Source organism: Pangasianodon hypophthalmus, chromosome 7, assembly GCF_027358585.1.
Source record: "Pangasianodon hypophthalmus isolate fPanHyp1 chromosome 7, fPanHyp1.pri, whole genome shotgun sequence".
Lineage (NCBI taxonomy): Eukaryota > Metazoa > Chordata > Actinopteri > Siluriformes > Pangasiidae > Pangasianodon > Pangasianodon hypophthalmus.
This window is the reverse complement of record NC_069716.1, coordinates 16,348,267-16,492,445: the sequence shown is the minus strand read 5'-3', so window position 1 is coordinate 16,492,445 and position 144,179 is coordinate 16,348,267. Positions and strand designations below refer to the sequence as shown.

At 38.6% G+C, this 144,179-nt stretch overlaps 1 protein-coding gene across 7 annotated transcripts; it reads right to left on the bottom strand.

Annotated features, from left to right (window-relative positions):
- Positions 1-38,600: 38,600 nt before the first annotated feature.
- fgf13a (fibroblast growth factor 13a) lies at positions 38,601-142,425 on the bottom strand. Of its 7 annotated transcripts, none has more exons than XM_034306180.2 (7): positions 142,233-142,425; positions 140,831-141,008; positions 93,435-93,602; positions 62,872-62,982; positions 50,852-50,955; positions 42,143-42,341; positions 38,601-40,398 (listed from the first exon to the last, which is right to left on the bottom strand). In XM_034306180.2, exons 2-7 carry the CDS (start codon positions 140,877-140,879, stop codon positions 40,262-40,264), a joined length of 768 nt encoding a protein of 255 aa, XP_034162071.1. In that variant the 5' UTR covers positions 140,880-141,008; positions 142,233-142,425; the 3' UTR covers positions 38,601-40,261. The 7 variants fall into 7 exon arrangements, with proteins under 7 accessions (XP_034162071.1, XP_053091401.1, XP_026774246.1 ...); XM_053235426.1 differs by lacking the exon at positions 142,233-142,425 and adding an exon at positions 141,264-141,450 and having other exon boundaries at positions 93,435-93,597; XM_026918445.3 differs by lacking the exon at positions 142,233-142,425 and adding an exon at positions 141,264-141,449.
- Between the last annotated feature and the right edge of the window lie 1,754 nt (positions 142,426-144,179).

Here is a 144,179-nt window from a genome sequence, read left to right as displayed (position 1 = left end):
CTACAGGGGCTTAGGATGGCATCATATTTTTAAGAAGACAGCAACTCAAGGGATTGTCATTAAAAAAGATATAAAACATGGTGGGAGGTTTTGAATTATTGTTGAAAAATAAACAATTGTTGTCTATGATGACAACAGTGAAAACCTTCGGCATGTGTAATTATTCAGATAATGTATCTGATGCAGCTGTTGGATTTGCATATTTTTTTTAACAGTGTCTGGAGCTACAGGTTTAATCGCCTTGGTATAATTTTGGATTCAATTTCACTATCAACTGGAATATCACTGCTCATTAACAAAGGACAAAAGGACAAATTATTTAAAAATATTTAATAATTTTTATTTAATATAAAATATTTTTTTCCCTCTAAACTGAATGCATAGCTACATTTCACCAGACAGTTTATTTAAATGTGCCAAATAAAATACCAACCTAAAAAGTCTATTAAATTTTTATATTGTTATATTTATATTTTTATAATGTTTGTTCACTATGTATTACCTCTCACTCAGAAAGAAAATCTTCTATCTTCTATTATCACTCAACTATTGTTATCATGAAACAATTTTTTAAGTTTTATTGAAAAAAAAATCTGGAATTATATTCACACATAAATTATATTCCTACTTTAATAATCTATGTGTACCATGGATTGTAAGAGCTATTGCAGAGACTGAAGGATGAACTGCAGTCTGAGCTAACATTATTGTATATGAATAAAGGAGCAGAAATTGATGCCATTTGGCATGCTGTGCTCGGCTTACTAATAGCCTAATTACTAATACTAAATCTAAATATACACAAATATGGCTATTCATACACACAAGCAATGATTATAACCGATTATAAAATCATATTAAAATCCTGGATGAAAGAAAGTGTTTTATTGTGTCTTTGGCAGACTTAAATTGACGGCTGTTGCTGTTTATCATTTAACAGTTTGAGAGCCACTAAATGTCCCAAAAGGCACTTAGTGTAACATTCCCATAAGACTGCCACAGGCGCAGTAGTCATTGCTACATCCATCCACGCTTGCTGACCTTTGAACTGCTGTCCTATTGTGATGGTGCTCAAGGGACGACAGCAGTCTTCACTTACTGTGCTGACTAGAGAAACGAGTTTAGAGATATACTACACAGCACATCCTCTCACAGTGGCAGGCTGTGGGTACCTCCTTAACCCCCCTCTAAGCCCCTCTTCCCCCTTGTATGCTGATAGGCACTTGCCTTGTGGCCTAAAGGGAGTAGGGCCAGGAGCCTAATGAACTGTAGCGTCATGCACAGAGAGGAGGCCTGCTGCATAAGGGGAAATAGCAGGAAGCAGAGATGCGTGGCTGGAGCTCCTGCAGTCAGGACTACTGGGGGCTTCTCCTCAGGGGTCAATGTGTAGGAGGCTCAGTCAGCAAAGGTTCTCAGAGACAGGTGGCCTTTGTCCGAGATACCCACATGTAGACTTTACCCAACAAGCTTTCATTTCCTCAGAAAGGCTGCTATCAGAGGAAGGTGATGCTGCATCAGCAGACCAAAATGTCAATCGCAGTTTTTCTCACAATCACAGGCAGAAAGTGTTAGGACACATCCAACAATTGGCAAGGGTATCTGAAGGGTGCTGATTTTTTATTTTTTTTTACTCTTTATTAATTTGAACAAGTTTGAAACTATTGCTTATCATTATGCATGCCCATTCACTATACCTAAAATTTTGCCGTAGCAGTGACTTGTTACTTAGCAGTTGCTTAATAGTGATACTCACTGTAATTGACATAGACAGATACAGAGCTTTTGAAATTTTTAAGCTAGTATATTATAACTTTTCCTCTATAACTCCAGGCTACAAAGTAACACAAGGTGTTACGTGTACATGAACACATGAACGGTCACATAGCTATTTTTTTTCTTACCTAGTGTCTGTTAGTGACTCATGCTACCATGCATAGTGTAGATCTTTGATTACTGTGCAATGACTTCTCATAAAAATTACCTACTCTGGATGACAGAATAAGAAGTCATTATTTTCTTACAATGAAAAGTCATCATTTTCTTACAGTGAAATATTTTGGTTATTAATCATGCCAGTGTAAAATCAAAAACATCCTGCATCTGTGTTATTTTGAATTTTTGCTTGGAATTTTACAGTCTGACTAGGTAAGATGCTTCATATTAAATGGGCTTTTAGTCCATTGTCTATGTAGAACTACATTTTCAGATCCATATTTAAGCTTCACACATTATAAACGTTTAGTCAGGGTAATCTACCTCGCATTGTTGTAATAGAGCAGAGCCAAAACCTCCTACCTAATGAAGTTGTGCTTTCACTGCTAGCAGACAATCAAAAAACAAGAGCACAAAAGCCAGAGGGTGTGTGAGAGGGAGTTGTGGGCAGATGGGTCACATGCTGTCTTTTGAGAGCACAGCCTATCAACCCCATTCACAGAGCACTATAAAACCGACAGCCTGCTTAAATACCTGACATAAGAAAAGAGGCAAAAACAAAGAGGAAAAGAGGAGGGAACAACAGTTAAAATAAATAAGACGGCCCTCTGTGACTGATGTGTATAGATAGTGTCTGATGTCTTAGTGACCATTAATAAATGTGGCTGCATCCACAAAGGAGCCAGGCAAGAAAAAGAAAAAAGAAAAACAGTGAATGTTGCCTCCAGCCCTGAATTCCACTGCTTATTCTTCGTAGTGCAGGGAGCTCACTGGGCACTTTTTTTTTCTTGGCCACTCTTTCTTGTACTCTCTTTGGAGCCTTTGTTTGCCTTTTGAATCCATGAGTAAAGTCAATTATGGATCAACAACCATACTCAGTTAACATACCATACAAATATTTAAAAAGATGCCATTACTCTTCATCACACAGAGATAGTGGCAGAGATGAGCTCTGCTTTAAATGATTTTGAGAGGCAATGTAATGCAGTTCTCTTTTTCTTTCCTTCAGATGAAGAGAGTAAGATGTTAGACACATCTGGGCCAGTGCACAAGGCAATATCAAACAGGGCGAGGCACAGAAAGCTAAATACTGGCCAGCGATTAAAATCCATATTTATGCAGCCCCAATTTGCTGTGCAAGATAAAAAAATCAGCACATTGGTTCACTGGCTGTATTTAATCCTAGCAGAGGGGAGAGTTAAAAACATGCTTAAACCTCTGGGCCTGTGCACTAGACTAATGCACTGGCAAAAACAGTCAATTATATTGTAAATTGCAGAGAGAGGAGTATCAAAATGTTTGAACAGTACAATAACTCTGCAAATTAGCTAGGGCGGTCAGACGCATAAAATCTGAAAATAAAAAGGCCGGGCGGCAGTGAGGAGGCTTGTCTTTTGGACACAGCAACCCAGTATGAAAGTGCTAATACTACTAGCTCTTCTGTCGAGCAGAGAGTCCAGGAAAATAGAACAATCAGTGTTCAGTAACATGGAACTAAAATCTTGCTTTCAAATGCCATACACTACTAAACACGTACTGTATGTATACCATTATTAAAATGTTTTCTGCAAAGAAAACCTACATATTAAAATAATGCACATTCAATATAGTGAAAAATTACATACGTAATATACAAATTATATGACTATATATAAGTCGTAATTTCCCATCTTGCTCTGGAGGATTTGTATATCACAGCACACCACTGTTTTATGACCAACAGGCAAAATAAAGTTCAAGGGTTAAAAACAAGAAGAATGAAGATTTTCCTTGTGTGCCATCCCTTTGAGAGCGTGCTATAAATCAGAGTGAAGCTTCCATACGGCCCTGCAGAGAGCCTCACGCTCAGGCGTCACAGTAAACCTTTGCAGAATCCATCTGTGTAATCTCATCTTCATTATACCCCTGCTGCTAAGGGCACCATAAATCATCCAAACAAACTTTAATGTCTGAATTTGTCGTAGAATCCAATCTGCTCATAGGAGCACATGCTCAGTGTTGCTTAAGATTTCTACGAGTTTCTCAGTGATTCTGGTTTCTAAGGATGTTAGCCACTGAAACTCTGTCTCGTGGTCTTTTGGAGAGTTTCATATTGGTTCCAGTTCTGACACTGTTGTTTTTGAATAAATACAGCCACCCTCACATGCAGAGCTCAGTCATTATACTGAACAAGCTCAGAACTATATATATAAAGAAAATACATTGTCTTGGGCTTTCAGATTATATTATATGTAACTTTAGGAAATTAATAGTATTTCTCCTTTATGCTTAGTGTGCATTATTTCTACTGAAAAGCAATTTAGTTTCTGTGAAATGGAAATTTGCTATTGGATTTCAGTGGATGCTGCAGCTTGCATAATGAGTGCCAAAAGCTAAATAAAGCTAATGACCTGCTAAATGAAAACAACCTAATGACTCACTTGTTTATTTTTGTCATTGGTGACATCCTGTAGTATTCTTTTACCACTGGTGTTTTTTTTTTAAATTAAAATTTTTTTTTTCCAGTATATTGATGAGAACCTTCTCATATTATGTATTTAATACTTTTTAAAATGAATCTCTGCATTTACATCTTTTTCATGGTTTTTTTTCTGCATTTACATCTTTTTCATGTTTGTGATTGTGATTGTGGGCTGAGATGGCACACTCTCTCTTTAATCTGATGCTGTCACTGGGGAAAACTAGATCGGAGGGTTCGCAATATTGAAACGGTCTGTATCTCAAAGTGTGCTTAGTGGAAGATGGAGCTAAAAATGAACCTTTTGCAGTGGGACCTCGAAAATTCACATAAGTAACTTCATCACTGGGGGAATCTGTCTAAGATTAACCTAAAAAAATCTCCATCATAGCAAAGCTCTGCATTCAGTTAATGAATAATATTGTGTGCTTATATAATCCTAATGCTTAAAATATGTTTTAAAGCAGCAGTTAATCTGCCTCAACCCACAAACTGATCATTGTTTTAAAGTGCAGTAAATGAACTAGACATTAGTGACAGATATGCTCTTGAGATTGTCAGGATGTCTACATATCATAAAGTTTCATGTAAAATAAAAAAAACTTTTTATTCAACAATATTTTGTAACATTGAGACCTACTGCAATTTAATATTCTGTAGTCTTTGAATATGGATTCTGATAGTTTTATGAAATTACATTTTGATTAAAGAGATATTGAATAAAATCAGTCTGAGATTGTGCACTGTGAACGTCCTGTATGTAGCTGTATTTATAGTATGGAGCTGTATTTATTGGACAGAGTCAGAATTTGTTACATTTATATTTAAATTTACAGCATTTGACAGAATCTCTTATCTAGAGGAACTCAAAGAAGTGCTTTATAGTTTTCGGTGGAAAAATAAGCTCATGCTATTATACTTAGGTCAAGGTCTAAGAATATTATACAAGCATTTTATAAAACCCTGTTAAAGCTTGTTAAATTTGTTTAAATTTGTTAAGTTAAAATAACTGTCTGCAAAAGCTATTTTTGTCATGCTATGGTTTTTTTCAAATGTGTAAACCCTAAAACCTCCGTCTCTGAATTTATGCTGAATTCCGAGGACTCACTGTCTGTTATCCCGAGAGTAATTGTGACTCACGCGCAGTTGAGTCATGTTGAGCGTACTGATAGTCTCTGTGCATGAAAATGCTGCACAGGTGTTGAGAATGCTCCAGACAGATTTCACAGGTCAAAATACCATAATAACACAGAGAACCCAGTAGGGGACAAACATGCGTTATTGTGCCCTAATCCATAGGCTCATCAGTGTGAGGATTGTGCGGCCTTACTGTCTGTTCACAGTGCACATGGTGTGTGTAGAGTAGTACTGAGAACCGTGTGTCAAACTCAGGCTTACTCTGCTGCCCCTCGCTGGCCAACTGCGCTCTCTTCTGCCAGACAGGAGGAAGGGCATGACACTCTCATCATAGATTTCCATTCAACAGGCACAATTAGATTAAGGACAGATTACGTGATGGAAGATAAGGTAAACCATCATGTTTTTATTGACTTATAAGTCCATTAAACCCCGGTGAGAATGGGAGTTAATTTATCATTAGTGACAAAGTAAACCAATTAAATTTTTTTTATGTCTTTTTATATCCATTAATCAAGTTTGTATGAGGTTCCCTGGTGGACTAGTGGCCAGTGCACTCTCAGTGCCGGTCCCAAGCCCAGAATATGCGAACGGGTAATCAGCTGTGGCGACCCTGAACATGAGCAGCCGAAGAAAAAATTGAGGAAAAAATCGAGCATTTATGAAACATGGCTATTTAAGGCATGTATTTCTAATGCTTTTCTTTTTCAAGGCAACTGTTGATCTCACATGTTAGACACTGGGGCATGTGCTAAATACATCTATGTTCATATAAACACATCTTCTGACTTTTGAGTAAGAAAATAACACTTGCAATTGTTATGAGAAGTGTGCGTTGGCTGGGTATGTGTCATGTGTAACTTCCAAGTATGCACATCTTTCACAGTTGTTAAAAGGAAAGTTTAATGCAGAGACAAAGATATTATTCCAATGCCCTGGCCTTCTCAGGTAGTGATAAGAGCCTGGGTTTACACTTGACAGGTTAGAAAGAAAGTAGAGGTTGTGCTTTGTTCCCTGTTTCCACATTGTATGCAGTGCTTTTGGATCTTAGTCTGTTTGAACATGCAACATTTTAAAGCTGTGAACAGCATGGGGCCCCAAAGTGTGCAAGATGAGTGAGCAAGAGGAAGAGGGAGGGAGTGTGTGTGAGAGAGATTGAGAGAGAGAGAAAAAGAGAGAGAGAGAGAGAGGAAAGAAGGGTGGGAGGGAGAGAGGATGATAGAGTCACAGCACTGTTTATTCAAAGATGACTTGACATAAACTGGCTCCCTTGTTCCTTGCCTGTTAATGCATGACAGCAGTGTTATGAGAAGCAGGGGAAGACGTGGGAGGAGGTTAAAAAAAAAACTAGAACAGGAGTCCCTTGACTTTGACACTCAAGGAGAAACTAGAGCCTTCCGTCAAACTGCTGTCTCTCCCTGTCTCATCAGGAGTGCAGCTGAATGACATGACACACTTTTCCTAAGCTCACTTCAGGTTAAAGGCACAGTGAGCCATTGTAACATCCACCACCTGGTCACGTTAATTAAATTGATTTATTCAATTAATTGTAATGAATTGTAATTAATTTGGGAGTGTTGTCATCTTCATTATCAGAGATACATTAATGATTCATATTCAGGTTGACAGCTTGATTACACAGATCTTTATTTAACAAAATTTAAGAAACACACACACACACACATATATACAAGTACCACAGTTAGACACAAATTTGGTTTTGGGCATTTCATGAAAGTAAGAGATACACTAGTGATTCATACAGTACTGTGCAAAGATCTTAGGCACATGCAAAGAAATGTTGTACAGCAAAGATGCCTTAATAAATAATGAAATTAAATGTTTTTACATTAAAAAAATACTATAAATAGCAGTAAACAGTAATAAATGAAACAAAGTCAATATTTGGTGTGATGACCCTTTGCTTTAAAAGCAAAGAAATGAGCAATCTCAGGTACAATTAGAGCAGTTTTATAAGGAAATGAGCTGTAGGTGTTACTGAGCATCTTGCAGAAGCAGCCACAGTTCTTCTGGAGACTTTGACTGTCGCACTTGCTTCTTATTTTCGCAGCGAAACCCAGCAGCTTTCATTATGTTTTTTGTCTGAAAAGTGGTCCCTAATGTAATATGCTGCTTTCTTTACTGACGTACAAACATTTTTCTGTAACATTTAATTTTTGTGCTGGAAAACTATTGTTTGGAAATCTAAAATGTTTTTGTACTGACTCAATAATGTAGAAGCCATAAAATAAAAATCTATAACAAAGTTTGTACTAAAAAGAAATAGGATGCCTAAGACTTTTGCACAGTACTGTTCTAGTGATTCACATTCATTCATTCACATTCAAATGATCATCACATTCATTCACAAAGGCATTCACTTATCAAGCCTTACACATGGTGACATTTCATGTAAGAAACATTATTTTACTTTGTGGATATTTATATTTGTATGCTTTTGTAAAACCAGTGTAATAGATGCCTACCACCTCCCCTCAGTCCCACACCCCCCCATCCAAACCTCTCTCCAAAGACTTGCTACGCAGTGTGATAGTAACCCAGAAATATCCAGTATTAGTGCAAGACATTATTCAACAAAAGCAGTTATACACCTATTCCAGATCAAACCTCGCCTACAATTACGGAATTTTGAGAATTATCTTGGTGCGTAAATGCAGACAATACATCTGCACCCGAGCTGACAATGTTGGAAGTAATGGTGCATTTAAATAGCACTTTGATCATCATAAGACACCTCACTGTTCAAGTGGTATAAGTCATGAGAATATTGCGGCTAGGCAACTAGTAAATAGAAAGACTAGATTTAGCTAGCCAACATGTAACTGTTACATGTTTTATACAAACAAAGTGAAGAATGACAGTGGAAACTGTCAGGAATATCAGCATTTTCTGAAATGCCACAAATCATGAGTCTAAATCTGTCAGACAATTTTGACTTCTGAACTGGTGAATAGCACAAGACTAGGCTGTTCACCTTCATAATATGATGAATACAACCCCATTTGAATGCATCACTAATCACCCTTACAGTTAAACACTGGCACTGGATAGCAGATTTTTTGTGGGGGATTTTTGAATATAACAAATTTCATCAGCATCCACTAAATAAAATATTTTCATCTGATTGCTTCCATAAGATACAGTATACAAATAAAGCTGTAATCCTGAAAGTACCTCTTACTCCATCAAGCCAGGCCATTTCTTTTCCTTTTTAGCATGTATAACTTGTATTGACTTGTATAATTGTCAGGCAGGGAGGACTGGATTCTTGCAATGATGTTTTCAGGTTAATAACAGCAAACTGTTTTGAAATTTTTAGTTGGTTTTTACAGACTTTAGGACAATCACAGAGACATGTAGTGATGCAGATCAGGATATAAGGACAAAATATTTTCTTTAAATCTATTACAGCACCTTTATGTTCATAAAAGCTATTCTCTATTGTTTTCCCAAATGTTTAACAGATAAATTGAAAATAGGGAGTGTTACCTTTTACTTACCTATTCAATATTACAAAACACTGGAGGCTACTTTACATATTCAAGCGATTGATTTGATTATTGATTATTTATTAGTATAATATAGACTTTTTCAAGGTGCTGAATATTAATAGCTGTTTTTTTAAATAAAATATTTATTGGAAGCATTAATTACGCAGACTACATTTCAGTATGTCATTTAAGGTAAAGAAATGATTTGAAAGCACATATGGTGACTCAGCACTAGAGGGTGCTGAGTTAACACTGCAAAGGACATGGTGGTTTAAGTGTTTCTGATATTATACCTTTATGTGATTAAATTGCAGAATATTTGTGACAAGCTTTTTGTAGGTCATGATGTATAGCTGTGCTTGTAGGGTCATGGTTTGGTGTAATCTCGTAATCTGATATTACACTGGGTAGAAGTAATTTTTTTTAGGTTCATAAATGGCTAAATTCAGATGCTTCTTTTTTACTTTGTACTCAAGGCACATCCTCAAACATGTGTGTTATTCAGACATGGATATGTTTCAGGGAAATATTTGCAGCATTTTAAAATTTTCCACAGATAAACATGACTTTTGTTTGGATATGTGGGGATACTGTATGTTTATTTAGAAATGAATACTCCGCTCTTGTCTTTTTTGTAAACATGCCCTATTGAGGGTTACTGTAATGGAGAAGTAGAGAATATACATAGATTGATTGTAATGTAGAGGGTGTGACCACACAGCTGAATGCAGATTCATGTAATGGGATCAGATTGATGACAGGTGAAATTGATCAGAGTCATAGGGATGACTAATCCTGTCTGAGACAAGTATAGTCTTGGTATATTAGAGATTTTTTTTTTTTATCTTTCTCCTTTGTGTTTACTGGATCAAAACAGACACAGTGTTCCTGTGTTTAATTACCATTTAGAGCTTAATGCAAATTGGCAATCGACCACACTTTAATAGTGGACATAGCTCATTTGGCTTCGTAAAGTAGATAAGCCTTTCAATCTTCTGTTTGCTGAAATTTTGTCACAGTAAATAATAAGACACAAATATATATTTTTTCACTTTAACATTTAAATGGCTTTTATTATTTACCTTACTTTGTCCTTTGTACACACTACATTTATGTTAATTTTATATTATTTCAAAATATTGTACTTTTATTCTATTTCACACAATTTTATTATATACAGTATATTAATATATTTATATTTTATATTATTTGCCTCGATCCATCACCATAATTATTATCCTATTATTTGTTGAATTTTTACTGCTTGCCTACTTTTTGACTACCTTTTGTTTCTTTCTTCCTATTTTTTTTCTTCAGGCTGTAAAGTACTTTGAGCTGCAATTTAAATGAAAGGTGCTCTGTAAATAAAGTTGTTCTTCATAATAATAATAATAATAATAATAATAATAATAATAATAATAATAATTCTGCAAAGATATTCACACAAATTCTTGACACATTGCCAAAATTTGGTACAATGAAACCATGTATGAAAGTGCATTCAAGAACTATAACACTAACACCGATGAGCTAAGCAGAAGAGAAATTGTATTATGCAGCACTGTATTGAGACTTTAAAATCAGATAGACATTTGACATACGCCCCTAAAACATGCAGGATTTCCTACAGGCCAGGCTCTTAAAAGGGCTTTTTGTGGAGGCAGACGGTAACTCAGCTGCTGCGTGATGCCAGTAAACATCTCTAAAAGCCTTTGAGAATCTCTCCACTCTCATGCTAGCCAAAGCAACTGGGGCAGTTTATTACTGTATGTACATGTAAAGTGTATATACATGAAATTGTTCAAGCACAAAAGAAAGAAAAGCTTTCAGTTTTATTAGCAGGTATATATGAGTAAAATGACCCATTGCATCCTTTTATCTCAACTCTCATTCAAAAAAAAAAAAAGAAAAAGAAAACTGCTTATTGTAATGAGATAATTGCCATAAGGTGTCAATTTACAAAAAATCTTCCAGAGAGTATGTAACACTTACATTTAACAAAAGGTGGCAGTATTGATCACAGTATCCTCTCCAACCCAAACAGAATCTTGCCTCCTGTTAGGAGATCCAAAATCTATAACATGTTAGATTATCCATGATTGCATCCATCTAGCAGCCTATATTTATACTTTCAGCACCATCAGGGCAGATTGACATCTCAGGACTAAAGTAGTTTCGATTTTTTTTTGTTTGTCCTATTGACATCTTTTCAGTGTTATACCGCCATATAATTGTCAATGTCAAACATATTTAAGGGAGGAAAAGAAGACTGTGAAGTGTCCTATTACAACAGCCACAATTATTTTTCAGTTGGCTGAGAAACATACATACATATATATATATATATATATAAAACATTATACATTATTATACACAATATTGTGTAGGTCCCCCTTGGGCCGCCAAAACAGCGCTGACCCGTTGTCGAGGCATGGACTCCACAAGACCTCTGAAGGTGTGCTGTGGTATCTATCAACGAGATGTTAGCAGCAGATCCTTTAAGTCCTGTAAGTTGCGAGGTGTGGCCTCCTTGGATCAGATTTGTTTGTCCAGCACATCCCACAGATGCTTGATTGGATTGAGATCGAAAACATCAACTTTGAGAACTGACTGTTCACTTGCTGCCTAATATATCCCACCCCTTGACAGGTGCCACTGTAATGAGATAATCAATGTTATTCACTTCACCCATCAGTGGTTTTAATGTTATGGCTGATTGGTGTGTGTGTTTGTGTGTGTGTATGTGTGTACATATGGTCATGGGAAAAAGATCTCTTAAGGTCTTGCCACAGCATTTCGATGGGGTTGAGGTCCAGACTTTGACTTGGCCATTCCAACAACTTGATTTTTTTTTTCTTCTTTAGCCATTCAGATGTCAATTTTCTGTTGTGCTTGGGATCATTGTCCTGTTGAATTACCCAAGTTCAGCCCAGCTTAAACTGCTGGACAGATGGTCTCACATTTGTCTCAAGAAATTTCTCATATAAAGTGGAGTTCATCGTTGCCTCGTTGCCTCAATGACTGCAATTTTCCTAGGTCCCGTGACTGCAAAACAAGCCCAAATCATCACCACCCCACCACCTTGGAGAGAAGGGGCTTTTTCCTTCTCAAGCCATTCTTACCCGAAAGGCCACAGTTGTTCAGTCTTTTTCTGAATGTGCTGTCATGAACATAAACATTTAATGTGCTTACAGAGGCCTGTAGGTCACATGATGTACCTCATGGGTTTTTCTAAATCTCTGAGCATTAAACCATTACCTTGGGCTGATTTTGCTGGGGCACCCATTTGTAAACAATCCACCTCACTGTAGCACTGTGAATTTTAAATTGTTTGGAGATGGCCTTATAACCGTCCCGGATGGATGAGCAACATCAATTGCTTCTCTGAGGTCATGGCTGATGTCCTTTCTTCTTGATATGATGTAGACACACACCTGAGTGCTCCAGAACACCAAACTGCCAAAAGTTATGCTTTTATAAAGGTAGTCACACTTGATGTTATTTGATGAGTAACTAATCTTGTACATTTCATTAGTCATATCTGGCTGCTAATTTATCTCTTAATGATTGTGGAAGAAGGAAGGGTACTTATTTTTCTCACCTAGTTTCTAAATGTTGGTTTGCTTTTTGGGGAAAAATGACTACATATTGAAAGCTGAGGTTACTTCTTTGTTTATAGAAGTTGGTGGGGGCTACACAATTATTATTTAGGCCCTGATAAATAAAAACATGGAATTGAAGGAGGCTGTACTTTCTTTTCCCATTAAGTGAATTGTCCAAGTATGGTGACCCATACTCGGAATTTGTGCTCAGCATTTAACCCATCCAAGTGCACACACACCTGGAGCAGTGGGCAGCCTTTTTTGCTGCGGCACCCGGGGAGCAGTTGGGGGTTCAGTGCCTTGTTCAAGGGTCTCACCTCAGTTGTGGTATTGAGGGTGGAAAAGAGTGCTGGTCATTCACTCCCCCCACCTACAATCCCTGCCAGACCTGAGACTTGAACCCATAATCTTCAGGTTCACCTTCGTATCACAAGGCCGAGTCTCTAACCATTAGGCCACGACTGCCCCCAACTATATAGACTGTGTATATACAGGTGTTTTTTTTATTATATACAACAAATGAATGGGTAGATTGAAAACAGAATTAAGAGTGTGTGCATTTTATTTTGCACAGAGACACACAAACGAGTAATAACTAAAAGAATGAAACTAGGAAATGCACTTGTAAAATGCATTCAGCACACATACAGTATATTAATAATAACTATTTTGTTTACCATCACTCCATTCAATGCAGTATATCAAAAAAAAAACTTTGGTCCTTTAAAGTAATTGTTTTTCCATTGGTAGATAATGTTAACATCAATTCAGCACTTACTGTAGTGATATGGGGCCTGCTTTAAGCTCCTATTCCAGCAAGCCAGTGTGCACCCACAGGAACCACCAGTTATCATGTGGCAGCTTAGATAACGCAGCTTGTATTGCAACTTACGGTATCTATTAGATATTTTAGCAGAAGGAACATAAGCATTTTTAAAGCTGCTTCAGCTCTTCATCTTATCTCTTGTGCACAGTGTTGACCCTACGTATGTAATGGATCTGCCTGTCAGGCGTGACTCCACTGGGAATGTTCCAAGTGATAGCCTGTGGTGGAGTGTAAACGTCTCTTTTTCCCTTCTCTCTCAAGAAGTAGCCTGACTCAGGATGTGGTTTTAATGTCCCCAGTGGAGCCAGAAAAGGAAGTGTGTGTGGGGGTGTGTTTTTATATCTTGGTGGGGAACAAATGTACCCATTAGCATAGAAATATCTGACAGTTTTACCCTTGTGGGTACATTTGGCTTGTCCCCACAAGGAAGACAGACGGCTTGCTTGCTTATTTATTTATTTATTTATTTATTTATGATTAAGGTTAGAGTTAGATTTAGGTGTAGCTGCATTAATAATTCTCACTCTTTGTGTGTGTGTGTGTGTGTGTACTTTCTCATATTAGTGGGCTGTATGGGGAAAAATTTAGATCATGGATAACTTTAAATTCTCACAATATATACTATAATATAATCTGGTTTATAATGTGGTGTTCCTTCAGCTTCATAAGGACCTTGTATTTGGAAAATACTGGCACCATAATGTTTCCAAACCTGTACCACTTTTTTCGCTGTCTCATTGGCATCCTAGGGGATTATGTATAATATGTTGTTTTCTCATGTAAAAGTTTTCTATAGTGGTGTAACAGTATGCGCAAAGACCTTAAGATGAAAGATCACTTGTCATACTGACCATTTCTACTTTATCAATACATGGATTTAATGGCTACTGTAAATTGGGCTGTATATCAGTACATTAACATTTGTAAACTTTGTTGATCTTAATCTCTTTACCAGAAGACATTCTTAGTTCTTAGATGAAAACATCTAATGTCATACCGTTGACCTTACGAAAAACTCAGAAAGTGAAATGGTCACCTTCATCCTTCACCTCCAGTCCCCTCTCTTCCTCCACCTTTCCACAGAGGAAAATAAAACAGTCAACCTGACACATCTGCTTATTTTTTTGGCAAACCACTGAAAATGACACATGCATTCTGAATCCTCTTTCCTATCCCTGGAGACACATTTTCCAGAGGCTTGAGCAGCAGCAAAAAGCCAGCCCACATATTTGCATAAATCCATCAGCACTGCCCTCCACCAATGTCTCTTGGGCTGTTGTCATATTCAGCAAAGCTTCTTGCTTGAAAATAATGACTTTTTATTGTGTTTAGCCAGATGTCCTTGTTCTAATACTACTACTAATTTTTATTACTTGTATCTATTCAAAGAAGTTCACATTCAAATATTTGAGATCATGTTCATGTAATGATATAATGATATTTTACTTACGTAGTTAAAAATTACCAATAGGCCTAAAATGGAGCCATTTTTCTGCCCGTGTATGTGGCTGCATCTCAAATGTCATTCTATTCAGAATAGAGTGCACAGCCTCAATGACATTTGAATGCAATTTTAAAGGAATTTTACAGCCCTAGTTTGTACACATGATCAAGATGTATCATAGAATAGTGTATTTCTGTGTAAGAGGAACCCACATTGGCAATAACGTCTTGTTACTCCAGTCTGTGAGTCAGTGCCCAAGAAATGGCCTTTGGGCATATTTGGCAGAGGATTATTTTGATTTTACCAGTGTCACTTTGAATTTTATCAACAGCACTTTAAATATTGACCTTACAAACCAGTTTTAAACCTAAATGCCAGCGTTATCTTTTCACTGCTATTAGAATACAAGCAGGCACACATTTAAATTCCTGTACCACCCTCATTTTTTTAATTTAAGGCAAACCAAGTTAATTAACATTGGTAAAGAGATTTCCTGTTAGCTAACTTCTTGTTAGTTTTCCTCAGTTTCTACTGCAGCTCTATCTTGACCAGGTTTGAACCTGAATCTAATTTGTCCCCAGTAGTCAGTAAATACACTCACTTTATCATATAGCAGACAACAGCAAAAGAACACACTTTTGGGTTCCACTCCTGTCAGCCAGGAAAAGGAATCTGAAGCTACAGTGGGCAAAGGCTCACTGAAACCGGACAGTTAAAGATCAGAAAAACATCGCCTGGCCTTTTTCCAGTGTTCAGCTGTCTAGTTTTAATGAGCCAGTGCCCACTGTTGCCTCAGATTCCTGTTCCTGGTTGACAGGAGTGGAACCTGATGTGGTCTTCTGCTGCTGTTTCCTCAAGATTCGATGTGTTGTGTGTTCTGAGATGCTTTTCTGCTCACCACAGCTGTGAAGAGTGGTTATTTTTTGTGCTACCATAGCCTTCAAACCAATCTGTCCTTTTTCCTCTGACCTATCAACAAGATGTTTCCACCTGCAGAACTGACACTCAGTGAATGTTTTTGTTTCTGCATCATTCTGTGTAAACTCTAGAGACTGTTGTGCATGAATATCCCAGGAGACTTTTCCCAGCAGTTTCTGAAACACTCAAACCAGCCTGCCTGGCACCAACAACCATGCTACAATCAAAGTCACTGAGATCACATTTTTTTCCCCATTCTGATATTTGATGTGAACATTAACTGAAGCTCTTGACCTGCACAGTATATTCATGATTTTATGCATTGCACTGCTGCTGCATGATTGGCTGTTCGTATAATTTGCAAGTGTCCAGGTGTTCCTAATAAAGTGGTCATGAGTATAGTTAGCGTGTACCCAGTTGTTGTTGTTTTCCTGTGTTCCTTGGTTTGCTAGTGTTTTTTAAATACAGATTTCACACTGAAGATAAATGTGGAGTAAATAACAGTAACATAAAGACCATGGACTCTTTAGTGATACATTAGAAGCATACAGATTAATTGCACTAAAACAATGAGCATCTGGCAGTGAGCTAGATCACCCACTTGTGTTCTCTCTTCTAAAGCTTATCAATATTAACAGCCTGCAATATCAAGGCTCTGCCAGGCCAGGCACACTGCAGTTACATAACTTCACTTTCCATCTTAAGACAAGGTGAAGACAGAAAGAGCAGAGGTACAGGAGTGCAGGAGTGCAGAACAACACTCATTCCTTGTTGTCTATATAAATATATAAAGTTGACTGCATTTCACTTTTACTGCATTTTAGATTTTTATGTAAAGCTTATGTAAGCTCCATTAGTAACAGCTTCACTATTTAACAAACTCAGGAGGAGTAACAATATTTTTAAATTCCAGTAGAGAGATATTTTTATTAATTTGATATTTTCTAAGGCATATATGGCATATGTGGCATATTTCACAAAAATGCTAACACAGTGATGTTTAAGCGGGCAATTTGAAAAGCTGATATAGGTATCCATATTTCCAGATACAGCACTCTTAGAAAATTTAGAACACTTAAGGGTTCTTTGGTTGTTCATCTGATAAATGGGTCTGTTATAGAACCCTACAGCAGAGTGTACCCTTAATTATACAGTGAACCCTTAAAGAACCATCAAACTATTTTTGAAAGTAGAGGTTATGTAACTAATTACATGATGTTATTTACTGATATTATTGCTGGTATTACTTGAAAATTAAAAATATATATATAGAATCTGTGAATTTTACACAATAGTTTTAACAATACTATGGTGGTACAATCAGCATGTTGATTCCAGACTGGATGTCTGTTTTTGACCTGGAAAGAGTGCACGAAAATGTGTTTCATTGATTTTCTGAGGTTCTTTACCAGGCAATGGTCCATTTTTTTTGTTCACAATCTATTGATTAATTGCAATAACCTCCTTATGCAGCTGAACCAGCTGTCAGCTTATTGCACAAAATATGAACTTCTGAAAACAAGCTCTGGATTTACTACGCACTGTGAATACATATTTATTCATGCATATATTGTGTGAATGTATTTATTGTATGTTCTGTGGCTAAGCTACTTCAAAGTACACCTTTACATTTTAGCATCTCTATTCCTCTTTCATGAAGTGTATTAAATTAGAATGGCTTATGGCTGTGTGTTACATTACCTCTGTTCACAGCTCTAATTATAATTATAAGAAAATATCTCTGTCCTGTGGACTTCAGGTGAGAGCAGTTTAGTCCTTTCTTATCTGTCTTGTGGCTGATTAGAAAAAATTGCTCCTGAACCTTAAAAAAAAAAAAAAAAAAAAAAAAAAAAAAAAAAAAAAAAAAAAAAATATATATATATATATATATATATATATATATATATATATTTTTTTTTTAATAGTTTCAAAGCAGCTTCCTATGCACAATAACGTAAGATGCAGTCAGATTTTAAGCACAGTCACATCCTGCCACTGTTCTCAGTTTGGACAGAGACAGACACTTGGTGCTTATAAAGCTTAATCATCAAATTACCAACAACAGATCCATATAGTCAAATAAAAGCTCCTTTATACAAACATAAAGCCCATCATAAAAAATGGAACACAAGCCACACGGCAGTGGTAAATCTCAATCTAAACCTCACCTGTTAATCTCCACTACCCGAACTCAGCATGCAGATCCATTCTGAAACTAGTGACTCACCTCTGAGTCACACATTTCTTCTGCTTAGCAATTAGTGATGCCACCTCAAAAGGTCAGCTAGGCCCATTCATCCAAGAAGTCTCAGACTTCATGACTGTTGTGTGCGAATTTGAAGATAGCAGCAGGTCAGATTGATTACAAATGAGGGACACGGTGTTCTCTTTCCATGCTGTTTCACAATGACTGCCTTTCTGATGTTCAGTGTTTTGACCTAAACTTATCAAGACAGATGGAAACAGCCCTCATTAGTTCTCATTAAGTGAAATTCTAAGAAATAATTGTGAGATGCTTTTTTCTTGTTATTTATTTCAGTCTGATATGCCAAGGTGCTGGGGCAGTGCCCATGCCACATCAGGAATGCCACAGGCAATTGTAGTCTGGATGTGTTGCAGTGCAGGCTTAAGACCACTACTGAGTTCTTGGAACTTTGCTATTATCTGACAGGGCATCAAGCTAGTAGAGAACATTAGTGAAATTTTATTCTTTCATGTTAACAATTCAGTGAGTCAAGGAACACAATGTAATAAAAAAGATGCTGTAACCAGGGACAAAAGCTTTTGTATAAATTGTACTGAGATGTCAGTCATACTTCCTCATACAGTACAAGACAAAAGAAAAAAATATGAGGGCTGAAGGAACATGAGGTTTAGGGTTGACACATCAATTGCATGCTCTGAGTTGATTAGTTTCTGGATGATTTGTGGCATGTGGCTGCACTCTCAGTTCACTGGTACTGTTCGAATTTATGACAATCTTTTGTTGATTTTGAATAAAACCGACTGAAGATAATAGCGTTTTTACAGTTATGCTAAAAACTTAGGAACACTGCAAGAAGTAATTGCTACGCTTCCAGACCCCAGTGACCTGACCTCATTGGTTTTATAGAAATAAAGATGAACTAAAATAGTAATAAAATATCTATACATATATGCTTATTCTATATACACTAACTGGCCAATTTAATAAGAACACGTGTCCACTTGGTCATTCGTGCAATTATCCAATCAGCCAATCATGACGCAGAATCATCAGAATGGGGAAAAATGGATCCTCCTGATGGCAGATGGTATTTATGATGGTATGGTTTGCACAGGTAAAAGTGCAAATAGAAGACAGATTGAATGCAGAGGTGTAAAGTGTATGTACTTTGAATTTTAATTTCAGCTAATACTTTTAACTTTCACATTTCATTCTCACTACATTTTACATTTTATGCACTACATTTTCAAACACTACATCACTAACAAATGAAAGCTTGTTAGTGTGATAGCGATACCCATCACTGTAATCTCCTATGACATACACGTTTCTATTATCATGGCAGTTTATTGCTTAGCATTAGTTTGTTTCATTAAGATTATTATTAACTTAGCTAAGTTTTAGAGATTAGTAACAAATCTGATGAAAGTTAGCCTTAGCTGATGTTTTCCCATGTTTCTTGGTTCCTTGGCAAAATAGGTGCTGATTTACCATCAGTGACAAAAATCAGTGTGCGGGTTTTGGCAGATGTCTTTTGCATTTTGTGAACCTTTTTTCAACTTTTACTTTCACACTTTTAGTAAGTTTAGGAATTTATACTTTCCTACTTTAATTTTAGTGAGAAAAAAATGGAAATCACGTCTAATCACACAGCATGTTGCTAAATTGGTTTTCTGTGTTTGTGACCCCTTCTAGGACTTATACTATTGTCTCTAGTTGGAGCAGGAAGAAATCTGGTATGCAGTCACTCATTTCTCTCCTCTTCTCTGTCTCATTTGAGAGGGAGGGTTGTGTAAATGAAGTGATTAGGCAAATCATAATCAATTAAGTGGATGCCCCTACCTCTGAATGTTCTCATTAGTGAGAAGCAGAAGGCAGCTGTGAGGGCTTGTACAGTGTCTGCCCAGGCACACTCCTGGGATCAGCCGTCTGTTCGTCTGGCAAAGGAGAAGCAAAGAGATGTCACTGATGTCATAACCCACCCTGAACAGAATACCACAACAGCCTGATTTGAAGTACTCATCATACCTTTGAGGAAAATCACTGATGTTTTCATGCCTTATTCTTCCCTGCTTATGACAATGAACAGACTTTTCATGGTAATTGATACCGGAAACAAACTGCGTGTTGTGTATTTAAGTTCTCAAGAGTTGCTCGAGTAGATTTGAATTTGGATCATGATGTAATATGTAATGCTCAGGGAATCTCAGAGTTAACACTATTTGTTTTGAAAAGGTCATCTCTTTGGTCAAAGAAGAATTCTTGGCTTGGTACTCTGCCCTCTTGTGGTAATGTGTTATAGAGTTATAGCTGATTGTCATCTATTAAACATGAAACTGTCTTTTGTTATACTTTTGTTTCTCTTTAAATTTATTCATAGTTGCCTGATTTTCCATACTTAGCAGAACACTTTCCCTAAACAACAGATTTCTCAGTTACAAGCATACCAACAAACACCAACTTGTTAAATGTTAAGAATCTGCACTCAAGTCAATATTGTCTCTCTCCCCTCTCACCCAGCTCACCCACTTTTTCAACCAGGGGTAAGATACCAGACCATGAAACCAAAAGTTTCCCGTCATAGAGACAGTATCTTAACCTGAGCTGTAGCCCTGCTCAATAATGGACAAAACCCATTAACACAAACCAGTGCACTGCTGAAATACTGCGCTGTAATCTCACAGCTAGTGCAGATTCTCTTAGATTGTATGATATTTTCTTAATCACTCTTCTTTGTATAGGCTACTTATCTTCCTGCAAGATGTGTGGATTTGTTTATAGCTCTAAAGTATAATTGTAATTGTCTATCATTGTAATCAACACACATTATCTGCTAAAATTTGGCAGTCATTTGAGTGTGACACCATAATGCATGCCACATGTATGTTATTTAAAATTCCAGCACCACCAATGTCAAAAACCTTCCTGCATGCCTGTTTAAAAGTGAAATCTTACTTGGCCTGTATTATATTTGCCATATTACTATATTAAACAAATTTTTACTAAGTAATTGTATATCGGTCCCTACCAGGTTGTATTCCTGCCTTGCACCCAGTGTTCCTGGGATAGGCTCCAGATCCTCTGTATCACTCTGTAAGCAGATACTTAAGATGAATAAATGAATTTTGGAGTGAAAAGAATGAATAGAAAGGCTCTGAAATGGGCTACAGAACCTCTGTCATGACTAAGTGCCTCAGAAGCATGTTGTATAAAGTTGATAGTGTGAGGCTTTGACTGATTTTTACTGCATTTGGCTTTAATTCTTCCATTTGTCATGTTGTATAACAGATCCCTGACCCACAATCATTCAGTGGGTTGACTTGCTGGGGATTTAGGTCACTTTAATTCTACTTGAAAGAGAATTAGAAAATAGAGGTGTAAGACATCCCATCTCTCAGAATATCGATGGAAAACATTTGGAAATGTATCAGTGTTTAGTATAGGCAACATGTGGGTTGAATTTTCTGTGACATTTCATGCATTGCTGGAGTGGTTTTATGTGCATAATGGTCTTTGGTGCAGCTTCACACTTTGCACTTTTTAAAAAAACATTTTCTGCATTATTCTAAAGATTCTTCCATCATCTACGGTAGTAGTCTTTATTAGTGTACTCTCCAACTTGCCACTGCTGAGCTCTGCAACGGATTCTGTTTATTTTCCCATCCTTGGTAATGAGAGTAAGTTTTGTGTTCTTTATGGGGTGTCACATCAAAACAATAATATATCAAACCAAATGGCATAAAAATGCCAAACACAATAATAATATTGTAATTCCAATAAACACATTTGTGATTTAAATGGCAATAAGATATAGTGGCACTGGTTTGTATCTGTATGAATACAGTAAGAATGCAGTGACTCATTCTCTTATTCTCTCTGAAAAACACACACACACACACACACACACACACACACAAACACATTTTCAATATCTCTGAGGCTGGGTTGAAAAAATGTTCTTTGGCTCAGAAATATGGTATTATATGATGAAAGGTGTCTCAAAATAAGAGGCACTGGCAAAGGCTTACTTTTTTCATTAAGAGCCATGTTACTTGGGTTTAATGAACTGCACTCGCTAGTTTTCGATATTTGTGTTCAACTCATAAATCAGCAACTCATTTAAACTGCCTATTTCTCTCTTTCTCACACAAACAGCCCAATACAAAAATGCACTAATGCACACTCTCTCACACATCCTTTCGTCAACTGCATTCCCTAGTGTGATCATTAAAGTGATGACTGACAGACCATGGTTTGGACCCTATTCATACAGCAGGTATTAAGAAGACCTTGCAGTCAGCTTCCTGGTTTAATTTGATACTAATAATATGGACCAGGCCTTGCTCTGTATTTCTCTTCACTACAAGAGAATGGGACTGAGTGTAAATGACAATACTATGCTGGAGATTATACTGCATGGTAGGGGTTTTAGGGTCGTTGTTAATTATTCTCAAATTATGAGTCTCAATCAGTTGAAATATGCAAATAACCTGAATGTTTTGTTGTGTGCTCTGTGGATGCTGACTAATCATACACACTCCAGTTAAATGTTTCCGTGGATCATTTTGGTGAATCACAACTATAATGTCTTCCAACAAATGTAAATAATTTTAGTCCCAGATGGGTTTTAATATCTTGCAATGCATATAGCAATATACTTTTTACAGCAAAAGCAGATCATAGTGTAGTTCATTTGCATTAGATGCAAGTTAACATACATTTTTTTTTTATAAAAGCCAGTTTTTTTTATTTAACACTGTTTTCTGACACATTCTTGACAAGGCGAAGACCTATGCTCTGAGTAATCATCAGGCAAAGCTTTGGCATCAGCCTCGATTGAAAAGCTCTGTTTCATGAAAACGATGCTAGAATAAAACTCTACTGTCAAAATGTCCATGGCTGATTAACACATATTATATTACAGAACTCTCTTCTTGCAGATGGATCTTGACAGTCTCTGTTCTCCAAAATCAAGACCCTTCATCCTTTTCCTGTGACAGGGTAAGGAAAGGATGGGGCTTGTAATAAACTTATTCCCATTAAAAGAGCTCATTTACACGGGAAGGAGCATCAGTCATTAGATCGTGGAATTAAAAAGGGTTCGGCTAGGCTAAAAACAGCAGCATGGAGACAGAGATGGAGGAGCAGGCACAGATTCCATAACATCTTTTAGAAATACATGTACCATGATACACTTACCGACCCAAACCTATAAATTTAGCTATATACAGTTACACTCTCAGATTCAGTTACTCAGGATTGACCTGGCCATCCATCACTGCTGATTCACACCAACAAGTATGTTAGAAGAACTGCACGAAATTGTGTACCTTCTCATTAAATGGTATTTGTAAGCTTGTAGGAATGTGTTGGAACTGAGAAATCTCTCAGTTTCTTATATCTCTTTAATTCCTGGACTAGTCCAGAAATAGCTTTGTGTTTGGAACACAAGAAATGAAACGATACTGCATTTTGCTATTTTCTAGATGTAATGATACAGGGAGAGTGAGTGGTATGTTGATCTTACGGAGTGTGTAAGTGTGTGTGCAGGGCTTGGTGCTGATTTGTGCTTGTGTTTGACTCAAGACATCAGGGCCCCCTTCGTGTCTGATAGTGTGGCGTCAGTAGTGAGCTGGACTACTGTCTGATCCCAACACTGTCATTTGTGTTGTCTTGATTATATTGTATTCTAACAAATCTCATGAAAGTTAGCCTTAGCTGATTATATTGTATACACAGCATTGTATTCAAAATTTAGATCAGTCTTTGAAATACTTAAACACTCTACCTAATGTATAATATTTCCCTCTACAATATCAGGCTTATGTGTTTGTTTGGGGCTCTTTCAGCCTGAGAGAGAGACAGAGTGGCAGAGAGACAGAGCTAATGTGTTTGTAACCTTGGGCTGTCAGACTGAGTTTTATTTCCCTCGTTCACTCAGCTAGCGCTTACATCACTGATGTAGTCTTTTGCTGGAGTAGAGCCACAATGATTTCCTCTACTCCAGCTGTTTATTCCTGCATGTCTCCTTCATGCTACTACAGAACTCAACCAGTTCTCTTTGGTTACCTCCCCTTAAAGACAGATTCCTATATGTTGGTGTTGTAATTTGTAATGTTATGTAATATAATTAAATTTTGTATATATATATATATATATATGTATATATATATATATGTACACACACATACACACACAGAGTGCGGTCCAAAAGTCTGAGACCACGAATGAAAATCATTTTGTTTGGCTTTTTTTTTTTTTTTTTTAATGAAACCAGAAATAAATTTTTAATGAAAACAGAGGTTTTCATTACAAATTATATTATCAACATCAATGTGAGTGAAAAGTAGAATATTTGAAATATTTACATGAATTTCAGAGTTTCTTAGTATTTGGTATGTTCTCTTTTTGCTTGTAGTCGAGTGTGCAGTTGAGCTGGCATGGACTCCTCAAGTTTGTGTAGAACCTGATGATCCATGTTAGATAATCAGAGTGTCGTCTAAACACATGCTCCAGTGGAAGGGAGAAGAGAGAGAGATTTCTTGTATATGCATTATGAAGCATTCATATGGTTCATAGTTATTAGTAGTGAGCATATACAAATTTACATTTTTGGATATAATTTATTTAAAGTTATAGCACTAACATCTTGGTTAATATTTGCTCAGAATTTAATGTGACTGAGGATACAGAGGGGTGTGGAATAACATAATTTCTTAAGTATGTTTATGATGTAAATTATTTTTAGTCTATAATGTTCCCAAACAAGCCATCAAAAGTCAGAAAGTAATAGAAATCCAATTAAGCACATCTAAAAACCAGTACCCCTATAATTTGGGGTCATATTCAGACTTGGAGACAGTGCAAAAGTTACATTAATATAAGTTAATACATGCAGAAAATTTACTCTTATTCAGAGATGGGATATTGATATCAATATGGTTCATGCCTCTGAGGTTTCCACGTTTCTTGAGTAGAAGCATCCAAAACAGTGTTTTTAGAGTCTTGACCACCACCATTGCACAAAAGCACTTGCCTTTTAAGCCTTAAAAAATTAGGGATAGAAAATGCAGACTGAAAAAGGAAATAGTGTTTTAGGGTTCTTTGCTGTCAAATGTAAGACAACGTAACATAAAGCAAGAGATAAAAATAAAAATATGGACAAAAATCCTTTATGATTTGCATTTTATTTTTTATATCATGCCCCAACAGTTAGTTGTGCACACAAATTAATTAATAAATAAAGCCACAAGATACTAAATCATGGTCATGAAGTCACAATGTGTGAATAGGATGTAGGTGATTTTATCACATATTTAATTCACTATTTTGAGTCAAATGAATGAGTCAAATTAATGAAATAATGCCTTTTTTTTTAATTCAAAACATCCTCTGATGTTGTCCATGTGAAAAAAAGAAATCCACAATGGGCACAACCTAAATTTCAGACACTGTCAGACACTGGCCCTGGACACTGCTTCTCGCATGAAAAGATATCACATAAGAAATTGGGGCAACGTTAGAATTGTGCTGAGACAAGAACATTCCATTCCAGGGCATTCCACTTCATCCCAAAGGTGTTCAGTGGGGTTGAGGTGTTCAGTGGGGTTGAGGTCAGGCCACACGAGTTCTTCCACACCAAAATTGGCAAACCATGTATTCATGGACCTCGCTTTGTGCACAGGACCACTGATATGCTGGAACAGATTTCGACCCCTTAGTTCCAGTGAAGGGAAATTTTAATGCTACAGCATGCAAACATGTCCTATACAATCATATGCTTCCAACTTTGTGGCACGGGTGTGATAGTCAGGTGTCCACAAACTTTTAGCCGTATAGTGTATAATACAACTATTAGTCAGTACCATAGCATTGGATCATGAAAGAAATAAGGTTTAATCAGGACAAAACTAAGAAAATATGCAAGCAGAGGGGGCTAGGGCTCTCAGAATGAATGAGTGCTTATTAAAAATGCAGTAGGGAGCCTGTGAATGTTAAAACATTAATTAAAGACTTTTTTCCCCTTTTTCCCCACCATGCTGGTTTTGTCTTTGTTTTGCCTGCTGTGCTAGACTACTACATTCTTTCAGAGCATTTGCATGTTTATTTTGCAGACTAACAGCCTGTAATTTATAGTTATTACAACCTGATCTTTTTTAGGGGTTGGGCTTACCCAGGACAGTTTCTATTATTCTATTTCATTTGCGTCTCTGTCGTTAAAGCAAACTGCTTGTACTTGAAATGTGTGCAATTACTCCTCACACTTAGTTTAGTATGTTATATATTAATTTTAGCCCTGTCTTCCTGGCTGTGTACATCATGCACCCATTTATGTGACTTTATGGGCCAGAACTGTACATGTTGTCCTTGTAATAGTTGTTTATTTTTCCCTGAATGCATTAAAACCTTGCATACGCTTCTCTCCTTTTTTATTCATCAGTCATTGACATGACATAGTATCTCAGGGGAAAGGCATGGAACTGTGAGCAGGGAGCTGGAGGCGCTGTGGCTGTGGCTGTGGCAGGAATGGAGGACTGTGATAGGTGAGTGTTCTGTGCCTTTACCTGTCAGTTCTGTATCCACCTCCTACACCCAGATATATGTTGTGGCATGCTCAGACAAAAACTCACAGTTTAGAAGCAGTCTTATCCCCAGTGCTCCCTCAGTCGTCAGTCGTGAGAGATGGTCCTCCACTGTAGTGTCAGGGGACCTCTTTAAGCATCCTCTGCTTAATGCCTTAATCAGCCCCCTGCTGAGGCTCTCAGGACCCCTGGAGAGGGCTGAGAGTGTGCCGCACAACACAAAGGAGGCCATGTGTGTGTGTGTGTGTGTGTGTGTGTGTATGTGTGTTTGAGGGCTTTGTGGCACTCTGGAATGCTGTTGGGCTCATGGTGATTACCCTGACCAGGGGTTCAGTATTGTAGCACTGCACCCAAGCGCCTCACCTTTACAAGGCCCCCCTGCTGAGAGCCAGCAGGATCCCAATGCAGCCCCGCCAATCATGGGCACTTAGAGTGGGCACAAACATTTATCTCAGCCACTTAAACAGTGATATGTACACTGAACACACACACAGCCACACAAAACACAACATCGCTATTCACTGGTCTTTGAGCACACAAAGACATTTATCACAGCCACTTAGCCAGTGAACACACCCTAAACACACACGCGTGCGTGCACACACACACACACACACCATAAAAATGATAACTAAAACATGTAATATATAACTATTTCAGTTATCAAAATGCTACTCAATATCCTGGGAACAAGATAAATAGATAGATAAATAAATAAATAAATAAATAAATGTAAGAGAAAACAAAAAAAAAAAATAGATAAGCAATCTAGTCAGAGAGTGTAGTTTATCTATTCAGTTCAGCTATTCCTCTTCCATTTTGTTTTAATGCTGCTTTTATTTCTGTTTTAATTCTTTCTGGACATATCCAGTGGCCTAGGACTGAAAAAATCTAGGGTGAGATTACAATATTGCAATATTATATGTGCTTAAAGTGTCATCGTTAGCTTTTTTGTTTTATGACAGCCCTATTGTAATGATATTTGACACAAGAACCAGAGATCTGACATTAAAGACTTGGCTTTTTTGTTTTTTATTTTAAGGAAAACAATATCATCAACTACTGCACACCCTTTCATCAGACATCTCCTAGACTGGCTCAAAGGTCAGGCTATTTTTTCTGGGCCTGAAATTTTTACAAATCTATTTCCTTGCTAAAATAGCAGAATACAATTTGGTATAGATTTATATAGAATATTATTTCCATTTTTTGTAAACCTTTTTAATGGATGAAAATCTTTGTACCTCAGGTTGGGTGTGGAAATGTGCTCCAGGCCTATAAAACCCTGAAAGTGCCTCTTTTTATGGATAACTTGGTATCTTCATCTGAATCAGTTAAAGGTAACCTGTTCTGTCTCTCTACTGATGCAACTGCAATGCAAAATGACTGATGCTCCACAGCACCTTGGCAGTGGACAACTACGTGCCTCCCCCATTGACGCCCACGTCCTCTAGACTGCCCGCTGGCATTGCTCAGCCGCTTTCCCTCAGTGGTCTGTTCTGGTCCAGAGATTATTCATACAGGTAGCACTAATGAGAAGAACTGGTCCTCACCCATACAGTTCTGATGTCAATATGTACTGCACTGATGTGTGAAGAACTTGTATACTTGATGTGTGTAGAACTTGTACAATTGGCCTTTTTGGTCTTTTTTTTTTTTTTTTTTTTGTGTGTGTGTGTGTGTGTGTGTGTGTGTGTGTGTGTGCGTGCAGTGAATTTAAAGTCAGAACACGGTAAGATTGGCAGATGTTCTCACATTCTGGCAGCTGGGAGGAAAACTGGTCTTTATGGCTACTCCACATTGGAAAAAAATTGCATATAGAATTTACCCCCCAAAAAATTGAGGTAGCAATTTGCAGGCACTTTTTTGGGGTAAATTTTACCCCATGTTTTATTGAGTAAAGTTTAACCTATTTTTGTAAGTAATATCCACAATGCGCATGTGGTAAAGCCTACCTAATATTTTTTAGTTCAACAATTCATATCAAACATATTCTGTCAGTTTTTTTGCATAAGCATGTATTTACATGCTGCCTTATCACTAATATTCCCAGTTACATAAGTAGGTTAAGGATCAGTAGCTTGCTAGCTAGACAAGGTTAAGTTAGCTACACAAAGTAAAGTTAAGCCACTATTTTACAATGGCTCGTAAGCTACTTGTTTAGTATGTGTACAACTGTGCTTGACTCTTAATTTTAGCATAAATCTGAGGAGTAATGTGCCAGGAGAGGTTGCTATATTAATTTCTCTAAGATAGCTGCTAAGCAAACTCACTAAAGGATGGCAATTAGCATTAACCAGCACGTTTGTGTTAGCTTAGCCACAATTGAGCTAGCATTAATTGGCATTCGCAAATGAATTGATACCATATTCTTTATCACAGAGGCAAAATATTTCTTACTTTAAATATCACACTTTTGAATGTCACGTCCTGTGAATGTCCAGCAGGCCAAAAAGTCCAACTGAAAAACTGAACCAGACAGAACCAGTGTCCACCAGCATGGGCTGTGATTAATGCATGTCTGCGTGATCATGGGTACATTTTATGAGGCTTTTGCCTGTTGTAGATTTTACTTGAAATTTTGTACTACATAATATGCATAATATTAAGTAAAATTGAACTACTTTTCTCAAGTGTGTTTTTTTACTGTACAAAATTAGGTATATGGTGTGGATTTTACCCAAAATCACAGACTGCAGTTGATAATTATTTTAAGTAAACATTATGTAATCCATGAGGATTCTCTATTTCAACCCCAGAAATATATATATATATATATATATATATATATATATATATATATTTTTTTTTTTTTTTTTTTTTTTTTTCACAGTGCAGGCTCTGAAAAAAGAAGAAATGTAAAATGATATGAACATCCAACCCAGCAGGATCAGATGACATCTTTACTTCCCTGTCAATCATATTCAAATCCATTATGCCCAGAACATTCTCTCTCTGCAAATTCCCACCCACTAGCCAGCTCTCCCCTATCACAGAAACTGGGTGGGTGAGGGTGAACATGTGCTTCCTTCTAGACACATGAAGCCAGCCACCACATCTTTTCAAACAGCTGCCCATGCTGTGTCACAGGGCAGTGTAACACACTTGGAGGAAAACGCTATCTGCCCTTGTCTGCATGCATGATTGTTTAGTGTAACACTGATTGACCAGGGAGAGAGATTAATGCCATCCCTCCTACCCAGAGAGCACAGCCAATTTTATTCTTCAGGATACCCCTGGCCAAGAATGCCTTTGGCAATGTAGGAATTCGAACTCACAATCGACAGGCTCAACATACTTCTTCCAAAATTGGGAATTACAGCTTTAAAATATTTACATTGTTCTGTGCTAAGTGTAAAATACTGCAAATATTGATAACAGAAGTGTCATTTATTATTATATATATATTTTTTACATCATTCTCTGAAATGCTATGACTGAATAATAGCATTTTGTTTTTACATTGTTATTATCACTGCAGGGAGGTACTTGACCCATTGTGAAGAATAAAACAAGTGGGGTAATATTCATCTCAGCAGAAGTGCAACTTGCCAAATATACCTAAGCTTAAACCCCTACAGTAAGGTACCGCTCAAGTGTCTCCTCTCTAAACTTACTTATTATCAGTGTGTTAGATGACAAACCCTGATGTCGATTAGTAGGTGCTACAGGAACACTTACCCATACTCACAATGCTACACTGTGCTGTCTCTCAAAAATACTAAGCTTATTTTAGCACGCTAAAAATAAATCTGACATGTGAGACTGGTCTGAATTTTCCACAACATTTTACTAGCATTTTTAATTAAAATGTCACAAAACTCATCAAAACAACACAACTAAGAGATTTCAACAGTTTTCAAACACAACCTCCAGGGCAGACAAAGTGAGAGGGAATAGAAAAGTTTGCCTAAAATAAATAATTTCACTCTCCATGAAGAAGATGAACATAATGCATCCTTGCTCAAAAAAAACCAAACATGGTTATCTTCAGTGCGAATACATGCTTAGTGCACTTAACTCAAGTGTTCTGGGAGAAACATGGCTGTATTTGGCAGGGCGCTGGGGAAATTTTGGCAGGCAAAACACACTTCAGGAGCCTAACTGGCAGGATCTAAACAGAGATTGTTATTATGCTAATGCCAAATAAAGTCCAGTCCCCCACACTGCTTCTGTAGCAACTCTGTCTACTGCCTCAGCGCCATAATGGAGGTCATCCTTCAGTACAGCCCACTCGAGCCGCTGCCGAGCCATCTATGCACAAGCCAATTCTCAGCTCCTAACCCCTGCTGGATGCCAAATGGCTTTAAGTATCTAGTACATTTAGTTAACTTTGCAAAACTTCATTAAGTGGAAGTGTGTTATTCCAATGGCCCGATTTGCTTTGCTCTATGCTCATGTTTTTATAGCGGTTAGTGGCAGGAGTGGAAGAAGCACTGAGAAAGTATACTAATGTGAAAGTGTAGATATTGTTTCAAAATCTTACTCAATTTAAAGTGGAAGAATACAGCCAAAATGTACTCAAATTAAAGTAAAAACGTTGCTACTCAAGTATTAAAAAGAAAAAAGTAAATATGATGAAATTAAATAATTAACTTTGAAAACATCAGCCAACCTCTGTAAGTTTGCTGGCCATATGCATGACTAATTATATATACAGTTTGAAAATGAAATAACTATGAAGTAATCAGACCTAAAATATCATGTAAACAACCATTATTTAACATTAGCTAAACTGACTTGCTGCCTAGCTAATCTATATTAGTTGCTTGAATTGATGCTAGTCTAACCTGGCATTGGCAAAGAAAACAGGTTAACTATATCTTTTATTTATATAAATATAACCAATTAGTATAAGCAAATTAGTTAATCCCTCTGCAGCATGCTTTTTCAAATTAGATGGAGCTCTAGGGAGGCAAAGCAGAGCTGATTTTATACAAGTATTTGGTTACTCCAGCATATTGAAATATTTTATGGAGGTAGGGCCAAAGGCAGTGGGAAGTCGAAGCTCGGAATTATTTCATTGCCTCCATGTTTGTCATTTGACCTCAAATGCAGTCAAGTGCAGCATTAGCACCAGTGGCACAAATATATAGACTCTAAATAATAGAATTATCCTACTCTAAGACCCAGTTGCAACCAGGTTTTAACTTACTGGTCAATATCTTGAGGTGTTGCTTTAGATAATCCACCTTCCTCATTATGCTATCTATTTTCTGAAGTGCACCAGTCCATTTTCCAGCAAAACCTCCACACGACATGATGCTGCCACCCCCATTCTTCACAGTTGGGCTGATGTTCTTTTAATTAAAAACCTCACCCTTTTTCTTCCATACTTGGCAATGATCATTATGGCCAAATAGTTCTATCTGACAGAGAGAACACTCCTACAAAATGCAAGGTCTTCTTCCATGATTAGATCATCGAAGGTACTTGGCTGAGTACTTTGGATTTTCCATGGTATCACAGGCAAAAAGGAATTGGTCCTTAAATATAGCAACAGGTGCACTCCCAATAAACTCTTAGTTATCACAATTGGCCAATCAGAAGCTTCTAAAAGTCATTATCAGAATCTTCTATCCTGTTTAAAGAGACAGTCAACTTGATGTATGTAAACTTTTGTCCCACAGAAGTTCTGATATAGTGAATTAAAGCTGAAATAAATCTGTGTGTAATTGATTGTTTTAAAATAGCTTTTGATGTGGACAAAGTAGATGCACTAATTGACAAAAAAGTTTCGCTGTCACTCATGCATTCCAGTGAGTAACATATGTGACTAAAACACAAAGAAAAAAATTCATTGCACTGAATTACCGGTCTAATGGGAAGGGTGAGCATAAATTTCATCACACAACTTTCCAAAAGGTTAGGAGGTGTGTTGGAAAGGGTCTCTTGTCTGCTGTCACATTCAGCTTCAAACGATACATAAGGGGAAAAAAATCCAACAGGGCGTGTTGTTATAGGAAAATATTCCATTCAGGGATAGTGTGATATGGCCTGATGTGAAGTGAAGTTACTGTTACCACCCCAAAGTGGATTAATTTCGAATAACAGCATGACTGATAGGAGCTTGCAAATGGGTCCAGCATTTTCAGTGCATACAAAGAATTATCTCTGTACTCTGATTTTACAGTGAACCAAATCTCTGCCACACATGAGGCATTTTGGCTTCTCCTAATTATTTACCATCCCAGTTCTAAATCTATATTAGAGTGATATTCGTAATATTAATTTGTAAAGTAAATCAAAACAACAAATGATGCAAGTGTGTTTCTCTCATGACCCCATTTGTAAATGGGTGACCCCATGTGGGGTGGCAGCCTGTAGTTACCTTGCTTCTGGTAAATATCCTCCTGCTTTAAGCTGGACAAGCTGGATTTTTCAACAAGCATAAATATGCAAAGTTGATCAGCTGATCAGTGAGAGGCGAGGCAAGGTCAGACAATAGCTGTTCTAATGAGAGTTGCTCCTTGGATCTGAGCAGGACAAGTGATCCCAAAGCATTTGCACTGCACCAACCTTCATGAATGCTGCATTAGCTGCTAGGAGCTGGCAGCATGCTGGGAGCATGGGGGATGGCTACCCGGCTCTCTTACATAATGAGAGCTCTAGGGTTAGAGTTAGAGTTAACACAGTGCTCTCTCACATTCTGGAAAAACGGATGCGCAGACTGGGATTCCCTCTTGCACAAAGTGAAAGAGAGATAGTGAGAGAAAGATGTTGATTAAATTGGGCAATGGAGTAAGTGAGACTGGAGTAAGTGGGAACAGTTGGAAGCAGAGGACGGAGAAGCAGTACTATAAGGGACTACTGTTGTATTCTGCTATAATGTGCATTGTGGTAAATCACTGAGTTCCTCATCTGATATTGTGTGTGTGTGTGTGTGTGTGTGTTGGAGGATGATTCATCAGTGAAGATGATGGAACAGATTGTTTGTGAATGGAGCAGGAAGGAAACAGAGCCACGCAATGTTATTACTATGCTTTCAGTGTCATGATTACCTGATTAAAAGGTTAGTAGTAATAAAGCAAGGATCAGGTCATTCCAATATTGAATTTGATATAGTACCATGCATTTAAAATTCAAGCTGAATATAAAAGCAGTATTGTGTAACTGCAAAGAAATGTCTAGCATTACACACATTTTGTTCCTAATTTTTCCCTCAAGTATTTTTCTAATTTTTTTTCTAAAATTCCATCCATAAATACACACTTACATCATTGCTGTAAGTGAGAGGTTACTGCATTAATTCTACTTATTATTATTTTGAAAAGACCAAAGAATCTGGGACTTAAATCATGGATAGGTAAGAGAAGTTGAAGGTCCTGTGTTGACAGCCACACCCTATTACTAAGCCTATTACTGAGAGTGTCTCCACTGGTGATCTGCCTGTGACTTGTGATGTTGTGAGATCCAGTGCTGGTAGGTGTGTGCTCTCTCCCACACATCTTCTGCCTTGTGGAACCACTTGTCTACCACTTGCAGGTGCCATAGTGTGTATCAGAACACAGGTGGCTGGTACCCTAGAACACACTGGAAAGGGGTAAGACAGAGTGAACAGACTTGTGTTCATACTCTGCCATGATCATCAGAGAGTGGGAAATCTCCCCAGATTTTGGTTAGTTATGTAAACTTGGTAGTCGGTATAGAGATGATACCCTCCTCTGCGTTTTTCCCATGAAGCCATGCCATAATCTGGATGTGAATTGACCTCCGTTTGTGTCTATATACTATGGAATGGCATAGTGACTAAACACTTGCTCAAACAACCCTTTGGCATCCTGGAAAGCCGTAGATAGAGATTTGACAGGCACTAGTCTTCAGGTTTTCAAAAAACAATCTACCATTACCATGATGATGGTGAATCCATTAGAGGGTTCCATTATAACCTATTAGAAGATCCATTATAAAATCAATGGCTTAGTGTGACAAGGGTCATTGAAGAATGGGCAATGGCATAATCTTGCCTACTGAAAGGGTGCAAGGAGACTTGGTCATGGAAGAAGTAATATAATGGGTGATGTCTTGAGTGAGAGTGGGTTAACGGTATTGTTGCTCTAGTAGTTGTATAGTGCATAAAATAACTCGTAGCAACCACTTTGTGTGCCCATACCAGTAGTTAGTCCTGTAATTGCTGTGGGACATATGTCTTTCCCTCATGTGTCCTTGTATATGTGTCAGATCTGCCTCTAATGCCTGACATATCTCCTCATCAAAATTGCACATGATGGTAACCAATATGAGTGATTCTGAGACAAAGAAGCCAGTCTTGTGTTTGGAACAAGCTCTCATGTAGATGCATGACTCATCAGCCTTTTCTCTTTTTAATTTTAATTTAAAAAAATAAAGAGAAAAGAACAATTTCCAACTGCGTTGCAGCAGGTAAAGCACCTTACCTGCACAAATGTACTCAAGATTAAGGTGATACATTGGAACTACAAACTGGTGTAGGGTTCCCTCCAGCCAATATCTCCAAAATTAATAACACAAATTTTATAGCTAGAAGTTCCTGGTTCCCCATGTTATAATTTCACAGAAGACAACTTGTGTGAATAAAGGGCAGAGGGTTAACGTTTTTGGAGAATTACCTTGGGCTAAATGGCCATATCTCCCACCTGCAATGTGTCAACCTCTACTATGAACAGTATTGAAGGGTACACATCCTTTAATGTAAGGGCTGTGGTTAATCTCTTCTTAAGGGTCTAGAAGGCCTGAGAAACTGTGGGGTTCAATCTTAGTTTGGTTTTACCTTTAACAGAGAGAACCAAGGAGCTGAGATGATACTGAAGTTTCTCATGAAGTGAGGATAGAAGTTTGCAAAATGTAGAAACCTTTCAAGCTTCTTTAAGGTTTGCGGTTAAGGCCATTCAGTTACTGCTGATACCTTCTGCTAATCCATTTGTACCATTATTCATTGATCAGATAGCCAAAGAAGGAGATCAAGTTTTGATGGAATGGGCCTTTTTTTTGCTTTAACAAACAACTGGTTATCAAATAAACAGAATCAGAATCTTATGAACTGCTGGTTATGTTCAGACAGGGTAACAGATTGAAATAAGATGTAATCAATATAAACTGTTACCCATTTGTCCAAGATGTTGTGAAGAACATCATAAACAGATGTCGTTTGAAGACTGCCAGTGAATCATCTGTTCGGACTTCCCCTAGATGTCCCAACAGCTGAGTCACTGGCAGTCTTCAAACGACGTCTAAAGACCTACCTCTTCTCAAAATGCTTAAATTAGCACTTTGTGTTGTCTGTGTGCTTTTTACTGTATTACCTCCCCAACAGAGGTTTTAGACTGTTGGTATTCTTAGTCTGAGACCTAACGAACCAATATCGGAATGTATTTACTGATAAACTCTTCAAAGCACTTCTGTAAGTCGCTCTGGATAAGGGCGTCTGCCAAATACCATAAATGTAAATGTAAACAAATGGCTGAAAAAAGGATGGTGCATTGACCAGTCTTTGTGGCATTATTAGGTATTTATAGTGGCCTCCTTCTGGCAGAAAAGATTGTCTTCCACTCATCCCACTTTCTAATGTGAATGATATTATACACAATTCTGAGATCTAGTTTGGCAAAGAAACATGACGTATTCAAATGCTATATGGAAGAAGGTCCAAAGGAAGAGGCTGTTATTATTTGAGTGTGATTTTTTTTTTCAGGTCTCCATAGTCGATACATAAAAACAGGCATCATTTTTCTTAAGGAAAAAGAGACTAGCTGAGGCTGGGGATGTCAACTCGATAGCACATTCACATAATGTGGTGGAAGTTTGGTGGCTCTAATTTTACTAGAGGTCAGACTTGAGGTCAGTTTTTACTCAGATTTACTTCAGATTTTACTTGAGGTCAGAACAACATGAGGGAATAGGAAACTCTGGAAGAGATTTTGGGTTTCCATGGAGGTCGAGGAACAGGGAAAGTTCAGAAGTAAGTGTAGACATTTCATTTTACAAGAGGACGGCCATGCCATTATCTTCTATAGTCTATAGTTGAACTGTAGAGGTGTAACCCGGGCAGGCCAAGGCCTGCCTCATAAGAGGCTGATTGTATGAAAAAGAATGGAGTCCATTCTCCATTTGTATTGTGTTACACCTACTGTCAGATACAGTAAACTAAATATTTTTGGCTTTGAGCAGCAGTTTGTAGTTTCTTTTCTAAAAACCTGTACCAGCACAACATCTAGTTTCATCATTTCCAAACCTTCACCAGTTTCCTGGCCTGCATGTAATGATCAAAAACAATTGTCTTAAATTTCATGGGAATGGAGAAAAGGATTGAACTCTAATTCTAGCCCTATCCCTAATTTTAGATACTCGACCCATGCCAATTTCAATTAATTTGCAGTGCAGTGAGATGCTTTCAGACGGTCGATAAAGTGTATGCAGTGTTTATATGTGTCCCTCTGTGTTTCAGCCAGAAGTGAAAGCACCTTAGAAAGGCCAATCCTTAGAGATGCTCTTTACTTGAAGCTGATCGGATTTTGAGATGCTGTTTTTTTTGACCCATGAGAAGAGCCTGTCTTGTTAGCGACCTCCAGCAGAAAAAAAGCTGTAGGAGAAACTATCTCTTTTAATGAATTACAGACAGAGACGTAATGAATAGTTTTGTGGAGCACACAAGTGGAACAACACTTGTGCATATCACAGCAAGATGAGGGATGAACTGTGTTATTCACTGAGCTCTATAATTAGTCTTCCTCTTGCTCTCCTGTCTATAAATCTAATGTATCATAGACTACCATGGACACTGATGACAGGAGAGAAGTTGTGGTGTAACAGCTGAAGCACAATACTAAGTACACACCTGTATATTGAGTGAAAAAGTATTTATGAGCAATCCAAATAGTATTTGGATTTAGTGTTAGGATTCCTTCTAATTATGTAGTTGTGGAATGTCTGGATGAAACTCTGCTGTTTTTTTTTTTTTAGATGTCTTCTCCTGTCCAATGCAGCACGCTCATAGGCATACTGATATTGATTGCATATGAACATATTCATGCTTCAGAAGCCTTGTCTCTGAAGGCAATTAGAGCACAGAGGTTTCTAATGGTGATTCATCCTAGTCCAGGGAATACGGCAGAGTCCACAACAGCCAGCAGAAGAGTGCAAATTTTCTATCCAGATTCCATATAGGTCTTCTACATCATATGATCTTGTTTGTTCAAAGTATGAAAACTTTATTGACCCTCATAGTGGGTAAACAAACCAAAATGCAGTACCAGAACATAGAGGAAGGAAGGATTCTTATCAGGGTGGCTCATCCATAGGGGCAGGCACCAGGCACCATCTGCCATTCTCATTTACAACTCACACCACATTTTAAAATCAGATGAAATACTAATTACCGCTTTTGGGTGACTAAAGATTTAAAAAATGCTGCTATCTGACAGATATGAGCCAACATTCCACTGATTTGCTCACCTTACTAGATGCCCCACTTAGCTCCACAGAATTAATATTGCATTTAGTGGTCAAAAATGGGAACTACATCAAGTGCTAATAGGGGCCCTTGGGGCAGGAATCACGCTGCTCCATCCTCAGAGGAGGACCTGAGGACAGGACAGTTAATGACGAGGTTGCCAGGTTGCCCACCAAAATCTATGGTCACAAGCATCTGATGAACAACCTTTCTGTTGCAGGTGAGTAGATATTTAGCCATGCTAATACTGTAGACTACAGTACATGCCTTTTTTGGGGTTGGGGTTCAAATCCCGCCTCCTCCCTGTGTGCACCCTGTGTGAATGGGTGTGTGATTGTGTGTGCATTTGTCCCCTGCCTTGTGCCCCACGTTCCCTGGGACAGGCTCCAGGCTCCCCCCCTGACCCTGTGTAGGATAAGTGGTATGGAAAACTGATGGATGAATGAAATGCATTGAAAATATCAATTAGATTTCCCACTAAGTAGATTACTAATGAATTTAATGGAATTTAATAAAAGCAAAATAGAATAAAAACAAATAAAGCAAGTAGACATGTTTTAAAAGTATAGCTTAATATAAACATTTTATTCAGTGCATTTTGCGTATACAACAAATAAGAAACAACTGGAAGGTAACGGGCATAGAACCCATAGGGACGTATGGTTTTCTGGTTTATCCCTGGTAGTTTAGAACATGTAATCCAACGTGGGTTTAATACACATAGCCTACATCATGCAGCTCTAGTCCTCCAATTCCCAATGTGTCCCATGCAACAGATATGTTCACCTAAAAAAATGCAGAAAAGCCCAGAAACAAACAGCCAAGATAGTCCCCAAAGCGATTTTGATTAAATTACGTTGTTCAGAGGGAAAGAGTACATACAGTAGCCCACAAAAAGGGTCTTCATTTGTACACAACTTGGGTTTGTACATGCCCTGTACAAGAGAGTTTACTTTTTTCTTTTTCTTATTTTTCAAGATTTTTTTTTCACTTTTACAAATAAGACATATAAAATGTGAAGCCACCTAAAATTCCACAGAATGTCTTTTCTTTATATAGAAAACCATCACCACAATAAGCTACTCACACACGAAATGGAGTCTGGGGTTTGAGATGGGTTAACATGTCCTGGCAGTCTTAAGTACTGATGACCAGGTTCAGACAAAAACGAGAATAGATATGAGCAGGCAAGGCAGACACTATAAAGGGGCCGTAGACAAAGACAATGTAACCCAATGAGACATGAAGGCAAATGCATGTCAACAAAAGCACTTTTCCAGAATACTGCGCCCTCACCGCTACAATGCAAGCAGCCCACCTCAAACACCTTTCTCAGAGAAAAAGGTAAATAACCAGCATTAAAGTCTATCTTTCCTTGTCATGGTTAGACTTCTTAAAGGGACTTTCTTACACTTCTGTCTTTGGTGTGCTGGAATCTCCATTTACTGATAGGGCCATGAAGAACATTGATTTTTTGAAAGTGGTGAGCAACACAAAGGACAGAGAAGGAATATATGCTAACGGCTAATTCAAACTATTAGTAAACAGCATTAAGTCACATATGCCGAATCTGACAGGATGCACTCTACCTTTTTTGTGAAGCAAGCAGAATATAGGCTTTAAGAATTCCATAGTTGAGAGGGCTAGTCTTCTGATCCAGTGCACTCATATGCAGCCCAGCTAGTGCCTGCCCTTCTGCATGACCATTCACACACAGGAAACACGAAGGGCAGTGGGATTTTCTCGATTGCTGCACCGAAAATAGTAACAGCCCTCACTCCCTGCCTGGAACTTTTAATAAGGACATCACTTGATTGATCAGGCCCTAGATATGTCATCTAGTGATTCTCATAGACAAAACCAAAACAAAACCTGACTCAGTTTGGTGCTAGAACCAACCTGAGAGGGGCTAATGCCCTGCAATATCAAAGGCTACAATTATCAAGGTTTGCTCGTATGCAAGATGCTGTTACTGTGGTGAAAAAGTAAAAGTCTAAAAACTACAGCAGTCTAATTTCAAAACAAACCAATCAAATGTCACCCTAGATTGAGAGAAGGTGTGGTGTTGCTATGTCAGCTGTCTTTGTTCTGAACCACCAAAAGTTTGTATCTTTTTTGTTATGTTTATTTTTCTTTTTGGAGAGAAGTCTGCGTGAAGTCACGAGCATCCGGAGGTTTTGGTGAAGGCGTAGGGTAAGCGGGCCAGAGCAGCTGGGCTACGTGGACTCGTTCTGACTCACAGCCTTGCCTCCGTTAAGGACAGCTGATGCACTCCGGCTCTTGGTGGGCGTACCACTGCCAGAGCGCGAGAACTCAGTCAGGTCATGCAGAGAGGGCTCCCGATACATGGTCACTGTTGAGAGACAGAAATTGGGAGAGAGTATTCTTTACTGAACGAATCCCATTTTTTATTCCCATTTTTTATTCAAATATTACAGAATAACCAGTATTTAGAGCACTGTGACAAACGTTGAGTGTAAAGACATATGGCCACAAAGCAAGACTGCTGCCAGTACAACTGTCAGATCATGTATTTATCAGAAGCTGTCTGCCAAGAAAAGTGTGTTTTAATGGCCTGTCTACACATTAACAGAAACACTTGTTTTTAAGCGAACTTTGTACCACCGTCTTTGTAGGCAACATATGCTGCCTAAGCTGCTGGCTTCAGAAGCACAGTTATATCTATGGAACCCTAAAGCAGACATGTCCAATCTTATCCACAAAGGGCCGATGTTACTGTAGGTTTTCATTCCAATAAAGCAGGAGCCACAACCTGATTCACCTGTAATCAATTCATCTAGGCCTTCAGTCGATTATCAGGTGTGGATCTTGCTTAGTTGTGATGAAAAACTACAGCCACAGTGGCCTTTTGAGGATAAGATTGGACACCTCTTTAGAGCACAGCTCCAAACTACAATAGATATGGACTGGTCTTCTAAACTACGGCTGCAGCACTAAAGGAGACTTCCTTTAACCACAGTAAAAGCTGCTTTCCCTACAACATGCGATCAATACAGCACTTCAGTGGAGAGCTGTTAGAATCAATACTTCATGTACTAGCGGGGCTACAGGGCAACCGTGCATGGAGCTGCTCTCCAGGGGATGTGGAGGAGACAGTGAGACTGGAGGCTCATCATTATCAGTGCACTCAGTAATGCTGTCTGACCACCAATTTGTCATTAAGATTAAAGCCATATATCCTAATATTGGTATGATTCTAAGTATTAGAAAAAGGAAAAAGCCTGCTAATTAATGGCTGAGGTGTCAATGGCATCCTTTGAAAGCACTTTTCTGGCAAATTGCTTGTGCATGTAAATACAGATATAGTGCAAAGTGGCAACAGAGAGATCATTGCATTTCTTGGAAATGAAGGTGGTAAGAAGGAGGTAAGAAAGAAAGTGCATTTTCAAACTCCACTCTCAGTGACTCTTTGTAAAGGTTCATACTCGTTGGAGAGAGAATTCATAATGAAGTTCATGCTGCAGCACTGTGACCGTTCCTTAATTGGTCCCCTGGAATACCAGCTTAGTGAAAAATCATTATAAGCCCTGTCCACGTTTCTGCAAAAAACAATCCTAATTAATTGTTTTTGATACAATTCAGAATATAAAAGCAGAATGAGGAAACTTAAAGCTTCAGTGCATAGGATTTTTGTTAAAAATTATTCTTGAGTCAGGAGAGAAATATGCATTATAATATGGCATTCCTGACAATCCTGAAATAGTAATTCACAGTCAATGTTGTGTCAGGTCAGAACCAAAGTAAAATTTGTATGCAGATGACATGCACTGCTGCTTGATCAGGTAGTCACAATAAGCTCTTGTTGAGAGCTTTTGCTGTTTCATCTGGTAGTCATTCAAACCAGCTATGAGCTCTACCTGAGTCTGAGATCTTCAAGAAAAAATCAGTGTAAAGTTACAGCATTACATTGCAGTTGCAGTAAATACTCCTATTTCCATCAGCTTTCCAATATGCTTATAACATAAAAAACTCTCATTTGTCAAGTAGTAAGCCATTAATATTTAGTAATAATTAAGAATTACATGTAACAAACTGACAGCAAACCCTGGGCAAGGTAATGTAAAAGACCAGCTGACCTTTCAAAGGTTTGGGCAGGAAATGTGCGGCAGGCTTGTTCTTCTTTACATGGTTGCCCTTCATGATTTCGCCCTCTTTGTTCAGGCCCAGGTACCAGCCTCTGCCTGACTGCTGCTGTCTGTATATCATGGAGGAATATGTCACGTAGTAGTTCTCGAACACCGATTCTTTAAATTTGCACTCAGGTGTGAAATGTTCCTGCAGAGGAGAGAGTAGAAGAGGAGAGAGAAGTGTAGGCGTGAGGGCCTTCAACTGGCTTCAACAGGAGGTTGAAATCACTTTTTTAGTACACCAGGTGAGATAGCGGGCTTCTTGTTCAAGGAGGAGGCATGGTTTAGCAACACAAAGGCACAAAATATGTATGTAGATGCACACACATGTTGATGCATATACATTTAACTGATATGATTTCACCCTCTTAGGAAGATTCCCTTCATCTTTCTATCTTGCTCTTACTTTTCCACTATTTCTGAAAAATAAAATCTCCAGTGTCTTGTAGTGTTTTATCTTGTAGGATTTTATAACCACTGTATCTTCATTCCAACTGTCTTCTTAAATCAATTCCCTCTATGGAGTTGGTAGCACTACCTTAAAACAACATAGCCTTGTTGAACCTGCATGACCACAGTTCCTCATTAACACACAGCTTCCTTCCCAACAATATTGATCTAATGCAGACTGGCCTCTGCACCGCACAACAGCCAACAGTCTGAGAGAAGAGAATGGTGATATGACATAGACAGAAAAACTCTGCAATTTATTACCCCACATCCTCTCATTTTCTCTTTAGCTATCCTGCACACACCCTGCTCACTAAAGCTTACCAAAGACAAACCAAACTCAAGCAACATTCTGTACACTGACATTAGTTTGATGCCCATTCTACTGCCACTCAACCTTGCAATTATTTTCAAATCTTGAAATGTTCCAGCATCCGCTTCTCAGTGTTTTCCACCCACCAGGTTTGTCACAGTGCACTGACACAAATGTATATGTTGTGAAAAAGCATCTAAATTCACATGACAGATACAAAATTTACATGCCAATTATTATTCCATATAACATATTATTAGTATTATTAGGCACATTAGACATTGTGTCAGTTTATTTATTTCACGTGTCCTCAGGTGTGAACGGTCTTCATAGAAAGACATGTTAATAACATGGATCTAATCGAATGAACCCCTGCACATGGTGTTAAAATAACTCCAGACATAATGTTGTATTGGTTGTAATCTATTGTTTCACTACAACAAGTGATAGTGTATTTTAAGGCTTCCCCTAAAGAAGTGAAGGAAACTGTAACTGACCTGAGGAACATCAACATTAAAATATGTTAAGCATAATGTGATTCAGTAGGCATTTTAAAAAAGTACAAATCAAAAGTGTGTATCCACAAGGAATTTGTCATAGAATTTATCATTTGAATGCTCACACACAGGCATTTAACCCAAAAAATGGTGTAGAGGTAACACAGAGGTGAGAGGGAACTGTAATACGCTTGTGATAGATATATACAAAGTGTTAGTGTGATTCAAATAGTTAGCAGCAGCACTATAAAGGGACATCATCACCAAACATAAAGGCAGTAGATTAATACATACATAGACACAGTAAATAAACACATAGCTAGATTAAATGTGTGTATTTACAGTAGAGAATGAGCTTAAAGATCTTAGTGCATGCATTATGAATGGCTGGAAAAAGCACTGTATACTACCAGTCAATTTAAGTGTCCCTGTAAGTGGAATGTATTGAGACTGATTGATTAATGACATTGGAGAAGAAGCTGTTCATGTATTTTGTGGTCTTGGTTCTAATTGCCCTGTTATTGTTTCCAAGAAGTGATGGCTTGAACGATATAATAGCCAAATTGAAAGGGATCAGCAGTGATCTTGTTTGTGCCAATGCTACTGGAGGGTGGGTGGTTGATTATTTTCTCTGCTGATACACTGGATGCAAGTGTCTGCACCAGGCCTTCACTTTCACACTGTACAGAACTTACAGCGTATTCCTCATTTTGGCCTTGTCATCTTCCTTCTTTTTACTTTGAAACCTGTTATCGTTTATTCTGTTTTTAAGAACCATTTCTGCAGAGTTAAAATTTAGATAATTGATGGCATGTAAATTCAGGAACTGATAGGATGTAATTTAACAAACTGGTATCAAAAGATTTAGATATTTAGATTTACAACATGTTTGATCCATTTCAGGATGAATATGTCAGAGTGATTCCACTATTGCAATCAAATTATGAATATCCATTGAACACAAATTGCCAACACAGAGATGTGGCAAGCTTTTTGAGAAAGGTACCCACCTTTGAATTCTCTATGGAATAAAAAAACCTGAGTATTAATCTGTTGGAGCCATGATGAAATTATTAAACAGCTGTAGTGCTGGATTCACAAACATACAGCAAATATTATGTGCCTAGGCAGTTGGTGCACTACCTATAATCTACATTTAACTGCATCATCTACAGACGTGTGGGCTGCCAACAAACAGCGGGGGGTCTAGCATAAGGTGTTGCGGTATAACAAGTCTCTCAAATGTTATTACTATAGAAGTACTGATACAGTGTTTAGTACTTAGTCAGGTCTTTGTTCATTTAGGCTTGGGATCTTGGAGTTAGCCAGAAACAGTACAAAAATTCAATAACTTGGATAGATGCCTGAGAGGAGTTGTGATCTTTACATTGCTTCAGGAAAGCTGGAGTCCAGAAGCGTTCCTCTTTTTCTGATGCTTAAAAGCCTTATTTACATGTCTGCCATGCAGATAGATCAGTGTGAAGACTACAGTGTTGGAAAACCTAATGCTACGTTAGTTCAGTAGGTATTATGTGAAAAAACACATACTGTAGATGCAAAGTGCTCTTTTGCTGTAGAGTTCATGCACCAGTGATGCTCAGTACCTTGAGGCAGGTTTACATTTCTGCATTGAAGCAGGCTTTGGTATCTGTTTCAAAAACCCATTTATTTGAGCTTGTGTAGTATCTATATTTTACACCATTGATGCCAAAGCGGACAGGAACATGCTTCATGTTATCATGCATCATGTTACATTTTTAAAAAAATATTTTATGCCCCCTAGTGGACATGTCAAGTTATGTGCAACTTTTGGCAGACAGCTATGTCACCGCCTACACAAAACAGTCTCTTGTCACAGACGCACAGACCTTAAATGATCACAGCATATTTAAAACAAAGCCTCTCTAAACACATCCTTGATTGAAAGTGATCCTTCATTGCATGTCCTTAAGATGCACGTTTCTGGGAGCCCCCAATTCTGTCATGTCACTGGCATTGTGCTGACACGTGTTTGAATACCAGGTGTCGAGAGCACAGGCTGTTTCAAATGATTCACACATACGAGCTGAGCACCCACATACCCTGACAAGAACACAGCTGTGGACATTGTGCCTTGCCAGAGACAGGCTGACAGATCTACACTGTGCTGCAAAAATCCACAGGATTGCCTTGGACAGTATGAAGGGACACTGACAGGGAGAGGAGGACATTAGCAGTGGCTGTCCTTTAGAGGAATTCTGCTGCATGAAAATGGTGTGCAGGATAAAAGGGTAAAATCTGCAGAGATCAATTTGCCAATAATGGCTAAACACATGTGAAATCCAGGAGATCACAGGCCAAATGCAGAGATTCACCAATAACAGCTGCTTTTTTTCTAATCGGTATCTTCTGCACTAATGTGAAGTCCATATAATTATGTAACACTGTTTCAGATAATACCAAAATATGGCAGTCTAAATATTCCTTTAGACAAAAATCAACACTTTAAAATTGCACTTTAAAAATCCTAGAGTACAGTCACAATTCTAGTCACTGCATTTATAAATGACGAAGAATTGCAATGTACAATACCAGAATTTTGAGAAAGTAGAATCGGCTGTGCTTTGTTGTTGTGTTGGTGCTGATCCTATCTGCATGCATAATTGTATCAGCAGCTGCAGTCACGCTGCTTGGAGCTTTGCAACCAGGGAAATCCTGCATTGCCCCTCCCCTCATTCTTTCTACCTCGGTACTGGGCTTCCCTACCGGGTAGTGGTAACGTCATGGCTGAGAAGGATGAGGCTTTGTGTGTTTGAGAAAGAGGTTATATGCCTGCATGGAGAAGTGAGGTGTGTGTGGGTGTGCTGTAAGGGTGCTCTTTAGACAGGAACAATGCATTTTCAATTGTCTCAATTTCCATAATGTTGTCTCCATCCCTTACATATGTTGCTTAATACCTTTGGTATCTCAACCTCAGCCATTTTTTTTTTTCCAGCAGAGCTCCCTTCTTGTTCTTCAATATCTTTTTCAATACCACACCCTTATTCAATTTCTCTATGTTCAGTCCACCACTTCTACCATTCAAACCACATCCCCATTCCCCATTCTTCACTCGCCCTATCTCATTGCTTTCTTCTCCCCTCCCCCTCTTTCTCCCTCACACTCCTGTTCTACAATTCCATCCATTTGAATAGTGAAAGCTGACAGGATCTATTCCACTCAGGCACTGTCCCTCTTGGCTCCCTCTGGCACTGCTGAGAGGCACCTTCATTTCGCTCATTTACCACTCTTATATTCATTCTTCCTTCCACCTAACCCTGTCTTTGGACCCACACTGTCTGGACACACACACATACACACACACACACACAGAATCATAAAAACAATCCAGTGACTTAGAATTGCAGCCCCAGCAATGGCCAATATTTTACAGCTTTAGGGCTCTGTGCTTTCAACAATATAGCCAGATCTGATGATCACAGAGGTATAACAGTGCAGGGTATTATAGACCAGGAGTGCTGCAAATAGTCTACAAACAGCTTTCTACATCTCCTTTTATGGCACAAACAAATTCTACCTTAATCAATAAAGAAATTATCCATTATCTGAATGCATATTTTCCATAAACCATATATATATTTCTCATATATAATGCTTCCAAGATAAATGTTCCCACCCCTGAATTGATTTTCTTTGTAAAATGCTGGGCAATTATATTTAATTTTATTAAATAAATCAAACCACTTACTTACACCTGTCAGAGAAGCAAACACTTTAATATAGTAAACACAAATCTGCAGTTCCCTTAGCTTGTACATTTTTTCTAGTCCTAAATCTGCCTGAGGCAATGATATTGAGCTGTGCTAATTGGTCTCACTTTCACAGAAAGATCTGCTGGTGGGTGTAGGGCTGCATATCCACGTACACATACACACAAACACACAGAGAGAAGGGTGCTGCATAGAGAGCATGCCTAGCTCTGTTGGGGAGGGCAGTAACTGCAAAGAAAGAGCAGGAGAGAGCTAAAAAGGGGATCAGAATCATTTTTAATTGATTATCTCTCTCCCACTTGTTGTCACACTGATAGCTGAATACATTTGCATTGGTACATTCTGACTCGCCCACACATGTACTCTATCTGTTTTTCTTTCAATCTTTCGCTTGATTTTTTTCAGGCTTTTCCTCTCCTTTTCACACATGCACACAAATTCATGCACAGAGGCTGTATACAGACATACTGCACACTTAGAAGTGAGGATTTAAAGCGTTTGCTGGAGGGCTTCTGCTCAGACTACTGGCACACTTAATGAAACTAAATTACATGCAATGACTGACATTTGAGGCTATTATAGTTTTATTTCAACACAGTTTTTTTTTTAAATGCTCCCCCCAAATATGGTCTGGACTATTTCTCACCCACCAGCCTGCTCTCCCCTATCATTCAACAGCACCAACTGGAAAGGGTGAAGGCTAATGTGCTTCCTCCAAGACATATGAAGCCAGCCAACCACATCTTTTTGAACTGCTGCTCATGCTGTGTCACAGGGCAGCTTAACACTCTTGGATGAAATCACCATCTGATATCTTCCACATATTGGAAGGCTAGTGGCTAGTGTTGCTGTGATTGACAGGGAAGAGAGTATGCCATCCCTCCCACCCAGAGAGCACAGCCAATTTTGCTCTCATTATCTGAATTTGAACTGATGATCTTCAGAAGATAGGGCGAACGTGTTTCTGTTGCACCACTCAGAAGCCCTCAACACAGTATTTTTTTGAGTGCCATCTTTTCTGAAAAAAAAAAAAGAAAAAAAAAAAAGCTGTTTTCAAAACGATACTCTCTTTCTGTACTGTCTAAAAATGCTGGTACACTTGTGGACCACTCCTCCATGAAGAACATTTTTAAGCTGCTTTCATAAGTTTATGCATGTAGATTGTCCTATTTAATTCAGATCACATGCTTTCAGTTTTCAAATCTAGAGACTCATTGCTAAATAACTAACATTGCCTAACATTGATGTTGTGCTGTTGCTGTTTTTTTTTTTTTGGCACAATGGTGGCTATTGAAGGGTGCCAATATTTCTGGAGTTTACACTGAGCTCTATAAACACACACACACAATATGTGTGAGCTGTGCAGACATCACTAGGTTTTTATTAGTCACCCCATTGGCCATGCTAGGCTTCATCGTCATAGTAGCAGAATAATAATGCTGAGCAGACTCACAGAAAATACATACACACTACAGGCCATTTTCTACCTCTCAAGCCATTTGAAAGCTCTCCACTCACTGAGCACCTGATCCTCTCAGACCTACATCAGAGGGTTAAACAAAACTCCACAATACACAATAATTCATAGTCAATACAAATTCAACACATAATGTATCATAGCTCTTACTCATTGGCTCTATCAGGTAATTGCTTGCCAAATTACACTAAAGACACAGGACACAGAAGATGCTGAACAGTACTTTAAATGGAGGTGACCTTCTTGTATATATACTGAAGATAAACAGACACTGGACAAACCTTTAAATCCTTGTGTGTATATTGACCCCTCATTTTATTGTTTAAAGTCATTATAAAGCATAAATGCCTATATAATTGTCTAATTCAGTTGCTTGCTACACAGCTGTCAGGTAAATACAGCCTGTCGGTACCTAACACAGGGTTGTCCTGGTGTACCATAATGTTGTAGATGTGGAGATTAGAGTGTCTTTATTCGATTTAATGAGCATGTCTGCGCATACAATTTAATCACCCACACTGCGGCTTGCATCATTAAAAAGCACACAGTAGGAACAGAGGACTGGTGGTGAGTGGAGTTAAGTATTCTCTCTCTCTGTGTGTGTGTGTGTGTGTGTGTGTTTATTCCATCTCTGCTAGCCCATTTGTGTAATACTGATCTTTATAGAAGCTTTGTACACTGCTTCACATCATTCATTGCAATCTGGTCACATGCCTTTTCACAAAATTCAGAGGTGAGTCACAATACACTGCATAGCATATAGCAGAAATAGCATCAAAGCATCATGAAGCATCTGTAGCGCCATTAAAGTGTGTTATAGAGTTTGTAAGAGATGCACTGGTGCTATAATTAGATCAGTCTAAGGAGTCCTCACTCCTGTTTCCTTATACAGTATTACACGAGCTGGTTATGCTCTGCTGCGTCTTCAATCTCATCCACCTCATCACTCTGATGATTTATCATATGGAGGATGTTTATTAAATGTAGGAGAAGGGGGAAATAATAGTGTGTGTGTGTATGTGGTAGGAATAAGCCAGTGCAGTAAACAGCAGCCACCTGGAGATCTTTTCTTAGAAACTCTCTCTCTGCTTCAGTCTTGTTAGAATCATGGCTTGCTGTCATTTTCTCAAGGTACGCCCACCACAGTTGCAGGGACGGAGGAAGTTCTTTGCAGGATGCAGGGAGCTGATTGTATTATTTATGCCTGAACATGTTTTAATCAGGCATGCAAAGTCAGCTGCCTCCGTCACAGAATTGTTCCAGATGGCACTTGTTATTTTAAAAAGTCCTTGATCTTGTTAGTGACAGTCAGCAATAGTATAGATGCATGGCAATCATTTTCTGTCAAACGAGAAATCGAGAGTGTGTGTAGGTCTTCATGAAAATGCGGTAGGAAATGGTTCATGTTTGCATCACCATAGCAACTAGTGCTGGTGCCAGAGAGCCAACTTTTGCTCTGTTCAAAGTGTGCTTAAGATATTCATATTCCTGTTTACTACTCCCTCCCCCCTGTTTCTCTGAAGAGGTGGTTCTCAGAAGCCAACCATAAACCAAGCTTTAGAGGGAGCAAAACAGGAACATGGGCAGACATGAGTTAATAAACAACACTCACCTCCCCAGCTAGAAAAGTGCTGTGTGTCATCCACATTAAATATTGCTAGGACATAATGCATTCATATGACTGATGCTTGAAGGATTTGAGGTTGTTATGTAGTGCATCCATATTCTGATTCACAAGCCCAGCTGTACAGTCTTCAGTACTGACTGGCAGCCATATGGAGTGAAGGAGTAATCAGGAGAACATGCATACATTTTTTTTTTACGGCGATGTAAATGCATAAGTGAAGTGAGAGAGGGAGGAGTGTTTATGAGAATCAGTGTAAAAGTGCATGCGTGTCGGCACATTTGACATTTCCAGAACAATTTATGTAACCATACATGAATGTTTACAAAGCAGAGATATTGTACATTTGTTTGTTTTGTGTGTGCATGTTTGTGGTGTGTCTTAATAGGCTATATCGCCAATGTCAGTGATGTAAATGCTGCCTGCGTTTTTTTGTACATTTTTAAATTGTATACACAGGGGAGACCTCCCCCGCATTGCGTGCCTGTCATGCCCCTCCCCTACACTACTAACACATGTCTCTTGTTTAAGAGGATGATTTTACTTACTGATGTGTACAGGTAGCCTTCACTGTTCATGGCCAGGTACAGTTTGGTCTGGACGCCCTGGATGGCTACCACTCGCAGACCCACTGGGATGAGGTTGAACATGGCTGCACAGGAGACACAGAGAGATAGGCATTAACTAATCTACATAAAGAACGATTAAAAATAGCACACTTCCAACAGTACAGTCTGTGTCCATGTAGCTCTCAGTACAGAAGTGTTCAGGAGGCTGTAACACATAAACAGGCTGAGTAATTAGCAAATGCTGACATCCATATTGACATTCAGCTCATGGAAGGCTACATGCCCACTCATATAAATGAGATATTTTGTTTCTTCTCATAGTATTCCCATGAGCTTGTGTACATTACAGTGGTACAGGTTTGTTCATCAAATGTTTCCCGTTCATTTAATCTGCAGTCCTCATGTACAGAGGAGAGCAAAAAGTTTACATATCCTTTGGTCAACAACGATAACTCCCTCCAACATTTTTTTGTGTCCTCCCTCTTAGCACACCCCACACACATTCTTCCTAACATATCTCTTCTAACTCTACCACGTTGTTTGCCAAATGTTAGTATTTTTTGTGGCATGTGTTATATTGTAACACTGATATCATATACTGAGTCCTGGCAAAAGTACTTTTTCAAAATACTTTTCTGTCAATTTTGACTTCCTGTTGTCTTGTTGGAACATAGACTAGCATTCCTTTTTTTTTCGTTTGTTTTTTTTGAAGAAGTTGGAAAAAAGTTAAGTTTTTTATATTGATGTGGGTATTTTGGTGCCTGCAACATGTGGTGTTGTGCCCATGAAATCTGTTAAAAATCATTTTCTTGCTTTTTATTCAAACAGATTCCTTATTACCCTAGTAAAAAAAATTAATACACTTAATTGTATTTAAAATATACTGAATTTGTGATCATCATAAGATTACTCATTTAAAACAAATGGGGTTAATTTCAAAGCTGTTTCGTTTGGGATTGGTGTTTCAAAAGACCTCTTAGGGAAGGGAAAGAATTTTTTTTTCTTAATATGTAATTTTCTGTATTTTGAAGCGGGGGGGGGGGGGGGGGGGGTCTGGGTTTCTTTGTGAATAGTTGAATTATGTTCTTAAATCTGTACTGAGGGGGTCCATGGAAGTTATTCTCCACTGCTTTAGTGAGCCTTTAATATCAGATATTAATATAAAAATTAAGATTTCAAGTAAAAGTAAATTAACAACCCAAGATCTCCTATTGCTTGCCATAACAATGGAACCTTTTAACCACCCTTTTAAAACAATATATTTCAGAGCCAACCTGTAGCTTAGACTCAGCTAATAGTTAGTACTTCAGTATGTAAAAGCATTGTGCCTCCAACAAGTCACAGTGGTGAAGCAGCTAATTAAAACAAACTGATGCAGTCTGACAAGACATCAGCAGAAGAGATGGACAAAGACAAGGCAATCATGATTAGCAGCAGGCCTAAAGTAACACTGAGCACAAAACAGCTGCTCCAGAGAAAATGGGTAGCAAATGTAATGCCGGATTCAATTACAAGGCAGGCTACATTTACAGTACATTTATTAAATTAATTTGCAATATAGTCTATGTTAATGTTATTGTTTAATTTTATGGTACAGTGTAGCTTATTACTCTGCATCAGATCATCATCATCAACAACAACAACAGTTATAGGCTTATAAACAGTGATAAAATTTAGATCATAAAACCTCTGCTCAGTGGGTTTATCTGAAAATGCCTGGCAGAATGCTACATACAATCAAAATGCAATATTGATAAGACTAACAGTTAAAGGCTATAAAAAAAACAATACTGGTTAATGCCTGGATGAAGTTATGCATGTTGTAAAAATGTCATGTGGATCACTGACCTAATGCAATATTTTCCTCAGCTGGATGGTGGTTTATTATGTTTTCTCCAGGATCTGTCCCTTTCTTTGAAGGTAAATGAATTCAAATCAATGCTGAAAAATGTACTTGGCTTTTTTTTTTTACGCGTGTTCACTCTTTCACATTTCTTCTCGCTCTTTTCAAACTCAGCTGAATAGAGTTAGTGAGCCGTGCTGGAGCTCTGCCTGCCTGGAACCACTGAAACTGCCAAATTGCCTTGCACCTTTGTCTATCTGCCTTGCCATAAGCCAAAAAGCTAACAATCTCTCCCTTTCACACTGTCTCCATGTGCCGGGGGGGGGAAAGTAGAGCAGCCAGATACCCAAGGCTGTGCTGGCATGCAGAGAACATTCAGAGACTAGCATCAGCTTCTGAGAAATAAGAACACATTACCATGTGTGCCTATCATGGATTATATAACATTCTAACCTATGGGCTTTATATAACAGAAATAATATCTTTGCTCTGGTCTCATGTGCCATTAAACATTAACAACTGGACCACTGAACAGCAACTGCTCTTTCACATATCTCTTTTACATTTATGAATGTAGTGTATTTTGAAAAACAGCCGTCAAGATATATAATTTTAACACTTAAAAAGGCATGATTGTATGTAGAGCGTTTAGGACAACAAAGGCAGAAAAATCATTCTGTAAACTCTATTAATATCTGTGACTTCTCTGTTTGTCAAACTTGTGTTTGCCAGCCAGGTTTCTCCTTGAACTCTCAAAAACCACCACTGCTATTACTCTCACACTATGTGTAGCTAAATTTGGCACACTAGCAACCTCCACCTTTTTTTTAATTATTAATTTTACTTTAATTGTATTGCTAAAGGGATTTCTATGAAAGGCACACTTTGCAATATACAGAACAACCCACAACACAGCTGTTAATTTATTTATGATTGGAAATGTTGTTGTAGTTGAGTGCTTTCTTGACAGTCAGATGTATGACATGAGCTAAGCTTAAATAAAAAAAAACAAGGTGAATCTATTTGAATGAAAACATATGAAAACATTTTCGAATTCATATCCTCTGCTGCTGTAGTTCCTCCCCTGTCTTTGTGTTTGATTTTTAAGTCATATCCATCCATCCACCCACTCAGGGCACAAGGCAGGGGACATCCTGGACAGAGGGCCAGCCCATCGCAGGGCACAATTGCTCATGCACACACACACACACACACACACACACACACACACACACACAGAAACACCCATTCACACATTATGGACAATTTGAAAAATTAAGTCTGAACATCTTTTGTAATATTTGGTGAATTTCTCCTCACATTCTGGCAGCTGTCACAAAAAAAGCCAACCAGTCAGAACAAGGAGGCATGTCTATTTGTTTGTCAGTCATTGCTCTTACACTAGCATTCAGACATTCTAGACAAGGATGTAGCTTTGGAGAGAACAGTGAAGGGAAGATTGGTTTTGAATTATGAATTTCATCTCATTTCTGCTCAATTTTTTAAGTTCAACAATGCACTAATCAAAGATAAAGATAAAGGGGATTCTAGATAAATTACAAATAAATAATCTTTTTCAGGACCACACCCTTCTCTTCTGTCTCCTCTCTGTAGCAGCACTTCATGTTGGGTTGCACCCGGCATTAATTCCCCAAAGCTTTCATCTGAGAGATGAACAGCAGTGGTTAATATTTGATGCAGAGTGATGACTTCAGCAGTGCTGCTCTTGTACACTGTGGCTCCATGCAGCAGCTCTACCCAGGCTACTTTTAGGGCAATTGGGTGGAGCTCTTCCCCTTTTCAGCCTCAACCTGCTTCACTAATCCCACATCAAGAGCCTGTCTCAGCTGTGCTGAGCTCCACCTGCAGAGATCACTCATCTGTCTGGCCTGCACTTTAGAGAGGCGAATCTCCCCGGACTGCGAGGGAAAATCCATTCTCAAAAATGAATGAGATAAGTAGGGTGTGGCTGTTTCATAGCAGCGGTTGCTAGCTAGCAGTGACGGCACTCAAGCTGAATTACTTACACATTTACAGCAATTATGACCTTATCCAGAGCAACTTACAGAAATGCTTTATAGTTTCCACGAAACACATGCTATCACAAAAAGATCAGAGTCTAAGAAAACTATCAAGTTGGAAACCTAGTTAAAAAGGGCTTAGTACTACAAGTTAGTTCAGCAACAATACAAGTACAAGTCAAGGTTTTTATCTTAATACAAAAATATAAAATACAAAATACATTAAAACTCTCTTTCTCTCTCTCTCTCTCTCTCTCTCTCACACACACACACACACACACACCACAGAGACGCAGGTGTATCTCATTCTGGAGGGATTGCCATGGCTTTACTTGTGGGGGATTTAGAGGAGAGAGTCAATTACCTGCAGCTAATAGAGCACCTGAGCACAAATACAGCAGGATCTCCAAAGAGCCAGTGGAAATCAAAACCACCACATGCTTCCTCCTGTACCTCAGAAAAGCATCTACACAGAAACAGCTAACGGGTATGACACACCAGTCCCCTATCTCCAACAGTATGAATAAATTAGAACTGGACTGATTTCAAAATCTCTAATCGGCCCACCATACATGATTACAAATAATGTTCAGTCAAGAACCCTTAAAGGTTCTTTGCATTGTCCCTGTCCTTTTCAGATATATGACCTCTAATAACAGAGATTAGATAGATGTACAAACTAACGTTACAAAAGGTAAAAAATATTGGACTGTTCCTCTGAGGGAACATTTAAATGTTAAACCATACAGTAAAGTATTCCTCTATCAGACAGGGTTCTGATCTGAAGCAAAAAACTTTTAACTAGCCAAAGAACCTCTAATGTCCCCCTTTTTACACATATACTGTACATTTAGACAAAAAAAGAACTTCAAACATACTGTATTTTATATAGTGCTTCTTTTAATCACACATTTTATCTTTTGTTGTATGTGCTAATATTTTTTTTTGCTGCTTTGTTCGTAAACTTTATTAGGGACAGACCTTCTCATACATATGACAGAATTGATTACACGGAAGTTCAAACTGACATTAGAAAAGGTGAAAAAGACAACTTATCACTAATTGGATTTCAGGTTAACAGAAGGAAAGGCCTCCAGTCCAGACACATTGATTGGAAATCAAATTAAGTTCTCAGTGGAAAGAGACATAATGCAATAAAGCAGCCAAACATGACATTTAGTGACCAGGATGAGTGTTTGCTCTGTTCCAAACACAAACCTAATCAGAGTGAAGGATGGAAACAGCTGAAGATTTCTTTTCACTCTTTTTATTCATTCATCATTCACTAGTTCAACTCATATAACCCTGGTTTTTAGCTAATATGAGCTCAATTATGCTGAAATATATTAAAAGAGACCATAAACAAGTTGTAACTGGCACTATGTACAAATATAAGATTGCTTATTCATAAATATAATCCACTGTACAAACTAACTTAGAATTATTACACTGGAATTGATTCTTCACTCATTTTAGCTGATAATGAATTTGACATGCTTTCTTAAAATGGAAATTCTGCTCAGTTTCTCGATATTGTGAATATTGACTTAGAGGTTGTGTCATGTAGAGGTGTATGCTAGTTGTAAAATAACACAGTCTGATTGGTCCATTTCGAAAACCATCAGTGATACACTTGCATTTCTTTCAACGATAATTCTTCACCAAAAAATTTATTTCATATCTGTTAAAAAAACAATAAAATTGATATATACTGATGTTTGCTAGCTGAAGTATATAAATATTATCCTATAGATAGATCCTGTATCCTATATATAAATAGATGCTAGTGCATGCTATAGCACACTAGTCAGCTGTAATCGCTAGCTTACTAGCTGCCCTCTGTAGTCTAATAGACTGTGTGTACTGGTTATCAAGCAGCAATGTTAAAAAGTATGATAGTATTTTCTAAATAGTATACTATACACATTTGCTCTTGGAAGCATCAACCTTGTCAATGTGAGACCTTTTAAATGCTATTAACCCTAAGACCAGTCTTGTGGGCTAGGTGAATTCACCTTTAGTCTTCAAATCAGACACCCAAATGAACCAGCTTCCTGTAATGAATACAGTATGGTGGTATTTCCTCAATTCACATCTGTATCATACTTGCAAGCATCAACTCGGTTAATGTAAGCTGCCATTAGGAAGCCTTTTATGTGCTCTTTAGCTTTATAACCAGCTTTGGAGGCCAGACGCTTTTACATTCAGTCTTGAAACAGATACTGCAATGAACAAGCTTCCTGTAAGGCACACATAATCTAAAATGGCCTTTGGCTCGCTGATCAGACTGTCAATATGCTTGCATTTCTGACCAAGCATTGAAGCATTTCTCTTAACTTAGGTTCGCTGAAATGTATTTTAGCACCCATCTTAAATTTTAAATATAGTAATTACAATCATGATGAACTAAATAACCAATTAACTCGAGCAGTGCTCGAGTTAAAAAGAGAGCTAACTACCAATCTTGTTGTTAGCTAGCTAGGTACAGTGTTATAGCTGACTAGTTAGCTAGAACACTATAACCTATTAACAGTTTGCTAATATTTAAATGCTTCTGGTTCTTTTATTGATGTATATTTTGCTATTTTTTGATTTGTTTTTGAAGAACAGTTTACAAAAGAAATGCAGACCAGAAGCTTTGTCAGGGTTTTCTTATGGCCCAGACAGATTGGCTTTCATCGTGCTTTCAGAGGTGATACAAAGCCATATGGTTGGCTGTGCTCTTGGGTGACGGCTTGCAGTCCCAATTTGCCCACTTGCAGTAATTACTTGTGTGTACCCCTGAGGTCCACAAGGGTGGTAGCTGTTCTGTTTCTTATTCTGGAGTTTAAAATGGTGCTGACATGTGTCCTCTATGCCTGCATTTCTCAACTCCTGTCCTGAAGTCCCACTGCCACACAGAGTTTAAAGTGTTGCGAGCAGGAAACAACTGAAACTCAGTCCAGTAAGCCTCCAGTACTGAACTTAAGGAACCGTGCTCTATCATGCCTTCATTCAAGTGGACTCAAGAGTCTCTTAACCAAAACTTGATATTGATAAAGAGAGCCAAATGATGAATGTGACATCGAAACTAACATTATAGAATAAAGTATTCAAATGTGTTCTGAAGTGGCTTTTGTCATTAATTTAACTTATCATTAAGCACCATTAGTGTTGAATCTGCAAAACAGCCGATTAAATGTTTTATTACCTAATTTCATCTATAGCTAACATCATCTGATATGCAACTACAGCACAGAAATAGCCAATTTTACCACATCATTCATATTTGTCAGTGTGATCTTCTGTCTTGAGATCAAGCATCTCATGCTCTACCAACTGAGCTAGATACTAGATAACTGAGCTAGGACTGATATACAGTCAGATCCAAAAATATTTGGACATTTTTATTGGCCAAGTTATTGTTATTTTACAAGTATTACAAGTTACAGTATTTCAGAGTTAAAATTAAATAATGAAAAGTGCAGACCCCTTTTTATTTATAAGGAACCAAAAGTAATTGGACAAACTAACATAGTCAAACATTAAATTTTCATTTTTAATACTTAGTTGCAAATGCTTTGCAGACAGTGAATCCATAGACATCATCATACACTGGGTTTCTGCATGCTCACTGCATGCTCAATTGGACTCAGGTCAGGTGATTGACTTGGCAATAAAAAAGTCTTGGGTTGCTTTAGATCACTGTCAATCTGCACTGCGAAGCACCATCCAAAGAGCAGTTCTTTTCCTTCTCTATACTCTTCTCTCCATTCATTCTGGTACAAGTTCTCTGTGCGTAGAATGTTGTTCCAGAAGTGTACAGGCTTTTTAAGATGTTTTTGGAAAACAAATCTCTTTTTCCTGTTTTTGAGCCTTACCAATGGTTTACATCTTCTGGTAAACCTTCTTTATTTACAGAGGTAAAGTCTTCTCTTGATTGTTGACATTGACACAGATACGCCTACCTCCTGGAGGGTGTTCTTGATCAGGCCAACTGTTGTGAAAGGTTTTTTCTTTACCAGGATACCAGGACTCTGTCACAGTTGTTTCCCATGGTTTTCTGGACCTTTGGGTGTTTTTTTTCTATCTATTTGATGGCTTTTTTTTGTTTGTTTTTTCAGCCTAGTAATGGCTCGCTTCACTACCAGTGACAGCTCTTTAGACTTCATATTGGGAGTTAACAGCAGCAAACTCCAAATGGAAATGTCAAACTTGAAATCAACTCTAGCCGTTTAATCTGCTTATTTGTATCTTAAATAATGAGGGAATAACACTTCAGCTAAGTAGCCAGTTGTCCAATTACTTTTGGTCCCTTAAAAAGGGGGGACTGCATATAGAAAGTGCTGTAATTCCTACAACATTTAACTGATTTAGATGTAAATCACCTCAAATTAAAGCTGAAAGTGTGCACTTTGAGTTCATATTCATTATTTAATTTCAACTCCTATATACAGCGGTAGACAGATAAAATACCAAAAACTTTGTCAATGTCCAAATATTCATGGACCTGGGTGTAGAGTACATAGTTCACTTCTGCGTTAGCTAACTAAACTTGCTTGTTCCTGCATAATATTACACTTGTTGACAATCTAATCTAATCTATCATCAGACAATGATGAAACAAACTTTCAAATTTCCTATAGATGTTGTAGTCAGTGTTCCATTAATATTCAAACTAGTCTATGACAGTGTGATTTACAAGTCATTCAGTTCTGCATCATATTACATACCCGCAGTGACTAATAATAATAATAATAATCTTCTTGCTGGCGTGGCCTGAGCATAGCATCACACTGGTCACTAGACTTGAGGAATGCATAAGAAGGAGCGCCTCAGTATATATATGGTACCTTTCTCCCTTCATCAATGGTGGAGTTTATATACAGTACTGTGTAAAAGATTTTTTTTTAATGATGGTAAAATATTATTTAAAAGATGTTTATTTTATGACTTCTTTATTATTAAGCATTGGCATTTTTGAGTTATGTAACAAACATTTCAGATTTTGCAAAAATATTACCTTCTTTGCTGACATAATATATATATATATATATATATATATATATATATATATATATATATATATATATATATATATATATATATAACAGACCACTTTTCAGACAAAAAAATTAATACTGGCTTTATAAAAAAATAGAAGCAAGTATGACATTCAAAGTCTCCAGAAGAACTGTGACAGGTTCTGCAAAATGCTTAGAAAAACTTACCAGTCAGTGTTCTCAGAAAATTGTATGTGTAAATTATACATGTACCTGAGAATACCTGTGTACACCAAATATAGTCATGTAGAAAATGTTTAATTTCATTCTTTTTTTTACATGTGCCTAAGAGTTTTGATATTTAATATTAATATTTACCTCCCCGAACCTGATCGCACACTAATATTTTAATGAAGAACATGAGGATTAAGTATCAAAAACAAATACATTTTGTGCATGTGAGCAGACCCTCTTCCCTCAAACACACACACACACCAAGAGGACTAAATTGCCGTTGCCATGGAGACAAAGGCAGCCAGCTCCTAACAATGCTATTTTGGCAGTGTGAGAGATAGAAGCTATCATTTTTCCAACTTCTCAAATCTAGCAACCACTTTTCTGTCTCTCCATATTAGCATTTGATGAGAAAAGGAAGTGAGCTGTTACATAATTCAATAATTTTCACTCCAGATAAATTGCCCAAACAAGCCAGTAGTGGCTTAGAAATAGGGAGTGGCTGATAATTCGGACAGACTTGTGCATAAAGCCTCTAGTCATATAGCTCCCAAATACATGTAGATCCCATTCATCTCTGTAATATAATGCCACTGGTGTGTCTAGTAGCTGTAGCCATGATCTAAAGTAAATAATGTAGGCTTTAACATAAAGGCAGGTGCTGTTCGGTTTTAGTAAAGCAGATTAGTCCAGTTATCAAGTCTGCATGCAATTAGTACTTAATTGTACAACAGCCATAAAACTTAATGAGCTCTACCCTTTTAACGTTATGAGCCCCTGCCTTCTTGTCCTGAGACGAACGAAATTAAATACCCCATAGGGCCATCCAATCTACTCATAATCCATGTTCATTTGCAGAAGATAAGTGACATCATGGCTCAGGGACCAACAAAAAAGCGTCAGCTCATTTACAGGCTATAGGATGTCATATCCACTTAGTGGTGATGTGATATAGCACAGATGCCAAACAGGTGCCATTTGCTTTATGTCTCAGCCTGAGTGGCTCTCCGACATGTTGCTGGGTTATTTCTTCTCTGCTAGGACACATTCTGCTTAGGGAGCCTGACAAAGATAACTGAAAGTGCAAGGGACATGACTCCTGTCAGTAAGGAGATAGCAGTCTTGACACTATTGACTACCCACCCAATGCCTAAGAGCTGAAATCAGCATCGAGCAGAGAGAAGATAATGTTCTGAGTGACTTGGGGCACTTTTTCTGGCCAATGACTTAGCCCTGTTTTAGCAGAATTGATAAAACACTATGAATCAGTTTTCCAAGCAAATCAATTTTTCACATTTGAGTCATATTTGCAAAAAGTGCTCTAAACACATAGATCAATCAAAATGTAATCACGGGTTTCTGTGCAAGTATCTCCTGACATGACATCAGCAAACAAAAGTGACTGACTGGAATGATGATGAATTAAAACTCCTCTAGAAACTTTTTTTTTTTTTAACTGTATGGTCAGTAAGGCTAGCATTAAGCAACATTAAGAGCAAAAATATGCTGTAGAATGCAAAATCCTTCATACTAGTATTTAGTTTTAATAAAACTAATTTTATAGTATATACCCAATAACTCTTTTAGGTTCATTCTCATGAAGGTCTAATTTTTCTAATGCATATCTTCTCCACCAAAGTGAACAAATCTATAAAATAAAATGACTCGTATACAGCAATGTTCCATTGATCAATTTTGATTATAAAATGAGTGCACCCTTTAGGAGGGCTGGTATTGATCCATTTTTATCTTTGGCATATTTGTCTTTTTGAGATTAAGTCAATTTTAGCGTAACATTTCAAACATTTTTCTAACTTTTCAGTTGAATTACCTTTCTCATCATTTGCAAGATGAACAGCACCAGTAATAATAACAATAATACGTGTCAGCTTATTCTGGCAATTGTATTCCATAGGCTATTTGATAAGCCTAAATCTGATTGTTCTGAATTGCAGGTTTTATAGGAATTATAAAAACTAAGGTCTCTAAGGTAAATACAAAAATGTTGGTACCAAAATGAAAATTTTCTTTGCTCTTAGTCCCCCTTGTTCAGTCTTATTCACAATTTTATTCATTTATTTGATTTATTCCTTTAAACAGAGCTTCTCTTCCATTCTCCCTTGCTCTCTTTCTTTGCGATAATATCCTATTGTCTTTTATATTCTTAATAATGATCTGTACAGAGATCACATAATGTGAGCTTTTCTGTGAGTTTTCATGCAATGACAGAGTGCTTTTTCCTTGTCTGCACAAAGACAGAACCCAGAACATCCCATAAGATTATACTGATTATATTATTTTTTCCCCCTAAAAACAAGGATTTTTTTTCTCAACATCTTGCACCATGATTTCGGTTTTCCCACTACACTTTATAAATTAGGTCATGCTTTGTGTACATGCTGAGGCATGCCTGGTAAATGTGGCATATGCATGTGATATGTAAATAAGGGACAGATATGAATCGCACTCAAACATTTGCTTGTTTAATGAGTAAGGCCAGTGCTTCTGCTGTTTAAGAACAAAGAAAATTGCATTTTAGCTATTAAACCGGTCCTTGCATTTTATTTTTTATTCTCGATAGTGGCACAATCACCTTCACCATTTTAGAGAAATACAATGATATTATGCATATGTGTGTGCATGAAGGTGTGTGCGTGTGAGAGAGAGAGAGAAAGAAAGAAAGAAAGAAAGAAAGAAAGAAAAAGAAAGAAAGAGTAAAATGGATGCATGAAAGGGGCAGCACTCCATTTCAGAGAAAACACCAGCACCACCTAACAATGCAACAAAGGCAAACATATCAACGGGGACCTCTCTCTTTTGAAGTACCATAAACTAGGTGTGTTTATGGGAGGTGATTACATTTCAGTGCTTAGTGAGCAATGGATTCAGAAACCTTAGGGAAGCCTCGAGGTGACTTACTGAAACTGCTGTCCTCCTCTTTAGTTCCATCAATGGTTCCATCTGCCTGGAGTTGCAAATGGAAGCCCTGCCGACTGTACAGCTTCGTCACAATCCCCTTCAGCTGGGGCTCTGAGGGAGAGAGAGAGGGAGAGGGAGAGAGAGAGAGAGAGACTGTGAGACAGGCACTGGTGTTATGAGTGTTGAAGTGTGACTGGGTGCGTAGCATCAGGCATAGCACACATAGCACACATGCTTTAGGGGCTTACACCACAGAAGAGGAACCAGAGCAAAGACAAACTAGAGAAAAAAAATGATAAAATTAAAAATACATTGCATAATGAACCACAAATTTCAAAGCCTTTGGAAAGATATATGGCTTTTGCTTACTGGTTGCCTGTAATCATGTCTTAATCATGTGAGTATTTCACTACTTTTCACCATTATTACCTGGCTTCACTTCCTTTGTTTTTCATACTGGTGTTTTCTACCATATTATTCAACCCCTTTTATCTCCTCCATCGTCTGTCCTACCTTTCAGCCATCGTTTCTTCTCCAGGGAGACTCCCTGGTAATTCGCAAGCCCTAGCTACTTTGTGCTCCCTCCATTAGCTCTGTTCAGAATCTTTCTCTGGATCTAAAAAAGAGACAGATGTCTTTTCAAGCCACAAGTTCAGATTTTCATTACTGGGGCTAAGACACTAAGATGGAGCTTCAGAGGGCTTTGCTACATCAGAATTCCTGTAATTCCTCTGTAGGTACTAGTCTTTCTGGGACTAGTGGATGAAGCTGGAAGATTGCCTTTATTCTCTAAGGAGCCTACAGAATGAGCATCTTCACGATTGCATCATGGTTCCTGCTTCTGAGATTGAGCAAATAGCAGCTGAAATAAAATGCATAAGAAAATGTACCATACCAAAGCTCATACTCCTATTAACATGAGGCCACAGAGAATAGAATAGGTAACCTCAAAAACCCTCTCCATTCAGAACTATAGGTAAAGTACAGTACAAATAGCTGTTTTCTAAGCCATGTGGTGTTTAAAAAAGGTGTCCACTGTATAAAATAATAGAATAAAAAAGTCATAATGTGCAATAGTATGAAAATATGTTGGTATATGAAAAAATGGTGGAATTGTGGATATATGTGCAAATAGTAAACAACAGCTTATCAGTGCATGCCAAAATAAGGGCTGTGGTCATTACCATATTTTAAGCTACTTTAGTCTAGGCTTTACAGTAGTAAATAAAAGAACATTCCTGAGTGCTGAGAGCCGAGTCTAAAATTAACTGCTCTTCTCTTCCCCATGAGACACTTATGCTGATAGCTAATATATTAAAATGTATGTTTTTCCATTTAGATAGTGGCCCTAAATGTCCACTGCACACCAATATACAATGTACAATGATGTACAATGACAGAAAGAAATCAGGATAATAATTGTATGATAATAAAGATAATTGTCACTGAGTTTGAGCTACGAGTGCTGATGTCCAGGCTTGTTTATATTATTAGTAGTCATCATATTGATGTTCATACTGGTAATAAGAATGATGGTTTAAAGAAAATCCCGGTTCTTACACTCTGATTTACACACTTTCTGACGAGAGGTGAGTTTGACTGTGCAAATGCAATGATGAATAAATTGTTGAATACGAAAACTGTCTGTGAAATTCAGTGTGGAATTTTCAAAATCCTATTTTATGCTCAGATTTGATTGTATACAACTGCGATGAACGGGGGTCAATGGCGGAACGAGAAAAGCTTTGTAATTAATAGCTTGAAAATGGTGTGTAGAAAACGGTCCACTCATACCATTATTTGGCTCTGCATTAAATACCTGCATTTTAATGAACACTTTTATTATAGAAATGTGTAAAAATAAACGGCTGTAATAAAATGAATGGCATTCAGGTTACCAAGTTAAAAGAGAAAGATGAGTCACACTATGAACTCATGCACCCATTTACCTCAAGGAACCAGTGTTACAATGACAAAATTGTGCTTTCGTGTTTTAACATGCTATAAGCGAGAATTCTGTACTAAACACTCTAACACTGATGTGCAATATCTGCCTTTGTGTTTTATATTGGGAGTGTCCACAGACTGCACACTCCTAGGGCAAAAACAGTGGCTCAAAGAAACCCTCATTACACACTTTCATAAAACATGTACCAGGTCAATCATTTGTCTGAAGAAAGCATATTTGATTTTTTTTTTCTTGAACCTGTTCAATATGAATAGAGCTGATCAAGGCATTCATTTTTTTACTCCTTCTTAACTGGGTCCTTGCTGTCTCAACCTCATCTGACACACATGTATACACACACACACACACACACAAAACAGTGCCCACTCCCTTTACTAGGATTCTCCCTGCAACCAAAAAATGAATGCAAGTGCACATTGTCTAATCTGCTTTAGAACAAACATTTGTATATTGATTTTCCTCTTTTTATTTATTGCCACCCTGAGATTACTGAAGGCTCTTGGCGTTACATAATTTTGCTGCATGTTCTGCACACTGCAAGCAAGCTTTCACACTCAATCCTGAGAAAGTTTATGCTGTGTAAGTTCACAGGCACATGCGAAACACTGCTACATATAAATCTGATGGAGATGTAAAATGATGAGATTAGTAAAGAGAGTAGTAGCTGATGAATTGATGGGGATCAGTCTGTGATGAATTGACGGATGTGCACGTGGGTAAGAGTGTGATCATGTGTCTAAACAAATGGAAGAAATTCTATCGTGGTTATGGAGGTCATGAAGAGGATGATGGTGATCATGACATGAGCCTCTCGGAGCACCTGGTCGTCTCCTCCGGCGCTTCTTAGACCCGAAGAGCTTGACCCGGGAGAAGACGCTGAGGCGGCTCGGTTTCTCGCATGCACTTTTGGCTTTGTTCGGGCTGCTGGCGCAGCGGCAGGCGTTGGACTTCTCGCGCTCCCTCGCCTGCCTTTTCTGCCGAATCAGGGAGCTTGCGATCGCCGCCGCCATCGCCAGTGTGGCGACGAGCCGCCCGAAAGCGCGCGCAGAGAGAGGCTGATTGCACCCCTCCGCTCCTCCTCAGCCGGATTTCTACACGGATCTGTTAACCCACTCACATCCGACTTCGCATATCACAGCAACCGTCATCATTCGTTGTGAAAAGGGAAGAAAAAAAATCACACAATGCATTCAAAGTTGCGCCAGAACTGTAAAGTCTAACTCGAGTTTACACTCCTTTCAGCAATGAAATGCAAACTGCGCTCGGATTCACGCGCGCGTCTCCCGAATGATGCATTTTAATCTTCAGGAAAGGATCAACACAGCGTCCACTTTCGACAGCCGACAGCCTTCCTCTCCAAGAGGTGTCACTCTCTCAGCACTGCACCTAGGAACCGTGCTTTGGTTCTGTCCAAATCCCCAAAACGCGTTTCACATGATGCCACCAAAACATTCACGGCATCACATGGGAGGACCAGCAGCACAGAGGCAGAGAGAGAGAGAGTGAGAGAGAGAGAGAGAGAGAGAGAGAGTGAGTGGGAGAGAAAGTGAATAAAAGGAGTGAGGGAGCGAGTGCGCTGTAATGCGCAGCCACAATAAACACCTGTTAACGCGATCGCATTTTCTGCCCAGGGATGTTTTCCCTCTACTGGTGGTTCTTATTCTCCGGATAAGCCTGTTGTCATGTTAAAATGAGGCTGGACGACCTAAATCCAGCGTGTTTAACAAGAGCTTGAGGCGCAAGAGCCCTGTGTTTGCATTAATATGTGCCCTCTATCGCGCGCGCTGTGCGTCATGGACGCTGTGTAGACATTTGCGTCTCTCACATTGCCTCTCCACCGAGGCATATCTGACTCCTAAGGCATGCACCAGCACTTCGCAGATGCGAGCAAATGATTGAGGAATGAGGAGGTAGCCCCATGTATAGCCTACAAATGTCGTTTCGACTTTCAAGCATTTAAAGTTCAAAGTTCAGCAGTCTGAAGCTCACTGCCAAAGGGAGTTGTTTGCGCGAGGGAATTACAAAACAGGAGCTCAAATGAAGATCTCACATTGCCAGTGCTTTCTTCTGGACTTGTGAGATCAACTCTCCAGAACAGGAAATGAGTTGCTCCCCGAAAACGCTGTTTCTTTCTCTTCTTCTCTTTGTTATGACACATCCACCTTTACTCAGTGAAGTTCTTCAGCACTACTCCAGTTATCCTGATATCATATCAGCAGTCATATTTTATGCCTCTCGTCCCTCAAGTTGCTCTACCTCGCTGCAGAACCAGAAGTCCAGGGGGTGGAACTGGACCTGATCGGACTCCTCACATAAGCCTAAACCATCCCATGAGATGCTGTACAACTCAGAATAACAAACACACTGATCCAATCTGAAACACATCGAGGTGTCTCCACTCCTGGACTTTTGGTCAAGCAGGAGAACCTGGATCAGGTCCGACTCCACCCTCTGGACTTGGTTGCTGCAGTGGGTGTTCCTGTCTTTCAGGGAGACTTCCTGTCTTTTGTCATGGAGTCATGGCGCAATATGAGGGAACGAGCTACAAACTAGTTACAGAAGGTGTACAAAACCATCAATCTGACCACAAGTCATATGCAGTCCTGCTAAAAATAATCATGAGGATAAATGGTTGTGTGTAAATTGTGTGTGTGGAGTTGATCACTGTCACAATAAGCTAGAAGCTTCATTTTTACCTTCACATCTTCTTTCAGAGAAAACACTATAATGGAACATCAGTTGCTTCACTTTTCCTTTGGCTTTTTGTGTCGCTAGTGGTCACTTCACCTCCTGTTGTTACAGCGCATGAAGCATATTATTTTGATAGACATGAAAACTGTTTTTTAATAGAAATTGGTGACCGGAAGTCATTTATTTTCAGTGAAATCAGGTGAGAGTTGCTGATTACTGTCACTATATTACCAGGACTACAATGCAGACAGGTAAGTTCAACTGCAAAAGGGAGAGCAGAGAGACAGAAACATGGGATAAGAGATGGAAAACACATTTGTGATTAAAAAACAACCCTTTTTTTATTTCCTTACATTTGTCCAGAGAGTCTACAGATAACCATCAGATATGTTTGGTGTGGTCAGTAAAAGAATGAGTTAAACTGGGTGGTACGTGGTGGAATTTTGAAGAAGAAATTTTACGTGTGCTAACAATATCAGAACAGTGATGGAACAGTGATCTACAAAAAAAGCTTTAGTAGCTTTTGTGTTATTGTATTATATACACATGGCCAAATAACACTCACATGCATGTCTTCCCCAAATTGTTACCACAAAGTTGAAAGCAAACAATTGTATAGGATGTCTCTGTATTCTGTAGTGTTACAAATTCCTTCACTGAAACTAAGGGGCCCAAACCTGTTCCAGCATGATAATGCCCCTGTGTACAAAGTGAGCTCCATAAAGACATGGTTTGCTGAGGTTGGAGTGGAAGAACTCGAGTGTCCTGCACAGAGCCCTGACCTCAACCCCACTGAACACCTTTGGGATGAACTGGAACGCTGACTGCATGCCAGGCCTCATCACCCGATATCAGTGTCAGACCTCACTAATGTTCTTCTGGCTGAATGAGCACAAATCCCCACAGCCACACTGCAAAATCTAGTGGAAAGCCTTCCCCGAAGAGTGGAGCTTATTATAACAGCAAAGGGGACTTAATCTGGAATGATTCTCCATAAATTTTTGCCATATAATGTAAGTTTTTAATTCTCAACATTTATATAATGGAAACTAAATTAAAAGAACATTTCAATCTATATTTAGGACTCAATTTAACTCACTACAGGTAAATTTTTCATAATTACATAATCGCTATTAGCTGAAGATTCTGTGGTGAATTTATCATCGATTGCAAATGATTGACTGCAAAAGAAAGAACGAGGCTGTCTTTATGAACAAGGCTGTCTTTAATAGTGGCATTATGTTTTCAGTTGTTCATGTTTCCGCCCCTCGAAGATTCTTGTTGTCACTATATCTCAAGAACGAGTGGTTGAATGTTTGTAGGATTTATATGGAATTATCATTGTAACCAGAAGATGAACTGATTAGATTTTGGAATTGATCCAAACAGGTCAAGGTCACAGCAAGGACAAACATCTGTAGTTTTTCTTAAAAAGCTTCCTTCCTGTTTGAAGTATATTTCAAGGGAATTTGAGGCATTAAATTGGTAACAAAAAGACTAGAACTCTTGTTAGTGAAGGCTTTAGTCTGATTTCTTTTTTCTGCCATTTACTTCAGGCCAGTTTCAGTTAGGTAGGACTAAATTTGGTAGATGTGATGACAGGCCCAGGAAAGTACCAATCACAATTTGTCATTTGTTTTTTCAGCTTTACCCCGACCACAGAAACGAAACTTATTTACTGTTCACTCTTTGTGTGTTAGTGGGGGCAAACTGCATTTACTTATAATTTTTACATAGACTATTATAGTGTAGTAGCTTATGTGTTGTAATAGTTTGACTTGGCATTTATATAAACATTGAAAGGAATGAGAATTAGCAGAGTGGCTGTACTACTAGTACTGTAAAAATGTAGACAAGCTATATTGTTTGTCTAAAACATTTGTACAATACTCATTACTTACATGTGGGCACACTGAAAAACCCAAGACTCTGTTTCTGTTTTCTGTGTTTGTATGATAAAATCACACAACGCTATAAACAGAAAAATCAGACAGTTAATCTGATCTTGCCAAGCTTCACCGCCAAAACAAATAGTGAATGAATCATTAGCCAGTCACCACTGCATGATAGTAGGCAGGTACACTGCATACAGAAAGGATTCAGACCCCTTCATTTTCTCACACTTTGTTATGTTGCAGCCTTATGCAAAAATGCTTTCAATTATTTTTTCTCCACATCAATCTACACTCCATACCCCATAACGACAAAGCAAAAAAACTAATTTGTGATAACTTTGCAAATTTATTAAAAAGAAAAAAAACTGAAATATCACACTGACATAAGCGTTCAGACCCTTTGCTATGACACTATGAAATTTAGCTCAGGTGCACCCCATTTCTCTGGATCACCTTTGAGATGTTGGAGTCCACCTGTGGCAAATTCAATTGACTGGACATGATTTGGAAGGGCACACACCTGTCTATATATGGTCTAACAGCTGTAAATGCATATCAGAGCAAAAACCAAGCCATGAGGTCAAAGGAACTGCCTGCAGAGCTCAGAGACAGGATTGTGTCGAGGCACAGATCTGGGGAAGGCTACAAAAAAATTTCAGTGAGCTGAATGTGTGTGTGTGCTTTTGGGGAGAGCAAAGCATAAAGCGCAAGTGAGCTGTAAAGCTGCCAAGATATTTGCTTTGAAAAGTTTTACGTTACTGACTGACTGCTGTGCCAAAATAAAAAAGCTCACAAGGGTCTGCAGTGTTCTCTATCCAGCATACTGCCGACATTGTTACAATAAGAAACTATCTGATTCTTTCCTTTTTTATTTTTTGATATAGTAAAGCATTTAAACTATCGAAACCAACACATCATGCTTAAATGATAAAGTATAAGCACAACCTTTAACAACTGCCTCCAATGAAGGAAAACATTTTACAGTTTGGAAATGAGGGTATTTGTCTATAAAGCAGTATGAAACTGTATTACATCATCTTTATAAGCACCATTATGGCATGCTATAATTTGCACTTCCATCAAATTAGGATACTAGAGTTCAGCACTACTTTTGTTCAGATTAACCCAATGTAGGGGACCACCACTCTCCTCTGTGCACCCCCCCCCCCCCCCCCCCCCCCCCCCACTTGTGGTCAGGTGTGTAAATTCATTCATTAACACACACAGGTTCCTAATTACACATAAAGGATAGTTTCAATTACTAATAATTTAACTATAAATAAAGGCCTTGGCTGCCGTCTGTTACATTATACCATGTGACCTACCATCACAACCCTATATTTGCACTCCACTTAGAGAAATGTGGCGATGGAGATGGATACATAGTTGAGAGTCATACATATATTTATATGTTTTCATGCTGTATTTATAATCTTACACTTCATAGGGAAATAATGCAGCAGATCATTAGGCTATCCAGCTCAAGTCAGAGCAGGCTAAATAGAAGAATCTTCGATTATTTGCTATTTTGGTACGGCATTTTGACTGTGTGTTTAGAAATATTCCATGTTATATTCCATGCAGCTAGAATTCACAGCTAGTTCACATTTCAACTTTAAAATGGACATTTTTCTTGAGCATATTATATTTTCTTTTATTACTCAAGATATAAAATATCTTCCTTCACTTGTTCATTCAGTAATTAATACAAAGATGCTTCGAAAAAGGTGAAAAAAAAAGAACTGTGAGGCAGATAGAGGCAGTGCAAACAACAAACTGACAAGGTACCACACCGTCCAGGAACCTCAGCCGGTCCTGATCCGGTCCTCTAACTGCCTGAGAGAAGCCTGTAACTGAATAATCTTGAGATAATTATAATAATATGATTTGCTAAATCAATCTAATCATATAATATAGAGTATTTTTATGTTTTGCTTGGATATAATTCAGTAGGTTAGGCTGTAGTTGGTGTTTTAAATTATTCATACATATCTCCTTTTTTTAAACTGTGAGCAACTCTAAGGGTCTCTACACAGACCTGCTGAAATCAATTGCAGTTTTATGCTGAATCCAACCTTTCCTGCCCTGGTTACTTCACTTGGGACCTAAACACACAAATGTGTGCATGAGTGAATTCTTCGCTTTTATCCATCAAGAGTAGTTGAGAAGTTCTGCTATAGTGCCATCTACTGTACAAGAAAGCATCCATTAATTTGAAAGCGACTTGCCTTTAACCCAGAACATTAGTGATGAGTCTCTTTATCCAGAAAAATCTGATCACCAAGTCTAAGATCACTTGGTGAGGGGGTTCACTTGTAATGATTGTTAAAATGATATGCCTTTTTTTCTAATCATGCTCCTGTAGTATTTTTGCACTTCACATTAATGTTTAGCTGATAAACAAGTCCCTCATGAGTCTGAGCTGAAGAAGGGTGTGTTTGGGCCGTAAATCGAAAACCACGCTACCCAGGTTTTTGCAAACACTGTGGAAAATAGCCAATGCATAGAATATGACTAAACTAGGACACACTAAAACACACTTGGAATTAAATGTAAAAGATATAGGCCTATGCATGATCACAAATTTCAGAGGTTCCACAGATTTATTCCTTAGCATTAATTAAAGGTTGGAAATTGAGAACTGTCTCTATTTTGAACTTAACAGGAGATAAACTATTACATAGATATTTATCTATAGATATAGGAACTATAGATAAACTAACTTCCCAATGTCCTAAATTCGGATATTAGGAATGCCAGAGGAGCTGCAGTATGTGAGTATGCGAGTTCTTTTTCAGCACCTTGGACAGCTACCCCGACTCTCTCTGCTCTCTCTGCTCTCTCTGCTCTCTGCGCATAATGTTCACTAAAAGTTACAAATAAGGAAATGTTGATCAGTATGACCTCATTGTAACAAATGTAAACAGCAGAAGCCATACGTGACCAAGCAACTATTTAGAAAGTCGTATTTTTCATCTAAACATTCATTCATGATATGTGATCATCATCACTTGTCAAGGTTCATTCTTCGACATCATATTTAAAGAATGTAAAACTGAAGTAAATCCATACCTGATGTAGATTTTCTAAGAGGAAAAGTCATGTTTATCAGTCAAAACAGCCAAGACAATGTGCGGAAAGGCGAGAAGAGTCCAGCGATGGTTCACTGCGAGCACGAAGATGTTTTCAAAGTTTTTACCATATTAAAAGAAGTCTCAAGGGACCCAGACGAGAAGCCATCGAGGCGGGGCCTGCTGCATTCGGAGATCATTAATGGACATTAGTGACATGCCATTAGGACTTCTAAAGCGCTCATTAAAGATTCATTGGGGAAGCGTTGTGGATGCAGCGAGCGCAAGGGCGTGCGTTCACTAAAACTGCGGCGCTCTGGCTCAAAAACTGGCAGAGAGCAATCCAGCGATGCGCACAATCTGGGCTTCCTGTTCAAGAGGAGCCTCCTCTTTTCTCCTCACGTTACACACAAACGACTGTAAAGTGATCCGTTAATGCGCCGCATAAACCAGTTACGCTGGAGCGGCCACTTTGCGCTCAAACCCATCAGCGCCTATCTGGCGATATGACAGCGGCCAATCCCAGCTCCTCCAGTCAACTCATCCTGTCACTCAACCCCACAGTCCTCAGGATTTACAAAATCATCATCATCATCATCATCATCACCACCACCATCATCACCATCATCATCATCATCATCATCATCATCATCACCATTATTATTATTATTATTATTATTATTATTATTATTATTATTACTACTAAAAATCAAAGGAAGTGAGAGTATGTTTTAAGATGCGCTTAAACCTTTGTGTTATCACCACTAGATGGCGCGAAAGAATCAGATTTATCAATGCGTCACATCACATGAATTTAGAAAAATAAAATAAAAAAAAAAAACAATGCGACAAAACAATGTCAGTTTGAAGGCTACAGGGTAAGGTTTGGAGAACAGAAGTTAGAATGTTATGTTTCATGAGAATATTAATGTTACTTTATATTAAAAAAAGTTCTATATTAAAAATAGCGTGAGAAAATATGATAACTGACTGTAATCTGTGGTTAAGTATAAAGTTATTGCAAGGAGGGAAAAGCTTATGTACAATAATTACAAAAGTACACACATTATACCAAAATAAGAATAATAATTAAAAAATTCTTAAGAATATCTTTGTCAAATTTCTTTGTGTCATGTTTTCATTTAAACAAACTGTTTCCTCTCGTTTTTCTCGGCATTTCATCTTTCAGTCTTTTATCAACTGATAATAAAAGGACAGGGATTAAAAATTTGAGTCATAGTTAGGGCTCAGAAAAGTCAAAGCGTCTGACATCAGAAATTTGGACTAAAGACACAGACACACTTAAATCAAGTGACACTGAAGACTTCTTCCTTAAATGTTAAATAAACTTCTCCTTAAAGCTTAACCATATGAACAATTATACATTTTTAATCATATTATTTTATAACATGGTTTTTAACCTGTTAACCATATGCCCGGATTATGTGGAGTGTCTGCCGTACAAACACCTGACGATGACCTGGGACTACAAAATGATAATGTATTAGAACGAGTGCATTAATATAAGCCTGTGCTTTGCCATGCAGCCAGAGCTACTGTCATCTTATAGAAAATCAGTCAACACCTTCTGACCAATCAGATTCCAGTATTCAACAGTGCTGTGGTATAACAGAAAGTAATTCTTGACAAAATTCACAGGTCATTCACTCCAACACCAAGATATAAGTTCACCTTGCCAGGCACCTTCCTGCTGACAAACACAGGCACACAGATGGCCATATTGATCTCTCCTACCCACCAATCCTCTCTCTCTCTTTCCCCCTCTCCCTCTCTCTCTCTCTCTCTCTCTCTCTTTGGGCCTCACATTCTGGGATTTGGGCTGCCAAGAAAGGATGACATCATCCCTGATAGTTTAAGCCTGTGAGCACCCTTGCTAGTCACTAGATGGTGGCGTTGTTAATGGACATGACCTGATGTTACAGGATATGATGTCTTAAAATTCCAGTGGGTGATGATGATGACAATGATGACGATGACGATGATGATGATGACGATGATGATGATGATGATGATTACTATTATTACTATCATTATTGGCTGTCAGGCTGCTGATAGGTCTTATTTTTGGGGTTTTGTGTATTTTGAATATGAATAAGAAATTTACACTGTATGGCCAAAAATATGTGGACACTTGACCATCACACCCATATGTGCTTGTTGAACATCCCATTCCAAATCCATGGGCATTAATATGGAGTTGGTCCTCCTTTTGCAGTTATAAAAGCCTCCACTCTTCTGGGAAGGCTTTCCACTAGATTTTGGAGCGTGGCTATGGGGATTTGTGCTCATTCAGCGACAAGAGCATTAGTGAGGTCATGTTAGACAGCCTGGTGCATAGTCAGCATTTCGGTTCATCTCAAAAGTGTTCAGTGGGGTTGAGGTCAGGGCTCTGTGCAGAACACTGGAGTTCTTCCACGCCAGCGTTGGCAAACCATGTGTTCATGGAGCTCGCTTTGTGCACAGGGGCAGTGTTATGCTGGAACTGGTTTGGACCCCTTAGTTCCAGGGAAGGGAAATCAAAAAGCTATAGCATAGAAGGACATTCTAGACAATAGTGTGCTTCCAAATTTAAGGCAACAGTTTGGGGAAGACCCATATAAGGGTGTCATGGTCAGGTATCTGCACACTTTTAGCCATATAGTGTATAAGGCAAAATTCTGCTGTAAAACTAGAAGAAGACTTCACTCTTCTCCAGAAGTGAACTCTAACTGTGCATTAGGAAACGGGTTGCAGTGCATGTGTTAAGCTCTTAAGGCCCCTCTAGTGAAGTGATATCAAAAAGAATTTATGTTTATTCAACATCTACTCCTTAAGTACATGAAGTCATATGATGTAAGGTTTGCTTGCATGATCTGATTGTGGACAGATCTAAAGAAACACATAGATTTTGACTAAATAAATATTTAAAAAGCCATCACACAGTATCTGAAGCAACTCAGTTTTGTGTTTTCTATAAATAAGGTTGAATCATTTGCTATACTCGCATAGTCTCTATCAGGGATCACTGCTGTGATGGTATAAAGGGGCTCTACGTTGTAGAGCAGTGGCTACCAGTGCCATGGCAATGGTGTAGGTTGTCATAGAGACTTTGTCTATACGCAAGAAGGGACAGCATAGGGGTACTGGAACTGGAGACATAAAGATAAACCCTCTGATATTAAGCCATGAACAAAATGAGGTTATTAGACATCCTACTGTTAGATTGCAATAGAACAGTAGCATTTAAGGCAGGAGAAGAAATGAGACAGAAAGAAATCAACAAAGAAACAAATAAAAAAAAACGTGAAGAAAAATATCCACATGTGACAGGGATAATAATAATAATAAGAAGAAGAACAAAAGAAGACAATGGAGTAAGGAAGAGCTTCAGGAAAAGATCTATTCCACTATTCCATATTGTCAGCTTGCTGGTTATGGAAACCATATCCATAACAGAGTTAACACAAGCAGGCTCTATTATGAAAGACAGAATGGGTGATCAGGGTGAACTAGAGTGCACAGTAAAACTGGCAGATGAATCTAATACCTTCCTCAGCCAGACAACAGCAGATATTTTCATATCTTGACAAACCTCTGGGGTTCAGCTTTACCTTGAAGTGAAGTACCTTTTGTAGTTGGATTCCCAGTGGCATCTCAGCCACACTAAGAATAAGTACAGCAGGTGCTATCCCGCAGAGGTGGCATCAAGCATCTATAGTCTGAATGACTTGCACCCTCTTAAACACTTTCTTCAATACTAGTGCTTTTTGCAAGTTCCTTACTGAATGACTCTTGCTTTTATTGATCAGGATCTGGTGTGCCATTCTGAACTCCTGCCCTGTGGGATCGATTCATACACCTGTGCTGTCTTTCATGAGTCTTAACCTGCATCTGTGACTGTGAAATGGTCCCCACAGTGCAGCTCCATGCTGGAGCCCACATGACTGGAATGAGTAATATGAGAGCTGCTCTTATTGCACATAGCAGTGTGAGCCACAGTTCTCCACAGGGACTTTGTGTCTTTCTCCCAACATGGTTTACACTCAGATGGTTGACGCACTATGTCTGGACCCCTGCCCATTGTAGCTTTGAACTTTAGCTCATCACAGCTGTTTATTATAAATGTAGTAAAAAAAAATTGATTATATCATGGCATAACACACTGTTGCCCAGGATGACCTGATGGGCAGCCTTCGTGGCTAATGAGGCTAAAATGACCAAGTCATATGTAATGTGTTTCTATGTCATAAACATATTTTTATATAGTTCTGATTAAAAGGTAAATGTGTTAAGGAGGTTGATGATTGCTATAACCAGCAGGAAAGAAGTGGACAGTGAGTTGGCATCTTCAGAAATGCAGGCCTGTGAATGGGGCCACAAGCTTGGTGTGCTGAAGCTAGCCCAGATCCTGCCTGTTTCTGGGTTGCCAGTCTACCCTACTTTACCTTTATGGGCTGACTGAAGCACAGGAATATTGAGACACACATCTCACAGAGCATGACCCACTTAACAAAGACTCAACCTAATGGACCCTGGAATGGCCAAATAACTGTAATGCAATGATCTACTATTACTAAGTACTACCTAAGAGACTATTTCTTACTGATTAAAACAAGTCAAAAACTATTAAGAATAAAGGTTTAATTTTCTTTCAAATGGCAGACGTTTGACAAGTGGTCCATTTTTTTTAAATTATTGTTGCTTGATAAGTACTATGAGAAATTAAGTGAAACATTTATGTTGAAGAATCCTTAGCATGAGAGTGGCTTGACCTGTATAATTTACTTAGTGGTCCATCACTGGAGTTAAATCCGCTCTGGCCTCAACACACTATGGATCACATTAAACACTTTCTCTACGAGGAAGATCACACAGCTGCCAACATGAAGATTTCCAACTGTGGGAAGGGCTTTTGGGAGTCCATTTATATTTATACTGTTATATATTCCATCATACACCAATCAGGCATAACATTAAAACCACCTACCTAATATTGTGTACCATTTGTGGCACCAAAACAGCTCTGACCTGTTGATGCATGGACTCCAGTTCTGATGCTCACATGCCCATTGTAGTTGCTTTCGGCAGTGGACCAGGTTTAGCATGGGCACTCTGACCAGTCTGTGGCTACGCAGCCCCATACGCAGCAAGCTGCGATGCACTATGTGTTCTAGCACCTTTCTTTCATAGCCAGCATTAACTTTTTCAGCAATTTGTGCTACAGTAGCTCTTCTGTGGGATTGGGCCAGACGGGCTAGCCTTCACTTCCCTAGCGCATAAGTGAACCTTGGACACCCATGACCCTGTTGCTGGTTCACCGGTTGTCCTTCCTTGGACTTTTGGCAGGTATTAATCACTGCTGACTGGGAACACCCCACAAGACCTGCCATTTTGGAGATGCTCTGACCCAGTCATCTAGCTATCACAATTTGGCCCTTGTCAAAGTCGCTCAGATCCTTACACTTTCCCATTTTTCCTGCTTCCAACACATCAACTTCGAGAACTGACTGTTCGCTTGCTGCCTAATATATCCCACCCCTTGACCTGTGCCATTGTAACCAGATAATCAATGTTATTCAATTCACCTGTCAGTGGTTTTAATGTTATGGCTGATCGGAGTATATTCATATTTATATTCATGTCACTGAAAAGAAGGGAGTATAGGAATGGTATTTTAAAGTGCCCGTCAACTCATAACTACCATCAGCTATCCACTCAAAAAAAGAACAGTGTTTTTTTTCAGTTGGGAGGTTTACTAATTTCCTTGGTTTCTGGCCAATTTGAGTTAGGCAGAACTATATTTAGGCTTTATCAGGCTTTGAAGCTTTTAGTTTTTGTCACAATTAAACTGTGGATAGGCATATATATAGTATTTCCTAAATATACCATTAGTGTACCAAAATGCTGATTAAATATCAATTTTAGCATCACAAATATTTTCCTAACATTTGAATCCAGTGGATAGTGTTTCTGCCTCACAGCTAGAGTACAGAGTTTGGATCCTGAGCTCGAGTTACTGTCTGTGTTTAGTTTCGCATGTTCTCACGTGCCTGTGTGGTTTCCTTAAAAATCTCTGGTTTCCTCCCACATCCCATAAACATGTTGGTCGATAGATTGGCTACTAGGTGTGAATGTGTGTGTGTTCTGCGTTTCTGATTTGAGTCTAGGATTCCGATTTTATGCTCAGGATCCACCATGACCCTGACCAGGATAAATCGATTACTGAAGATGAATGACTGATTGAATCTGCATTGCAAAGGGATTTAAAAAATTTGTAGTACTGTTGTACTGCTTTCAATTCTAAAGAGAATGTTCAATGAAACAGAACATTTAGGCAGTTAATAGTAATACTAGTCACAATATTTGTGGGAGAGGCAAAACTTGTCCATGTTAGTGTTATCTCAGGCCACTCATTATGCACACTTCAGTTGAACTATCATTAAATACTTCCCTGTAAGAGCTTTGAAAGATGAAAGACACAACACGACACTTTACAAGCAAAAACAGTGAGTGAGTTTGTGAGAACTGAGATGTGATGAGAAGAGAGAGAAGCAGGGCTAAGTTAATAAGACACTCAGTAGCCTTACCTCAAAGTGACAGCCATTAACACAGCCAACTGTCAACACATTTAGCATCAATTCAGTGAACTGCAGTGTGGTTGCTACTACACTTAGCAACGGCAATGTCACATACCCAAAAATAACTCAAATCAGAACCACACTGCCCTTAGCACTCAAAAATAGATGGGATGGTTTTGCAAACTGATTAGCTCACTAGCATTACTGTGAATGCTCATATGCAAAATCTATTAAAGAGAACATGAGGTTTTCATTTCCACCATTAACACCATGCTTCCTCTAGCAGCTATCAGGTGTTTCTCTCTTGCTTAGAGGCACTGTCTGGTTTGGCTGTGGTGACAGCTGACCAGGAATTAGTACCGCAAGCTGGGAGCAGAGCAGACAAAAGCAGATGTATTCTTCAAATGTGCTTAGTCATTCACACTTGGAGAAACAAAACATGAACCAACAGTCAGCTAATTAGGAAAAACTCAGTGGGCTTAGACAAAAATGCTAAAAAATATATAACCATTCTGTTTATGCTAAAACCTTTTTGTGCAAACGTAATGTTGTCAAATGAAGTACAAACAACGAATCGACTGGGAAGACAGGTCTGAGCTATGAGCAGCTTTGATTTTCATAGAACACTGAGCAAACAGGACCAATCTCCTGAATTATTAATGTTTTATTTTCTTTTTTTCCTCCAACTCAGAACAGTATTCAAGAGTGATCCAAGGCACTCACATCTTCATGCTGATGTGCCTGCCCTGAGTTTCTGTGGTCAACAAACCTTACAGGCAACATCCCATGGTGATTCATCTTGGGTACAGAGACATCAACCTGCTTCCCAAATGTAAGGAAGGAGAAAGGGCTGTAAAGGGGCTGTAAAGGGGCCAAAAGGTCATCATGGTACAACACAGTGCCAGAAAAAATTCAGATACGCTCCTTCATTGTCTCTCATCTCTATTTAAAATAGAAAGAGAGCTAGCAGAGAGACACAAATAGCATCATATCATGTTAAGAAGCCAGTTGTTATTTTTGAGGGTGAGAGCAAATGACTATAATTCTTCCTGGGATTTGCTGATTTCTCACTGGTGTCTTAGCCTACATTGCCTACAGCATCTCACTGTACTTAGTGAAGCCATTATGTAAAGTTTTGCATTTATATTATTCCACCTTTCCCTGCTTTTATCTTCTCGGTTCCTCCCTTTATGTATTTTTTAAATCCCCTCAGTGTGTGAAGAGAGGAATTGGTTACATGGAGTGACACAAAGCCTGGCACATCAAAGGTAAATGCATAATTTGATTTCTATTTACTCTGTCATTCTGTGGCCTGCTTCGACATTTCACCCAAACAAAGCAATCTTTTTTGCTGCAGACTCTATGACTTCTGAAACCAATAAAGTAATAATAGTCTTTGCACACTGATGAAGCAGAAAGAGAGGGAAAAAAATCCATGCGGCTAGAAATGAAAACCAGTCAGAATGTCACACAGTTAGCAAATAAATCAGTGTGGCCTTTCAAGTTGGGTGAAAGGCTTTGATGGCCTAAACCTCATCTGAAAAGCCGCATGCCTGTCTATGTCTTTTTAAAAGCATGCCGCATCCTGAGAGTAAGGCTTCTGGAGTCATTCTGAGGGTTAGGATTTTGTATCCATGCTAGCCCAAGAAGATGGTATGATTAAGCCTTGTCCCCAAGCATCATATTTCAATGGTTTACTTGATTAAGCAGGGTGGATTGAGTTCCTATTTTGGATCAGAGATGGTCATCTGACCCTATTTTGAAAACAGCAAAGTCATTAAACCAGCACAAGTCAAATAAAGATCATCACAGAAAAGCCACAGTTATCGTAAAGTCCCTGTTAATCAGCAGATTAAACGTCTGGCTAAGGACACAAGGTCAACAGTGAGACACTGGTGGTGGCTACTGCTGTTGGCTACTGCTTTGGAGACTTCTGATGGCTACAGAATTCTGTACATTATATTAGCATCCATACAAAACTAACTTAAGTTCAGCCTAACACACACACACACACGGACACACGGAGACACACACACATTACTATCCTTGTAAGGTAAGGACCTTAATTATTAATGCAGCTAATTATAATGCTATGAATACATCCAAATCTAATTCTAACCTTAACCTCAGTAAACAAAAAGAAACCTTTTGGCTCTTTTTTTTTTTTTTTTTAAATAAAATCTGTAGTTTTTGAAGAAAAGAAAAAGTTTTTCTTGTGAGGACAAGCCAAATGTACCCACAAAGGGAAAACTGTCATATTCCTATCCTTGCAACGACATTTGGTCCCTACCAAGATATAAAAACATTAGCACACACATGCATGAGCGCTCACACACACACACACACAAACACACACACACACACACACAGCACTTTAACACTTCTGTAACACAGTATGCTTTGTCACAGGCTTTATTTGATAACAAATGACTACAGTATTGAAGCTGACTAAGCATGTTATGTCCTATCTTCCTCAATGCATTGATATGTGAAGGTTTTGAGTATGAAAAGTTGCTGAGACTATATTTATCTGTGCTTTTGGAATCAAGGGAGCATTCTTATAATAACTCACTCTCAAGCAGATTTCAAATCCCTCTATTTGTGTAAACAGTTCTGCATTAAAAATGTATTCAAAATGACAGCTCTATTTATACAACAGTTACATTCTGAGTAAAATAAAAAAAAAATGCCTTTGGCAAAAGACAAAATAATCACTTCTATTCAAAACATGATTTTTGCTTTAAAGATCCCATATCTTCTTATTTTCAGATATTTTTGTATTATTCCCAAGTATCATCTCAAGTGTTTTAATTAAAAAAAAAAGAAGTAATCTCTTATGCACCATCCTCTTCAGCTCACCCCACAGGTTTTCAGTGAGGTATGAATCTGGGGACTGGGATGAGAATGATAAACGCTTGATTCTGTGGTCACTGAACTATTTTTGTGTAGATTTTGAAATTTTGGATCTTTTTAAATTGTTTCAAAATAACTAGAATTGCATTCAAAATCTCCATGATGCCATGGACTTCAATGATGCCATATACCCTCACAAGGTTCTCAGGGCCTTTGGAGATCCTTTAAAAACAATGATACAGAGATAGAGAAATAGAGTCTCTTTTCAAGGTCCAAAGCATTGCATTGCAAGCTGTGTTGTTCCAGTGGTATAATCAGCTGCTTTGACCAGTTCTCTCCCTGAACATTTAGTACATGTAAGCTTGCTGTAATCAGTCACCAAAACCAGTCAGCCATGCAGCGGCTAGCTCTTGTGTCTCCTCTCATTTGTCTGTCTGTATTTCTCTTTCTCTCTCTCTCCGTCACTCATTTAGTTACACACTCAGGCAACTGCATGCATGTTCCCTCGCTTCTATCATGAAATAATGAAAGGGTAAAACAGGATATGTCGCAAACAGTCAGCTGTAGAAGCTTACACACTTGGACTACAGCCAAAATTTGTACTTAGATAAATGTTCCTTTAATGGAGTTCAGCACTTATGCTTTTACACAATGTCTTATTAACACATCATATTAACGATGACTAGGCTGACATAAAAATGTACTGGGGTTGCCATAGATCTTCAAGACTGATGAAATAGATTACTTAAGCAGCTTGTTAGTAAGTAAATAATGGGAACCTGTTTTGTGAGTGATATTCTGTGACTTTTTCTGTCATATTCTTCCTCTACCCAATGTCGCCTGTATCTCCTGGAGTCAGGCAGACCTGCAGATGATTAGCTATATATAGCTTTCTGAGAAGTAGATTACACTTAAGCTCCTTCTCTCAGTAGCATAATTGGCCCTGATTATCTTAACGTATGGCAACAGGCAGATTCACTCTTTCCCTATGAGAGGGGAAGAATATCTTTTAATGTAGGATGCTTAAGTAAAGATAGAAAGTGTTGCTTACTGCTGAACATAACCTGGATTCTAATACTGTCCTGAACACTGGGGGCAAAATGATGAAATAAAACAGCAATAACAAAAAAGAAAAACAAACCTAATAATATAAATATGCATAAAAGATGGAACTGTGTGGTTTGTACTATGAAAGATTCGGCAAAGTCTCGGATCTCCAGTAATTAAATACATCTACACTTATGGCTTCCAGCTAGAAGCAGACAAGGACATATTAGACCACAGCAGCTTTTGAAAGCAGTGGTTAGGGAGTCAACCATGTGAATTACTTAGAGAAATTAAAGCTATTTCAAATTCAATAGTTCGTATTAGTGGAAAACATCCAAACAATAAGCTGAAACACTTTCCATATGTCTGACTTTATAGCCGCTGTAATCAATGTTGACAATCTTGCTCAATTCTGCTAGATGTAGCCATTAAAGGATTTACATTCCCACTCTTCAGTTCCACTCACTCCATCTAAAACTCTCTCCAAAGTCCCTCCCCCCAAAGACATGTACACATACAATGTAATGGTATCATGAAGTAACATAATACTGATGTGGGCACAGGCTTTTGTTCCCCACAAACACTTACACACCTGCCTGCAGATCAACAAATTTAAGTCAACACAAAATATTTTTTCAAGCTACACCTCAGCCAGTGATACTCATAATTGCAGCTAAGCAAAAGCAGGCAGATTAATGATTTTTTTTTGTCTTTCAAGCAGAAAAGCGAATTTATGTTAATTGTAAAGCCTTTTGATTTTTCAGATCTCTCCAGTCTGAAAAATCAGGGCCAGTTTTCACTCTTACTTCTTTTTTGGTCCCATGACTGTCTGCACACTTTCTCTTCCAGTGTATCCTTCATTACTGTGTCCTGTAAGCCCCTCTGTATGGGCTGTCCTAATCTAGATCAGTGGTTCACAAACCTTTTGCAGCCGGGGACCCCTTCAATTGTAAAATAAACTCCACAGACCCCCTCAATACAGATTTATTTTATGAACGTAATCGAACTAATCAAATATTAGGTTCTTTATTTTGGGTAGAATATTATTCTGGCTATTCCTGTACTTTCCACTCACACAACAGTTCCGAGTTTATTTATAGGCCTACTTACATCACGGACAGCACTATTTATACAACAGTTACAGGAATAATATTCTGGCTATGCTTTACAGACCTTATTGGAGAACCACTGATCTAGACAACTTAAATATTAAGGCATCATTAACTAATACTACAAATTTTGTAAAAAATGGAGCCATAATGTAATAAATAAAAAATGATCATTTTTTATTTATGATGATGATCATGAAACATTAGAAGGGGAAAGATCATGGGTGTTAGTGTAGCATGTGCTTGTCTATGGATTACTTACAGTCAGGTCCATAAGTATTTGGACAGTGACACAATTTGTGTAATTTTGGCTCTGTATGCCACCACAATGGATTTGAAATGAAGCAATCAAGATGTGATTGAAATGTAGACTTTCATCTTCAATTCAAGGGGTTTAACAAAAATATTGCATTAACTGTTTAGGAATTACAGCCATTTTTTACATAGTCCCTCCATTTTCACAGGCTCAAAAGTAAGTGGACAAACTAACATAATCATAAATATTAGGATTATTTTTAATACTTGGATGCAAACCCTTTGCAGTCAGTGACTGCCTGAAATCTGGACTCCATGGACATCACCAAATGCTGAGTTTCCTCCCTTGAGATGCTTTGCCAGGCCATAACTGCAGCTGCCTTCAGTTGCTGCTTGTTTGTGGGACTTTCTGCTTTCAGTTTTGTCTTCAGTAAGTGAAATGCATGCTCAATTGGGTTGAGATCAGGTGACTGACTCGGACATTTAAGAACATTCCATTTCTTTGCCTTAAGAAGCTCTTGGGTTGCTTTCGCTGTGCGTTTTGGGTCATTATCCAGCTGTATTGTGAAACACCATCCTACAAGTTTTGCAGCATTTGACTGAATCTGAGCAGGAAGTATAGCTCTATACACTTCAGAATTCATCCTGCTACTTCTGTTAGCAGTCACATCATACATGCCTATGCCATAACACTGCCTCCACATGTTTGACAGATGATGTGGTATGCTTTGGATCATGAACTCTTCCTTTCCTTCTCCATATTCTTCTCTTCCCATCATTCTGGTACAAGTTAATCTTGCTACAGAACTCGTCAGGCTTTTTTTTTTTAAAGCAAAGTCTAATCTGGCCTTTCTGTTCTTGAGTGTTACCAGTGGTTGCATCTTGAGGTAAACTGTCTGTATATACAGTCAAAAAGGCATCTCTTTATTGTAGTCTTTGACAGTGATATGCATACCTACCTCCAGAGTGTTCTTGACTTGGCTAGATGTTGTGAAGGGGTTTTTCTTCACCAAGGAAAAAATTCGGTGATCATCCACTTTAGTTGTCTTCCGTGGTCTTCCAGGCCTTTCGATGTTGTTGCTGAGCTCACCAGTACTTTCTTTCTTTTTAAGAATGCCACTCCTAAAGTTTCTGCTATCTCTCTGATAGGTCTGTTTTGTTTTTTCAGCCTAATGATGGCCTCCTTCACTTGCATCGACACCTCTTTGGACGGCATATTGAGAGTTCCCATGAACAGCTACCAAATGCAAATTCAACACTTGGAATCAACTCCAGACCTTTCATCTCCTTAAGCTGTCATGAAACTGCTTATCAGTCAATTGTCCAATTACTTTTGAGCCTGTGAAAATGGAGGGTCTCTGTAAAAAATGGCTGTAATTCCTAAACGGTTAAAGCAAAAGTTTTGTTAATCTCCTTGAATTAAAGTTGAAAGTCTGCACTTCAATCACATCTTGACTGCTTCATTTCAAATCCATTGTGGTGGCATACAGAGGCAAAATTATGAAAATTATGTCACTGTCCAAATACTTAATAATTATTAAGTTAAACGGATTATTTAGTTAAACTGATTTCATGAGGATTGTATTAGAAATGTTTTATAGTTTCACTAAATTATTATCCAGTTATTAGGCTGTCTTTCCTATAAACCAAAGGTGCGGGAGCTGTGCTCCTTTGTTTTTTGACCCAGTTTAACCATCAGGCACCATCGGGATTCACACTTGTGATTAGACAGAATTTTCACACAAAATAACAGAGGAATAGGGGACTACTTTTTTGCAAAGAAACATGATTGGTTAATACAGCAAACTGTGGTAAAACTTCTAATTTCTAATTACAGAGCCTGAGTCAGTCACAGAAACTTTTTTTTCTTTTTTCTTTTTTTCTTTCTTCAAAGGTCTTTAAATACCTTTGATAACTTTAGATCATTAGTCACTATTAGGTTGAAAGCAGTGTAATAGCCAGTGTGTAGCTGGGAATCTGGCAGAAAGATGTTAATGTCTTTTCTGCCTCCTGACATTCCTCACATATTCCTCCCACAGGCTGGTGATGCTCAAAATTGTGCAAATCAGTGGTGTCAATGGCGCAGTATGCCCTAACTGTTGTAGCATCAGACACAGCCTTACATGAGCGCCTCAACCCTGAGCCCATATGTCTAAGTGATTTTCAGCCTTGCTACGCTTGCTGTGCAAGTATGTGTTTGTGTATATACTATTGACTTTCTCCTCTGTGTGTATGCTCAGCTCTATCCTCCTCTCATGTGTATGCAGACCATGCCCTTGAATATTTGTTTATGTATAGATAGATGGATGTGGATGGGTTTGTGTGAGTGTAGTGTTATTTGTGTGTCTCCACAGTATCTAGCCAGTGCTTATACACACATAGTACACACATACACAATTCTATGATTCTTATGAGACCAACTAAGCCACAAAGACGCATGATAGACATGAGCGAAGAGCTCAAAGGGCCGAAAAGACTTAAGTGAACACTTAAGATTAAGAGAAAGCAGCAGAGGAAGTGGCACTGCTTACACAGGATCTAAAATGGATCTGCCAAGCCCTTAAGTATTGATCTTCACTCGATGAAGTGTTGCTTCTACTCTCTTTGGCTTCTCGGTCTGTCAGATAAAGGCTTCTGGCTTTTTTTGGATCTACTCACACCAAGTGCGGAGAGGAATTAAATAGCACTTCTCAGCCTGTCTCTCTCCCTTCACCAAGAGACCGTGTGAATAGAAGATCATGTGCAGCCAGTATGGTACACACTCTCTCTCTTTCACCAGGGACAGGAAGTGTGAAACAGATTGATGAATAAGGGGACCAGCTGAGAACATGTGGGGAGATGACTCAGGGTAACAGACTAAATGGATATCTGGGATGCAAGGGTGCATGCGGGAGGAGGAGACTTACTGAGTGATAAAAAAGGAAGAAGGAAAAAGAAAAGAGAGGCAAAGACAGAAATGTTCTGCATTGCTTTTCAGAAATCACTCTGGATAACGTGTTGGATTTTTGACCATGTTATAATCTAGGAAATGATAAAAGCTTAACCCTAGTGCACACTGCTATCTCTACCATTACAGCTTATAATGAGGAAGCCTGAGAACTATTCTAGTTTTCACACCCCAATCCAAGCATAGCTCTGCAGATAATAATTAGACTATCACTCATCCAAATATAAAGCCTTAAAATGGTATTTTCCTGGAATGGATGCTTTCTCGTTTGCCATTAATAATTTTTCCATGGAAAAAAACATTAGTACACTACCATTCCTCATTGACAGTTTCCATTCAAACATTTCAGTTGTTTCCAGGGTGTAGTCCCGCCTTACACCCACTGTTCTCCGGATCCACTGTAAATTTCTCCTGCTCTTCTACATTAAAAACTCTTCTTCTACATGCTTTTCATCTGCTGTTGCTTCACTGTGCTATTGTTTTAAACCACCTGCATTATATAATGTCCCTACATTGTAGCATAAATACATCATCAGGAAGTCAACATCTTTCTTGTTAATATATTACCAGCTTTTTACATATGAGGACTCATTTTCTAGAAATTATAAGGCCTGGTGGATAACGGCATCAGTTTTACATCTGGCTTGAATTCATACTTAAGGATGACATACCTTTCACACACACACATACAACTTTACATGGTAATTCAACAGTAATTAATCAGGTATAATTTGTGAGGATTAGCTGTTAGTTTTTGATGGATAAGGTCTCTATTCTGACACTGTAGCTTATCTGTGCATACTGCATTATGTGTGTTTGTGCGTATGTGTGCGTGTGTGTCTTAGCTCCTTAGTGAGGCCAAAACCCAGACTTAATTGAGCTCATTGCAGTTTACACTCCAGCTAATGTACAACTGTCTGCAGAAAGCACTGTAAGTGATGATCTGTCACTGGAAACTGCTGAAACCTGAATAATCCGCAGCAAAACCTAGTGCTGGACCTGTGGGAGGCTAACTTTCACACCACCTAATTCTGCACATTCATACTAAAAAATAAAAAAGGCAGAGTGTTTAAATTTAAACAGTTTAAAAAATGGTGACAATCTGATGCCATATGGGTTATTTAAGATATTTAAGATATAAGGTATCTCAGCCTGTCAGGATAGTAAGTGGATGTGCGTTAGAAAGTGGGTCAGTCCAGAAAGTGCTTGGCACTCTGAGGCTTCATAGAATTCCTGGGGAAATTAAATGGCTTTTCAGCTTTTCCCAAATAATTTTAGACAAACTCATGATACTTCTGCAGAAGTTTCGTATTGCTTTACTTATGCCTATATCTATGTTTCTGCATTACTGTCCTTCTAGCCATCTCATATAATCCATAGATGCAAACCTTTAAAATGTGCTTTTTTCTGATTTCTATACATCTCCTAAAGTGAGTTCTGGTCTTCCCGTAGAAAAAATAAGTCATATCATATCATCAATGGAGGGGACTAAAGCATAAAGTAAAAGCTCCTGGTTGGAATAGAAAATTGGAGAAGAAATTGGGTTATTCTTGATAGGTTTGGTGTGTGTGTGTGTGTGTGTGTGTGTGTGTGTGTGTGTGTTTGTGTGTATGTTTAACTGAGGATGAGAATGAAGGGTTAAGTAAATTGTAATAAAAGGTAATGAGCTAAGTACTTCCTGTCTGGTACCCCTAGATGATGAGATGCTATGTACTACAACTCACAGAAGATGATAGCGATAGTAGATACTGCCATGAATTGCAACAATAGCTGATAAGCTGCACTCTGTGTGTGACACACTACAGGGAACATGCTTGTATCTCAGCTCCCTGCTTGCACTGAATCTGCTGACATGACTAAGAGCCTCTGTCTCTATTCCACTACCATCTGGCCTTTCACTGAGCTCATGTGGCTTACCTATATTACTGTACCACAGCCATAACTTTTCTATACTGAACAGAGCCTGGTCCAGGAGGTTTGATGACATCATCATGACAATCAAAAGAGATGAGAGTGATGGGTGTGGTGGGTGAGAGTGACAAGATTGGTGAAAGTTTTGGCTTGGCAACCATGTTAAAGACTGATAAAAAACAATCCACCAGTGCACACTGTTTTAACATATGGCTATCAGTTTTGATGGTTGATCTCTCTCTTCTGAGACTAGCTCCACAGTGTCTAGTAGTGTGTTTGTTTACACTGTGTGTCTGTCTGTGTTTGTGTGACCATTAAGATCACTTTTAAGTTGCTGTAACATTAGCTGTTGACACCTGTAATGAAAACCGGACAGTATGTTTTGTCTAGCAATTGTAATGAAAAAGTGGTTACCGGGGGTAGCTGGGTAACTGGATTGAAAGCAAAGATGCTTAGCTCAGTGCAGCTGTTACAGTAGGTGTGAACAGAGGAGATGAACAACCGAGTGTAACTTAATTATAGAACTCCTGAACCAAATAATGTTTTTTGGAAGAATTGTGGAAGAGGCTAAATAGATCATTGAATTGTGCTTGATAGGTAACATTGTAACTGTAACTAAGAGTGTGTGTGTGGTGGGGTACAGGCCATGCTGCCGTTCTGATTTAAGCAACAGGTGACCAACAACAAGACATAGTCCAAAGACTGAAGGCCTGGTTTATACATTTGTGTCCATGTATTTGTGAACATGTGAAGACATCATGTTCACGTGGGTATCTGCCATCATATAACTTAATGTGTGCATTAAGGGGACTAAATAAAAGCATGAATGGAGAAAGACCAAAGTAGTGGATGTGATTTGGATTGATAACGATCAAGCCAGAACACTGAGTTAGGGTTAGGTTTACACCTAAAAAAGGAACAGGCATTTTGCATCACTTTTTTTTTTTTTAATTTTCCTCTGCGTTTGTCAAGATAGAATGGCCACAAATAAAAGAAATTAGCTGCAACTACAGGAAATGTAAGTTTCTGTTGACATTTAACTTAATTTATAATTTAGTTGATATTAACTAGACATTATGTAGAAAATAGCTTTTTTAATGTGTAGTGTGGTTTCATAGCCAATGGTAGGCTGCTGACAGGAGGTACAATAACTCACATTATTTGAGGGGAAGCAATGTAGTTTGGTTCATGCTACCACGTGTAGGCATGCATTCCATGTTTTACAGCTTGACCCTTCTCTCATTCCCTTAAATCACTTAACATAACTTCCTGGATGCTTTGTTCTCATTATAGTGCTGCATCGGCGCAATACAAGGTTTGCTGTCATATTAAAGAATTATATTGGCATTATTACCCATAAACCACCTCTCTGCATTGATGATGCAAATACACAATGGTTCAGTGCAGAAGTAGGCCCTGTTTCAAATGGCAACGTAAGCACTGTGGTCCTCCAAGTCAGCACTTATGTGACATCAGGGAGATGTGGACTTGTGGTGTATAAGTGATCAAGGTGTGGGAATATAAAAGCGAGCATTTGGGACAGTCTCCAAGACTTCATTTCATTCCAGATGTGTTTGCTTTGGCAGTGATACTGGAGAGTCAGAAACTCAGTGTCATTATCTGAAATGTTCGTGCTGGTTATATGAGAAATAGAGATAATGTTTGCAAAGCAATGACTAATAAAACTTTAAGCTTCATTTTTCTATCTGAGACAAATGAAGTTCATAATCACCACCAAAAACAAATTATATAAGATCACACTGACAAATTAAAATGATGTACTGTGGTGACTGGATGCAGTAGCTGAATATGAAATGATGTAAACATAAATTCGGTAACTGACTACACTCGGTTTACTCAATTTTTTACTGGATAAGTTGTTGCTTTAATGCTGCTTGATGACAAGTTAAATTAATAACAAAAGACATTTAACGTTTCTAACTTTATCTGAATATATTTTTTGCTAGAGAAAGAGATGGTGTGTGAAAAGCGGAGACTATATGGTGAAGAGATAGAAAGAGGAGGTGCTGTGGTTAGACCAAGCTGATGTGAACTTCACATCAGCTTGGTCTAACCGAGACGCTGGATCAACAGTCCCTGTCTGTGTGTGACTATGTGTGTATTTGCATGTGTGTGTAGCTAGAGGAATATATTAAGGAATCAGTAACACAGACATATTCTATTAATGGTAGCACAATCTGATGCCTTTATTTGCCCATGAAATGTATGAAGCTTCTGTGAATATGCTGCTTTCTTGCCTGAGGTTTAGCTGCTGCACAGAGACCCCACGCTCAGACATGCATCAGTCTCCACAATCTTAATGACACCCTCAAGAACGTTACATAAGACGCATGCGCCTTCAGTTGGAAATTTAGTCACGTCTGAGCACAGCCACAGTTAAACTGAATAATAGATCTGTAGTCTCTCACTGACATGCAGCCTCATCCACAAAATGATCTGTCTTCAACAGCTTAACTAAACACTGAAGAAAACATTGACAGAATGACACACGCATCAACGATTTGCTGCAAGTCACCAACAGTAATACAGGTAAATAGAAGTCATTAAATATGTAATACACACAGTTGTTTTGAAAGCTAAATGGTTGATCATTCGAGATTTCCATTCCACATAATGACATGTGTATTTGCGAGTGATTTCAATTATAAACAGTGATGGCTTACCCAGACACCTGAAACATCTGACAAGAAAAATACTTTCACACTCAGTCTTAAACTCTACAGGCCTCCAAAGCATACAAAGGTAACACATAAAGCAAAGCTCACTTCTCTGGCCATCTGGGAACATGCATGACCTCAGCCACATGCCTATCCTTTGTTCTAAGCCATTACGACATTCAAAGACTTGGGCAAACCCTCATGCATCTGCGAACACTGTGATCAAAGGGGTGCAGGGAGAGGAAGGACAAAAATCCTCCTTCCTTTCAGAATTTCAGAGGGCAAGCATAAATGTGCTACATTAAATTGTTTGTGTCTCCCATAAGAGAGGCTGAGAGGAATAGCCTAAAGGAATGGGATATTTTATGGCAGAGGGAAGTAGCAGCCATCAGGTAAACTATACGCACATTGAAGAAAAGGACGGACATAAGCAAGAGGAGAAAATCAGGGTCAAAGACGGTCAGAAGATATCAAATAGAGAAATAGAGGACGTAGGGCACTATAAAACGGTTCAATTGTAACATTATGCACAGGGTGTCTGCATGTACCCTTAAGTAAGATTTAATATTTTTGAAGATCTCATAAATGGTCATAGTTAGGTAACCTTAAAGACCCTGTTTGCCATTTTAACACCTTAAACATGCCAGGGAGTCAGTGGCTCCGGCTCACATTCCTCGCTCACATACTTATATACTTTACTAATAGTTTTACAGCAGTTACTAAAACAATTATAGTAGTTTCTTAATAATATGATTTAAAATGTATAGATACTTTATATGCTTTAAGATAGACTGTAAACATGCATATGATTTGATAGTGTAAAATTCTGCAGTAATCTGTTTTCCTTAAATTCAACAGACTGCTGCAAATAATGATGCATTGTGGAAAATTCAGAATGTCAGATTTTACAGCAAGCAGCTGTAATTACCAGAATGCATGTGAAAGTGCCAGCTAATTAGCATAGTTATACTTATAAGTTTTTTTTAAATAGTTTAATGAATAATAGGTTTTAAATATAAGACTTTATATATACATGGGAAACGTCAACTTTTTTCACAACAGGTTTAACTGTACTGTATATGACAGTATACTGTACAATACCAGGATAAGGCATGAAAAAAAAGACTTAAGCACCTGCAGACACCCTGAAGGCAGCTCTAGTTTTATTTTATAACTGATAGCTGTACATCAGCAGTGGCAGAATGGGGAGAGCAGGAGAGCAGCAGTGTTCTGTGACCCCTGTGATTCTCTCTGGCTTCTTCTATTTTTTAATTGGTGCATGCATTTCATGGAAACCACAAACCTAAGGCCTACATTTGCCTGAGGGAATGTGGCTGCAAGGGACATACGCGCATACACACATTAGACAAGGCATCCCTCCAGACACTGCAGGCTTGAAGCCCTTGCTACACAAAAGCATACATACGCAACACAGAGGGGTTTAAAAAGTTTTTTTAAAGGAAAAGCCTAAAAGAAACTTAAGTTTTAGCAAAAGAAGATGCATATATAAGAAGCATAAAAGATGAAAACAAAAATCCATGTATGAGTTACAGACAAACCTTCAGGCTCTGCGCTCTCTTTGAGGACAGCTTGCTTCAGTGGGCAGCAGAAGATTTCGTGACACTTAGCACGAAAGGGGGAGCCTTTACTCCTTATATCCGCTGAATGGATGGAATCCTGCCGCAACATAATGTACTCCTGGGTACCTGGGGCAGCGTCATCCTGGACTGCGGCCGGGCCGCAACAAAATGAACGCAGGGTTAGAGAAGGGGAGAGAAAAGCGCTCAAAGCAACAAAATCTCAACACAACAACAAAAGGAAACAAACAAAATAAAAGGATGAGAAAGAAGCAAACCAGGTAAACACAGTATCATAAGCAACAACGGTAAATACAGCAAAATCAAACAGTAGCTTGCTTTTTAGAGAGACAGCAAGAAACAGAGCAAGAGAGAGAAAAAATGAAAAGAGAAATAAAGAAAGAGGGAGAGATTATTAATGTTTATACACAGTAAATCACAAATGAATGAACGCAAAATGAGAGCAGTTAGGCAATGCGGGAAAGGACGGAAGGGGAGAAAACTGAGCAGAGCTCAGGATAAGGACTTCTTCCATCATAGAGCCCCACATTACTGAGCATCATCCTGTGGGTCACGAGCATGGCTATGAGCATGGCAGTGCAGAGATGTACACTAACCCCCACCTTCATTTGTTCAGGGAAGTCTGTACATTCATCACCTTGCAGAGGAAAAATAAAGGCAAGTGCAGGCCATGCATCAGCTATACAATCAAATAGGTAGTTGCATATAATACTTCAGGAGCATCTCACATGCACATTCTATAGAGAGAAATTCATTTTTGCATGATGCAGCGTTTTTCATGCACAAACAGACAGCTGTCATTGCCGTAATGGATTCATGCAAGGCTTTCACTTCTTAAGCTTCTTTAGGTTTGTGAATTTAACCAGTCTTCCTTTTACTGTCCCTAATCTTGTGAATTAGTAATTAGCCAAAGCTCTCTACTGTCTTGTTCATTTAATTCTTAAGGAGCTGAATGACTCAAGTTGTGTTTTGGAAAAACATCAACACAAAAAAAGTTATCCAGAATTGTGAATGTATGTGGTCATTTACATACAAATGACTAAAGTAGGTTAGCTGACTGATCTACACTTCCTACATGTCCAAGTAAGAACAGAAAAGAACACTCTATCCATCAAAGAGTACCAGGTTGGGCACAGGACTGATTACTTTCTTACACACACCAGGACAGAGATCTAAAATGGGGTTCTGTAGGGATTGATAACAGCTAATTAACACAGACACTGACTTTTGACCTTTAATAGACATTTAAAGAAGATCACTTGATTATTTGAGTTAAAAGAGGAGGGCATCAGAGATCTTCACAGGTGGTACCCTGCTCAGTGCCCTTTTCTCTGAGATTAATATATATTAATTCCTAACTCTACACACATAGCCAGCACCACTTTTTGGAAGAACAACATCTTTGGTGAGTGCCATATTCTAATAAAAAAAAAAACCTGAGAGAAATCTCTCTGAATTCCATTAATGAAAATGTACTAAACATCTGTTACCAATCTTAGAAATAAAAAAAAAAGTTGATTAAAAAAAAAGTAACAAAACCCACAATTCCTTAAATAAATAACGTCACTCTCATTTACTGAGCATCTGCTTGTTGAGACTTGCATTGACACATGTGTGTGCTTTTTATAAACTATACCAGTGCTGTTTGAGGTGAACTGTCTGGCCTGAACTGAATATGATGCAGACTAAAAAGAGCTTTTGTTTGTGAAAGAAAGAAAGAAAAAAAGAAAGAAAGAAAGATTCACTAATGGTGCCTGAAAGGATCAGTAGTTGGTTCCACAAACTTTACTCAATCTTTGAAAGTTCACGTCACATGACTGCCACTGGTAGAAAAGTGAAGGCTACACATGCCCCACCCCAACAGTTGAGATATGACATGTGATTTATGATAATTGAGATATAATATCTTTTCACACATCATTTGGTAAGTACCTCAAAAAGCGCAGTACTCAACATTTCATCTTCTATGGAATGAACAATACCACTAACTGAATCATAACAAAAGCTAAAAAGGACAAAGACTGACCCCTACTGTTCAGTTCATCCCACCAGGCCAACTGGATTTACTTTAAATCCATATTCTCATACATAGCAACATGTGGCTCAGCTCATATTCAGGCATAAGGCACACGTATCTGCAGTAGTGATCCCAGCTCCATTCCTGCTACATTCTGCCCAGTTTTCATGTAGGTGAACTGTAACTACCTTTCTGCATCTGGTGGCATTTTATAACACTCCATCCCCTATACTCCCTGGAAAACTCGAGACTTTTCTCTTCTCTGGATCCTCTAAATGCGTAATTCCAGTCGCCGTTATTAATGACAGTGTTAACTGCAGGCTCATCAGCAGCAATAAAAATGATATGCAGCCAGACAGGTTCTTTATGGCCTGGCAGTGAGATGGAGAGTAGCGGGCTGTGTCAGGACTGGAGAGAATACAGTTAAGCCATTGGGGAATCTGATGGATAGATAGTTCAAGGGAGGTCTGTGCTCATCCATCAGCCATTTCTCCTATAGACAGCTGTCAGCCTATAGCCTGCCTGATCGGCTTGATCTAGTTTCTGGCCCTGGCATATCAGTCAAGTGTGGACAGATGGCCTTGTCCTTGTGGCAAAAGCCTCTTGATACTATTACTAATGAAGATTGTGGAAAGGTTGAAATAGTGGACAGATACAACCAAGATTCACTGCCTCAAACAGATTACAAAATTAAAACAATCCTACACAGGACTTGATAATGATAGATGATAGTTTAATTCATTATTCAGTGCGGTACATGATCTATAAAGTGTCAAAGATCACAACAGGCAGTTTTTTGTAGCCTCAAATGGCAAGCTTCATGGATCTGAATGTTAAGCTTCAGTATAATAATTGAGTATTACTCATTCATGCCAACAGTCTTGCAGAAGATATTTAGTGGTATGAATTGTCTCAATTTGTACAATTTACCCAAGTCAAGCTGTTTTCCACTGTAGCAATTTGTGTGACTCAGTAAAAAAAGTAGGACAGAAAAAGCATCAAAACACATGTATGGGCTTTTGAGATTCTACCCCATGTTGACTCAGTTCCCAGTGCTGTTTCAGCATTAGAGATGAGCATGTGGGTTATGCAAAAAAGAGCTTTCTATCTAACGATCAAAGTCCTTTTCTTCCCTACACTAGGAATCCTCAGCTTATACAGTTTCTTGCCTACGCACTGAGGAACTGAGTGACGACAGCACCTGTACACATCAACTCCAGATTCATATTGAACAAAAGCATTAGGTCATGCTAATGCACTTTCTGATCTGTTTGATGAGCTCACTGGAAATCTGCTGCACTAACAAACTGCTGGCACTTCATCAAAACAAATTAAGCATTCTTATGATGATCTGGAACACTTTGTAGTGAAAATGTAGACTTTCTGCACTGTAAAAAATTGAATTGCACTGAAAATTGCACTGTACATGTCACTATGGCAATTTATTCATTTCTGTACAGTTGTCTCTTCATGTACACCATTATTGCTAATAGTGAAGGCGACATTTCACGTGACACCTCACACTGAACGCTCTTCTCTCTCCTACTCCTACCTTATTCACTCCTCCAGCTTCATTTCCAAACCTCAGCCTTCACATTCACACTGTTCCCTCCTCAGTAACTCCCCTCAGAAAAGCTCCCTTAGGAATTAGTGTACCTATTAGTGAATGCCTATTCATATTATAACACTTCCATTAGATTTTACATTAAATTTCTGGCAAATTAAGTTGCCTTAATTTAACTTACTTAAAATTTACAGACTACTGTAAAACTGTACTTTACTACAAAATGCTATGGCTTCACACTTTAGGAAACTATGCTAATTTTACGTGAGCATTTAACATGAGCATCAGTGCAGTTGTTATGGCAAATGTGTGGTATCCTAACAGAAATAATTTGCAATCAATCATCTTTTATAGTATTATATTGGCAAATTGAGTAGCCAGAAAATTACTTTAAAAACAATATAGATTTGTGTCATGTCAATGCCGTAATCGACGTCTAACTACAACTCCCAGACGACAGTGCGACATACACACGGCTACAACACCTATCCACCATGGCTACAACACCCATCCACCACAGACTCTCTCACATTCACGTTCACCTGAGTACTGATCACACACACCTGGACTCAATCACACACACCCACACACACACACACACACACACACACACACACAGTATTTAAGTACTCTCACTCCACTCACTCATTGTGTAGTATATATTTTGTGTTTCTGTACCAGTCTGTACCAAGCTGTTGTTTATTGATTGTGTTTCTCATTTTGATCTTGTTTCTGGTTTTCTCATCTTGCTCTTTCCTGGCCTATTTCATGTTGTTTGTTCATCGCTTGACCCTTGCCTTGATATCGACATTGCCTTTGGATTACATCTCTGTTTTGTTTTCTACTTTCAATAAAACATTGAATACCTGCACTTTTGTCCGTACCTGCATCGTGACACTTTTTTACTCTATGTAAACAATAAAATCAAAAAATGTATTTAAAAAATGTAAATATTAAATATACTAATAGAAACACAGATCAATATTTAAATAATTAAACTTTAACTTCAATATTTAATTACACTAGCAGTAGTATACAACATATCCTGCTTAACAAATAAACATGAAACTGGTTAATATTAGACTACATTTAACTAAGCGCATTAACATGACCTAATGCTTTCGTTCAATACTTTTGTTGAAACTAGTTAATATTAGACTACATTTAACTTTTGAGTAACATGCAAAATATAGTATTATAAAGAATCACCACAAACAAGAAAAGCGTAATCCCACAGAATGTTCTATAAACAACTAAGTACCTGATGATATATCATAATATAACTGTAATTTAATGTACAATATGGTATGTTATTGTAAAATCTTGCTATAAAAATGTTTACAGTGTAGAAGCAGTGAAGGAGAGACATACCAGCTGGGCAGCAAAAGGTTTTACCAAGTGAGAAGTAGAAAGCTGTTCAGTGTGAAAAAGGCAATTACAACTCTCGGCTGTGGTTAAGCAGCTAACACTAAGGAGAGCACATCGATGACCCATTACACTGAGAATGCAGCACAGAACAAAAGCAATTAGCGCTCTGCTGACTCGCTGCAGGCTCTTCAGAAGTAGTATCAAGCTCACCATATGCTCACTTGAACGAGTGAAAAACATATTTTCCAACTTCAGTGAAGTGCTGAATGGTACAAAGGAGAAGGTGGGCAAGGCAGGCTCAAAAAATCAGTGTTTTGTAATAATGAATAAGAAGTACTTTCATTAGGACACTAAATAAAGGTTTTTAGGTATAAGGTTCTTTATACTTAAGAGGGCCAACCTTGATAAGATACAGTGATTAAAAAAATAAATATTCTAATGCATGATTAGTATTAGCAATAGCAAAGGTCCTGATGGCCTTCAAAGGATTATCTTACACTAATTGATCACCATGAGAGTTTCATATACAGCAATGCTCCTTTGAGACTCACCTGCTTGTGTGTGTGTGTGTGTGTGTGTGTGAAGGAGAAACACAGAATCAGAGCATCAGTACCTCTCTCTCTAGCCAGTCTTATGGGGTCAAATGATGATCACGGGCACACAATATGAATCAGGCAATAAAACTGTGTTTATTAGATGTTGTCTTTTTCCAAAAAAGTGGTGCCCATTGTGTGTGTGTGTTCAGCATGATTTGAAAATACCAAAACTCTGCTCTGTATTCTTTCTGTATAAAATGGGGGGGAAAAAAACCTTTTTGTATTGTTCTCAAAAGTTATTTGTCAAAAGTTATTTTGGTTTAAAAAAGTTACATTTTCAGGGTACATTATTAAAAAGGCCTATAAAACATGCCAGGTCAAGCAGAACAAATGAGATTAACCTCACTGAATCATTCATTAAATCCACATGGAATATTGTACTGGCACATCTAATCTAATGTACCAGAATAATTTAATGTAATGTTTCCCTTTTACAGTTACTACTGGTGATATTTCAGGCTGAGGTAAATTATATCACAACCCACTGTGTACTGCAAATCTGTGTGCTTATGGATATAAATGAGTTGCCCCTGCACCAGTGCCAGAGGATATGGTGGAGTAGCATTTAGAGCTGCGAGTCACTGCTGAGGCCCCAGTGACTCACTGCCTCCTCCCATCCCTTTCTCCACCACTCACCAATGCAGTGTTAGACGAGTTACTTTAAAAATATACTTAGCTAAGCTCACAGAGGCAAACTAGGGGAGTTGGAAGGTAATAAAATCCAGCTGACCTAGATGTAGATGAGCTGGCAGTGGTGCTTGTTCATTTACAGTTATTTCCAAGAACACGAAAAATATTCATGGTCCTGTTCAGTTTTTCGTTTTTCTCAAGTCAACGCTTGAAAGAATGAACTCATTAGCAGCCTGTAACCTTGACTGTGCTTTCACCCAACTGTCAGGGGCTCAGTGAATCCTGAGGAGGCATTGTTACTCTCTGTGCCACTGTGCAGCCCCTTGACAATATACTATCTTATCTTATCTTAAGAAAATAGAAGTACGTATTATTTATTACCATTACAAGCTACGTAATGTTAAAAGGTAGCAATGCTACCACTTTACTATTTGAAAATGAAGTGTTGTAGCAAACCTACTACACAACACTATCTGCATGCTTCCTCCACCACTCAATACCCTTTTTACCCTTTTGACCAAAAATAAACTTGCAAACAGATATGTGCAATATACAGTAATTACTACAGGTAACTGTTGTTATATTGCACATTCTACAGTGGACAACTGGGACTTAAACATTCATTAGAACCCAAAGCAAGACAGCCCCAGCAAGAGAGATTAAAAAAAAAACCTTTACATAAATGCATGACCTAATGGCACAACATGATTATAATGACTCCTGCTATGAGAAGCATGCCACAGGGAAAACAAATGACAAACAGCAGCTCCGGATCCAATATGTTGCATCATGGGGGGAGAAGGTTCTTACGGATGCATGCAAAGATAAACGGCCTAAAGGCAGTGCTTTTGGCTTTGTCTAATATGGCTTTTATCTAACTTAGTTATTCTGCCTGCCAAGTGCCAAAACTCAACACAACTGGTCAGGAAAGAGGATGGAGTGTCAAAAGCTAAGCATATGAGGAGATAAAACAGTGGTAAAATAATAAAAATCAGTGAAAGAGCTCCTTTTGTGTATGTTCTTTTCTGTGTAGAGGTGATGGCTAGCCTCCTCCAGACCACCTTTCACATGATGCATTAAACAAACTTCTATGAATCCCACGTCATGCCTTCTTTATGGACAGCATCAAAAGCTGGCAAGGAAATGGCCACCAGCCTACATTACTACATTTTACATTACTGTCTTTAATAGGTACTCAAATTTAATAGCTGCTTCATAAAAGCTAGTTCGAGTAAAAGACATATTCTTCTCACAGAGCTGATTTAAGTTTACGGATTACTGTCTGGGACAGTATTTACTGTTTAATCAACAGATGATAAAAGCTAATGGGATTCTGTACAGTTAAAGCCTGATTAATTCATTTGTGACCTGACATGTGAACAAATCAAATGTTGGCCTGAAATGTGGGCTAGAGAGTGTCAGAAGCTGATCTTTCACCCACACTTTTTATTAAGTGGGTTTTACAACAACATTAAAATATTGGATCAAATTAGTACATAGTAAAGTTTGTCTGGTGAAAAATTTATTCCTAATATATCAGCATGTGACAAGAGACAGTCTTTCATTAGGCCTTCATAGATTTTTAACAGAGCAATAGATTATGCACAAAAGGAACACCAGCACTGACTTGAGGGAAATCTGCAGCACATAAAAATGTTGTAAAGTAGTTATTGTTTTTGATATATTCTCTCAGTCTCATTCTCTGCCTTATGCTGTTTTTGTGCTCCTATAATACAGCATGGAGGCACATCCTCTCATGTTTGAATGGGAAGGAGGAGTATGAATGAGTGATCTCTTACATAGAGTACTCACCATCTGCACACCAGCTCTCAATAACCCACTTCCAGATGCCCTGCTCTTCAGCATAACTTTATTCTATTCATAGAGTAGAACAATAAAAGAACACCTTCTGAAACCTACTCATCAAATGACTAAATCTAACCATGAGAGGACCAATCAGATAGACTTGGCAAGAGCCATTCACTCACTCATTTTTACAGCAAGCTAGTTATAGCTGGTTATAGCAAGAATTAGTGGCTACTTATACAAAAAATGGATCAATATATAATTGTTAAAAAATCTCTAAAACCAAATGAACATGAGCAAAGCAGTATAGAGGATGAGGATAATAAAGACCCAGCTCATGATGCAACAGCAAATCAAACAGATAATAAAGGAGGAAGTAGTGTACCAGCTGCACATGATGTACACACAGTTTCATGGTAAATGGACTGATTAATTTGTATCTATGCAAAATGGGGGTTAAGGGGGTTAAGGGTTCAATCAATACAAATAAGTAGCATGCACTGAATCATGCACATGAAATTCAATGAAAAATAAAATTGGCCACAAACTAAGCCACAAACTCCACAGCCAAGCTTTTAAATAATTTTATTTATTATTATTATTTTTTTTTTTAAACCTTCATTTCATTTCAGAGCACAGATCTGATCACATTAATGAAAATGCACGGATCGCTTACAAAACCAAATGTGCTCAGTTTTAATTAATTAGGCTAATGTGAAAATAGATGAAGACTGGATTATGGCCTCATCAAAACGACATTTGAATATAAGATACAGGTGATTACATAGCAAATACAAAGCCTGGAAATAGCTTGATTCCTTTATAAGGAGTTGAACAGAATATATTGATAGTGAGCTCTGAGGGGGTAGATTTGTCTTCTTTGTGTTTCATCCTTGATGTTAACAAAACTATAGACATGAGTAATGCTGTACAGCTGTCTTTTGGCAAGATTTGTGAAAAAATATTAAGAGTAGAAATGTTGTCTTTAGAGATAAGCTGCCAGAAAACATGTTGCATGCTCTACAAGTATTCCAAAACAAAACAACAGCACTGTATATACCGGAGAATGAGCAATTACACTTCCAAAGCCTAAGCGCTACCAGCACATATGATCCAGCGCTACTGCAGGACATAGCGGGTTTGCTGAAGTGTTTGAAGATCCAGTTTCAATAATGTACTGAACTTCATTCACATTTCTTTTCATGTGACTGTGTCCACCCTGGCTGCAGCTATCTTACAGCTCCTGACAGCTAATTGCACTGGGCTTGAAAGTAAAATAGTTGAACTGCAACCAAAGAACATCTTCAATCCAAAACTCAGAGGAGGTGTTGGCCACGTCTTCAGTTTGGTGTCTGAATCAGAATTTGTTCCAAAAGTGATGTTCTTTTTGTGAGCACGCAGTAGAGTACATGTAAATTAAACATTATAAAAAGGAAACAGCCTGACCAACATTCATCTCAAGTGCCTCATAAGGCTTGCAACAATAAACTAGAAATATAACGGCAGTCAAGACAAAAAGTCCCTCACTATTTAGATACATTTTAGGTTGCATAAGAGTGTTATGTATGGTCATGAATATGCTAAACAAATGGCACAAATCAATGTACTTTTATGAGTCTTAGAGCAATGTTCATTCATTCATCTTCAGTAACCTCTTCAGTGAGTACTGGATGAGAAGCAGACATAGACTCCGCATGGGACCCCAGTCTATCGAAAGGCACCATGCATGCACACACACATTCACAAGGTCATTCAAATTTATGGGCAATTAAGTGTTACCAATCTACATTCATGTTTTTGTGAGGTAGGAGGAACACGGAAGGAAAACATGAAACTCTGCACAGACAGTAACCCGAGTTCATTATCAAATCCAGGACCCTGGAGCTGTGAGGCAACATTAACCGCTGTGCCACCATGCCACCCTTAAAGCAATGCGTAAATTAAAAAGCATCTCTGGCGCTGCAATCAACATGATATACATAAAAAGCATAGTCAAGCCTTTTGTGAATAGTTTTTTCTTAGGTAAAGGAGCAGATCTAGAGGGTTCACAGGCATTGAGTGTTGTGGTGAACTGGGATGTTTGGATGCTGTCGCCTCCCCATTCTCACTCGTTCACTCAGGTTTGTTGACGGTGGAGTGGCTGGCCGCTTTATGTCCCAGGGTGTCCTCATGTCTGTGTTACCTTCTGGCTCTTCCTTTTAACTATGTTGTCACAGCTAGTCCTGCCAGAGTCCCTGCTTGCACTCTGCATGCAAAGTACATTGTCCTTAACCATTACGGGCCAAAAACTTACCTAACAATCTCTCTCTCTCTCTCTCCCTCTCTGTGTCTCTCTCTGTGTCTCTCTCTATCTCTGTCAAGCTATACATGCTACTCCTGAGATACCAGTGGTCCTGACCCCTTCAGCTCTCCAGACCTGCCTGATCCATCCTGATGCCCTACTTCTGGTTGGAGTTCTCATCGGTTGGAGGTGGCCCCACATAGATGGCCTGAAGATCATTGATTGCTGGGGATGGTGCTGCTTGGGGGCCATGGAGATGGCTCGGGGATCTCATCTGGGGAGTTTTACAGTGATGGCTTGGGACTGCGATTGTTGTGGTAGCTTTGAGGCTGCGGTTGCTGTGAGCAGTTCTGCACTCAGGTCTCCGTCAGTGGACAGTGCGTAGGTTCAACAAAACAGACTTCATGTGAAAACTGTAATGAATTTACTGGCACAATTGCACTATTTGTCCATGTAGTACACAATTATAGAAGGGATTTATTTGTAATTGCACTATCCGTTATCACCCAGATGAGAATGGGTTCCCTTTTGAGTCTGGTTCCTCCCAAGGTTTCTTACTGATATCATCTCAGGGAGTTTTTCCTTGCCACCGTCGGCTCTGGCTTGCTCATTAGGGATAAATTCACACATTTACAATTTATTTTGATTTAATTTAACTTGAATGTATTTATTTCTGTAAAGCTGCTTTGTGACAATGTCCATTGTTAAAAGTGCTATACAAATAAAATTGAAATTGAAATGAATTGTAGAAGCGAAGAACTAGAATTTAGTTTAATACAAAATACAAATTCAGTTCTGATTTTGCTCTCTTGCCATCAGTAGATACATCTCTTGCCATTGGTAGATAAATCCTTGCTGAGAAAGGAGCTTGGAACAGCATGAATGCTATATCTATCCCAGCTGGTTTGTGTTGAATGGTGCTCAGCTGGTGCTGGTATAGCTTACTCACAGTTCCTATAGATCCATGTTGTAAAATGCACAGTTGTGTTCAGTCATAATTTGATGCTAAACACTAATCAATGCCTTCCCTCCCTGGAGCTCCACTGACCTTTAATATGCACCTCCAAACAACTTTAAATCTATTGCTAAGACAAACCAGATCCTGAATACACAGACCTGAATCCAAATCCCATAAAGCCACTGGTAATCACTCTGGTGCGCTGTTCCAGCAAAGCTTATATGTTCCTGTTTCTGCATGCATCTTATTTAAAGCTGACTCACTCTGATGAGATTTGGCAGTTGAGTCTGATTGGCAGGTGGTTGGAAGAGATGAACTAACTCCAACATGATTTGACTCAGAACGACACAGAAGGACTTTTCCTGAAGACATAATGAGATGGAAACATTCCAGTGCTCTCCAAGCCTAAAAGCGCAAGAGGTCCTTCTGTGATAAACAATTAACAGGTTTTCTATGATAAGTGGTTAAAAAGCTCATTTCTACTGACAAAACATATCTAAAATGAGGCCATTTTGGTTTTTCTTTGTTACAGATGGCATCATTCACACACATGGTATGTGATATTTTTGTGAGTACAAACAACACTGTATATGGAGGAGATATTTTTATATTTTCTTTTGTTGTGCCTGCTGTATGTGATTTTTCCATTTAAAGTCAACAATATAGCCAGAAAACTTTTGGCCTGAAAGCGTGCAGCACATAAGGCTTATTTCACACCTATTTTATACGCAGACACTAACACAGTGTAAATCGAAGGTGTTACTTTAGCTAACAAAATAGAAATATCAATGCGGCAAATGTCAGAAATGCTTTCTATTGGTTTTGGGGCACGCACTGAATTTGCTACCAGTGAAATAATAATAATAATAATAATCTAAGAGTGTGTCTTGGTGTATGACAATGTCAGTTCTTCTGATTCCTGTGGTGCTTTACAGGTGCTCTCAAGCCTACATGTGAACAGAGCTTAAAATCAGAGCTGGGAGGAAAAATGTTCTGTGTGCTGCTCTGTGTGTAATTGATTTCTCATTCCATATCTCCCGACACCAGGGAACATCCCAGAGAGTGGCAGCGTGAGCAGGAAACCTACCTAAATGAACAAAGACTAAGTCTATTGAGGTGAGAAACAATTGGCGTGTTATACACACAACACACAGTCCACAACTACTGACCTTTAACATCAAGTGACAGCAAAGCTTCCTGCTCAGGCTCTGGGTGGTGACGGGTGGTGATGCCTCTCTGTTGTATGATCCCACACAGAATCTTTAAGGATTCCCCCAGAGGGACAAGTCAAAGAATCCTTAAGGGTTCTAAACTTAAATTGGACCTCCAAAAGTGTACAAATACATTAAGCTTTTTCTTTTGGTCCACAAATGGAATGTGATTCAATTTGGACCAAAGTGTGAAAAAAAACAGATGCTGTGATCATATTTGCAGTAAACCAGCAAAGTGATTATGGCCAAATTTCTTGTCTGTGTATACAGGCAGAAACCATCCATGGCTCTGTGATAGCTCAGCCTATCCTTTGATAGTAAGGAGGCACATGTTGGTAGTTAAGGATAAGAGCTAGGTTCATGTCTACATTGTTAGGCAATATAGGGGAGGGACATGTGCACTCCAACCTCATTAACCTTTCACCCTCAGCCCACGCTCTCTGTTCTGTAGTTAAGAAAAATCCCAGACAGCATAAACAGAGCTGTCCCAGAGCACTGAGTGCTGTTAAAGGCTGCAGGCTGAGAAGCGCAAACAGAGCAGAGATGAGCTGCCTCAGATGCCTTCATGTTGTCACATAATTGTTATGAGACTGCTGCCTAAGGAGCAAATATACATTCCCAAACAGACACACACAGTGGGGGCTTGACAACAGGCCAAGTCACCTTCATTAACCAAGAATCCATAACCACAGGGGATTCAGCTTCATAAGCAACCAAGCTTGTGTCGCTCAGCAAAGTCTTCACTATTAATATAAAATTTCCCTCATCTCATTGATGCTGGAGTTCGTGTTTGAGGGAGCACACAGCAACATCACATTTATCATAGTTTGTGAATGAGCCAAGAGGGATCAAACAAAGGCATGCTTAGGTGATCCTAAGACTTGGACAACTTCTTAGAAATTTTTCATATACAGCTCTCAGATGCACATATCTATGTAAGGTGTGTTTGCTGGGCTATTCCTAATGGCAAGTTACAAATACTTCCGCATTCGGACGCAATTCTCAGCTCATTTGTAGAGGGACTCATAATCGCAGGTTTGCTTTAAAAAAGAACAATATTTCAGAACCATGGATTGATTGCACAGTCCCTTATATCATTTGCATACAAGTAGGTTGTGTACATGGTAGGCACTAGGTTCATCTGTTTATTGTTTTATTATTATTATTACTATTATTATTACTATTATTTTCTTTGGTACCAAACCTCAAACAGTGCTTTTTGGATGCATGCAGGAATACATGCAAACAAGGAGCTGTTCTTGTATAAGAAGGTTTTTAGCCATGGAGCTCACAAAGGTGAGCTAATTACAGTAACCTTGTTCCAGTACTATGGAAATGTGTGTTTATTGTGTTAGGCCTATACTCGATATAATTTCTTCTGTTGGGCTTCCAATTTTTCTCAGTGAATCACATACTTTCAAATACTGCTGACTTTAGTTCGACACTGATCAATTGTTCAAGTGATGCCTTTGAGTTGAAACTGCTTGCATATACGGTATATAAAAACAATTCTGAGGTTTTTTTGAGTTGTGAATTTGCTTTTGAATGCTCTTATATAACTAAGGTGTTCTGTCTCCTCCACTGACCCTTTCACAGTCATGAAACTTAGTAATATAACTAAACTGAAGTAATACAACTGATATAATATAACAATTCCACAAACTGGAAGTAATAGCAGCTGGCTGCAGTACAGTTTTAACCCTGCCAATTCCCATGTTAGTGTATGGGACATTTTAAGTTACAGCTCCACTAATTATTTTTGGGAATAGTGTTCCCAAATGGATTAGTGTTCTCAAATAGATAGATAATGGATTTTCTACGATGTTGTTGTATGTTGATGTCTAAGCTAGCTTGTTGTACCGATATTATAACTAGCAATCCAACGTTACTCAACAAAGTGTGGCATACACCAAGGCAGCTAACACTAGCTTAAATATAATAATAATAGACGATTGACTGTATGACCTTAGTAAACACTTGAAATATCTTGGTAAGGGTAGCCAGTCACTCCTTTTTAAACGAACTGCACTGACAGAACAAGCAGAGCATACAAGAGCACTTAATGTAACTTAATGCAGGTGTCAGATTTCAGAGTTAGATGAAAATTATGGACAGCAGCTATTTATTTCCCACAAAAAATAGGTTGTTTTGAGTGTAAAGGCTGACTTCAGTAAGTACATTACATTAGCTACTTATACTAACATTACTATGATTAAAATGATGGCTAATGTCAGCTAGCTAGCAAATGGTAGCTCAGTCAGTCATGATTCATAGCTTTAAAATCCTTTCCTGTCAATGGTCAAATCAATACACTTGTGAAAATTATATGACTACAATGTAGCATTTTACATATTAACTAATAACGCTGTAATTGTCACTCTGAGGTAGCTGAGGCACCATCTTAAGTTGCACTTTAGGTAATATCAGCATGCATGCTCATGTATTAGTGTCCATCACTACTGGAACCCACTGCCCATCTGGCTGAATCTACTTCACATGTTTTGGGTCCAAGGTTGAGTCCAAAAAAGGCTTCAAAAATGCACAATGGTAGTGAATTGCGCGATGATGTCCAATCATATATACAGTCATTGTGCAGACTGCATCAGGGTTTGGTTGAGGCGAGCCCCAAGCCACCCTTTTCAAGGAGACCAGGGACTGCTCTCCAGCTCAAAAACAGCTTTCATGCTCCATTTAACGTACCAGGTCTGGAAAAAACCTCAAGTGTGAAAACAACCTGAAAGTCTGGAATGGTCACAGACCAGCTCCATCTTCAAGCATATAACATCTCCTTAGTATCGAGATGGGCAGTCATGGTGGAATGATTTGACAGCATTGAAGCATTCAGGACTTAACACTGATATTTTAGAGGCTTTACGGGTCCCTGGAGGACTAGTGGTTAGGCCACAGAGGTCTCACCACTGCAGCCCAGGTTTGGTTCCCTGGCTGGGGTTGCATGCAACAGTGTTCTCTCAGTGCCGGTCCCAAGCCCAGATAAAACTGGGGAGGGTTGGGTCAGGAAGGGCATCTGGCGTAAAAACTGTTCCAAATCAAATACGCGGACCCCTAATGGGAGCAGCCAAAAGAGGAACAACAACAACAACGTTAGAGCCTTTATGACAAGCAGACAATGAATGCTAATGACTGATACCTTAGCAGCCAAGTGCTCATGCTTCAAGTCCATTTCAGTATTGTGTGTGCTTTTCATCTTGAGTGTCAGGGACATGCACAGCCCATATGGGAGACGAGATGAGAATAAAGCATGATGAAGCTTGGTGAGATTGTCAAACTTACAGCTATATATCAGAGGAATAGTGGAGTGTGTCTTTCTAATATGCATGTGGAAACATCATTGAACACCCATAGCCAATCCTGTAGAGGTTGGTCATTTCTCTGCTCAAAAACCTGTCCTATATACTTACCTACTACACTGAGACCAAAAGCCTTTAATTTCCAGCTTTTCCATTCCCTTTTGTATTTCTATTTGAAAATTTAGTTAATGGACTTTGGGCACATATGTAGTCTGCTAGTAAACTGGGCCAACAAATACCAATTCTACCAATTATAATCCATTAACAGAAGTCGCAAAATAGACATAGCATTATTTGTCACTTCTTTGCAAAACCATCTAAAAAGATTCCAAAAATGTACCAACTTCGCACTCTTATTAATAGCCCCATTCTGTCAGCCACTGTGTACCTATAACAGAAATAGGACATACTGTGTTGTCCCAGACAGAACCACACTCTCGCTCTGCTCTGCTAACCTCTTAGCTCGTGTACAGAAACAGCATAGGTTCTTTATAGGCTTTAAGGTAAATATCTTTACCTGTTTGAAACCTTAAGCTTAACCTTAAATCTAAACCTTAAACCATATTTATTTCTCCCTGGTCTATATCAATATAGACAATCAATAAGACAAATGGCCAAAATGTGTCTTAAGTCTTCTGTTGAATTGTTTCAGTATGTCCTGCAGATCCAGCCAGTGGTTGTTATACATTCTATTACAAATAGTATTCATAATGTTCAGCAAACCTTTAAACCAGGGTCACTTCAAGAAAATTCTTCTGAAGGCAGCTCTACCCTGAAAATATCTGCCCATGAGTTGTGTCAGTTTTGTTTTGACTACTAGCATTAGCTCAGTCTTAACCCAGAGCTAGCTCTACACCACAACCGCAACAAACATAAGGAAAAAAAAAACGTTACTCAGCAAGTTAGTTATTTTGCTAGGTTGCTATACCTAATGTAATAGAGTAGTATTTTTCTATATCAACTGCTTGGCTTAAATTCCTGAAAAGTAATAACGTTATTTTAAAATGTGTCTGGTCTTCCATGCTAGCATTAGCTTCTTGCTAATGATTAATAGCTGCTATGAAATTTTACTAGTCGGTTTCATTAGAAGTGAATGGAAAATGGATAACAGCTTTCAAACACTGAGTAAAACTGAAGCTTTGATTTATTTTAAAACATGAAATGCTTTAATTAGCAGGAAAGTCCACAAAATCATAAACCAACCAACTAACTGTAAATGTTTATCATTACATAGAAGCTACCTAAGCTAGTCTTACTGAAAGTTCCCATTAGAGGTGTGATTCCATAATTGGGGTTCCATTTAGTCTTTGTAACTCTTAAAAGTTTTAACTTTAATTATTTGAACAACAATGAACATAAGAAAGCATATAGCTAACCATTCAAAATGTTTTAATCCATCTTAGGCAACAATAGCTCACATTTACACGGTTTCTTCGGCTGCATTAATGCAACAGTAAAAAGGAAAAAAAAAAAAAAAAAAGCAAAGCTGGGACAGGCAAAAATGCTAGTTTCTACATGCTGTAGAGAGGTTAGATTAATGTTTGAAGTTATTTATGCAAATAGATTGCTGTGAACTCTTATAGGACTCTTTACCTATGTTTACCTATGTCTAATATGTAATATCAATAGGACATAAATGGTACTCCAGCCATGAAATCATCCAGAGAATATCTCTGAGGAAAACTAGCTAGCTAACTACAACTGACAACCTAGCTAGCGAAGGTTCTCTGTTTCTTCCCCTTCAAGCTGCACTGCAGAGTTTTCTCTGCAGCTAACACACCTGATCCAGCTCTTGGTTGTGGTGTCTGTGTTTAGCTGGTCAGGTCTAACTCCCAGATGAATCCAAAGCTTACATTTTGTTTTATTTGTTCTTGGCACAGAAACAGGTACGAAACACCCTATTACTAGGCCCCAGGGGCATCTTTTGACCATATACGGTGCTTCAAGTATTTCCATAGGTTTAAGAGGTGGAACTTAGCTTAGTAGACTGACAGAGGATGACAGTAAAGACACTGCTTTCTAGAATGAGTGAAAGACTAACACATTTACACAATCACATAATCTCTCCCTCTCTCTCTCTCTCTCTCTCTCTCTCTCGCTCTCTCTCTCTCACACACACACACACACAGATTTTCCTGAACAAACAGAATATCAAGTAATATCCCAGCTGACAAATTGAACTTGTGATAATTCTGTTATAAACCTAATCTACAAGCATCAAAAAGTAGTGTAAATGCACATATTCCAGTCATCTGTTATTTATGCTCAGACTGACAAGGACAGCTAACTGATTTAAGGTCTGGTACAAATATCTGTTCTGTTACCTCTAGTGCTTTTTATATAGCTTTCTCCTTCTAGATATGTCACCTACAATCCTGTACAATGCAGTTGATAACTTGATAACTGAGCGGTCAAAGCATCACCAAGGGAACTGATAGCTAGACATATCTCATAGACAAGTGAAGCAGAGACTCGAGAAGGTCAACACACGCTTAGTTCTCATGGTCTGGAAGCAGAAATTCACTGCACATGCCAAGTGTGATATTAAAACGTTCTCTGTTAACATTGCACAGATCACTTTATGACTCAAAATAGAATAAGACACAGACTGTTTACAGTAGCCAATTCAGGGAGACAAGATGTGGAATGTGTGTGTGTGTGTGTGTGTGTGTGAGCGTGAGAGAGAGAGAGAGAGAAAGAGAGAGTAAACTCCTGCTGGCAAGGCCAGGGGCAACACTTCTGATCCTCGTGCGAAGTGGTAAGGGACACCAGTTGACTTGCCACTCCCCACACATCTCTAGAACAGTCCAGCACAAATCACTAGTGCCAAGAAATGAACTTAGAAACTAACTCTGATTTAGCAAACGGGAAATAATTTGGACTTATATTAAATCACACCATAAAACTTTGTATGCACAGTCATGCTATGCAATTTTTTTTAAATCAGCCCCTGTTATTTTCTTTGCATATTGGTACATAAAGTGGATTGAGTCTCTCTACTTCTGTTTCACAGTCAACCCTGTCACTCCATAGCACTGAGGACTTTTTTATATACCCGTCATCACATTTGCCACAAGAGGCCATCAAATAAGAACATGCAACACAGTGTCTGTCAGGTCCCATGGATCAATAACCATTTAGTTGAACCTAAACATGTCAATCCAACATTAATTACTATATCATTGCTCTCTGAGGTGCTTTTCAAAAGTAAAAAGTATTCACAGAAAGGTCCACTGGGACCTAAACCACATGTCTGTCAATCCAAAAGTATATGTGTATTACTGCATGACAGGCTATTCTCTTCAGCAAGGATTTTAAAGACAGCATATGGACAATTTGAATGAGTAATTAGTGGAAGTTTGGGAAGGTAAAGCCTCCCACAGTTTTCTGTTTCTCTCACTTAATGAAGAATAAAGACATAATTCCACATGGAGAGCTAAGTATGCAGCAGTATGATTAAAACATGCTGAACTAAGCCTTTTGTTTCACCCAAACTCCAGTATCCCAGTTCTGAGCAATAGAGAGTTGGGCAATAAACAAATTGTTTCTAAATTAGGAACTGAGGCAGACGTATTAAAGCGGTCTGTGAGGGCCCATCCATTGTTGGAATGTCATGTGACTATATTGCATTTATATGGAATTTTTGCCCTTCTCCAAGCAAACTCACAAACTTCATTTAAAAATCTAGTGGAAAAAAAACTAAGACATGTTTGGTGTCTAACATTGCTTATTTAATTTTCATAGGACCGGTGTAGCTAATGCAGCCAAAATCTTTGCTGTAAATACATGTCCAAATCTTCATCTACTTCTTCTACTTGCTTCAAATGAAATTGCTAAGCTACATAAGCTTGATTTTTTAAATAAATAATTTTGTAAAATACTGGGGATAGCCTTTATTTATTAATTAAAATTTTGAAGCATTATACAATTATGGCTTTCAGCTTTCTGTTACAATTTCACCAATTTGTTCTGAATTCATCCACACTTGTCTCTTGTCTTGTGTAGAATTATAAAAAGATTCCAGTGGAAAAAGAACTATTAGAAAGCTAGCAGAGTTCACCAAGATAGTGAAGTTTCACCTTTACAGATTGCAGTCATACTTACTGAGTCTGAGTCCAATTAATGTTCAGGACTCAGACACCGTCTCAATCTTTAAGTCTTGGCTGAAAACCTACAGTATTTCTTTATTCTTTTGTTAATAGTGTTAATAGTGTCTTATTGGAGCACAACAGGTTGAGGAGAAAAAGGAAGAATCTTTTCAGTGGACTTGTGCCTTTAGTGCTGTGGGGTCATAGAGGCATTAAATTGTTGTTCAGAGGTTGAGAGATTGTGCCAGACATAGGTGAAGACTTTACTTCATCAGCCTTATTAATGTCAGCCATCTGAACCCAATGTCATTCCTAAAGAAAACCCCAAACAGAGATAGACACACACATACATACACGGAGGAAGATTAGACTAGATTACTGTTTGCACCAAACAAGACAGCAAAACTACACATTATCAAGACAAACAACTGTTTAGAGAAGCAGGCCAACCTCTGCATGAGGCTATTACTCTGTAAAGAAATACTTCACAAAAATCACAAACAACCAAAGTGTCTCAGTTCAGTTCTATTCTTCACTACAGAGCAAAAGACTAAAGCAGTAATGCAATTACACCATTGATACATAATGTATAGTAGTTTGATAATATTTGCATAATAGAGGAAAACAGTGATCTTTTTTAATGTGTTTTGAAAAGCTGGGATTTAGCTTTGATTTCTTCATATTTACAACACCTTTGCTCATGGATAAGGCTCAACAGGAACTGAAGTCTTACACTGCAACCTGGACATGGCCCCATCTAACTGCCAGAGACCTGCTACAATAAATCCGGAAATAATTTCATAATCTAGCAAAGGCCTTGTGCTGGGACAAGGGCATATACTGCTGGAGATGTATAGTTACAGCCAAGATAAATAAATACATGAGCAAAAGGGCTTGCAGACGACCTCTGCAGCAAGACTGCCTCAGGCATCGCACTGCACAGGGGACATGAGCTAAGCAGAAAGCGAGAGAGAGAGAGAAGCAAAGAAAGTGATAGAAAGCAAATGAGTGAGCGAATGAGAAAAAGTAACTGACAGGTCACAAGCTTAATCTGATAGAGCAGCAGGGAATTAAATATGAAGGTTAACAGTGAGCAGTAGATAGAGATTGAGAGAACTTGAGATACTCTGCAATGAAAATAGGGGGGGGGGGGGGGGATTGATTGTCCTGCAGAATTGATTGACACCCTTCTTAAAACGAGCAATAAACATTACACACAATAATTCAAATATTCCACTTAAATAACAGGTGAACATATTTACCTTTGCTTTAAATAAAATCATCCATTCATTCATTCATTCACTTTCAGCAACCACTGAACCCACAGACTATCTCGGGGGCACTGAGCATGAGGTGCGAATACACCCTGGATGGGACACCAGCCAATTGTAGAGTGCAATGTACACACACATTCATACACGCATTCACACCTAGGGGCAATTTAGAGTCACCAATCCACCTAGCAGAGTATTTTGGGAAGTGGGAGGAAACCGGAGAATCCAGAGAAAACCCATGCAGACACATGAAGAACATGCGAACGTCTGTACAGAGGTTAAAATACGATTACATAGGGTGATTAAAAAAATAGTCTGAGTAAAGTAAAGAATTGGCTATTTTGGACTTATTTGAATACTGACTGCCCAAACAGTGAGGAAGATGTTGTGTCTTAAAACCTGGATGCTTCTGCCAGGAGGTTCATCCAAATCAACATAAAAATGGATAAAGGAACAAAAAAAAAAACATTATATATTTCTGGAGGGCATGTAATGAATATAAGAGGACAAAATAAAGGTGATCAGGACCAAATATTCACTGTAGGTTACAGAAACCAAGATAGATGTGATAATGGATTTATGCATTTATGCACTCTTTGCTTTTTCATTCATCTCTTTGTCCTATACATCCATGTGTGCTGGTGAGCATTGAGGCACCACAAAGACACACACACACACCCACACACACACACACACACACACAGGAACAGGCCATAAAAGAGAGTGATAGGCAGAAGCAGTGCAGGTCCAATGAGCACATCACCCTCATGTTAAGCTTTAAGCAAGCCAGGAGCTTATCAGCCATTAGGCAGCATGCAAACAACAATGGAAAGCACTGCCACCTGAATCTAATGCCAAACCTCCTTCATAGCCATTACCATCATGCTAAAACATCATAACATCATGCCTGTGTGACTATGCATGTACTTGAGTCCTGTCTAGATGATAAATAAACCTGGGCAACTCTGACTTCCACAAGAAAGATGAGTGGTTCCAGACATATCATTGACCTTCATTCACTTACAAGCAGGCTGACAGCAGTTGCGTTTGCTGATTATAAACCTTTTTTTAGAGGTTAAGTAATTACAGACCAGTGTGTGAGAAAGTTGCACAAAGTCCAGCATGGTAAGTACATCTCATGAGATGACTCATGAGCTACAGGGCCATAGGTTTTAGGTTTAATCATACACCTGGGCATTGATGTACTAGCAGATGAGAGAGCAACTAAATCATTCAGCGATCTATATGTTTAATACTCAACATGTGATCTTTTGAAATGAAATCAAATAATGCTTTATGCATGTCCAACATCTGACATTTTCTAATGTTCTATTCAAAGAGATGGAGCTTGCCTTTTAGTATAGTTTTTAATATATTTTCTATTTGTACTTTTTTAGTAGTGTAAGCCAGAAAGCCTGAAAAAGGTACTTATACTTATACTCCAAGTTACATGTCTCTGTCACAGGCCTTTCCACCCCCCTTTCATGCACTGTCTGCACGCTCACAGATCGGCTTTGCTATTGTATTATGGGCCATCAACCTTGTGTTGCCTCATAAACTAACACGACACTTTAATGGCAACTCTAAGATTTTGGCTTTTTTTTGCATATATATATATATATATATATATATATATATATATATATATATATGCAAGATGATGTGTTGGAAACAGGAAAAATGGGCAAGCGTAAGGATTAGAGAGACTTTGACAACGGCCAAATTGTGATGGCTAGATGACTGGGTCAGAGCATCTTTAAAACGGCAGGCCTTGTGGGGTGTTCCCGGTATGCAGTGGTTAGTACCTACCAAAAGTGGTCCAAGGAAGGACAACCAGTGAACTAGTGACAGGGTCATGGGCGCCCAAGGCTCACTGATGCGCATGGGGAGTGAAGGCTAGGCCGTCTCTTCTGATCCCACAGCTATTGTAGCACAAATTGCTGAAAAGTTAAAGCTGGCTATGAAAGGTGTCAGAACACACAGTGCATGGCATGATTGCTGCGTATGGGGCTGTGTAGCCACAGACCTGTCAGAGTGACCATGCTGACCCCTGTCCACCGCCAAAAGTGCTTACAATGGACAGGTGAGCATCAGAACTGGACCATGGAGCAATGGAAGAAGGTGGCCTGGTCTGATGAATCATGTTTTCTTTTACATCAAGTGGAAGGCCGGGTGCGTGTGCATTGTTTACCTGGGGAAGAGATGGCACCAGCATGCACTATGGGAAGAACGCAAACTGGCAGAGGCAGTGTGATGTTCTGGGCAAAACTTTGGGTCCTGGCATTCATGTGGATGCTATTTTGACACATGCCACCTACCTAAACATTGGTGCATACCAGGTACACCCCTTCATGACAACGGTATTCCCTAATGGAAGTGACCTCTTTCGGCAGGATAATGCGCCCTGCTACACTGCAAAAATTGTTCAGGAATGGTTTCGAGGAACATGACAAGGAGTTCAAGGTGTTGACTTGGCCTCCAAATTCCCCAGATCTCTATCTGATCGAACATCTGTGGGGTGTGCTGGCCATCAAGTCCGGTCCATGGAGGCCCCACCTTGCAACTTACAGGACTTAAAGGATCTGCTGTTAACGTCTTTGTGCCAGATACCACAGCACACCTTCAGGGATCTAGTGGAGTCCATGCCTCGACGGGTCAGAGCTGTTTTGGCAGCAAAAGGGGGACCAACACAATATTAGGCAGGTGGTCATAATGTTATGGCTGATTGGTGTACATATATATATATATATATATATATATATATATATATATATATATATATATATAGGTTAAAGAGACCTTTAATTTTGGGGCTGATAAAAAGCTAAGTTTCAATAAGTAGACAAAATATATAGTTTATTCCTGAAAAGGACTTTTTACGTTATAGTACGTGCTCATTTAATATTCAGAAATGTAAATGCAAATTTCAGGAATAAAGTGCTAAACTGTTGTGAAATTTCCTATTTATGGAAATATACGACAAATATAAAACAAATACAAAGCCTTTATTACAGATCTTACATCACAAGTGACCTTTTGTTCTGATCTGAAAAGTCTTTCTATACCATGGATGAGTTAAGAGAATACAGCACAAAGTTGAATAGAGCACAAAATAGGAGGGACTATTTTTTTACCTAAAATTGTCACATGGTCTATGATAAATATTTGAATATATTTTTGACTAGTTGTCCTAGATGAAGAGCAGCCAAACCACAATCCTGAGATCATAGATTTTACAGCCAGGACAATGTAACTGTTCTACATTATAACTCAGTAAGCTTTGCACTGTGCTATAGTCAGAGCTGGGTAAACAAACCGCACCAGGCGTGTGTGTGTGTGTGTGTGTGTGTGTGTAATTGTTTGCTCCTTACCTTAGATAAGTGGTGTCCGCGAAGGGCCTAATCTGCAATTTTCACCTAATCTCATCTTAGTATCTCTAATCATAATAGATAATATTTAATCAGATAATGTTTACTTTTTCAGGGACCTTTACTGGATAATATTTTTGATGTCAATGAATCATTACCCTCTTTTATTCAGTGTAATTTACTGAGGCTGCATAAAAATCTGCATAAAAGCTGTCACTACAATGGCAATAATGAAATGATCTTTTTTTTCTGGTATTTGTTTTATGTACAGGAAAGTTCCAATTGCTTAAAGTTAAAACACTTAAGTAAAGATGCAGAATGTTGCATAACAGTTTACTGTAGTGATAAAACTACAGTGCCTGCCTGAAAAGTGGGTTTGACATGTTTAATCCGGTACTTGAAAGGTCAATGCCGCTGGTGCTGCATCAACACCAGGAATCTGGATAAGCTGTGACCCCACTGATTCAGTTGATCAATTAATTATTTAAGTGGGTTCAGAAGAGTGCACTTAAGAACTATCTCAGACAAAGCAGACTAAATGATTATAATACAGAGGATAAAATTTAAGACCAACACCTGAGTAGGGAGATAGAGGAGGACAAACTGGAGAAGTGCCTGTCAGAAGGAAAGCACACTAAATAGTGTTGTGACCACCATATAATCTTATGTTGTGCTAAATATAAAATTTCATTTTATATTTTAATATACCCTTTCAAATTAAGTCTGGCATACAATGTCATTTTTTTTTCTGAACAGAAGGAAGAAATGGCCTAATGATTTTTCTTTCCTTAACAGCAGGGTGCCAATAAAAAAATTACACAGACTAAATAATTTGGTCAGTAAAACCCTCAATATTTTATTTATGTAACAGCAAATGAGTGAAACATTTCTGATATTGCTCTGTAAAGTATGCCAAGCTGTTTTGTTTTTTTAAAATACAAAACACCACCAAGCCAATCACAACACAGCATGCAATTCCACTAGCCAATCACAACACAGCATGAAGCTCCACTACCGATCACAACACAGCCTGCAGCTCCAGGAGCCAATCACAACACAGCACGCAACTCTATAAGCCAAACATTTTTGTACATTTTCCCCATTTTTTTCTGAATGAAAATGAGTATTTTCACTAAACTTATTTTATTATGGTTATAGTAAAATATTTAATATTTGGAAAGTTCATATCTGGAGATGGCCCAATTGCTCTTACAACTCATTATACTTTCAGAACAGCTCTTTTCTCTCAGTTCTGCATTGAAGACACACACAGGTCAATATGACAACAACCAATTGATTTATCTTATGGTTTTATAATATAAAATAATGAAAACTGCATTTTCCTGCTAAAGTTTGAGATGACAAAGATATTTGTACTTTTATTAAAACCATACCATATTATTTTATGCAGAGATCTAATGAAAGAAAATAAATAGTCTAAACGTAATCAGATAAGATTAAACTATCAGTACCAGATTACATTTCCCCAGCACTGACACATTAAACTATATTGCACACTGCTATAGAGCAGCTCAGGGAGTCTGAGGCCAAAGAAACAAGGAGGGATAGTAAGATAAAAAGACGAGAAGAGATGGAGGAGATGGAGATAAAGTGAAAGAGAAGACTAAGGAGTCTTGAAAACTCCTCCCTCAGTATCACAGGAGGAGACTGGAGTGGAATTGCAGTGGGAGGCTTGATGTTAAGAGGCTGTGAAAGCAAGGTGTGTGTACAGGTCAACACTGATACTGGTAAAGCAGTCTTCCTGTCTCTGTCACAGGCCTTTCCACCCCCCTTTCATGCACTGTCTGCACGCTCACAGATCGGCTTTGCTATTGTATTATGGGCCATCAACCTTGTGTTGCCTCATAAACTAACACGACACTTTAATGGCAACTCTAAGTTACCTCATCTGTACTCTCAGATCACAGCACCTAAACGTGTCTTCAGAAGCAGTAATGTCTGTCTTTATATGAGTGTCACAAACTATTCTGACAGGCAGACTGTAAATATAAACAATTACAGCGTAACAGAACAACAGGGGACAATAGGGACCTTCTGTGGTTTGAACTACATCTAAGGGTATCTAAGGGCACTGACACACCAAGCTGACTGTCAGCCATCTTATGCCTTGTCATTCAAGTGTCAGCGCTTACTGAGCACAAATCAGCATCAGGGGCAGTAAGAGAGAATGTTCTCAGATTGGCTGTGAAATGATCAGGCACTTTGCACAGAGAGACAACTTGAAGCTAACATGCATGGTACAGACTGGTCATGAATGAACCCATTAATTAGGGGCCATGAATTGAGAGAAGGATGAAGTCCAGGTGCAAGATAAGAACTGAGCCTTTCCATAGTCAAGCTGCAAGACAGTAAATACCATGAGACCAGAAGGAGCTTGTTGATCTAGAGCCTTACATGGTAAATCTGTAGAGGCCAGAGAGAGAAAAAGTGATTCACCTAGTACTATGCCAAAGGAACGTGGTAAAAAAAACAGAGCATCAGGGCAGATACTGGGTGATACTGGGTGCCTCCTTGAATTCTCTGTAGCCACTCTTCTGACTCTGTTCTTTACACTCACTAATTAGTGCCCAATTTGAGTCTGTGTAATCTTAGAATACTGTAGCCTGTTTTGTAAAGCACTGAGCACATGTATTGAGCAGTTGTATAGGGCCACTGGAAGGAGGAGGAGAAGGGTGAACATCATATCTGAAGGAATCACTGATCACACTAGCAGCACAAGGTCCTTGTAGCATATATGCAGCTTTCAAGATAGTAGTCAATACATGATCACAATATATACTTTGTAAACATGCACGTTGAATAAATAAATCATATTAGGCCACTAGGCATCTGAAAGTGAGGAGTCTCACCCTCCAGATGGTGCATTTTATAATAAAATTTGCAGTAAACCCCTGTCTTTACAGCTATTCAGTCTAGCGAATCAGTGAATTAGATAAGAATAGTGAGGAAAGCAAACAATAGTGACAAGAACAGTGAGCAAAGAAAGCAGACATCAAACTCATCTGCACCACATATCCCAACTTCTGCTCTTATCCAGTAGATATTGTATATTTTTGCAGCAAAACAGCCAGTAAACAGCAAGCAGATTATTTAAACCAGTTCACAGTGGTGCAAAAATAATAGGTGGTGACTTTGTTTAGCTACAGATGTTGTAGTGCATACTACTACAATAAATTGTTCCTGTTCCTCTTTCGGCTGCTCCCGTTAGGGGTCACCACAGCAGATCATTGGTCCGTGTATATTTGATTTGGCACAGTTTTTACACCAGGTGCCCTTTCTGATGCAACTGTCCTCAGTTTTATCCAGGCTTGTGACCAGCACTGAGAGCACACTGCTGCATGCAACCCCAGTGGCTGGGGTCGGTTTGCTGGCCAGGAATTGAACCCGGGCCACAGCAGTGAGAGCGCCGTGGCCTAACCACTAGACCTCCAGGGACCCACACTACTACTACAATAAATAGTATGTCAAAATATTGGTATGGATCCTGGTCCTGGTAAGCTATTTTAACACACTATTTAGAGCACTCCCAGCTAACAGAGAATGTCATCATAACATTTAACAAAGTATTTGTTATTTGTTTATATAACAAATATTTAACCATCTAAGGAGGTTAGATTGTAATGTTACAGAAATTGTGTTACTGAAAACATAAGCTGTAATAATACTTTACTTTAAAATGTTCATAGAATTTGGGTTACAGAATATTCCCAGTTAGACAACAACATTAAGGAAACATTGGCATACACAATCCTTCAATTAAAATCATTGCAGCAATGTTGTAGGAATGTTTACGCATGTTGTGTATGAGTGTTCTGTGAACACCCAGAAAATCTGACTGATTGAATGTTCTTAGTTGCTAGAACCATAATGTTCAGAAAACATTTTACTAACCTAAAATTGTTAGGTGGGGTAGGATGGGATTTGGGACACTGGATTTCTTTGGGACTCTTGGCTTTCTTTTTTGATGATGAATACAGACTACTGCCACCTTTTGGTATGGAGACCTTTTACCTTTTACACAGGAGCAGAATGTATGTGCATGCCAGCTGTTCGTTTTAGTCTTAGCAGGGTGTTAACGGAAGATAAGAGATGGTAGGCAAACATCAGTAATCCATGGTTGGTGTAGGTTTGACATTCATTTGGTATCAAACAACACAGTCCATGCTGTACATAATAAAATGACCACATTGTTAAATGTTATGATGCTATGGAATTGTGTAAGTGCACATTACCATGGGTAGGCTGCGGATGTTCAGAACAGCAGCTGATTCCTTTTTCGGCAACGTTCTCACACGCCCTCAGACACAAATCAGTCTGCTAAATCAACAAGCAGCAGTTCTTACACAGGTGTACAGTGTGCATCAAGCAGATCTGCAACCCTCCCATACACTGCACACTTTACGCAGCATGTACATGTGTTCTGAATAATGGGAATGAGGCTCACACTAAATGCACACCATCAGTATACTATGTAATGTTGCTTTTTATCTGTACGTATTGGACATCAGCTTTGTTCACGTGTGTTCACACAGAAGGTTTATAGTGGCCAAAGGCAAAGTGAGTGTGTGTAAGAGAAAGGAGCATTTACAGTGCCCACTGTGCCCCCAAACCATCTCCAATGAGGCCAGAGCTAAAAATAAACTTCTAGGTTCTGCACTGAAATGTGGTCTCTACTAGAGGTGAGCAATATAATATAATAATATGATAGTGATAATTATTTCACAGCAAACATTTCTAAAAGTATAATCAATATTGTCAGTATTTAACAGTAACCAACACCATTGTCACTCACAGTTACCATCAGGTGATTGGACATTAAAATCTAGTTTTTCACTAGTTGTTTGCTTTTCCTTCCTTTTACTTGTTAATAGCAGTGGACAATATGGTGGTTGATCCAATATACAAGTTACAATATACAAGTAAATCTTTTTAAGGTAGGTTATGTCCATACCAGTTTACCAGTATGGAACACTTTTAAGTTAGTAAACCACGTATCCATATAACCTACACAATGCAATGTGACATAGCAACATAGCAAAGGACTTTTCTCGTCTACTTTAATCTACTGCTGCTGCTATTACACGGTCTATAATCAAATTCATATGCTAAAGTGTTATAGAGACAAATTACTGCATATATATTGACTTAATTGTCAATTCAAATCCAGCAGGCTACTGCACTATATAGATGGACTTTAAAGACTACTGCCTTAAAAAAAAAAAAATAATAATAATAATAATAAATATAAATAAAATTTTTTGGCCATGCTACCCTGTACATCTTGTTGACAGAGGACATAAAAGAGGAACACCTTTGCTTCCTTGTGGAGAGTTTTTACAGAGAGAGTCTTTACACACACACAGAGACTTTACACACACATTCTATAGCACTCATAACGATTTTGCAAAAAAAAAAAAAAACAATCCAAATCCAAACTAATCCAAATCCAGAAATGTTTGTTCCCTGGTTAATTACCTGTGCACATTTCCCTTTGCATTTCCATTTCAACCTCTGTGAAAGTAGGGAATGTTTTATAGAGGTTGTATTGTGGTGACAATATTTCCTACACAATTTTGGTAAATATTAACAAGAAAAGCAATAATGGAGTCGGTAATGTAACTTTTATACTGCATTTCATTTTATGTGAAGAGAAAGACACAAAGGTTTTTATTGTACTTAATGGGATTGTTATCAGACACTACTACACACGATTGCAGTGCTGTAGCTTCTGGTGGTGACAGCACATGGCGCTTCTGTGATGACTGTGTTTGACCGGCACCCATATATCCCTATTTGGTACTTTTGGTACCCTTACAGAAAGACTAATCAAATTCAGTATGTATACTTAGTTATGTCATGAGCTTGTCAAAAGACAGTAAGACAGCCTTTACTGTCATCATGCATATACATAGTACAGTACAACTTAAATCCTTTCTTCATAAATCCTACCTTGGAAGGAGCAGGGATCAGAATGCAGGGCAAACAATGATGACAAAATTACAAAATGATTCGTACAGATTTGTTGCCATGCTCTCTGATTAGGGACTGGTGGAAAAGCACTATCAAGTAACAAGAAGCCATTGCAAAATTTGGTGTTTGCTTTATCACATCTTATTCCAGGTGTGGTAAATAAGGGAAAACACTGCAATGAGTCACTTTCTGCAGTGAACATCTACTATTAACTACTATTAACCCTGAATCACTTCCTGGACACTTAATTTAATAATAGTATTTTAACCTCAATGTTTAATGATGTGGTTATACACGCCTGCTGATATGTCAAATAGGAAAAGATCCATGACTATATCATTAAAAAGCAGTCTTTGTAATGCGAGTTCCGCATTACAATTGTGATGACACTTGACACTGTTGTGTGAAAACAACACATTCATACTACAAACGTAGTAGTACAGATGGGATATTACTTCTCTCACATACCATTCTTTACCACAGAGGATGTGGTTGGTCACAACACTATCCATAGCAATTTGTCTGTGATAGCATTTTTTTCTTTAAAAAAAAAACTTTTTTAACAGTTTATAGTTAAATTTTCATTTTGTAGAATGTCAACAAAACAAGTTAGTTCCTTTTATTGCTTACATTATAAGAGCTATAAACAGTTATTCCCTCACTAGCCTCTCATTTTTCTTTTACCTGAAGTTACGAAGACAAACAAAATGCATCTTGTCATGTTACAGAGAAACTGGAAAGAGCAAAGTCGTGTGTCCTGAAGACTCTTCCTGAAAAAACTTGCTCACTGTTACAAAGCACTGACACTGGAGACTCCTTCCATAAATGATAAATAAATAAATAAATAATAATAATATGGCTTCACCATATCAAAGATTATATGTTTTTCTTTGTTAAATAACCAAATAAAGCCGATGTGTAAGCTGTTATTATAGAAAAAATATTATATTTGAACAAATACATTCATATAAAACTGTGATTTGCTTTTCAGCCATGATCACAGCCATGTTGTTATAGAAAATTAATCAACACCTTCTCATTCACACACTCACACCCTTTCAGCAAAACATGAAAGTTGCTACTGGAAGTGACCTTTTTCAGACCGAGCCCTAGAGATGCATTGAGCCCATGCCTGTAGGAGAGGATGACCTGAGTCAGAACACCACTGGGAGTGCATTCTCTTCATGTACAGAGCTCTACCAGACCTCCTGTAATAAACAAGCGGAGTGTGTTTTTTTTTTTTTTAACAACAAACAGCTTAATTAGTGACAGTGCAGTCTTTAATAAGTTTAGCTCCAGATAGTTTAGAACACGATGATACCGATCCTGTAATTACATCCTATTTGAATTTAAGGCACACACTTATTTTGTGGAGAGGATGGGGGCGTAATTAAGAACTGCACCTCCCTGTGGACTAAAGCATTGATACAAGGAGCCGTGTTGCCTTTGGTCACTGTGGTTAAGCAGATACATGATCAAGGCTGCTGAGCGGCGAAAAAATTGCAGAATGTGCCAGTGATACAGCAGCAATTATGGGAACAGCAGCACAAAAGTTCCCTTGTTTATCACTATGGAAAGCAATGATGAACAATCCATGAGGAATTTATAATTTTTTGATGGTATGCATAAGTTAATTGAGCTGGTTGCTGGCTGTACACTGTATTCCACTGAGTGCTCAAGATCTGGTCTTGTGGCATGAATTTGGAACAAGCAGAGAAAGTCTGCTCCATTCTCAAGCCGGTGCTCACACACATAGCAAGGCAAAGAGAGACAGAAAGCAGTTAATACAGAAGGATGTGAAGCAGACACAAAGGGATGAGCTGTATGCCACCAATCCTGCTCCTCTTCTCACTCGCACTGTTCTGTAGTGCGTTGTTGTAGAAGGGCTTGAGGTTTCACTGGCTGTAGTCAGTGCAGCAAGAGTGAGCCGTAGTCAAGAATTCATGTGCAGCCTGGGAGCACGAGCTTTCCTCACTCATTGCAGCTCAGTGCTCGAGCATTTGAATAAATCATGAACCTCCTGTCTTAGTGAGTGTGTCCATATTGCCTCACTATATGTATGCTTTTCACACATCAACATGTGTGCCACAGTTGGAGCAAAGAGCATGTGATAGATGAGGCAGATGATAGAAAATACTTCTTCTTGATTTTTTTTTCATTTATGAATTTCTGTAAACTTTGGAGTTATGTATGTATGATTCAAGGTTGACACTAAATAATGATGGTAATATTATTTTACACTACGAATGGACTGGTAATTCAATATTGTGCACATGTTTTAATTTATGTTAATTCATGTATTCCCAGCAGTGTTTGACTTCCTCTAGCCCCCTATTCTACAAAGGCAGTTTTTAACATGCCACACTGAGGTTGTCACTATGGTTTGAGGCATTACTCAAGGCGATGAGGAGAGGGGATCTGACTCTATTTGTCTGTCTATATAGATAGTGCTTATTTCCAATGCTTTTTGTTAGCTGTAATGTAGCATTTGAAAACAATTCAAGAGTCACTCCTTGTGATTGCACTGATTGCATAAACTATGCATAAACTAGTCTATGTCAGACAAGAAACTTGGACTACACTAGCTATCTATGCTAGCTATATCTAACAAACTACAGTTAGCAAAGCTGTATTTTTAGCTTTAGCTGTAGCGTTTCCTTTTAGCCCAGAGCAACCAAGCATACAGCATGCAGTAGCTACCTGGCTGACAGTGTCTTAACAATAACCTGTGTTCAGGTTAGTGCAGGGAGACACAATTCACTCCCCTTCCATTTTTATGTATCTCTGTATCTGAAGGCTATCTTTCCCATGTCAGTGTGAACCTGAGATTCATTGAGCGTGAGTAAGCGCACTGATCGATTTTGTAGCTACCAGCCTTGCGATGTAAATTAAAGAAGTAATTCATGAAAATAGCTTTATAAATAACCATGTAACAATGTACTTCATTTCTTAGGTTAGCATTAGTGGCAGGAGCCTGTGACTGCGGGTCAGGCCATCTGGAGCAGTGTTCATGTTGTGTGGGTATGTATGAAGTTAGGAAGCTCAGAAAAGAGAGAAGAGCTAGAATTAATGTGTGCCAGGGCAGGATGAGAACACAAAGCCAAGAAGCAGAAAGAGCTGCAGGGGAGCAGAAGGGCCATCTGTCCTCAGAGTACAGTGCACAGAACAGCGACGGATGATAATAATAATAATTATTATAAATTTTATTTCAGTAGCAGCTTTCTTACACCCAAGAATGCTTTACAGTGCAGAACATTAATGAACTATATTCAGTACATACATGTTTGCCTGGTGAGAAAGTGTTTGTTGGCTGCAGTGAGCAACAGATATGCAATATTTTTTAATAGCACTATTTTTAAATGACAGGTTATGTCAAAAAGGTCTAAAAGACTGCGTTCCATGCCAGGTTAACTGTTTTTATTTTATAATTGATCAAAAAGTGATACCATTTTGCTGCGGTTAATGCTTATTCAAGAGTATAATTATAAACTGTCCTGTTCATACACCAATTGATTGATATTTTGAAATTGTTGTGATGTTTTATATTTAGTTTAAGTTTGGTTTATATTAATGTGCTTGTTCTAATAAACTGTCATTTCTTTAGCAACAACTTGTGACTATAATGGTGGATCCTCCACATAAAGGGGTAAAAAATTATAATGGTTGATATGGTGAAGAAAATCTGTAAGAAGATGTTAATTATTATTATTATTATTATTATTATTATTGTTATTATTATTATTATTGTAAGCTGTCAGCATCAGTATTTTGTAACAGTCAGGGGGTAAAGCTGTAATTTTTCAGCTTTGCAATTTTGTGGTAACATGACAAACCTGGAGAGGGAATGATGGGTGTAAGTGGTCGGGGGTGGTACTAGTCCTCTGCTTTGCATTCAGCTGCATCACACCACCCAATAGTTCTTTTCCCATAACAGCATGCCCTGTCATGTTTTTTTAAAATCAACTTTTTAATATGAATGAAGAATAGTGAAAACATGCAATTGTTAATGTTTAAGAAACATAATTTGACAAAATTTTACTATCTATTTTTCATATCTAATGAAGTGGTAATGCAATTGCAATATATATCTTGCTATGAAGCAAAACATTTAGAATAGTGACGATGAAAATAGAATCTTTCTCTGGGGTTGGTATTTGTGGATGAAAGTGTGTATACAGTATGTGGGTGCAAAGACTGGGGGCTGGTGTGCATTAATGAGGATCTCCAGCAGAGAAATGTGCTGGACCACAGTGTGAAGCTCAAACAAAGGCCACCCACACCATAAAGAAATCCATCAGTCATTAAACCATAAACAGCTCCTACTGCAACACTGGCCTCCAAACCATAGGCACATCAAAATGTGTAGGCTCAGAGAGCTAGGCTTTTTCTCTGGCTTTAGCACTGTTTATATGTGTTTTTAGGTTACTGCATTGGTTCAAAAGAAGAGGCATGACAATCTGTGCAGGTGGGTTGCTTGTCACACATGCAACCATTTTGCTATACCTGTCAACATACATTTAATATTATAGTGGTGGCTTAGTGGTCATGAACTAATGATCATAAAAGTTGTCAGCTCAAATTCAAGGACTGCCAGAGAACCAGTATTGGTCCTTTAACCCTCAACCGCTCAACTTTATACTTCAACATCCTCATTTAACAGCACAACAGGTATAGCTGCAGTAAATGTGTACATATGTCTACAGTGTGAAAGGTTAGTCCATCACAAAGGAGTATTTTACTGTACTTAATCTGTTATGAATCACAAATAAAATTTTATTAGATTATATTTCTCAAGACTACAAGTCAAAAGGTTTATTAGTATTTGCTGAAAGCAGTAGTGTCAATAACACAGGACACAGTATTAATTAAAACTTGTAATAAATAAATAAATATCATAGACTAATAAGTATCATAGACCATTTATGACCCTTTAAGGATTTATGGATCCTACAAATGTGCATGAGGGTGTACCACATGCCAGCTATAACCCTTTAAATATTTACATTCTCCTCACTCACAACTCTCTCCTGACCAAGGGATGCTTTTTACCGGAGCTTCAACCAAGTTCCTCAGATTGGCTAAGTGGAAGCTCCTAGCTCTTCTGACAAAGAGAGAGTTTTCACAGAGTAAAAACTCAATTATGAAAACCCAGGGGGTTAACAAACAGCTTTGTGGGACCTTGTTGCCTCTATAACCACAAAAGACAGCATAACTTTAGAACCACAGTGTAAAGATTTTGCTCAAGCATACACAAGACAAGAAAAAGATTGTAAAGAGAAAATAAAAAAGAATGCAGGTAGTGCAGAACAGCAGAAGCACAGAGGATTACAACCTCTACACTTCTTTATGGGACAGTCACAGCTGTACAGGAATTTGCTCCCCTCCCACACACAGACACATTAACTGATCAGCTATTAAATCCAATACTTATAAATGAATGGATCTGGCTCACTGCCTTTTTGCCACTGATCATTACTTTCGAGTAGCAACACTAGATGCCTTGCAGATGTCTGCTTGATTCCATCCACAGAAAGCACTGTCACTGCAGAAGCTTTAGTAACATCATAGCTTTTTGAAAAAGCTCATGTAGCACAATTCTAAGATGGCCGAACTAATTACGATGCTGTTTTCTGTACTAGGTATTTTAAGTCCATGTTTGACTGCTTTCTATAGTATATGCGACACTGGGCTTGCAAGAAAGCATGTAATATTCATGCTTTAAAAAGAATTTGACACCTTCCGCAGGATGCAATTTCACAGAAGAGAAGAAACACGGTTCTTCTCAGCCTTAGTGTCCAATCTGGCTAAAGTGATACAACTGTAATTGTGGCTGAAATTTTATGCAACACCAAATCTTCATCTTCAAAGATGAATCTAACTTACATAATGATTATAAGTATTCAGAAACTGTGAAATGTCTGAAGCAGACACTGTGATGGCTTCTCAGGTTGAACCCCTGTAACTACAAATGATATTTTGTGAAAACCTTCATTTAAATCTCCATTCAAGTCACCATGTTGTACCTTATTAAATAACAATACAGTAGATCCTTTTGTTGCCAGGGCTCTGTCACAAAACCAGCCCAATGGTCAATATAACCTGTCCAATTCCAAACTGTGTAATAAAGACCAAAATCATAACTACCACTGCCAAATATATTGCAATGCTTGAAAGATAATGATAACTTTTTATGAAGGAGTATTAAACATATGCAGTTTCATTTTTTTAAATAAACATCAAGGTCTTAAAATGTTCATTATTATAGATTCTCTCACAAACCAAGCAATGCATTTTTTTTTTTAAATTTCATATGCATTTACCACAGTTATTTATATTTTTACAGTTACACTATTGCACCTGTTAACTGACTACATTTTAATCATAACCACATCCCACACACATACATAATATACTGCGCATTTACCACTTACAGAATAAAGGTTTTTAGCTTTAAAAATCTACGTGCTATGATAACCCTAATACAGTATATGCAAAACCTTCATCCAATGACCAAGCCCAGAAAACAACCAAAAGTGACCCATTGCAATATGGCAAAACTGTGGGTCTTAGCCAATACATTCAAATATTTTCAGTACCAATGTACAATAACATCAAATTTCATGTCTTTTCATTCATGTCAGGGTTCAGGGTCAAATTCTGGTGAGTCTGATTTAACTCCATAGGGGCCATGTAACTCATCATGTATGGCTTATTCTTGCTTGGCTACATCTCATTATGAATATGATTTACTCTCCTGAGAGTGTGCTTGTACAACACTGGAGCACTGCTGCACCCGTCATGTGTATCACTGTAGACTATGTGAAATCAGCTTTAAAGACATGGATGCTGGACCACTATTTATAGCAACTGTCCCTCTCACAATGCCTCATTCCCCTGTGACAAACAGACGGTCTCATCACAGTTAACGCTCCAGTGGAGAGCCACATGCGCACACAAATAACACTTAAACACATAAACACATGTACAGGCACATCTACGCATATCCAGTGGCAAGTACTGAATGTGATGGCTTTAATGTTATTATTAACACATTTAGCAATGATGCAAAAAGCAAATTGTTAACATTTAAACTATACACAGACTCATCTCTTGGAATTACCTTTAAATGCATTACTACATTGTACTGTGCTGGGTGTACCACACAGTCTGATAAATGACAAGCACTGAATGATTTGGAGTGACAATCATAGTATATGTGAATAAGAGGATGCTGATTTTACCTGTGCTAAAACTACAACAAAAGTATGGTTCTACTATAAAGAAAAAGGTTACTTGATTACTTTAATCAAGGTGATGCTTCGAGTTGGTGCTTCAAACCTCACCATTTCTGATGCTGATTTCTAGAAGCGTCTTCCCGTTCATCTACGTTTAATGAACTAGCCATTTCGAGCCGTTGTGAGCGAGCCACAGATCAATGTGTTTATGAGCAATTTACTCTCAGAGTAGTGTCCAGTGTAGGCCACGCATGACCAAACCTGAGCTTTAATTAGTATTCTTAGTCAAAGCATTAGGGCTCACGACCATTGCAAAGCATGGCAGAGGTCAAAAACATGGGCATAAATTGGTAAATATTTACTGATCTTAGCCTGAAAAAAAACAATCATTCCAGTGGACAGTCTGTACTGAGCTGCATGCAGGTGCTTAAGTAGTCTCGTCTCCGAAGCTTGTCTGAAGCTGTTCCAGGAATTAATAATATAAATTTACACAGGCTTTGCTTCATCAAAATGTGTCAGGCTGAGTACTGATGGAAGTCAAGGCATCAAATCAGATTCTGGAGTTATTATGGTTCATTTTAAGTTAGTCAGATGAAGCATAATTCCACTGTTAGTGTGCTTTGTATGGGGTGAAAATGGCCACTGCTCATCAGACTAAGCAGACAACCGGAGGCAATATCCATGGTTCATTTCACCTCTGAATAGCCTTTCATACAATTTTCAGCTACTCTCCTGACCAATAAACACTGGAACAAAATGGTCTATGCTTTGCCAGCTGCTTGTTTATGAACACCAGTCAGGCCTTATCTTCTGACTTTCCTACTTTATGCTAATCATTTTCATAATTTAGAAAACTTTAATTGGTTCATTTTCAGACCAGGCATTAATCCCTGCATAGCAACACAGTGTTCTGTGGAGCCAAGAAAAGGTATTGTACATTTCCTCACACACACACACACACACACACACGCAGAGAGAGAGAGAAAGAGAGAGAGAGAGAGAGAGAGAGAGAGAGATATTATTTGTGTTCAGTTTAACTGTCTATTAACACCTCTTTGTCATCATAATGTTGACTCCTAGCAGCTTCACATTGACTTTGCCTCCTTCCTGCAGCAGCTACAGCAGCAGCTAGCATCCTGAAGATACTGCTGCAGTAGTAAGGCAGAGAAATTTCTGGTTTCCTCATAATTACTTGTGTGACCTCAGCTTAGCCTTTTGCAGGTGTAAAAACGTTTCTAGTGAATCTTTAGACCCTGCAGCAAGTGAAAAGTGGCTTTTAAGGCACAGGGGTGATTTATTGATCACTCTATTGAACTATAGTACACAGGAGTGAAAGAGATCTTTGTAGCAGGCAGCATGGCCTGAGGAAGCTTTGCTGAGAGGAAAGTAAGAGTCATTTGCTGTGCTGTACATCAGGATGTAATTTTAGGATAAAATTCTATGTTAGACCTAGCCATACAGTAAATTGGCTGGAGTTGTTTGAGCAATGCTGAAGGAACGTTTCAACCTCAAACTGTCCTCATTCATTCATATCATTTTCAGTAACTGCTTTAATCTGATCAGGGTCACAGTGGATCTGGAGCGTACAAGCCTATCAACACTGGGCTAGAGGTGAGAATACACCCTGGATGAGATGACAGTCCATCGCAGGGTACCATGCAGACTACAACATGGCCAGCTATACCTAGGGGCAATTTAGAGCTACCATTCTACCTGCATGTTTTTGGGAGGTGGGAGGGAAACTGGAGAACCTGAAGGAACTCCAAGTGGACAAGAGAAGAACATGTGAAACTCCACAAAAACTAAGCTGAGCTCAGGATCGAACCATGTGCCCTGGAGCTGTGAGGCAGCAATAATACCCACTGTACCACAGTGTCAAATTCTTGTAATATCCTATATGACAACAGTGTCAAATTTCATTTTCTGAACATATGCCCTATTCTATTGACATTTCACTATTTTTGTGGGATGTAGTAGAGAATATCTAGTGCTCTCTTTCATTCCTACAATACACCACAGGCAGTAGTGTACAAATGATGTACCCTAGCAGCCGGTGTATACTCATAATGCACTGCAGTATTTGGTTTGATTCATGTGTAACTTCACTGAGGAAGACATTGAGATCATCTGTTCAGATTTTTCCACTGATTTATTTGTTTTGTAAAGTCATTTCTACAGTCACATACGTTTCTTTTTCTTTCTTTTTTTTTTAGCTTGGATACCTTAATGTCCTTCGGATTGTATGGATAGTGAGTTGTGCATGTTTATGAAACAGAATGTGACTATTGTGATGAGCCAACCCATTATAAATACCAAAATCATTTACTTCAATCAGGAATTCTGTTTCCTATAACTATGTAGTGCTTCTAATTTTCCAACACAGGGAACAGTGAGTAGAAGATCATTTTAAACAACTGATTCATTTCCATAGATATCAGCTGCTAGTATGTACAAACAGTAAGGAGAAATTAAGGCTTTGTCAAAATTAAAATATTGGCAGGCAACAGCTGAAATAAAGGGCAATGAGCCAATTCATGAGTACAAGCCTCTTTCTTATTGGGCACCAAATTATCATGTTGACCAGCTTTTCATAAACATTTGTATCATTATACTGTAACTTTGCTGTACAGACTATAATCCAGTTATGCTGTGTAATACTAATCCCTGTGGGCACTGCAATTATAGAAATACAATCTTGGCATCATCCTTCAGCAGGGAACAATGGGCACAGCATCATCACTGCTAGAGAGATGACAAGCAACAAGCATGCTATGTCATAACTGATGTAAATTTCATGTTTAATACCAAGGAATGGTATGGAACAGGAATTTGTTATGTACTGTTGAACTGACTTAAGGCACTGCAGAATCCAAACTTTATAGCACCTAAATGTAGTATATGACTATAAGACATGCCTTATCATACCATCATGCCACAAACACTTACATCTTAATAGCAGTGAAATCAATATAAAGTAAAAGCTGCAGTATTATGAAGTCTGTGTGACCTGTCCATACTCTGACCTGCATGAGCTGTATGTATTATCAGCATTAACATGCACTGAACATGACCTTCCTGCTGATTCACAGTTTGGCTGGAGCCAAACAGCCCATATTTTGAATTTCCCCATTCTGGACTAACCTAATGAAGATCTCACCTGCCATTTTTATCTCCTTGTTTCCTAGGCCACTGATAGACACATAATATTGCAAGTCATTATGACTCATTTTAAAGCACACAGCAACTGTTTCTTTAACATGAATTGATGCTTCTCCACAATTGTGCTGAATTTAACATCTATTACTTTGGCCAGGGGTCCAGGTCTTACTCTATTTGGTACCATCCATAATTTTTATTGTTTATGGTTGCTATATATTATATATCTAAACTTAAAATTAAACAAGTTTACAATGTTGGTAAACTAGGAGTGTGATGATCCAAGGATTTGGATTGATGTATCAGTTTAAAAGGCAATGACTGAAATTAACTGATGCAACCGACAATCAAATCAATTATTATCAAAAAAAATAGTACAAATAATTAATATTTTTAGGCCGATGTCCAAATAATTTCATGGGCTAGCAAGGTGATTTGCCCATAACAAGGTGATTTGTCTTACTCTACATCATCATCATTCGAATTTAATGGTAGGCCTACACCAGAGTCTGAACAAATTCAGATCACATTATCGACCGGAGGCTACTAAACCAATTCGAGATGTATCCTATCATAGCAGATTAAGCGTTATCGTTAAATAACAAACTGTTGCCTTATGACTTTAAATTGTATTGTGTGGAAACCTGAGGTTTACACTCCTAAAAAATACAGCCTTTTATATTTTTAAGTTCTTTTTGTTGTTGGTGATTGGGCTATGCCATGGTTCATAGTAAACTTAAACACTATTGCATGTTTAACACATTTTCAGTGATCAATGTTAATGGTATACTGTGAGATTTCACTTAAAAAACATGGGATGGATGTAAAAGGTTGGAAAACACTGGATTAGTATACAGCATACAATGCTGAGGTGAAATGTAAGAAAGAAAATAAAAGGCCAAGTTAATAGCAGTATGCATGACTGCTCTGACTGAATCTGACATGAGATATTATACACCAACGACACCTTATTACCCATTCTGATGTTCTCTGAAATTCTTTCTTGTAATATAATTTTCACTGGCCAATATAAACAGTTCACTACAAATCACAGTAACTGTGATGGCTTATCGCTAACTAAACAAATGGCAGGGTAAAGGTTTCTAAAATTTAAACGGTCCCTTCAACAGTCAGTTTACCAATCACTAAGAAACACATATCCACTACTACTAATTGGTGGTTATTGAAATGTACATAGATGCAATTTGTGTAAAACCCATTATTGTGATTATCTGAATATCCTGTAATCCTCTCAAAGTAACAGTTCATACACAGAACTGTACAGTACTGTGGAAAAGCCATAGGCACGTGTACAAATCTGTAAAATGAAGATGCTATCAAAAATCATGACAAGTTAAGCTAAATAATTTAAAGGCATGAACACCCTTTGCTTCTGTCTGAAAAATGAGCTTTAACTTCCTATGTTTAATTTTAGCAACATTTAACTTTCAGAATTTTTTTTTTTTTTTTTTTTTGGAAAATGAATGTTTGGAAAAGTAAAATTTGCTCCTTCCTTTTGATACACTAATGCAGAAGACATGCTTGTGCACAGTACCTTGTGATGAATTTCAAGATGTTTGCATAATCTAGGCTAATGGCCTAAATCTTAATGCAGTTCTATATTTTAACTCAAAAAATGTTGGGTTGTTAACATTCTAGAGGCAAAGCACAGAACCTCAGTCACTGCTAGTCACATGCACTTGGGATAAGAGAGCTTTTGTAAAATTTGTAGAGGTGGCTGAAGACTTTACTTAGGTTTATGTGCAGTCTACGCTGTTTTCTAGCACATTCTGTATTAAATGAAGTAGTATACATCTTGCAGGAAAACAGGAAGCTGAGAAGGAGAGAAGGAGAGAATATTAGGTAGTGATCTTTTAAGATGAGGGGTATGGCCTAGTAAATTGTGCTGTGCCTCATCAAGCTGCTCTGAGACTGAGAGCAGAGACTGAGTTCAGGGCCGCTTACATCACTGTTCCCAGCAGAAGACATGGAGAGCTGTTCAGATTACTACACCCACATCACCAGGCAGGTATTTGCAGAGTTTATGAATAAGCCACCGGCTTTTCCGACAGATGACAAAAACAATTAAATGTTCCCACAAAACAGCTGGCACTGATTCTACATACTTTTATGTTGCAGTGTGCCCAGAGACAGGATTTAAAGAATGCCATTTTAACTTGTATGGCTGCAGCCCACCATAAATAACACAAAATAGCCACACATTATTTAAGCAATTTCGCAAGAGTGCGGTTATATTGAATATCGGCACAGCTGTGATTCGGCTGTAGGCACCAGGTCGCAGGTAATCACAGCCATGCTGATATTCAGTATAACCGCACAATTGCAAGTGTGATATTGTTTTATACAGCAGTTTTATAAATAAGAAATTAATATTGACTACCTGACATTTCGGACACAATATGGCCAAATAATGTTTCATTTTGCTCAGCGAACTGAAATAGATCCCAAAGAAGCCACACTCACTGACTGCCCATCGACTAACTGGCTTATAATGGTTTGTACATTCCCTTTAAATGTGCATCTGGTGAAACTGGCTTCCCTTTTTCCTTTTTTATTTTCATCTTATAAGCTTTCATATTTTACTTCAGAAGTTACATTCATGAAAAATGTATTATTTGCCATGTCCACTAATGACATCGCTAACTCTACTCTAGTAATGTTTTCAGTAGGACGGTTGCTAGAATGGGAGTTTTACATGGCAAACACGGACATGTCAAGTGATACAAACAGTGAAATGTCCCAGTTATATTAAATATAAGCACTCTTGGAGCGCTGCTCATCCAAACAAATTAGTGAAACAGAACTAAATGTGTTATAAAGAGTATAAACATTAACGTATGGATCATAGTCCTGGCTCACTGACTGTCTTCACAGCTGTAGTAGGGTTATGTTTCAACATACACCTATATACACTATATGGCCAAAAGTATGTGGACGTCTGAGTATTGAACATCCCATTCCAAAACTATGGACATTAATATTGAGTTGCTCCCACTTTGCTGTTATAACAGCCTCCATTCTTCTGGGAAGGTTTTCCACTAGATTTTTTAATGTGGCTGTGGGGATTTGCCCATATTTTGCCCAATCAGAAGAGAAGGCCTGGTGCACAGCCATCAATACAGCTCATCCTAAAGGTGTTCAGTGGGGTTGAGGTCAGGGCTCTGTGCAGGACACTCGAGTTTTTCATGTCTTCATGGAGCTGGCTTTGTGCACAGGGGCATTGTCATGCTGGAACAGGTTTGTGCTCCTTAGTTCCAGTGAAAGGAAATCTTAATGGTACAACAGAAAAACATATTCTGGACAATTGTAAGCTTCCAACTTTGTGGCAACAGTTTGGGGAAGACCCATATATGGGTGTTATGATTAGGTGTCCACATACTTTTGGCCATATAGTGAATGCATATTGGTGTATTGATGTATTGGTGTATCATAAGTGTTTAATTTTGGGGTTCTTTGCAATAGAATACCTACAGTACTATGCTTCTAACTTCTTTGGAACATTTAAAGAAATTTTTGCTAAGATGTTTTCCAAAAATAAAATGAAAGCATGAAAATAATGACTACACTGAGCAGTAAACAGTAAAACAACCAATAACAATAATAATAATAAATTGCTTTGCTTTTATAACTGCATGCATTCTCTTAGGTAAACTGTCATGCAGTTTTCTAAGGAAATTGGCTAGTAGGTTGTTTCAGACTATTTGGAGAACTTGTTATAATTTTTCCCTCTCTGCATGTAAAATCCCAGAAAATATCAAGGCAATACCAAACTAAACGAAGCCAGTACAGTATATTACACGACTTTACAAATTTATTATAAATAAAACTGCAACCACAACCCAAAGAGAGCTTTACTGAGGGGCCTTTTAGAGCTGCTGCTGTCAGTATGGACCATTATTTAACAAACTTCAAAAAATTCTTTGTAACACTGATTAGTTTAAAAATAAAACAGGCATGTATGACCAAATTTATATAAAATACTGCAGGTTGCTTAAGACCTTTGCACAGCACTGTAGGTGGCTTAGTTTCTCAAATGATACAGCAGAACCATCCATCCATTTTCTGTACCACTTATCCTAGACAGGGTAAAGGGGACTGTCTTTAGACTGAGGGAGGAAACTGGAGTACCCGGAAACCCCCAAAACACGAGGAGAACACACACACAGGGCGGCAGTGGGATTTGAACTCCCAACCCTAGAGGTGTGAGGCAAATGTGCTAAACACTAAGCCACCATTTGCTAGAACCCCAGTGGCTAGCCCACAAACTAGCATTATAATAATTATAGTAAATATTACAGTAAGTGAAGTGACATTACACAATTAGCTTAAATAAGCAGCCAGTTGTTGAACTTAAAGTGCCATACTGTGGAATTTTTAATATAATTTATGATGACAAGCACTAAATCGAAAGTAATAAAGGTATAAAATGCTAATTAATCAAAATGGGTTACTTTGTGGCTTGTTATTATGAGGCAGTGTTAATAAATTAGCTTCTTGACCTGCATGCTCAGCAACAAGTGTCCTTGCTGACTAGCTGTAGGCTACTCGGTTAAAAATGAATGGCAAACACAGCAGCACCATTTAAATAGGAGTGAAGAATTTGCTCTGTCAAAAAATCAGTGCCTGTCATTTCTGAACATGTATAGGAGCTTGAGAACAGGCAGGGTCTAGTGATGTGCAAAAGCGACAGGTCCAGAAAATTTCCCAAACATTTCAGTAAGCAGGGTGGTGATGCAAAGTGGCAGGTCTCTGAAGCAGATGGAGCCTTCCTCAAGGGCTACGCTGTCAGATTTACATCAGTTCTGATGAGGATCTGCAGTGTGAGAGTTTATCATAGCTTGATATTGACTAAATATTTGCAGTCACTTCCGAGGCTAGGTTTTTTTTTTACAGGTTTTTTGGCAAAAGGAAACGGCATAAAGGAACAATTAAAGAATGAGCTCTCTTCAGTGCTTTTCTGTAGTAATATGGACTTGTGGTCCAACATTTGCCTCAGGTGTTTCTTACATTCCCACAGCAGGGGAATTTAATTCCACTGTAGCAGCAGCCAGCCACTCAGCATGGTAGATTAGAGCAGGTGTCAGAGCAGAACATAAAGCATCTCTGCTGCTTTATGATTAATAAAGCTTCTCTAAACTGTGCTAGGAATATCTATTGCTTTGGCTCTGTGTCTGGATCAATTCATCAACCTGAAAATATGCGGCACTTAAGTGTCCCCCATGTGCTGTCAGCCCAGATAAGCATACATCCACTGCATGATTCCTGAGCCCTCCGCTCTAGAGCATGCAGGTGTCAGTGGGATATTAGCTAATGCATGATTATAGGTGGCATATTTGTCAAACCAGAACATTCTCAGTTTTATACTGTTGCATGGTTTGAAACTAACTGAAAATACATTATGTGCTATAACTGTGAGTTTGGAAGTACACGCCGTAACAGTGAGAAGAAATTCAATTATAAAGAAGATCTACTCTATCGCAAAGGTTTCATATAATCAAAGCTATTTTAAAAGGCCACAGTTGTTGTCTGGAGGAATAGAGACATTGACTATTTCAGCAGTTCCCAATAAACAGTGTTTTCCCTGGGGATACATTTCTATGTGCCAGCAACAGTAGAGATAAAATGCCACAATGCTGTGTGCGAGTACACTGGTGTTTTCCACAGATCCACAGCAATTCCATCAATCCTGAATATTATCTATGGTCTGAGCAGATCATGTGTGCTGGCCTGAGCAGAGAGTAATGTAAGTACATTTCAAAATCCTGTTTTAAACTGACATCATCATGACTATTGTTATCGTCAGGGATTTTAACCCAGCTGTTGGGTCAGTGGTGTCCTTTTATTTGTAACGTGCAAAAAAAAAATGTGTCTGAAGAACGCGTGAGGTCGAAAAAGAGCCTCGGTTTCTCTGGCAACCCCGCAGCCTCCCCGTCGCCATGGCAATGGCGGGCCAGTTTACGGTCGGCTCGCGCGCCGCGCACATCGCTTTTACGCAATGGCTCATTGCGCAGTAAACACACAGCGTCATCGCATCGTGTGATCAGAATTTTTGATTGATCAGCCTGGTTACCGAAACCTGCGACTGTAAGTGCGTGTGGGGAATTCCACAGGGTCGTCTACCTGTGACATTACAGCTGTTCGATTAAAGCGACATCAAAGTGATGCTATCATCTTCCTGCATGCTACAGAATGAATGAGTATTTTGGTGTCTGTGTGTGTATCTGTGTGTGTGTGTGTGTGTTTAAATAAATCTAACTAACCACAGAAAGCCAATAGGTATTCAATTAGCCATCTTTTGCAACTTAAAATTAAATGATCGTATATGGCATAGACAACAAAAGCCGATATTGATTTTGTGTGTGTTCAGAAGCCAGGAAGGACAATGCAATGAAGTTGGGGTGGGGGGAGGAGGGTGAAGAACCACGGTCGCTTTAAACCGAAGGATGTAGAGGCAGCGCTCGAGCATCGCAAGCCTCGCCTCTTACCCTTGGAAGCATCCTTTTCTTCTTTAGGTTTCGCCACTTTTGCGCTCATAGATCCCAGTTTGGACGCGTAATTCCCCGATTTAAACTGGACTCAAAATCCCCCCGTTGTTTGAGCTCTTTCTTCTCTTAGATCCTTGCCAAATCCAAAACAAAGGTACCAGGTAATGAGATAAAGGCTCTGCGAAAACAGATGGAGAGATTACACACAGGTCATTCATTGTTGACATTTGTAAGAAGAAGCGCAGTGTAGCTGATCCTCTCTCAGCACCCAGGAATCTACATGAATAGCTACAGCTTTCTGCGTGCACAAAAACGGCGAGTTTCAAAAGCGCGCCTTGCTCTCAAGTCAACAATAATCACCTCTCATGGATATCACCGTAAACCCAGGCTGTTGAGGTTTTTTTTTTTTACATGTCAGAAACAATGATCTTACCTTATCCCGTCCACATTGCCTCCTACATCAATGCACATTCACATAAAAAAGACGCATCCGCCGCGCACGTCGCTCTGTTCCATCTAAAATCGCGACCCCCCTCTCCACTGTAGCTACAGCGAGCGAACAAAAAGCCAGGAGAGGAGGAAAGAGGGGGGTTCCACCGAGTGTCAGCCGACGTAAGCTGTGACACACGAACCAAAAAACGGAGGAACCACCTTCTGAATTTACAGAAGGGATGATCTCATAGCCTTTACATGGATTATAGCCTACTACTGGGTGCCAGATTTGCACTATGGTATTGCACATGCTTTTAGAAATTCCAGACAATGCAACAGGGTATTCATTTACATCTTAACCCAGAAAGACGAAGAGAAAAGAAGAGATGCGAAACGTAAGGTCATTAGTGGAATTTTAATAAGCTGTGCTTGGGGATTTGAGGATGGTGCGTGCAAAGCGCTGTGCATGAGTCCTCAGAGCGAGTACTCCAAAGCAGATGTGCTGGAGCACTAATAATAATAATAATAATAATAAGACTAATACAGTGTAATGGACTGTATACACGACTCACAGTGGTCGAGATAAATAAATGCGCAACATGTGTCTTTTCTGTTTGCGCTAGAGCGCATAACATTGACGCGCAGCCACTAAAACACCTAACGCGTAAATGACACTTCAGTAATGAAACGCGTGATCATGCGAAGAAAGGAGAAATGCTTCAAAACAAAAACAAAAAAAAAGACGGATTAGAAATCACTGAACAGTCTCCTGTATCAGCAGCTTTACTCACACACCTCCGTTTTACGAACACGTTTAACACCTTTTTATTCCTGTCTCACAACTCCCAGATGCTGAACAAGTTCTTTTGCGCCTTAAAACGTGTAGTTCATATGTAGAAGTGCTAAAGTGCATTAAACCCATGCGTACTAAAACAGACAGTTCTTTAGAACTAGACGGTTTTCTCCTTACCTTCTGACTTGATGAGGAACCGGCTGCTGTTCTTTAGATGCTCTATTTTTTAAAAAAAAGGCACAGAGAAAGACAGACAGATGTTCCTCTTCTCTCTTCCCAAATTGGTAACCGCTGTGACTGAACGAAATACTCAGCTTTCTACTCTGTCAGCATTTGCAACTACAGGACAGTGTAATGGGTTGATGAAATCCGGGTGAGAACTACTCCTCTTCCATCACCTGACCGGATTGGTGATTTTTTTTTGTCCTCCTCCGGGTGTGAGGAAACGGTGCAGGATCCGCATGCTGCTATTTTTAGGAGTAACAAGACGCCTGCTCAAGTCTTTTCCCCAAGGCGCCTTTAGGATTTAAACTGGCAGCATTAGTCCAGAAACAAATTTTCCAGATGATATCTGAAACATGAAGCCAAACTACTACAGCTTTGACCTGAACCAATAAACAAACAAAGGGATTGTTTGGAGTGGAAGACATATTAAAAAAAGAAGGAAAAAAAGCAAGATGCTTGGGAATGTGGATATGAAGTGTGCATTATGAAAATATGAACATATGAACAAAATATGAAAATATGAAAATCTGGAACAGACACTATGCATAAACCTTGTGCACTGTTTACTGTGTAATCCCAGAAGCTGTTGTGTACACCGATCAGCTATAACATTAAAACCACTGACTGATGAAGTGAATAACATTGATTATCTCGTTACAATGGCACCTGTCAAGTGGTGGGATACACCGATCAGCCATAACTTTAAAACCACCTGCCTAATATTGTGCAAGTCCCCCTTGTGCCACCAAAACAGCCCTGACTGGTCAAGACCTGGACTCCACAAGACCTCTGAAGGTGTGCTGTGGTATCTGGCACCAAGACATTAGCAGCAGATCCTTTAAGTCCTGTAAGTTGTGAGGTGGGGCCTCCATGGATCAGACTTGTTTGTCCAGTATATTCCACAGATACTCCATGAGATTGAGATCTGGGGAATTTGGAGGCCAATTCAACACCTTGACCTCTTTGTCATATTCCTCAAACCATTCCTGAACAATTTTTGCAGTGAGGCAGGCGCATTATCCTGCTGGAAGAGGCCACTGCTATTAGGGAATACCATTGCCATGAAGGGGTGTACCTGGTCTGCAGCAATGTTAAGGTAGGTGGTACGTGTCAAAGTAACATCCACATGAATGCCAGGACCCAAAGTTTCCCAGCAGAACACTTCCCAGAGCATCACACTGCCTCCGCTGGCTTGCCTTCTTCCCACAGTGCATCCTGGTACCATCTTTTCCCCAGGTAAGCAACACACACGCACCTTGCCATCCACATGATGTAAAAGAAAACATGATTCATCAGACCAGGCCACCTTCTTCCATTGCTCCATGGACTCTGATGCTCATGTGCCCATTGTAGGCGCTTTCGGAGGTGGACGGGGGTAGCATGGGCACTCTGACTGGTCTGCACCTACGCAGCCCCATGCACAGCAAGCTGCAATGCACTGTGTTCTGATACCTTTCTATCATAGCCAGCATTAACTTTTTAGCTACAGTAGTTCTTCTGTGGGATTGGACCAGATGGGCTAGCCTTTGCTTCCCATGCGCGTCAGTGAGCCTTGGGCACCTATGACCTTGTCGCTGGTTCACCAGTTGTCCTTCCTCGGACCACTTTTGGTAGGGACTAACCACTGAATACCAGGAACATCTCAAAAGACTTTACGTTTTGGAGATGCTCTGACCCAGTCATCTAGCCATCATAGTTTGGCCCTTGTCAGAGTCACTCAGATCCTTACGCTTGCCCATTTTTCCTGCTTCAAACACATCAACTTCGAGAACTGACTGTTCACTTGCTGTCTAACATATCCCACCCCTTGACATGTGCCATTGTAAAGAGATAAGCAATGTTATTAACATCACCTTTTAGTGGTTTTAATGTTATGGCTGATCAGTGTACATCTTAAAT

What these genes read in the sequence shown, in the direction of transcription:
- fgf13a (XM_034306180.2), bottom strand. Translation starts at nt 140,879, where the DNA reads ATGAGCGCAAAAGTGGCGAAACCTAAAGAAGAAAAGGATGCTTCCAAG. An exon ending in AGAAAAGGATGCTTCCAAGG is followed by an intron (nt 93,603 to 140,830) that starts GTAAGAGGCGAG and finishes GCCCGGCCGCAG; the next exon opens with TCCAGGATGACGCTGCCCCA. An exon ending in CCTGCCCAAACCTTTGAAAG is followed by an intron (nt 40,399 to 42,142) that starts GTCAGCTGGTCT and finishes GTCTCTCAACAG; the next exon opens with TGACCATGTATCGGGAGCCC.